Here is a 121,896-nt window from a genome sequence, read left to right as displayed (position 1 = left end):
GCATCCCCAGCAAAATCTAGCTCCACACCTTTTACACAACAAGCCCAATCACAAGACCTATACAAAATCGCAACAAGCAATAGCCATTCGTGAACAAAATGAGTCATAAGTGCAAAAAAATTAAGGCATACACAAGAACGTGGAAGTGGGAACAGCGACAAGGACAATGAAAATCAAGTTTCAAGTTCTGGAAATTCAAAAGTAGTAAAACAATCCATTAACTATAAATATTATAAAATCCAGTAGCTTTTAGAGGATGCTCAATGTAACACAGTGACCTGGGAAGCCATTGTAGATGCTGTGATGTCAGCGTTGGGCACCATGATGGTTGTTACACAGTGTGTAGTATACCCACGTGTCTAGTCATGTGGACTCCGAAGTGCAGCTAAGAGGAGCCCCAGGGGGCATGACAATTCTTCATTCTCAAATTCTTTAGTAATTTTCTAAAACATGGATAGTGTGTGTGTGTGTGTGTGTGTATTAAATATGAATTGTATGTTGGAATAGGCTAGACAAGGAGTCGGCAACCTATGGCATTCAAGGCTGCCAAAGTCAAACAGTCTCAAGCCTAACAGGAGTCCCAGTGGGACTTCATATCAGGGCCGCCATATGAAATTGTGGGGCCCCTAACATAGCTCAGCCATAGTGGATTATTGTTATCCGTCAAGAACCAATAATCTTACAAGGGTGACTGACAAGTCTACTACTGGTACTAGACCAACCAAGAACGATAACCTCTACATGTAGGGTCTTGGTTCTGTAATAGAAGAGATATCAGTAAATACTGAAAATGGAGCACAACGACTTAAATTATCAAAGTGACTTGAATGCACTGATCACAATGGCAACATAATGAACAAATACTACTCGCTGATGCATTAAATTCACTTTTATTGCAAGCCTTTTTGGAATGGGTATATGCATTCAAACAGTTTTCTGGATATATACTGTCCTATCTCCTACAATAATTGCATTCCAGTACTGCGGCTGCAGCCAGAACCATATCTGTCTGAAAACTCTCTTTCTCCTCCAATCCAATGTTAGTACATCACAACATATAGATAAGAAAAGTTAGAAAGATGTCTAAGTCCGTGCGAGGAGCAGATAAAGCAGTCTAAGTGCAATAACAGTCCAGCATGTAGGGCTCCAAGCTTCATTCAGCTGTATGAAAGTAGAGTCTATAATGCATTCTCACTGAAATCCCCAGATAATCTTTTGCTCAGAAACATTAGAGTAGTGCAGAGGGGAGAACCAGTAAGCTGCTACCCCGTGAATAGTAAAGCATACAGTAAAACGTCTTATTGTGCACTATCTTGTATAAGTAGATGATTTATTTATGAATTAACCAATTTCCCCTTTTCAAATAGGTTTGCAATTAGGTCTGCAAATTTGTGTTCACTGAATAGCGTGTAGATCTGTCTTAATCAGGACAAGTATTTTAGTGAAAAGCTATTTGAATAATGAATTATACGATAGATCAGAGTTTCTTAAAGGAATACTTCAAGTACCATAACCAAAGGAGTGCCCTGGTTCTCTCCCAAATTAAGTAGTCAAACCATTTAACAGTTTCACAACATACTTGGGTCACCCTGGGAGTCTGCTGCTGTAGCCCTGCTACCACATTCTTCTGCAAGGAGAACCTGGTTCGCTCCACTGACCTAAGGAGATCAGTGCAGGGCCACACTCACTGGCTGAGAGCATCAGTTGAGCCAATAAATGTGGCCCTGTATCAGTCTGTGCTTAGCTCAGTGGAGTTAACTGGATAATTTGGAAGCAGGGCTGCAGCAGCGGACTAAGCTAATTTGTAAAACCAACTTTGGTCTGAGAGCACACTCCTAGTGTTCTTTTATCTATTTTAGTTTGGTTTCTTTGGGGTTTTTTTTTATCACTTATCTTACCTGTACATATTGAAAGCGAGAGTGTGTCAGCTTTAGCAGTACTCTGCACATGCCATCTTGGCACACTGCGATTATGTCTCTTACAAATGGGTGCATCACAGGTTATATTTATTTATACATACATACATTTAGAGTGACACACCTCCTTTCTGATTCAGCACCATTTTTTGCCAAAAATACCAGTATAAATTTGGGGAATTTATTCATTGGTACTTACAAGTCTGTTTTGGCCTTCTAGATTCTATGAAATATTTGGGAGTTATTCACTAAGCCCAAACTGAACTGAATGGCAAAATTCAGGCTAAAATAGCCAAGCTGTGACTAGCTCAATTGGAGAAACATTGCCATTGGCGTTTCAGTTTGCTTGAATTCTGAGGATAATGAATAACCCTGCATAGATTCGATTATGGTGAACTGAAAAGTGAAATTTGATTTATTATCGGGTTATTCACTAAATGGAGAACTGTCGGGAATTTAAATTTGAATTTCAAATTTTATGATTAAAATACCCAAACTGGAAACATTCTCCAAGTCAGCTATGATTCCTGTACTTTGGTTTTAAATTTGAAATTTCCCCCTTCTGTCACTTATCTGGGTCCAGCATTGATGTCCCTTGGTGCTGGCTTGGATCCGCCTTCACTCCTCTTCTGCCGATGTCAGCCGGTGGGGGAGACATAAAGCCATTGTGCGACAATGTCCATGATCGCATTAGGATTTCCCCTTAGTATAGCATTATACAATGCTTTCCTATGGGGATTCGAGTGACGCTGGAAATCTTCATGCATAGCGTGAGGACGTCCAGCGTCAGGCGACCACAAGTCGTCTAACAGCCCGGAACTCCCTCTAGTGGCTGTCTGGAGTTAACCCTGAAAGGTAATTATTGCAGTTTCTTAAAAACTGTGATTATTACCTTTGCAGGGTTAAGGGACTTGGGACAGTGCACCCAGACCACTTCAATGAACTATAGTGTGCCTTTTAATAGCTCTGTCTGATTGAAATAGTCAGCATGGGAATATAGACGAGTTGGAGAATAGTTTCAATTGTCAGGTTCACTAAGGGGATTACTCATCATTAGAAAGTGGTGAATTGAAAACCATACTGCACCGTTTATGCAAACATGTAATTTGGGGGGTTCTATAGTCACAGTTTGGCTACTGTACCATAAATGTTTTCTGTTTAGTGAATAAAATTAATTTCAATTTTCTTTTGTCCAAAAGAGATGAACTGAGTTTAAGAATTTTCCAGATTAACTATCCTAAAATTGTAAAATCCACTTCGACTGCATGGCAATTTAAAATGCACCGACAAACACTTATTTTTACTTACTTTTTAAACTATTCTTTTTAAAAAAAAAAGCAAATTACTTTTATATCACACTGCAATTGTTTGCTTAGTGAATAAATCCCATTGTGTGAAAGACCAGCAAATGAACACATTGCAGCAACTTTTGTAATAACATTACTGGGGAATGAGTTAATGTTCAGCCCATACACGATAAACAGATATTGAAATTTATGACTCAGGTTGACAATGACTGTAGTAATCCAAAGCTTATTTGCGTTTCAAAGTGCTGGTTTTGCGTTTCACGCCTCGTTCTGGTACCCATACCATTTTCACCACCACTACCTTGATTGGCTGGAATAGTATTAATAGGCCGTTCTTCTACAGAATCCTGCCTCCAGCGTAAAATACTATCCTCCGCCACGCCCCTGCTCTCTGATTGGTCTGCCGAGGAGGCGCGCCACCTTGACATCGTGGACGCGCCCAGGGGGCGCGCACTGGCTGTCAGTAGAGGAGCTGTTCTCAGCAGCAGGTGCTGAGGAGAGAGAAGTAGGAGGGAGCAAGGGAGAGAGATCCTCGGGCTGAGAGAAGGAAGGAGTCTGTCCATATAAGTGCTAGAACCTGCTCACTCCACAAGAGGCTAGAGAGACCTCCATACTGACCCGCACAGGCTGCACATCCCAGGTAAGTCCCTGCTTCCATCTCTCTTTGTGCTTTTACAGTCAGTGTGCTGCTGGGGATCATGTGTTGAATGGAAGTGACTGGGTGAGGCATTGCTTTTACAATCATGAGAAGCCCTAGCACCCCACATATCTTTTGAACTATATTTCCCATGATGCTCTGCCAGCCACAGGGCTGGCTGAGCATCATAGAATATGTATTTCACAAAGCACCAGGGCTGACTGACTGGCTGAGCATAATGGGAAATTTATTTCACAAAGCACCAGGGTTGGCTGGCTGAGCATCATGGGAAATGTATTTCACAAAGCACCAGGGCTGGCTGGCTGGCTGAGCATAATGGGAAATGTATTTCACAAAGCACCAGGGGTGGCTGGCTGAGCATCATGGGAAATGTATTTCACAAAGCACCAGGGCTGGATGGCTGACTGAGCATCATGGGAAATGTATTTCACAAAGCACCAGTGATGCCAAGGCTAGCCTTCTCTTAGTGGGAGATCAGAGGTACTCCCTTCATCCCTGGGCAGGATGCTCCTGTGCTACCTCCATAGGCTATAGCTCCCTAACACATTCTGGTAATTCATACAAATGTTTGACTAATGAAGATGATGATTATTATTAATATTATTGTTGGTATTTATATAGTGCCAACATATTCTGCTTTAGAGACAGGTTGGTTATTCGTTTGGCTGTGATCAATATCCCTGGACTGCACCCTTCGACTGCCTGGTTATTCCTTCCTGGGCATTCACCTCTTGGCAACATGTTGCTGTGCTACTCTCTGCCTACATAACCCAACTGAGCCTCTATCTCTCTTCAACTGGTTGGACACTGGTCCCATTATGTATAGACAGGGTGGTAATTCATTTAAATGAGATTAGTGTCTCTGGGCTGCACCCTTTCTATGCCAGGTCATGCCCACAGTGAGATGACCCAGGCATTAGCAAATGATTGCAATGCAAAGCCTTTATGGATCCTGTTGTTGTATTAAATGATTAGCGCCATGCACTCCATGCCTGTCTGTGTTGGGCGAGTCTGTGCTGCTTTGATCTACTCAGGGAAAAGATTTCTGGAGAAACAGATGGTGAGAACGGGATCTGCCTAGGAACATGAATCTAGGAATGAAATATACCCCAGAGGCCAAGCAAGCATTGTATTACAGATCAGTCTGACATGCTATGCCTACCATATGCACAGTGCAATAGGTATTTTATATATTTGTTTGGGAGGGAGGGAGGCAGTTAAAAGAAAAACAGAAAATGTATTAATTTGGTGAATATCTTGAAGAAATACATATGCATGACTCCTTTATCACAAACATACAATATGTGTCTATAAAATGTATATTGAATCCCTCTTTGCCCATGTAAAGCCAGTCTGTACATTATAAAGTTGAATGTAATTATTCATTTTTGGATACATCCAGTGTAATATTCTTGCATTTTAAGTAGAGTTGAGATGTGCACCCATTTCTTATTTTTTATGTGTTGGCCTCGTGTGATTTTTGTATTTAATTTGTTTATGTATTGCCATTGTATGCTTTACATCATGAACTCGCTCACTTTATTCTTAACTGGGATTTCTGAGGTCAGTCTCTTGGTCTTTGAGTCCCCCATTTGAAGAATGGGAGTGGCTGCATACAATCTCTAAACCGTGTTGCTTTTTTTCTTTTTGGTTTTTTTCAAGGAGTTGCAAACTGTTTTGATGATGATGGTGTTTTTATATTATCCCCAAAAATGTCTTCATACCCTTTTAACTCATCTCTTGAATGCATTGCGATTCACTGAAGCTGCCTCTTCTAACGGAAAGGATTTAATGCAATCCTCGATAGACCAAGCAGGTGGCGGAAAAATAGCTTACAGGTTTTGGGCATGGATAATAAGATTGAAGTTTAGCAGAAAAGCTATCCTTTTAAGATTAGGATGAGTAGTAATGTTTACGTTTAGGGGAAGACAAGGTAACACTAAGTGGCATTAGCAATTTCAAAGAAAAGCAGACACATCCTATTAAACTGGACACAGTATGGCTCAGACAGGGCAAAGTGCTGTGAACTCCCAGGGCCACAGCTTGAATTAAAAACTTTTATTCTCTCTCGCAGATCTATTCGTTTCTGTAGATACTTTTATTGAAGGAACTTGTTACTCTATGGGGTTCCTGGTTTCCCCTATACCTGTTTGACCACATCTGCCCATATCTAGTTTTATCCCATTTGAGACTGAACTAGCTTTAAAAGGTGATGTTTCAAGCCTTGAAATTTTAGAGAAATGTTATTTCTGTGCACACCCCTTATCTTTTTCTACACAGACTGTTTATCAGTGTCCCATAGGCACATCCTACATTAGATATTTTCACTACAGTAAAATCTGTAACTTCTTCTAGCCAAGCACATCTCATCAGAGATCCACAACAAGAATAAACAGCCAGATTTAAATGTTCTTGTTTTGATGGGACTAGTATTTTTTTAATATTCTATGCAATAGCAAAATGTTTTTTTTTCTTTATAAACAGCTGATATTCCTCTCCCCCCCCCCCCTTCTCCTCCCCCTCCCCACTCCTATTTTACATCTAGTGTATGTCTTCACGGTCTAATCCTGCTGTGTGATGAGTTGATTTTGTAGGCATTGGGTTGATACGAATCAAGGGTTTGCTTGAATACGTTTGAAATTTATATTTGAAATCTGCATCACAACAGTGAGAACGGGTTGTTGTGTTTGGTAACAAAACGAATGCTTTTCCCTTTAATCTGGTGCGACGTCTTCTGCCTTAGTGTGACACATTCGCTTTAAACTGTGTATATCTTTGCATATTCCTGACATTAAATCAGCCATGTTTTTTTTTTACCTTTCGCTGATGGAAGTAATCCTGCCACATCCTCTGTCAGCAGGATGAAGCTGGCTTCAGATGGCAGTTTGATGTGAAGCGCCTTCTCCTGTGGGCGTGAGACTTGATGGCTTAACCCATTGCAAGCACTTTAAGTGGGCCTTTATTTTACTTACCCACGGAAAGAAAGAAATGGCATCCAGGTGAGGCATTAGTCCTATTTTACTGGAAACGTACAATGATCAGTCTAAACACTGTGCTGTGTTAATGACTTAATACGGATTTTACAAGTCTGACACCTGGAGACTGGAATATTGATCACCTGTGGATTAGGTGATTGTATTCGGTTTGCTAACTTTTAAAGCGCTTAGTTGAGTATGCTGACTTTAGTGTTGGATGTGTTGGCATTGAAGTTGTTTGTTATATATGCTCCCTCTTTAAAGCCATCTGTTGAGGTATGGCAACTTTAATGTGCATAGTTGGAATTCTAATTTATTGGAGCTTAGTTGGATATGTTTACCAATGTATTACATGAAGATAAAGTCCATAGAATTCTCAACCACAGTGCAGAATGCAAACCATCAAAATCCTACCTCTATCCCTTACCACTGGATGGAGCTCATTAAGTCGATTTTTGCTAGCTGAAAATAGCAGGGCTTATTTGTCTACAACAACTCTCAGATTTAATGTCGATTGTGAATGATTGGAGTACTCAAACGGCCACGTAGATCTGTTCCTCTTTGTTTGTATAGAGCATTTCAAATTATGTGTATGTGTTTGGTGTGCCAAGCACATCATTGTTTTTTGTTTTTTTTGGACTTTTGTAAAGAAAGTTGCAACATTGTTTTTCGACATACAAAACATAGTAGATGTTCAGGGCGCTGCAAGTGAATCATTGCTTATACTTCAGAACAAAATCTTATGTGTGTCCTACTCTAATAGTTCTCATGGTTGCTTTAAGCCTAAGGAAACGCTCCGGGAACCATAACTTTATCTCAGTTAAGTTGTTATGGTGTCTGGAGGTCTTGGTGTCTCCCTAGTGCTCCTGATTACGCCTGTCCTCCTGTACACTTTGTCTACTCTTCTGGCCCTGGCTTCAATGCGCAAGTGTTTTTATGGGTGCTCGTGATAGGCTAAGAGAATCAGCTGGCCCACCAGAAAAATGCATTAGAAATTGTTATGGTGTCCAGACTGTTCCCTTAGCAATAATCTATTATTTTTTTTTTACTTTGGCTCACACATTTTCCTGTCAAGCCTTCTTCCCTGTATTTCTACTGCCATCCCTGCTGTTTCTTTTGCTCTGTGTGTAATGTTCTAACTGCACAGTTAGCTGCAGTATGTTCACCGCCACAAGGGACAGAGAGACTAGGTCTAGTGTAAAACTCAATCCTCCCTCACACTTGTACATATTTAATGTGTACAAACTGAACCGTGCAAACGCAGAAAAATAGCACAGGGAATTCAAAATGAATCTCAAATTTAGGGGTAAAATAGCTAAATTGGAAAGAAACTATATCTGGTAGCTTCAGTTACTTTGGCCTAACCTTTTTTCGTTTACTTTGAATTCTCACCTCGGTAAATAACCCTGATCTTGTCATGTCCTACTTTGGTTAGATTAAGAAAAATGCAAATATTGGAGGTGTCAACATTTCTAAGAAATCTAAATAAAAATATTCGTTTTTTTATCATTAATTCTTTATATCTGTCTAATTTGTGTCCTCTCACAAAGACCCTGGGTTGTTTACAGCTAGGTTACTTGCATCCAGCATCACTGCTGCAGCATAATCCTCCGACAAAACGCATTAATAACTTTATTCATAATAATAATAATGAATAACGCATTATCCTCAGCAGGCAGGCAACCAGTTATTATTTCTTTCTGATTCTGAGCACTAGTCGTTGATTAATGTCCATTTAATATTGCTTCAAAAGTTCAAGAAGGGTAATACACGTTTTTATGTGTATGTGTGATTGTTGTTATATGTGTGCGTTGTATGTATGTGTGTGTGTATATATATATATATCTATATATATATTTTTTTATTTTCATTTATTTATTCCCGCCACCTTAGAAGAACTTTATTGTGCAAACATTTTGTACCCGGATCAGCAAATTACAATTTGATCAACTGCTAGCGTGCAAAACCATGAGTAAACGCTCGCTTGGTATAGCGGCGAGCAGAAATGCAATTTAGTGTGGGCACTAATTGACCTTTAGCTGCTTGTTCAGGCACTTTAAAAAAAAAAGAAAAAAAAAAAAAAAGATTTTCCATATTCACCCTGAATTTATAAGAAATGAGTAATGGTGTTCTGAAAGTATTAGATATGTTTTCATTCATAATAGAAAGTTGGACTAGTATTTTCAGGTGGAGTCTTGTTCATTCTGTTTAAGCTGGAATCTTGTTTATTACTTTTTAATACTGTGCTGCGTACTTCACTGTAAGCTAGACTGTACTTAAAGGGGTGATTTTAAAGGGTTACTCTAAGCACCATGACCACTTCAGTGATTTAACCCCTTGGCTCATGGAGGTGTAACCTGCCCTCCGTCTGCATGATTAGCAGCCAAAAAAACCAAGTACACACAGCATGCTGGCGCCAACAAGGCAGTACCGGCACACCCACCTTCCACATGCCATGCCTGTCCTTCTCTCAGTCCATCCTCTCTGGTCGGGCCATCTCAGAAAGGATTACTCTTTCATGAAATCACTGATTTTGGTTAAAGTAGCTCTTTAAGCACCATGAATACTACAGCTCATTGTATTTGTAATAGTGCTCTGATTTACTAAGTTGTTATTCGCCTGTATATTTAATTTTTTTCTGATTGACTATGGGATCCTTCTCTGATTTGGGGATAAGCATGATATAACCTACAAACTTCTCACGACTGTCAGTGAATTGATTATTAATATGTAGGTGTGAGGGTATCTACACATGGTTTTGTTGCCTGAATATTAAGTCCATTAGGTCTGAACTCTTCCCTGTGGCATGCTCAGTTTGAAGGCATGCAATCGTTCTCCATGAATAACCATTCCTTCATCAATGCCATGTCCTCTCTGATAAGTTAGAGATGAATGTATAGCTTCAGGTATAGGACAGTGAGCTGTTCCTGATTATGATTAAGGACCACTAGTGCATAGATGATGTGTAGTCCCTATAAAGAGCTGATACAAATTACTATTTAAGTTGATGGATGTGTTTAGAGATCTCTTAAATTAGCTTCAATTTGTTACATTTTTGAATTTATGTAATCTGCCATACTTTCTGGTGTACTCATAGTGTGTACAAATACCTGTTGTAAGTCAGTTAATGGAGAAAATTGCATATTTACATTTTTAAGCTGTGTCTTACATCAGACACCAAATTCATCAGACAAATTCTGTGGACTGTTTTAATTTAATTTAGTTTCGAAGGGGTGTTTTTTGAGTTCTGAAATGCGTTAGCAGCAATGTCAGACAATTGGGCTTAGTGGATGTTTGATGAAGTGTTCAGTACTTTTTACAGCCATCAATAAAGTAAGAGATTTTCACCAAACTTGTTTGGTATCCAACAAAATGCAGCAAGGAAAATACCTGAAACGTGTCTGCTCGGTCATGATTATACCCTCCTTAAAATAATAGAATCTCATAAATGTTGTGTCTAACAGTCTAAGTCGAAGTGGGGCCATATGGTATACATTGCTACTGTTTCTTTACCAGAAGATGCGTAACATAATATTTAAAATTAAAATAAAAACCCTATATTTTATGCACAGGTGGCTAAAAGGTAGGCTTCATGTGATGTAAAAGTGCATGCTCCATTGTGCTTTAAAGTTTGATTAACGTTACTTCTGTTTGAACTGTGAGCTTTTGTTAGATAGCTGGACATTTACCTTGGTTTTAGAAGAAACTGCGTACACTAAAATACCTCTAGTTACTAGTTGTTCTCACTGCTTTCGAGGGGTATTTTCACTAAACACAGAGCAACTTAGGTGTTTAAACTTTTCAAAAAATAGTTTAACATCTTAGGATAAGATGGGACCCAGGGACTCCAATCCTCAAAAGAACTTTTATTGAGATAAGTTTTGAGGCAAGAGAGTCCATTTTTTGAAACGCCAGCTGAAAGAGACACTCCAGCACCCAGAGTGGTGTTTCTTTTTCTTTTTTTTTTTTTCATTTTACAAAAAGTGCAGATGTCAATAGAAATTGACACTTTTATAAAGTAACTTTGTTACACCCCCTGCCTGTCAATCAGGCAACTGGTCATTTTACTTCCTGGTTGTTTAGGTAAGTGGAGCGAAACTCAAAAGGCAGGGAATTGCCGAGAGCACATGCCTTGCAAAAAGTTCTCATTGAGTTGCATTGATAAGTCTGTGATTAGACAACCACAGAAACTCTGAACTTGGCAAGCAGAGGAGGACTTGCAAAGGCTGCAAACTAAAAAGATCTGCAGTTTTTGCAAGCTATTTTTAGGTATGTCCCAGGAAAAAATGCATAATTTGATGCATGCATGTGTTCATTTACAAGAAATATATATTAAAGAGTGCAATATATATATATATATATATATATATATATATATATATATATATATTATACTTTATACATGGATTCCTTGGAGTTTGTGTCTGCTGTATACAACAGCTTTGAAACACAACTCAGGAAGAGGAGCAAAGCCAGTGAACCACTCATCGACAGCTGTTTTGTTGTTAATGTGTTACATATTCAGCCTCACCTTACGGTATCTCCGCTCAGCGGCCATTCATCAGTGTACCTGAATCCTGCAACATGTTGATGTACGCCGTACGCCCACGGTAATAGCGACGTCGGCGTGCGTTTGACATCACGTTCTGGGGTCAGGGGCCGATTTCGGCCAATCAGAGGTGTAAAAGGCTTATTTAAACGCATTTCTACTTTACCTCATTGCCCTGTCGTGGTTTCTCTAGTGGTTGTCCGAGAGTATATTTCTGTTCACTGACTTTGGCTTCGTTTGACTTCCCTATTTTCTTGTATCCCTGACTATTTGCTTTCCCTCATTGTGTCTCATTCTGTGTCCCCGACCTCGGAAAGTATTCTCACTATTCTCTGGTATGTTAAAGGACCACTATAGGCACCCAGACCACTTCAGCTTAATGAAGTGGTCTGGGTGCAGGTCCATCTAGGATTAACCCTTTCTGCTGTAAACATAGCAGTTTCAGAGAAACTGCTATGTTTACCTATGGGTTAATCCAGCCTCTAGTGGCTGTCTCACTGACAGCCACTAGAGGCGCTTCCATGCTTCTCACTGATTTTCACATTGAGAAGATGCCAGCGTCCATAGGAAAGCATTGAGAATGCTTTCCTATGGACTGACTGAATGCGCGTGCGGCTCATGCCACGCATGCGCATTCAGCCGATGATTGGGAAAGGAGAAGGAGAGTCCCCACCGCCGAGGGAGCCCGGCGGTGGAGAACAGTTTAGTGTTTAACCCCTTCCTCACCCTAGAGCCCGGCGGGAGGGGGACCCTAAGGGTGGGGGGGACCTAGAGACCCTATAGTGCCAGGTCTCTAGTGTTTTCCTGGCACTATAGTGGTCCTTTAAGTCTGGCCATTCTAAGGCCCGGTAAGACATTGCCTGTTAGTCCTAGGTGTGATACAGTTCTACGTGCTGTATCAACTTGTAATCCTGACATTATGCAACTCATCAGCATGAGGTTGGTTATTGGCTTGCTATGGAGGCTTGGAGTTACTTGTAAAGTACATACCAAAAGAGTTGTGGTGGGAAAAAAGTGTGTCACCAAAAGAGTTGTGGTGGGGAAAAAAGTGTGTACTTTACAAGTAACGCCAAGCCTCCATAGCAAGCCAATAACCAACCTCATGCTGATGAGTTGCATAATGTTGATGATATGCGTTAACAATGAAACCGCTGTCCATGAGTGGCTCACTGGTTTTGCTCCTCTTCCTGAGTTGTGTTTCAAAGCTGTTGTATACAGCAGACAAATACTCCAAAAAATGCATGTTTTAGTGGAATTGAGGAAAAAAAATTGTTCTTTGTTGAGCTCATTTGGATATGCCTACCCACCCAGAATCCCTTGCAGTAGTGAGAGCACTGTTAAAGTGAGTTTTTGTGGGAAAAGCAAGTCTTATGGTTTTACTGCTGTGTGTATTTGTGTTTAGCAATGTACTAACTATCCACTTACTCAGCCACACTTTATTCCCCAACACAAATCTATTGGTGTGTATGTAAATGTATATATATATTACATAGTTACATAGTTAGATAGCTGAAAAGAGACTTGCGTCCATCAAGTTCAGCCTTCCTCATATATATATATGTGTATATATATATATATATATATATATATATATATATATATATATATATTTTTTTTTTTTTTTTTTTTTGTATTTGGATAGTGAAATATTCCTTTAACCCCTTAAGGACACATGACGTGTGTGACACGTCATGATTCCCTTTTATTCCAGAAGTTTGGTCCTTAACCCCTTAAGGACCAAACTTCTGGAATAAAAGGGAATCATGACATGTCACACATGTCATGTGTCCTTAAGGGGTTAAGGGGTTAAACCAACATGATCAAAAAAGCTTTATTTATTTAGTATTCTTTTTTATCTTATGTTTTTTATGAATACATTTTTTTTCCCATTCACCTAAATTTGTCATCATTTATTGTTGTTGTTGTTTGTAAAAGGCAAAGCGGTATTGTGTGCTTATTTACTTGTATGGTTTTTGTCTGCCTTTTTTATACAACGCTGTGGAATAAGCATTTGTTTCATTAGTAAAATGAAACAAAACTCGGCCTCTGATATCATTAATCTCTTCGGTACTTGGTGTTAACACTAGGCATTCGGTAAATATACCTGTGCACGGATCACTTCTCCTGTTTCACTCAGGTCTCCCCTTCTGGTCTTGCAAATAGAAATGATTGATTGAGCAAGTGTCTTCCTACGCAGTCCATGCTTTTTATGTTATTAATAAAATAAAAGCATGTAATGTATTCTTGTTCTACTCTGTATATTTTATTCAGTCATCTTCCTCTAATTCTCCTGAGAAGAATGAAAGACATTTTTGCAACAAGCTCACGGTCAAGACACCATGCAATGTTTTAGACCCTTAATAACTTTTAATGTGCTTAATCCAGTGAGCAATTTCATGTGGAATCTTTACTTGGCATTCACTCTGTAACAATAAAAGGTTAATACATTCCCTAAACCCAAGATAAAAGACGGGAAATAGCAAATTTTAGGCCAAAATTGCAAAATTGGAAGCCATTCTCTATTTTCTCACTTTTGTGGTCTAAAATGTGCAATTTCTTTGATAAGTCCTCGCAATTCCAGGTTAAGTGACTCGACGCCCATATCTGCTGAGCACTTCACTGTCTCTCTCCAGATATATGAATAACCTTTTATTAAAGTGGACCGTTTCTATTATATCATACTCGGGTATGTGTTCCGTGATCCAAGACTTTATTGAAAAGATCACACATTTGTACTTAGAACTTATTTTGCAGCCTCAAGGTCAGACATGCTTTGGTGAACAAAAATGGGGGGGGGGGGGGGGGAGAAATGTTCTTCCGTATTAGAAGGGTTGGAAAAAAAACACATTGAATGTCACTGAAACTTTCCAATGGTAATTTGAAGTATTGTTTTTTGTTTTTTTGTTTTTGAGAAAAACTGGTGAAAGCCCTTTTTCCTTGTAAATGTTAGCAGCAATGGTGTACATACAGAGGATCGGGGCCTTGGGCAACACTGGAGGAAGAGAAGCTTCAGGGAAGTCCTCATGTGTCAGTGGCTATGGTGACAGGAGTGCCCTGGAGCCCTCCCAGGGTAAGTAGTCAAACTATTTCCAAATGGTTTGACAACTTATCTGGAGTGAGCTAAGTGCCAATCTTAGCTGATCACTCTCAACCAATGAGCTAAGCCCTGCACATCCAGGTCACCTCAAAGCAGAGCGCTCCCAGCGGTTAGTTGAGGAGGTGCTTGGCCAGACTAGTTGCGAAACCATTCGCAAATGGTTTGCTATTAACCCGGGGGGTGGGGATGGGGACGGAGGACGCAAGGCACTCCTGACACCATAATCATTTCAGCAAATTGTAGTGCTCACATCGATATTAGTGCCTCTGCCATTTTTAATTCCCACAAAAGCAAAATATGCTTCCCAGGATGTTTGTCGTCACACCATCAACACAAGGTAAATAAGTGAAAAATATCACAGGAATATGCCTTCCTTGTCCTGTCTATTCAGAGACTCTCCAGGGGATGGGTACCTCAGGACCTTCAGGGGCTCAAGTTTAAAATTCAGACAGATTAATATATTAATGTGTGAGTGTCTTTTCTAGAAGTCAGAGTTAATTTCAGATTTTAAGCGAATATACCTGAACTGAAAACATGTAGCTGACAGGGTTTTTACAGTATGTCTACCTTGACCTCAAATTTAGAATTCACTATGAATTCCCAGCAGTCCATGGTTTAGGGAGTATCCTTGCTTGTCTCTCATTGTGGGTTGCAGAGGGTTAGCCACAGCAACCTTGGCATCCTGCATAACTTGCAGTGAAACATGAAGTTGGCTCTGTTCAAAATAAATAGCTATTTATAAATCGAGGCCATTTTATTATGTGATTAAATGTAATCTATCAATAATGCGATTCAGGTCACTATCCAACCTCCTTTTACCTGCCCACCAGTGTGTGCTGCTTTATGGTATGCTGTAGCTAATGATGGTGTCATCTACTTTTTAAAATGTTTTTGTTTGTTTAAATAAAGGGCAACATTGAAGAGATTTAAATGGGAAGAAAAACGTGGCGTGAATAGAGACCATATGAGTATATAAAATATAGCAAGTTGGTCTGCACAATAATCACACTAGTTGCAGAATATCAGCTTCATTGATAGTGATGCGCCCTGATCTGTAAGAGAGCAATGAAGGAAGTGTGTGCAGAGAATGACATGCTCACAAACCTCCTCTGCTAGAGACTCTGTATGAGACGTAGTTGGACACAGTACCTTAAACTGCATATTTAGAGAATGGAATCTGTGAATATCCTACATAGAGCTTTGTCACATAATGCTCTGTAACCTTTGTAACAGTGAATGGTGGGTCTACAGTCCGTCAGGTTACCTGTTCATTTCCAGGCTGGGACACCGCTTGGGGAGTGTCCTTATGGTCCTCCCTCACTCCTCAGCGGTTCCACCGATCTAGCTCCGCCCCTTTTGTGATGTGTGTTGATGATGTCACGGCTTGCCGAAACATTTCAATTCAGCCATTTTGGGGGGGTGGCTACAAAATTAAAAAGGTATAGGTGATTGCCCTGTTGTGGTTCAGGTTTTGTTCCCTATTGTGCGTTTATTATTGTATATTTCTGGTTCTAACTTTGGCTTTGAATAATCATTTTACCTTCTATCCCCTGTGACTCTCTGTTCCTGAATTCTGGCTTCCCTGACACGTCTTGTCCCTGACTATGCTCTCTCCTTGTAAACATTAGCACGGCCACCCTGAGGTCCGGTATACATTATCTTTACTATTTTATTACATTCTGTATGTTGGGTCTCTCTGTATTCATGACATTGTCACATATCTATTAGCAAGTAATTAGAATTACAATTAGTTATGGTGTTTGTTTTAGTATCTACTGTTGGAGCATGTCTTTTTTTTTTTTTTTTATTTCCTTTTTCCAAACTATAGGTCCGTATCCATACCCGCAAGATGTGCACGCGATTTCATTTGGAGCTCAGAATGAGTTCAATTAATTTGTGAGCCCATATTTCTGCCTGATCACTGCATCGATTATTTCTCCCTTTGTGCTCTGCAGACCTCTCCAGAAAAGCAGGGATGCAAAACAGAGCTCTAAAGATGTAACTTGCTAGTCTGTTGTTGGGTAACCAGCACTGGGCATTGGCAGAAGCGAGAGGGCAAGCAAAGAATGCACCTTGGCATAGATTTTGTCACTTCTTGACAGGCCAGAAACAAAGCGTTCTCTTCCAATAGTCCATTCTAATACTGGTGTACCTCTACACGCTCAAATCGTTATAAATTATTGCAAGTTTTATTGCTGTGTAATATACTCGGTGTGTAGGAGTGTTTCACAGAGATCAACAGCAGTAGAACTAATAGTAATCTGAAGTGTATAGGAGTGTATCACAACGAACCACTTACATAAAATTCACCATAATATACAGGCTATACGAGTGTTTTTACAGAATGTCACAGTAATAAAACTTACAGTGATGTCAAATTTATACGCGTGCATCACATAGAACTAAAGCCATAAAATTCACCATAATATTCAAAATTTCACAGTAATAAAACTTACTGTAATGTAAAGTTTATAGGAGCGCATCAGATAGAACCACAGACATAAAATCCACTATATTATGAAAGGTATTCTAGAGTTTCACAACTTACACTTTGCATTACTGTATCACAGAACCACAGCAAGAAAATTCACTGTCATATATTAGTGTTCCACTGGACTTTACAGTAGTAAAGCTTACAGTAATATACAGTGTAAAACAGATCATAAATATATAGTATGTATGAGTACATAACAAGAATCCACAGCAATAAAACTCACAGTAATGTACATTGTGTTCTAGTGTAGCACAGACCTGGGCAGCAGTAAAGGTCTCACTCATACATGCTGTCTATTTGTATATCAGAGATCCACAGCAATAAAACTTACAGTAATGCAAAGTGTATGTATGAATGTATCACAGAGATCGGAAGCAATAAAACTTGTGTGGCTATAGTATAAGCAGAAATGGTATACATCTCAGGGCTAGTAGATATGCCATTGTAGTGATGATATGATTGTGAGAGATTAAAGTAAAACCCGCGAAAGGGACTATCTTATTCAGGGTGCCATTGGTTATTTTATTTAAGAAACCAGCATTCGAGACTCCTGCATTAGGATCTGTATAGAGAGCCATCACTCCTCATAGGAATGACGTTGGAAAACCAAACTTGAGAACCTGTTCCATATATGACCAATTTAGGAAGTCGAAGGCCTTCTCCGCATCATGCGCTAGGAGAAGGCCCTCTTGTCTCCGTGCTAGGGAGTTACTTAATTTTTTTAAAACATTTTTTTTAATCTAAATGGTTAAATGTTTGGTTCATTTACAATATAATCAAATACATTTTTGAAGGTATACATCAGTAACAACATAGTTGTGTTGTTGTTTTAGGTTTCAGCCTACCTACAGCATCGTTGAGGGAGTTACTATTGTTTCACGTGATTTGATACATTTTATAACTTTTTATAAGTATATTGAAGTTCTGGTACATTCTTCTTGAATTGTATTGCCATCCGTCCTGTGATGTTATCGGCTGTATGTAACACAGTGAAGCAGCCTGCTTTGCTGTTCTACAGAAATAAACCCACCATCTGCATGGAAGACGCAATCCTCGTCTATTATTTCCATAAACTTCATATGAAATACTATCCCCTAGACAACGAAGGTGTGTCGGCACCTTGAGAGCATTAATTTATTCAAATATGATACCAACTCCGACACTTTGTACTTGTTATAAATTACTATATACATAATTTAAATAAATGCTCTCAATATGTCTTTTGTACACTTAAAATGTCAGAGATATCTCCTCATGCAACCCGTCACTCTAAACGTGACCAGGGATGATGTTTTTGATGTATTAAAAAATACAGGATTTGTCGTTTTTGGCACTTTTTTTTTTTTTTTTTTTTTATAAATAAACCACCTAAATTGTGTAGTTATTGCAATCTGTTCTTGCTTAATTTGCAGGTTGATGCCCATATACATAGCATACATATGTATCTAATTATGTGTCATCCTTACTAGCAGTTACATTACCAGACATTGCCTTTACTACAGGACTACAAATTAGTGCTAATCTGTAATAAAAAATATATAAGCACAAAGAGGACAGGGAAGGTTCCCTTGACCCTATCCCTGTACACATTTGTTATAACATTATCTGCATTACCCTACCCCTAATATCTGCACTACCCTACCCCAAATATCCTACCCCAAATATCCTACCCCAAATATCCTACCCCAAATATCCTACCCCAAATATCCTACCCCAAATATCCTACCCCTAATATCTGCACTACCCTACCCCTAATATCTGCACTACCCTACCCCTAATATCTGCACTACCCTACCCCAAATATCCTACCCCAAATATCCTACCCCAAATATCCTACCCCAAATATCTGCACTACCATACCCCTAATATCTGTGTTATCTTACCCCTAATATCTGTGTTATCTTACCCCTAATATCTGTGTTATCTTACCCCTAATATATGCGTTATCCTACCCCTAATATCTGCACTATCCTACCCCTAATATCTGCACTATCCTACCCCTAATATCTGCACTACCCTACCCCTAATATCTGTGTTATCCTACCTATAATATCTGCGTTACTCTACACCTAATATCTGCGTTACTCTACACCTAATATCTACACTACCCTACCCCTAATATCTGCGTTACCCTATCCCTAATATCTGCGTTACCCTATCCCTAATATCTGCGTTACCCTACCCCTAATATCTGCGTTACCCTACCCCTAACATCTGCGTTATCCTACCCCTAACATCTGCGTTATCCTACCCCTAACATCTGCGTTATCCTACCCCTAACATCTGCGTTATCCTACCCCTAACATCTGCGTTATCCTACCCCTAACATCTGCGTTATCCTACCCCTAACATCTGCGTTATCCTACCCCTAACATCTGCGTTATCCTACCCCTAACATCTGCGTTATCCTACCCCTAACATCTGCGTTATCCTACCCCTAACATCTGCGTTATCCTACCCCTAACATCTGCGTTATCCTACCCCTAACATCTGCGTTATCCTACCCCTAACATCTGCGTTATCCTACCCCTAACATCTGCGTTATCCTACCCCTAACATCTGCGTTATCCTACCCCTAACATCTGCGCTATCCTACCCCTAACATCTGCGCTACCCTACCCCTAACATCTGCGCTACCCTACCCCTAACATCTGCGCTACCCTACCCCTAACATCTGCGTTACCCTACCCCTAACATCTGCGCTACCCTACCCCTAACATCTGCGCTACCCTACCCCTAACATCTGCGCTACCCTACCCCTAACATCTGCGCTACCCTACCCCTAACATCTGCGCTACCCTACCCCTAACATCTGCGCTACCCTACCCCTAACATCTGCGCTACCCTACCCCTAACATCTGCGCTACCCTACCCCAAACATCTGCGCTACCCTACCCCAAACATCTGCGCTACCCTACCCCAAACATCTGCGCTACCCTACCCCAAACATCTGCGCTACCCTACCCCAAACATCTGCGCTACCCTACCCCAAACATCTGCGCTACCCTACCCCAAACATCTGCGCTACCCTACCCCAAACATCTGCGCTACCCTACCCCAAACATCTGCGCTACCCTACCCCAAACATCTGCGCTACCCTACCCCAAACATCTGCGCTACCCTACCCCAAACATCTGCGCTACCCTACCCCAAACATCTGCGCTACCCTACCCCAAACATCTGCGCTACCCTACCCCAAACATCTGCGCTACCCTACCCTTTATAATGCGTTGCCCTACCCCTAATATCTGCGTTACCCTACCCCAGCGATAATGAAGAGTATCAGGAATGCCATATCTGGTTGCTCTCTTAGGCATGGGGGATATTTTGTGTTTATCATGAGCAGCCTGTATGTTACCCTGATTGTCTGTTAATATAACTATCATAGTGTACACACTAGTATCCCGACATATTCTATATTTTGAAAATCAAGGAAACCTTAGCCTGAAAACGTCTCCCACTACACATAGCATGGTGTCCTAGAATAGAAATAGCAGCTGCTCCACCAAATAATGCTGTCAGCCTCACACAATTTGTGGTGAGTGGGTGCTTACATAGAAGTAATTTTGAGATACTGCTGTATTACTTATGTAGTCAACATAATGTATAAATCAAATTGTATTTCTTTTTAAAGTCATAGCAAGTCCTGTTGGCACTCTCTCTTTAAAGAAGAAAATCAGGCAACCCATACATTTAACGGGACAGCATGGCTGCCTACTGATGCTCCGTAAAGTGCACTCATCATGGTGGTATTATCCAAACGCATCATTCAGGACCATCTATAGCGTCAGCAGTTTGAACCTCCTGTGCATATAATATCTAGACATTTTAGTGGACAATCTATACGCAAACCTGTGGATTATATATATTATTTTTCTTGGTTAATAGTTTTGCTTACTCCGTTCTTCTGATGATCTAAGCTACGCACGTGGAGTTTGCATTGAGTGTACGTGATTCCATGCACTCACGCAGTACTCATTCGCATTATCTAGTGCACAGCCTACTCTCCCCATTGAGATCCACAATACTGATGAAGAAATATAATAAAAGCAAGTTTATATGTTTTAATGTGACTGGTATAGCCAAGACATTTTCTGAACACTTGTGCTGGGACAAAGAGCTCCCGTCAAACCTCCATTATCTTGCCTATAACTTCCATTCAACCCCACTTAGTGACCAAGATCTCCTGGCTGTCTTCCAGAGTTTGATTATTAAGTTCTCCTCACCCCTTAGTTGTCATTTGATTAATTGCAACATTATTATTGGGAAGAGGAATTAAGATTCATTGTGGATAACATTATTAATTATAGGTGTGAGATGGCAATTAGTTTTGAAACCAGAAAAGGATACATCTGCATTATTCTATAAAATTGCAAAAAACATAAAGGGATACAGGGGTATTTGTTTTCATTTTGCTTTGACGACTGGAAACTAAACCGCTTTAATTAATAATGCTAATAATTTTAATGAATTATATATGTAAATTCCATCATCTTTGGTGTGACTGTGGGTTTTACGGAAAGGGGATTAAAAACGTGTGATCAATGTAACGCTATTCTGGAGTTAGTCAAAGATCCAGCAGGGTAGATAAAGGTCAGGGGGTGGGTTATTTGGGTCTAATCTGCTGTGAGATTCGGTATAATGTGTGCTGCTTCCTGCAATACTTAGTGATGTTGATGCTCTGTGGAGCGTGATCCAGGAGAGAACACGTATAGTACCATCTGTCTACCATTCTAAACCGTGCTGGCCACTGAAAATCTCCCTCCCCCTACCATCTGCCAGAACATGATGATATCTGGCAGGTAGGGGAGCAACTGTAATGGGAATATGTTTGGCATTCGTGCTATAGACGTATATTGTTTAAACATTTAAAGGAGCAAGACTGCCTTTCTTTAATAGGTAACCATTTCCTTTACTAGGGCTGTCCAACAAGTAGCTCTGTTTGTTCTTGCGCAACTGCAACTATTTTGAAGTGCATAGTCTGGCAATGAATCATGGGAAATGTGGTCCACAACAGTTTCAGAGCTACCTGTTTACTCTCTCTTCAGTAAGAGTCCCTGATGCACTTGTGGTGCTCCCCATGCATGCACATTAGGTCCCCCCGTTGGAGGTGGAGTGTCGACCCAGTGCAGAGGGACATCGGCTCTGGAATCTGGTATGTAAATAACGTTTTTGTTCCTTTTTTTTTTTTTTTTTTAACCCTTTATCTGCCGGCTGGAGGGGCCACGAGGAAGGAGGGCTGCAGAGGGCACTATAGTGTTAAGAATACAAATCTGTATTCCTAACACTATAGAATTCCATTAAAAATAATTTTTGGATTGGAAAAACCCTAGCAGACCCAGAGCGGGCCCCCAGGGCCAAGACCAGCGCAAAACGCTGAAATCCCAAACCCTCGGCACCTAGGGCCGTTACACTGTCTACCCCATGACCACAAATACCAGGAGGTTCCAGGGAGGCTAGCCGACCCATCACTGCCACAAGATCGCCCTGATAGGGGAGCATAGAACATTTGATACACTTCCTTGCCCTTTAAGATCAGTATATGATTAGTTGTTCTGTACATAGTTTGTTTTGAATCCGATTCGATGATGGGCACTTGTTTCAGCTTCATACAGCCAACAAGTAGTAGAACCTGGAAATAGAATATGGCGTATACTGTGCCCAAAAATTATACGTACATACACCTCAGGGAGGGAGGGCTGGTAAATACCTCAAAGTGATAAAACAGAAAAACAATAATAGTGCAATACAATTATGTAAAGTGCAAGGTATTAGCTAAATAGCTATAAGAAAACCACTCACATAGGGTAGAGCTATATAAGAGCTCTGCTTTATTCCGCGTGGACGGTACAATCCCCGTCTAAGGATTTTATTGAGTTCTGCAAGAAAGGGCAGAGACTTGAAACACTGCTGCAGGTCCAGGCTGAAACCAAAAAGAATGATCATCATTCCTTTTGGTTTCTGCCCTTTCTTTCTTTTCTTATAGCTATTTAGCTAATACCTTGCACTTTACATAATGGTATTGCACTATTATTGTTTTTTTGTTTTATCATTTTGAGGTATTTACCAGCCCTCCCTCCCTGAGGTGTATGTACGTATAATTTTTGGGCGCAGTATACGCCATATTCTATTTCCTGTTTCACCAATACACAAGGTTGTATTGTATACAGCAGCCCTAATTTATTTATTGTATTATAGTGAGCGCCTATAAATTTCTGTTTTTTTAAGTAGTAGAACCTATTAGAGAGGGAAATGCCATGTCGCGCACAGCCTACGTTTACACTAGCCTATGGCGCAAGTCTCCACAGGTATCCTCATTGAAATATCCCCAAACGCTGTTATAAAACGATGTAATGCTATATGGATAGACTAAAATGAGTTGCTGAACTATTGTCTTTACCACCGTATTAATCTCATACTGCGATACAGTTGTGTTTTGTGTGTGAAAACTCAATAAAATACAAATTGAATAGAAGAATTAACCGAAAGATGATGTATAATCCTCTAATGCAGCCTGTTGGGTCAATTTAAAAGATCATGTTAAATTGACTATAAAAGTCCTCCGTGCTGCTAATTTAGAAGATTCTTAGGTATGACAGTGACATAAATAATGTGACACTTTATCATTTCATGAGTAAAAGATGAAGCTGTGCTTTTATGAGTCATACTCACATTTTGTGTTTCATTAATTTGTTGCCTGATTGACGCAGAATTCTTTATCATTCTCCTAATTACAATATATGCTGGATTGTCTTTGTGAAAACATTAGTATTCACTAAATTTTGAATTGTGGCGATTAGACAGCCACATTGCAAAATTCACCCAAGTTTTGAGAAGGCACTCATGGTAAGGACTTCCTGTGTGCCACCAGCGCGATGTATTATTCCTTTACAAATCCAATGGTGGAAAGGATCGGGCAAATATTCAGGCATATGGTCCAAGGCAAATTTTATAGAAGGACAAAAATCACAAAGTTTCCTCTCACAGTTAAGTTTTTATTAAGTTGTATTAAGAGTTTGACAAGGGCTGCACTGTGAGCCGGAATGTTGTGATTATTGTTTTAAAATAAATCTGCCTTGCACCAAATTCTTGAATTTGTGCTCATTCCTTTTCGACCACTGACTTTGTAAAATTCAGACTAGAAGCAGCAAAGGATTATTCTCAGTCCATCAGTTCCCAAATTTGAGCCCCAGTCCTGTCATTCCTTTTTATTTTCCTCTCTTGTCCCACCAGCGAAAAAGCTAAATATAGTGCAATACGTCCCAGTTACTAAACCTGCTTGTGTTTTGTGAGTCTTTTCGATGACCTTTCACCTGTACGAGAGCGTGTTTCTGCAGTGTTTTACATATGTATAATCCTAGCCTCTATTCTGGCTGCCAGAATCCCCACTATTGAGAATTTCATCAATGGCCCCCTCCTGTCTCCCTTTTACAGATGTTGGCCAGTCTGCCCCACTTCTTTGCTACTTTGGCAAATTATGCACTTCTGTTGGCAACTCTCTGTTTAATTAATTAACCTCTTCGTATTAATATTCAACCATGCCATACCATGAAAATAAACCAGATTTATTCTTAAAACATTTATACATTTGTAGAACAGGGACCTCTGATTTCATGTTAGAAGCTCCAATTAATCTCAGTTACTTTAAACAGGTTTGCATCCAATTGTAATAAATTGTAGCGTTGAAGTAATATACTATAATGTAATTTTATACAATTGTGCCTGTAACAAGCTCATTAGGACGGGGTTATTTAGGATAATGCTACTTTTGATGTTATATTTTAAAGAGTTAATGCTTTGTTCGTGCACATTATCTGAGTCCTTTGTGCTGTAAGTGGAGCCTGGTGCAGTTGGATTTACATCCCTTTAAAATGCATTATTTTAATAACATTTTTATTTTTGTTGAGAATGTGACATAGATATAGTACGAATATCAGACAGTACAACAATTGAGAAGTTGTGCAGTGTATATGAAGGTGCACACAGTCTCTTTCAAAAGGTATAAAACAACATTGTAAAATTATGAAAAACCACAACAAAGCAAATATTAAACATACGACACAATTCGATCATTTTAGCGATGTTCTAGCCTTAAAATAGTCAGAAAATAGAAGGCGGGAGTGGTGAGAGATATTGTGAGAGATTATAGGGACCGAGCAGGTAACATATGAATAGTGTGTCTATCAATCTAGGATGATTGGAGAACAAATATATCTGATAATTGTTCATTACCAATGAACATAATGAGAAGAGAAAACAATATAAAACAAGACAAAACAATCCATCAAACTCTCTAAGTGAGTGTGTAAGAGGAGAATTATGCTGGTAGGAGTCACAAGAAGAGGGATGATGTAGTAGGGACAAGTGGGTAAGGTTAGGGGGGTGCGACCTGCTATAACCTCCATAGAGTACCAGTACCAGGCAGTAGGTATATAAAGTGTACATGTAATGTTTCCAGGTTGTCAGAAATGCTTTGGCCACCAGCTTTATAATAGATTTGGAATGTATACCGCCAGTCAATTCTGAAAAGGTAATAAAGTTAAAAGATTTAAAATAACACTATAGGCACCCACACCACTTCATCACCCATTCTGGTGGAATGCCAAACTTTTTATTGCAGGGCTAACCTGCCTCTAGGGGCACTTTCGCTGGAATAGTGGAGTAAAACTCCACTCTTTCAATCAGATGGTCTTTTTCATTTTGCTGCACACTATGGGAAAGCATTGGATTGGCTGAGATCATCGATCTCAATGATCTCAGCCAAAGAGGCAGAGTGCCACACTAAATATCAGTGCTGAGAGTTAGAAAAGGTAAGTAAACTGGCAGGAGGGTCCGTCACCTAAAACGAAAGAAATCTCAATATATCCATACTGGTAAAATATTTTATAAATAAATAATGGTGTTAGGAATACACATTTTTATTCTCAATGCTATAGTGTTCCTTTTAACTAAAAAGTTAGAAAGTGAAATTGAGGTGGGCTGGCTCGATATTTGTAAAATCGTATTACAACCTACTGCAGCAATTATGGCAAGATTATTGGTGAGAGCTGAAAATGCATTTAATACTTGTGTTGGGCCCAGCGTCCCTGATCATTTGATCTCGCATAATCTGTTCTCTACAGAATGGGTTTTTATTCAGTTGAGGAACTGCTGCTCCCAAAATGCATTGCCAGTCATTACTCTTGTAGGTCCCTAGCTGCTGCAGAGTTACAACTCAAGAAAAATGTTCTACAAAACTGGGGATGTAACTTGTGGCTGTTCGTACTCTGAAGATTTTATATCTTGCCCTTATAATGCAACATGGGACTTGCCGTTTTAGAGCAATTGTTATTTCAGAAATTTTTGGTCTCATAGGAAAAGAATGTATAACAGTGAATCTAAAGTATTTTACAATAACTCACTTTCGTTCTTTCTTGGTATTATTGGAAAATAAATTAGAAAACTTCTGAAGGGTAGTACCAAATAAATACCAGGTGTTAAATAAACAGAATGGGAAAAAAATAATCTATAGGGTCAGTGGGAAGACAGGTTGCCGGCCATGTAGTCCACATCTGCTCTGGTGGCAGATGCTGACCATTCCGAAAACATCATTGTGTCTCTAACAACAGTGTTTCTCAACCTTTTACGGAAAAGTGCCCCTACAAGTCTGAAAAAAAAATCCCAAGTACACCTGCTTTGGGAAAGTAAATTCTATTGATTTAAATTCCAAATGGAACATGTTAACCCCATATTGGAGAACAAGCCTGATTAAAGGTAGTAAAGAATATTTTTAAAAATACATATAACCCAACATGAATATTGTGTATGTAAGGAAGAGTGTATGAACTATTAATCTAAAGTATAAAATCATAGCTACACACAGTACACTCGCGCACAAACATTTACACATAGTGGACACTGACACACACGCCTTTACACACCGATGACACTGGATACGTACACTCATACACACAGAGGACACTCACCGACACACATTTTGGCTGATTCTTCTGACAGATGCAAACAGGACTCTAACACACAGTTACACACAGAGGACACTGACACACCCATATTTACACACCGGACCCTTGCCTACACTTGTTTATACACACAGGACTCTGACACACACATATTTACACACAGGACCCTTACCTACACATATTTATACACACAAGACACTGATACACACATTTACACACCGGACCCAAACCTACACATATTTATTCACACAGGACACTGACACAAACACACACATGTTTACACAGAGAGAACACTGACACACATTTACACACCCACAGTGTGTCTGACCCACACACATTTACCCACAGAGAAACATTTTACACACACAACATTTTCTAGTAACGTAATAACCCCACCTACTTACCATGTCATACCATTGTCTGATTGGTTCACAAAAATAAAGAAAAATATCTGCCTGTTTACCTTGCAATAGAGACTTGAAATAGCTCTCAGACCGTAACTGCAATTTTTAATGTGTAAATGCAACTTATTTTTTTTAAAACACAAAATTATTCTTATTTCTCTTTCCTCCCACTGCGAATGCAAAACTATTGGCACACTAGTGGATTTTATACCATCTTCTACTCCCCCACAAGCAACTGGCAAAATTATTGGCACAATTATTGAGTTCCATGTCATTTCTCCCTCCTCTTAAAAGCGACTAGCAAAATTAATGGGTTTCATACCATCTCTTCTTCATCCAACTACTAGCACAGTCATTTTATTCTATGCATTAATTCTCCCTCCAGCTACTGGCACGGTGATTTAAAGTTACACAGATCGTGCTAGCTATTGGAACAATGCTTTTACATCTGGGTTTCTCTCTTTTTCAGCTTTACGCTAGTTAGTGGTATGGGCACTGTGATGCTCACTGGAGCTGAATATGGTAAATTCCCAAGGCAACGATTTCCAAATAATCATAGAATTAAGGATGTACATTTTTTTATTTTGTTTTACATCCACGGAGAGGTGTCATTCTTTACTGTCTTCCATAAAATATGCAAAAACACTAGACAGCACCATTTTTTACAGTATTGGCTTTTTGTCAAGACATGATCTAAGGAAATTAGCCTGAACCATAGTTAGCCTTGAGTCTGAAGGAGCAGTATGTGAAAAATGTTGTTCACAAATAGCTGTATCAAGGTTGGCAATCATTAATTGATGGCTATAGCTGGATCGACTAAACCTCATGCCAAATTGCAGTTAGAGCAAAGATTTTATATCTGGGGGTCTGCATTTTTTTGTGAAAAACTTATCACAACCCCTAGGTGACATTTTTGCTTTATGGTGGCACACCTAGGTAAAGAGGAGGAGATACAGTGCCTTACAAAAGTATTCACCCTCTTGACTTTTTACCTATTTTGTTACATTACAGCCTTAAGTTCAATGTTTTATTAATCTAAATGTTATGTGATGGATCAGAGATGGAACAGAATAGTTTAAGTTGGTGAAGTGAAATGAGAAATATATATATATATACATAAAACTATTTTATAGAAATAGAAAATGGAAAATTGGTATGTGCGTATGTATTCACCCCCTTTGTCATGAAGCCCATAAAAAGCTCTGGTGCAACCAGTTACCTTCAGAAGTCACATAATCAGTGAAATGATGTCCACCTGTGTGCAATCTAAGTGTCACATGATCTGTCATTACGTAAACACATCTTTTTTGAAAGGCCCCAGAGGCTGCAACACCTAAGCAATAGGCACCACTAACCAAACACTGCCATGAAGACCAAGGAACTCTCCAAACAAGTAAGGGACAATATTGTTGAGAAGTACAAGTCAGGGTTAGGTTACAAAAAATGTCCAAATCTTTAATGATCCCCAGGAGCACCATCAAATCTATCATATCTAAATGGAAAGAACATGGCACAGCAAACCTGCCAAGAGACGGCCACCCACCAAAACTCACAGACTGGGCAAAGAGGGCATTAATCAGAGAGGCAGCACAGAGACCTAAGGTAACCCTGGAGGCAGTGGCATACTAAGGGGGAGGGGGGCGGGGAGGGTGGTCCGCCCCGGGTGCCATCCAGTAAGGGGGTGCCACACTATGTACCTCCTGCTGGTCGTCCTCTCCCTCGCGGCTCAGGCGCTCAGTGAGTGAGTCAGAACACAGGGAGGGGATTCCCAGCCTGTGTTCTGAGTCATCACTGAGCACCAGGGAGGTTGTTATGGAGTGTGCCAGCAGGGGGCGCAGAGCGTGCATTCTGACAGGTTTCTCCCCTGCGGCCACTCTGCCTGCACCTCCTGCACTGCCTGGGCTGGGATGGAGAGAGACAGCCCCTGAATCATGGTAAGACAATATTATTATTGTAAATTCACCCTCACCCCCTCTCTCATTCACCCTCTCACCCCCTCCCTCAGTCACCCTGTCACCCCCCCACTCAGTCACCCTGTCACCCCCCCCCCACTCAGTCACCCTGTCACCCCCTCACCCTGTCACCCCCTCCCTCAGTCACCCTGTCACCCCCCTCAATCACCCTGTCACCCCCTCCCTCAGTCACCCTCTCCCTCAGTCACCCTGTCACCCCCTCCCTCAGTCACCCTGTCACCCCCCTCAGTCACCCTGTCACCCCCTTCCTCAGTCACCCTGCCAACCCCTCCCTCAGTCACCCTGTCACCCCCTCCCTCAGTCACTCTGTCACCAGTCACCCCCCAGTCACCCCCCCTGTCACCAGTCACTCTGTCACCAGTCACCCCCTCCCTCAGTCACCCTGTCACCCCCTCCCTCAGTCACCCTGTCACCCCCTTCCTCAGTCACCCTGTCACCCCCTTCCTCAGTCACCCTGTCACCCCCTTCCTCAGTCACCCTGTCACCCCCTTCCTCAGTCACCCTGTCACCCCCTTTCTCAGTCACCCTGTCACCCCCTTTCTCAGTCACCCTGTCACCCCCTTCCTCAGTCACCCTGTCACCCCCTTCCTCAGTCACCCTGTCAACCCCTCCCTCAGTCACCCTGTCACCCCCTCCCTCAGTCACTCTGTCACCAGTCACCCCCCAGTCACCCCCCCGTCACCAGTCACTCTGTCACCAGTCACCCCCTCCCTCAGTCACCCTGTCACCCCCTCCCTCAGTCACCAGTCACCCCCTCCCTCAGTCACCAGTCAACCCCTCCCTCAGTCACCCTGTCACCCCCTCCCTCAGTCACCAGTCAGCCCCTTCCTCAGTCACCAGTCAGCCCCTTCCTCAGTCACCCTGTCACCCCCTTCCTCAGTCACTCTGTCACCCCCTCCCTCAGTCACCCAGTCACCCCCTCCCTCAGTCACTCTGTTACCCCCTCACTCTGCCACCAGTCACTCCCTCACTCTGCCTCCAGTAACCCTCTCCATCAGTCAGCAGTCACCCCCCCCAGTCAATCTGTCCGTCACCCCCTCCCTCAGTCACCCTGTCACCCCCTCCCTCAGTCACTCTGTCACTAGCCATCCCCTCACTCTGCCACCTGTCATCCCCTCACTCTGCCACCTGTCATCCCCTCACTCTGCCACCCCCTCACTCTGTCCCTCCCTCCTTCCCTCACTCTGCCACCTGTCACTCCCTCTTTCCCTCACTCTGCTACCTGTCACTCCCTCCCACGCTCTGTCAGCCCCTCCCTCCAACGCTCTGCCACCTGTCCCCTCCTCACTCTGCCAACCCTATCCCACAGCACACTATGTGCCTTACAATGCCCTACACACACTACATCCCTATCCCACCCCACACTATGTGTCTTACCCATACTACATCCCTATCACCCCTACACCAGGTCTGTCTCCTAAATTACTATCAATAAAGATTTGTATCAGGACAAGTAGATTGGGCAAACACTTTAGTCCCTGGACAAGTAGTTTTTTGTTTTTTTTTTAATTTCAACACCCCTGCCCTCTCTGCCATATACACCCCCGCCATATACACCCCTGCCTTGTCATAATATCCTCCCTGCTATAAACCCACTACCTGGTCATAATTCCCACCCTGGCATATACCCCTTTAACATGTCATATAATACCCACACTGCCATAATCCCCTCCCTGCTATATACCTCCACCGTATCATAATACACACCCTGCCATACACCCTGGCCCTGCCTTGACATAATATCCTCTCTTCCATATAACACCCAATCCCATTGTTCCCACCCGTGACATAAAACACCATACACTCACCACCTCACCTGCAGTCACCTCCTTCAATCCACTGTGTGCAATGGCACACACTGACATAGTATCCACCACACTGTCCCACCCTGCCATATACCTTTCTCCTGATAGTAATACTCACCCACTTACATATACATCCACGTTATCACATTCCCCCAGACAGATAGGACAGATATATACTGGAAGGCAGTGAGATTAAACATTTTTATGGACCATATAGGAGTTTGTGTACGCCCTGCAGTAAGCCGGCAGCCGGGGTATGACGTCATCCTGGCATCTGCATCACTACTGGTCGTGCAAGTGAGCTGTGAAGGAAGAGCACAGAGATCCCAGCCCAGCAGCAACCGCTTGTCACTCCCAGAGTAAGGTAGGGAGGTTGGTTGGACCTCTTAATAACTAAATGCGTGTGTATATTAGTGGTTGTGTATATGTTTAGTAGATAGCTCCCTAATTTGGTGTCCTTAAATATGTCAATCCCACATAAGGATAACAAATAAGTGAGTTATCTACTAAACAACCTAAAGATTAAAATTAAGAAAAAGGCTTTTTAAATTTTGATCTTTTAGCTGTTTAGTAGAGAATTCTCTAAATTGGTGCCCTTATGTGAGATTCCATATGTAAAGATACCAAATTAGGGTGCTGTTTAGCAGATAGCTCCCTTATTTGGTGTCCTTAAATATGGCAATCCCACATCTCAGCGTCTTGCCAACACTACACACAAACACATCCCTGCATCCCAGTGCAAACACTACATACAAACACACCTCTGTATTAAAACATCACCATTATATATAACCACACCACTGCATCTCGCCAACACTACACACAAAAGCATGCTTGCATTAAAATGCCAACACTACATACAAACACACCCATTCATTCACTCACACTTACTCCATACAAAAGCATGCTTACATTGAAACATGCAAGCACTGCTCAATGATACATACATTAAAACATTTTTGGGTGTTTTGTACATTTTAAAGTGCAGTGGGGGAGGGGGGGGTGCCAAAACCAGGACCCGCCCCGGGTGCCATATGCTCTAGGTACGCCCCTGCCTGGAGGAGCTGCAGAGTTCCACAGCAGAGACTGGAGTATCTGTAGATAGGACAACAATAAGCCGTACTCTCCATAGAGTTGGGCTTCATGGCAGAGTGGCCAGAAGAAAGCCATTACAGCAAAAAACAAAATGGCCCGTTTTGAGTTTGCGAAAAGGCATGTGGGAGACTCCCAAAAGTATGGAGGAAGGTGCTCTGGTCTGACGAGACTAAAATTTAACTTTTCGGACATCAAAGAAAACACTATGTCTGGCGCAAACCCAACTCATCACATCACCCAAAGAACACCATCCCCACAGTGAAACATGGTGGTGGCAGCATAATACTGTGGGATGTTTTTCAGAAGCCGGGACTGGAAACTGGTCAGAGTTGAGGGAAAAATGGATGCTGCTAAATACAGGGATATTCTTGAGAAAAACCTGTACCACTCTGTGCGGGATTTGAGGCTAGGACGGAGGTTCACCTTCCAGCAGGACAATGACCCCAAACACACTGCTAAAGCAACACTTGGGTGGTTTAAGGGAAAACATGTAAATGTGTTGGAATGGGCTAGTCAAAGCCCATACCTCAATCCAATAGAAAATCTGTGGTCAGACTTAAAGATTGCTGTTCACAAGTGCAAACCATCCAACTTGAAGGAGCTGGAGCAGTTTTGCAAGGAGGAATGGGCAAAAATCCTCTGGTAAGATGTGACAAGCTCATAGAGACTTATCCAAAGTGACTTGGAGCTGTGATTGCCGCAAAAGGTGGCTCTGCAAAGTATTGATTTTAGGGGGGTGAATAGTTATGCACATTGATTTTTTCTGTAATTTTGTCCTATTTGTTGTTTGCTTCACAATCAAAACAAAAACAAAAAACATCATCAAAGTTGTGGGCATGTTCTGTATATTAAATGATGTAAATCCTCAAACAATCCATGTTAATTCCAGGTTGTGAGGCAACAAAACACGAAAAATGCCAATGGGGGTGAATACTTTTGCAAGGCACTGTAAATTAACCCCTTAAGGACACATGACATGTCTGACACGTCATAATTCCCTTTTATTCCAGAAGTTTGGTCCTTAAGGGGTTAAGCTGAACCCCCTCATCCTTTGTTTTTTTTTTTTTCCCCTTAAACCCCTGGTAGATGAGGCTGCCAAGAGCCACATCATCTTTCTGTTTGGGTGCATGTATACGTGTGCAAACCGGAGGAGACCACAGTATCCCCCATATATCTGCTCACACATGCAGTAAGTGGCCATAAGAATAAACTGTGCATCATGCAAGAAGATGCTTTTACCAATGACAGCTGATGGGATATAGTAAGGTAAAGCAAGGAAATTGTCAGTAATTTTTCAACATTTCAGCAAACGCCACAAATGCTGTTAAAAAAAATAAAAATAAAATAACAATTTCACCTCTGCCAGAGGCCTCAAGGGCCCTATATCAATGCACAATATGTTCTTTAAGCCATGTTGTGCCCTTTTCCAAATCCTTCATAGACACATTAGGCATTGATAGTGTTGGAATTTCACTGAAATACCACTATAGGCTGAGCATATTTTTATTATATTATATTAAATAAAAACCTAGAATCTAACTTGTATGAATAATTTCCCATTTTCCAAAGCTGTACATCATTCATGAATTATTTTAGCCAAATGTCAAGCAAACGCTCCAAAATCGTGTTTTTAATTTTTATCCATGCATCTTTCTAAGCATGCACAGTGCAGATCTGAGGCTCGTTCGTACATGCATGTGAAAATAGCTCCTGTTTGTTTGAGTAAAGTACATATGCCCTGGTACATTTAAACGTTATTTTAATTTGGGTATATTTGATTTATTTATTGATATATTTACCAAGGTCTAGAAATGTTTTATTTCTTCTAATACATTTCAAAGTGAACCTGTCACAACAGTTTTTTTTTCTTCTTAAGCCCTAATATTCCACTAAAGAATGACTATATCATAGATCACCATGATCAATGATATATTCAGCTGCTTAATGAGATATTGGGTTTGTAGTTTCCTCCTCTCCTGGGTGTCCATGCCACTATCACACTGTCTTTACTAATGTAAACAACCAGCTTCACCTTCTCTTCACCCTCCTCCTGCACAATTGGCTCTGTTTGGGGACTCTTATCCTATGATGCCGATGCCCTGGCTTATTTACCAGCACTTTGGCATCAGAACAGGGTGACATTAGTCACTGCGTTCCTATATTCCCCTAGCAGAGCTCAAGAAACACTCACTGATCGACTTACTGCTGTAATCAGAGTCTCTCTGCCCTCCTTCCAGAAAGCCTGGGACCCATGGTTGGAATATCAAAATCAATAAACCTCAGCAGGGAAGCCTACGGGAGTAGCTATGTATCCACAGTGGGGCATAAACACCTTCTCTTTGCTCTCCCTCTTCTCTTATCTATAATTTATTCTCTTTTGACCTCTTCTATACTTCTTCAGACTGGGCACCATACTTACGCATTTATTTTTACAAGCCTACGCATTTTAACCTAAGGTACATAGAAAAGGTGTTGCTTGTGCGGTATTAAATAAAACAATTTAATTTAAAAATAAAATAAGAGCTGGAGAGCTCCAGAGATAGCATAAATAAAATAAAAATACATATAAATTGAGAACATTGATGCCGGGTCAAATGTTTGCAGCGAAATTTAAGCCAGGTTTAATAAATAAATCACACACTCAATGGTGGAATGGTCACAGCAGCTACAGCCCTGTTCTGTAGCTGCTGCTGTGAGAGAGGGCAAGAGAACCTCATTTGGGAGATCCTTCCTGTGTGAGTCATCTCACTTAATATTCTGCATCGACGTTATACCAGCGTCCAAGACGAAGATTGATTTACCGTTTGGAGGGGGGGGGGACGGGGGGGACTTTAGTTTAATTAGAAATGTCTTAAAATCTATGTACAGAAGTAGTTATTGTACTTGGAGAGTTCCTACAAAATGAGTATAAGTTGTGTGTGCAATAGTATACTTTCATTTTGTGATTGTGTAAAGCTATCCAGAAAAAAATCTGGGTTAATGTGTGCCATTTCTGTAGAATTGGAGCCTCTTACACTTTGTTGGATTCCATCTCCCATAATTGTCAACCATTGGCTAGCAAAGTATTATGGAACTTGTAGACCAAACAGCCCTGGAGGACCACCATTCAAAAAGCTGTTTATACTGGCATACGTAGCATGCAAACACCTAATTTCAGTAGTTTGTTTATCTGCTAGACAGGGCTTGTTTTGGACAGGTGTTCGGCATAATTAAAACCAATTCTCTGGCCCATGTCTGAGCCCAGCGTTTCTGGGATTATTGTATTTATTTTGGTTGATAAATGCTTTGGTCTGCTGCAGTAAATAAGATCCTAATCCAAGGTATTTATAGATCGAATGAAAAACCTGCACAGGTGACTAATCTTGTGGATTAGTGCAGGTCTTTTGAAAATAAAGCAAAATTTTAATCAGTTACTAAAATGTTAGCATTCTGTCGCTATGATTAACCAAAATTCTGAGAATATGTGCTTATCTTATGCGTGTTAAATTCAGATTAAAACATATACTTGTGCTTAAAGAAATGCTCTAAAGATAAAAATTTATTTTTATTGTTGGTAATATTATACAATTAAATTTATATATTTATGTTTAATGTTGATGTGTTCCTGTGCTAGTTTAAAAAGTACCTACCCCAGGTAAAAAAACAACAAAAAAACAACACTTTTATATACATTTTTAGACACTTCTAATTAAACTAAAGTCGTAAAATAAAAATTGGAGAAAAAAGAAAAGTACATTTTGCATGTTATGCAGTGCCAGGACAGTCTCCTCTCTACAGCCAATCTGTCTTTTGTGATATCATAGAAACATAGAATGTGACGGCAGATAAGAACCATTTGGCCCATCTAGTCTGCCCAATTTTCTAAATACTTTTTAGTCCCTGGCCTTATCTTATAGCTAGGATGGATAGCTTTATGCATATCCCACGCATGCTTAAAGGACCACTATAGTGCCAGGAAAACAAAGTTGTTTTTCTGGCACTATGTAGTCCTTAGGCCCCCCCCCCCCACCATCATGCCCTCCCACTGGGCTAAAGGGGTTAAAACCCCTTAGCCACTTACCTTTCTCCAGCGCCGGGCTCCCTCGGCGCTGGTGACCTCTCCTCCTCCTGCCAACATCAGCATCGAATGCAAGTGCGCCCATTCAAACCACCCAAAGGAAAGCATTACTCAATGCTTTCCTATGGACGTTAACGTCTTCAGTGAGAATCGCGGAAGCGGCCTCTAGTGGCTGTCAGTGAGACAGCCACTTGAGGCTGGATTAACCCTGCAGTGTAAACATAGCAGGGTTAAAACTAGAGGGACCTGGCACCCAGACCACTTCATTGAGCTGAAGTGGTCTGGGTGCATATAGTGGTTCTTTAAACTCCTTTACCGTGTTAACCTCAACCACTTCAGATGGAAGGCTATTCCATGCATCCACTACCCTCTCAGTAAAGTAATACTTCCTGAAATTAGTTTTAAACCTTTACCCCTCTAATTTAAGACTATGTCCTCTTGTTGTGGTAGTTTTTCTTCTTTTAAATATAGTCTCCTCCTTTACTGTGTTGATCCCCCCCTGTTTCATCTTTCCTCTAAGCCATACATGTTAAGCTCTTTAACCTTTCCTGGTAAGTTTTATCCTGCAATCCATGAACCAGTTTAGTAGCCCTTCTCTGAACTGTCTCTATCAATATCCTTCTGGAGATATGGTCTCCAGTACTGCGTCCAAACTCCAAGATCTCACCAGTGTTCTGTACAATGGCATGAGCACTTCCCTTTTTCTACTGCTAATACCTCTCACTATACAACCAAGCATTCTGCTAGCATTTCCTGCTGCTTGATAAAGCCTGTTTTGGCGAAACGCGTTGTGTTTTTATAAGAATCCAATAAAAGTATTTTGCACACTTACTTTTATTTGTTGCTGTTTTATCCTGGCTGATTTTTTTTTATCATTTTAAAGATCTAGTACTACAAAAGAAATCCCTGATGGGGATTATTCCACCTACACCTGGTTCATAGAGCAGTGTGGCTGCTCTGAACACTGTAAGTACGTTTCATTTTACCTTTTACTGCTGTTTTTTATACAGTAAACACTATGGGCCCTCTCTGGTGATTTTATTTCGTAAGACCGGCACTGCAAGCATCGCTAGAGGGAGTTTAAATACCACTGTATTCTGTTTTACTCAGAGCTGGTTATAGCTCTCCCAATTGTAAGTTGACACTCTTAGGACCTCAGTGTTGTCTGTAGTTGCAGTTAACCTACGTTATTGCACCATTGGCTTTTTCCCCCTTTTATGTATTTTATATGCTGACGCTTATCTGGAATGCTGTAAGAAGTCTTGAGGATACACCTCCAAGTGTCCAGTTATATCCTACATGTGGGGAGTATTAAATATCACTGTATGCTGTTTTACCTAGAGCTGGGCATAGCTCTTTAAATTGTGAGTTGGCACTTCTCTACTTCTATGTTGTTCGTGATCCAGCTTTCCTAAAACGGTTTTGAAGTATTGGTCTCTATTTTTGCTTTTGTATTTCATATTTACCACTGAGGATTCAAAGCAAGAACTGAAGAATATACACTCCAGGTCTTCACTGTACTTTTAAGAGACTCTTTATATTATTTTTGTTTATTATCGCTCATTGTCCTACTTAGCGCACCCTTTATTTGTTGTATCTTGTTCTCTATTACATTGTCTGCCTACCTTTAAGTCAAGAGAAATAATCACCCCTAAATCCCTTTCCTCAGATGTTGAGGTTAGGACTCTATCAAATATTCTGGGATAGACATTAGGCTATCCTAGCTATAAAATAAGGCCAGGGACTAATGAGAATATTTAGAAAATTGGGCAGAATAGATGGGCCGAATGGTTCTTATCTTCCTTCACATTCTATGTTTCTATACTCTGCCCTTGGGGTTTTTTTTCACCCAAGATGCCTTATATTCCACTTATTCACATTAAATGTCAGTTGCCACAACTCTGACCATTTTTCTAGATTACCTAAATCATTTGCCATATTGCTTATCCCTCCTGGAACTTCAACCCTGTTGCAAATCTTTGTATCATCAGCAAAAAGACATACCTTACCATCAAGGCCTTTTGCAATACCACTAATAAAAATATTAAAGAGAATGGGTCCAAGTGCAGATCCCTGAGGTACCCCACTGGTGACAAGCCCAAGCTTCGACTATACCCCATTGACTACAACCCTCTGTTGCCTGTCACTCAGCCACTGCCTTACCTATTCAACAATATTGGAATCCAAACTTAAAGATTGCAGTTTTTTTGATAAGTCTTCTATGTGCAACAGTGGCAAAAGCCGTACTGAAATCTAGGTAAGCAATGTCTACTGCACCACCCTGATCTATTATTTCACTTACCCAATGAAAAAAAAGCAATAAGATTAGTTTGGCATGATCTCCCTGAAGTAAACCCATGTTGTCTCTGATCTTGAAATTCATGTGATTTTAGATGTTCAGCATTCCTATCCTTTAACATGGTTTCCATTACTTTCTCCACTACTGAAGTAAGGCTTACTGGCCCGTAGTTGCCCAACTCCTCCATTCTACCGTTCTTGTGAATGGGCACAACATTTGCTAATTTCCAATCTTCTGGGACTACTCCTGTTAACAATGATTGGTTAAATATATCTGTTAATGGTTTTGCATGTACACCACTAAGCTCTTTTAATAACTTTGACTGTGTGCCATCATGCCCCATTGACTTATTTGTCTTTACTTTTGACAGTTGAAATAGAACCTCTTCCTCTGTAAATCCATATGTAACAAATGACTAATTTGTCCTTTTTCCTAACTGATGTCCCTTTCCTTCACTTTTATCTGTAAACACTGAACACAAATATTCATTGAGGCAGCCAGCTAGACCTTTATCGTCTTCTACATTTACAATATTTAGTTTTTAATCTAACTAATGCTTGTTTTATTTTCCTTTTCTCATTTTTGTATCTTAAAAAATGTTTTATCACTCTTTTTTTTTTTTTTACTGAATGTGCTATTCTCTCTTCTGTGTTTGATTTGGAAACTCTTATAACTTGCTTTGCCTCTTTCTGCCTAATCTTATACATCTGTCTATCTTTCTCACTCTGGTTTTTTTTTTTATAATTACTTGCTATCTATAAATGCTAACTTTTAGTTTTTTACTATTTTGGCCATGGTGGTTTCATTTTTTTTTGCTCTTACTGACAAAGCCTTATGGAATTTTCTGTTGCTTTAAGTAGTGCAACTTTAAAATAATCCCATTTCTTCTGGACTCCATAATAATCTTTGGCCCATCAGATGTTTCTCATCTGAAGCATTAAGGACCTATTGTGCATGCGCAACAACAAAAAACATTAGTTGATTTCAACATCATTATCCTGTGTGTGATGGCTCAGAACACTGTGCTTCAAAGATAGAAAGTCTTAAAGGGTTGCTCTAACCCTTAAAAGACCACTAGCCCTGAGGGTGCCCCTCCCGCTGGGCTGGATGCAGAGGAAGGGATTAAACACTCACCTTTCTCAAGCGCCGGGCTCCCTCAGTGCTGGAGAATCTCCTCCCTCTTCTTCCGTCATCGGCTGAATGCGAATGCTCGGCAAGAGCTGCGCGCGCATTCAGCCAGTCTCATAGGAAAGCATTCTCAATGCTTTCCTATGGACGCTGGCGTCTTCTCACTGTGAAAATCACAGTGAGAAGCGCGGAAGCGCCTCTAGCGGCTGTCAATGAGACAGCCACTAGAGGCTGGATTAACCCTAAAGTAAACATAGCAGTTTCTCTCTGCTATGTTTACAGCAGAAAGGGTTAATCCTAGGTGGACCTGGCACCCAGACCACTTCATTAAGCTGAAGTGGTCTGGGTGCCTATAGTGGTCCTTTAACCCCTTAAGGACACATGACATGTGTGACGTGTCATGATTCCCTTTTATTCCAGAAGTTTGGTCCTTACGGGGTTAAACCAACAATTTTATTTTTACTTTACAGTGAACTATAGGGAATTAATATTTGGTACCCAGTTTAAGCTTTTAAACTTACCTGACATCCATTGCTGGTCGAACCCCGTGGTGCTGTCTTCTACACCTCATCCTGACATCACCCAGCACTCTCGCGCTCCAATCACAGGCGTGAGAGGGAGATCTTGATTTCTTTTTTTTTTTTTTATTCTTTCTTTTTCGAAGTGCATGGGTAATTACACAAGATGAAATTGGTGAATAACATTGAATATGTTATACATGTAAATGACAAGATATGCTGCACTTCTTTTTTATAATAATAAAGGTAACCAGAGTGAGTAGCCTTATTGTCTAGAAAAGCATATAACGTAGCATTCGATTTGAACTGGCAATAAGTATTATGAAATATGCATAATGACTGAGATAGCAGTGTTGGGATTAGCGGGGTGGCCCCACTGCGCTCTAGTGTGCGAGTTACAGTTTGTAATTAAACCAGAGTTGTTATGCAGTTGGGGACACTTGTTTAGTCATTGCATATGTGAAAGTAAGTGACATGTTTGAAACATGCTAAAAACTAGTCGGATTATAAATGTGATGACACAGGTTGAATATGGTTAAAGTGAGTAACCAGGCTAAATTAGCTTAGGGACATTAAGTAGTAACTAGGTGTTGTGCAAAGCTATAAGGGGACAAGTCCAGCTTGTGGCATAAAATCCCTTTGCTGAGTGTGACAGTCCCCTAAGAGGCTGTGGGTGCAGAGGGCCCCCTGCGTGATAGTTCATTCAGCCGATACCTTGTCTCCAGGCTCTCTTTGAAGGACCATGAGGGAGTTTTCTTTAAGGTACTTGAGGAAGCTTGTGGGGGCCCCTGTTATGGGTAATTGCCCGGTGGTAGGTAGGCTGCCGGTCTGGTCCCGTTCCCGCTGAAGTTTAGAACGTGGAGGGTGTTGGCTTCGTTCCAGTGGGCCACGATGTGTCGGGCTGGCCGGGGTTTTTTTCTCTTGCGTTTGGAGGCTTGTGAGGGGTTCCCCTGCTTGCTGGATTGATTTTCCGTGGGCCTGACCGGCTGTTCATGGTGGTGGGTTGGGGGGAAGCTGGTCCCATTTCCTTTGTCACCTGTCACTTGTGGTAGACCGGGAGCCACTCTTTGGTGCAGCTTGTTCCAAAAGGCTGTGCATAGGTCATCAAATGCCGCTAAGAGGTCTCTGTGAGGTCTCTCCGGCCTCGTGGTGCGGTGCTCCGCCGCCATCTTGGGTATGTCAGGTTCACCTCCCGTGGTAGCCAGGAGCTTGCAGATTAGTCCCTGATGCTTGTGTGCCGGGATATCCCTCGGCAGGGGGGGGGGTACGGGAGTGTGACCCTCAGCGTCCGGGGTGTCGGTGGAGGAGTCGGCCGCCCTCCCCACGCACACACCTCCAAGCCGCAGTTAGGCCTCAGAATTGCCTCGGTGACTCAGCTAGCCAGCGGAAATATTGGTCCACCTCCCTGGATAGCAGCCCAGGGCTGTGGTTGTTTTACTGTATTTTGTGTGTATTTCAGGTCGCTGGGCTCGTCTGGTAAGTTCAATTTTACTTGTGAAGACCAGGAGCTCAGATGATGTGCGACCGTTCGCCATGCTGCTCAGGCCCCGCCCCCCCCCCCCTGATTTATTTTTAAATGTATGTATGTATTTATTTAAGTCATGTGTGCTGGGTGTGCAACTAGCCCCCAGCATTCCATTAAAAATAACTCTGTATGTGCAGTGTTTCAAGCAGACTCCTGCCACCATGACCACTTTAAATCACTGAAGTGGTCATGGTGGTCGGAGTAACCCTTTAAGGAGCAAGTGCCTGATAACCACTAGAGCAGGCTTCCCCAAACTCCAGCCCTTCAGATGTTGCTGAACTACACCTCCCATGATTCTATGAATGAAATAGGCTGAGAATCATGGGAGTTTTAGTTCAGCAACATCTGGAGGGTCGGAGTTTGGGGAAGCCTGCACTAAAGTCATGCTCTCGGACACATGTAAACATTGACATTTTAATGAAACAGGACAGCATCAATACATCAAAACCACTACACCAGGGGTGCCCAAAATTTAGATTCCCCCAGATGTAGAACTACAACTCCCATGATGCTTCACATGCCTTTAAAATGACAACTCATCACAGAAGCTGTAGCTTTAAAACATCTGGGGATCTACCTTTTGGGCACCCGTGCACTACACAGAAACACTCCTCTCAGACACACTCTGCTCACTAATATGAAATACAATGCACATGCCTTTCACTAGCAAAATCCATGACACATGAAATCACCTCTATAACAATACCCATCTCACCAGACATTTACTATCATGTGACTGATTGACCAAGTCTACTGCATTCTCCCAATTAACTTATTCACCATAACCATTATGACAGAGGCTGTTTGTTATCTTCCTTATTCACTTAGCATCAAATGACCTAAATGTAATATTTATTGTAACTGTGAGAACCTTGTATAATCAATAATCACAACCTACAACTGCTTTAAAATTCAGTTTGCATTTGTTAAAATTATACAAATATATGAACCCTAGATGGGATTTTGGGTGAAGGCAGACACAGACCTATCCGAACTGTTGTGTGACATACGATATGCAAATATACTCAGAGGAATGTTTGCAGTAAAATTAGAATTCCAAAGCCACCATTGTTAAACCCTGCAGTCAGGTTCATCCTCCTAACAGCCTGGATGTGTTCGGCATCACACATGATGTGAGTAGGGTTTGGTGTCTGTTCAAGGGAAAAAATTAATTACTAATTAATTACTAACAAACACTCTACATCCTGGAAACTATTAAAAAATATATTTATCTGTTCATTTAGGGTTCGCTATTTTTTTTTTTTTTAAATGTATTAAATTTCTGTTGGTTTTGTCTCCTGATGATTCATTAAGCTCCAGCGTATCATGCAACTCTGGACAAATGAATAAATTATATGCTGCACTATTTTAATAGCCGTGATTGGTTGAAAAATGAATTCTGGCATTGAAACATGGAAACATAAATGTATTTTTCTAAACCAACCTGATTTTTATCTTCGTTATGAATTGATATAATAATAAAACCTATTCTTTTTCCATTAGAATTTATTTTTTTTGTATTATTTTTATCTGAAAGAAGGCGCAAGCATAACACACTCAGAAAACATCTGTAACAATTGCCCTGGCACATGGGATTTGTCAAGACCTGCGCTAATTTACGTGAATTCTATGAAGAAATATAGACTAGGGAGTTGTTGGTAGACATGGTTAACCTCATGGGAATAAGCTGTACAAATTAAATGAGATACGCCTGGGGGGATGATGAGGAACTGCTTGTACCTGAATAGAAATATCGTGCTCGAGAAACACAAAATGTTTTAATCAGATTTCTTCAATTTTTGTACATCAAGAATTACAACTTGTGGTTCTGGTGTTTGTTCTAGGTCTACTGCTTAATTTTAAGGGGGTTATTAAAACCCTTGGTACAGCAGATGACATAAAATGTAGGTAGGTTAATGGATTTGGTGCAGGACGATTCCCATGTGGACATGGACAATTCAGGTCCTTGGGTGAAAGGTGAAATTCTGTAAAAACTATTTTTCTGCTCTTGTTAGAGGAAATTATAACCTTGCTACTTACTCATTACATATCATCAGTATTGTACAACCTTTTAATATAGAAAGCCACTTTCCATTTAGAAGAATTGTTATTGAGAGAGCACAGAAATCGAATGAACAATGCCATGCTAAATAGGCTTTGGGATTTGACAGGGAATGTGTAGGGCTTTTCTAAACACTTAAAATCACCAGTAGGATTATGATGACTTCCAAGACTTGTTTTAGATCAAGCCTGCAATGGCATATTATATCCAAAAGCAACCTGCAGTTTATTAAAACAGGTATATGAAAATGGTATGAAGTTGTTTTCTACTTTGGCTTGACCTACTCATGTGGTATTCAGGTTGCTTCATGCTCCCATGCGTTGGTCAGGTTACTTGACCCTAACGTATGTTGTTTAGGTTGCTTAACCATCTCGTGTGAATGTTCAGGTTAATTGACCCTCCCGTGCGTTCTATGTATTGCTTGACCCTCCCGTGCAGTGTATGGGTTGCTTGACACTGCCAAGCTGGGTCAGGTTGCTTGACACTCCTGTGTGGTGTTCAGGTTGCTTGACACTCCCATGGGGTGTTCAGGTTGCTTGACCCTCCCGTGCGGTGTTCAGGTTGCTTGACCCTCCCGTGCGGTGTTCAGGTTGTTTGACTCTCCCGTGCGGTGTTCAGGTTGTTTGACTCTCCCGTGCGGTGTCCAGGTTGCTTGACCCTCCTGTGCGGTGTCCAGGTTGCTTGACCCTCCCGTGCGGTGTCCAGGTTGCTTGACCCTCCCGTGCGGTGTCCAGGTTGCTTGACCCTCCCGTGCGGTGTCCAGGTTGTTTGACCCTCCCGTGCGGTGTCCAGGTTGCTTGACCCTCCTGTGCGGTGTCCAGGTTGCTTGTCCTTCTCGTGCGGTGTCCAGGTTGCTTGGCCTTCCCGTGCGGTGTCCAGGTTGCTTGGCCTTCCCGTGCAGTGTTCAGGTTGCTTGGCCTTCCCGTGGGGTGTTCAGGTTGCTTAAGCCTCCCGTGCTGTGTCCAGGTTGCTTGGCCCTCCAATGCGGTGTCCAGGTTGCTTGGCCCTCCAATGCGGTGTCCAGGTTGCTTGGCCCTCCAGTGCTGTGTTCAGGTTGCTTGGCCCTCCCGTGGGGTGTTCAGGTTGCTTGATCCTCTCGTGCGGTGACCAGGATGCTTGATCCTCTCGTGCGGTGACCAGGATGCTTGATCCTCTCGTGCGGTGACCAGGATGCTTGATCCTCTCGTGCGGTGACCAGGTTGCTTGACCATCCCATGCAGTTTTTGACTCTCTCATATTTCAGATTGTTTGCTTAAAACCCTGCATTGAATAGTAAAAAAAAAAAAAAACTAGATGCTATGTTGAGATAAGTTGCATTACCTTTCTATGCAGTGTTCAGTAAGCTGGATTCTCTCCTGCTCTGTTCACAGTATCCTGTTTCTTTCAATGACTGCATCATACCGTCTTGTGGGTGTTTATTATCTTCACACTGCTGCCATCTTGTCTTCCTATTCTTCTTCTCTCCTTGCTTTCTTTAGAAGTATGTTCCACATTGCTGCCACTTTGTCTTCCTATTCTTCTTCTCTCCTTGCTTCCTTTAGAAGCATATTCCTTTTTTTCACCAGCAGCACGAGCAGCTCACTTCCAATTGTTTCTTGACAGTGCTTTCTGATTATGTTACAACCACTTATTATGTTTGTTGGTGATAGACCTACAGGATCAGTGTTTCAGTGTTGTTAAGTGTTACGTTAATTGCTATTGTACCTACGTAATTAAACAGATAAACATGCAATTATTGAATGAACATTAAAACACAGATATATATCACCCAAGAGCACTGGAGGTATAGCACGAATGCAAATCATTGATTTTATTTGTATCTACTAAACTGTTAAATGTGGTGAGCGTAAAACTGAATTTGGTGATTTAAGTCAAAATAGGTAAAGTGAAAAAAGTCCTAATGTAAGTTTATTTTCCAAAGTGGTAATTTAATCGTAGATTTTACAATTTGTTTTATAATTCACCTCAATTCACTGCTCATTACTTGTTATGGAATATATGGCCGTTTTATATCTTTCTGTATTTTATGCTGTTCAGAAAATTGTATGCAATGCTGACTTTCAAATTACCATTTTCTCTACCTTTTCCGTCTTTGCATCTGTTTTTGAAATCATTAAATGTATTTAACTTTATTTATTTTTTTAAAGCCATCTACTTTACGATATTCAGAAAACTAGATTCGGTGAAAATAAATACAAATAGTATGATCTTGTATTTAAAAAAAGTTTGTGCACGGGGCGGAGCCTGACCGCGAGCTGAAATGGCCGCATAGCGAGTGAGCTCCCGCCGCCGGGCATAAACTACAGCGACGAAAATAGCCACAAGCGGGGCACGGACCCCCCCAGCGACACGGCACACACCCCACACCCCAGTACCTCCACAGCCACCCGCGAACATGGGAGGGAGCCGGAAAAAACAGGAGCAAACGCCATCTGTGGCCCCTCTGTTCCGGCAACCACGAGGTCAGGCGCCATCTTCCCCACAACGGGGGGAGGAATCTGCCTCCGACTCAGACCACAGTGAGGCAGCAGCTTCATCCTCCACACTGATCATTAAAAGAGATCTACAGATACTGCTGCATGAAGCTGCAGCTGACATTAAGAAGCATATGGCCGCAGAACTAGAAAAGCAAGTCTGAAAGCTGAAATAGCCGACCTGGGAGACAGAACAGGACAGGTGGAGCAAAGGGCTGATGAACTCCTGGAAAACTTTAACACACATGAAGCTGAAATCACTACACTGAAAAACAAAGTGGAGGAACTGGAGACAGGTATGGAAGACTTAAACAATCGCTCTAGGCGTAACAACATATGAATAAGGGGCCTCCCTGAAACAGTCACCGCTGACATGCTGCTATCCACGCTGCGAAAATTGTTCCTCACAATCCTCCCAGAGGCAACGCCTCAAGACCTAGCCATGGACTGAGTGCACAGGGCCCGAAACCCCCTAGCCAAAACCAAATGGCGCCCCGAGATGTAATAGTACGCCTTCACTATTTCACCATTAAAGAAGTCATCATGGCGGCCACACGCAAAACCCCGCCAAAACTCTATGCCACCATTCTCCAGTTCTACCAAGACATCTCACCAATAACATTGACCAAACACAGGGAGCTCAAACCCCTCACCAGCGCACTGGCTCAAGCAAACATACCATACCGATGGGGACACCCATTCAAGCTATTAGTACGCAACCAAGACAGCACCCACGTCCTACAAGATGCCGCGAAGATGGCGTCCTTCGCAGCTGCACTGGGCATCAGACTGCCCGAAGCACAAGCACGCCCCAGAAACCCAGCGGGCAATGCCAGACCACAAAGGATGCCACTCTGGCAAAAACTACGGACACCCCGCAACCGACCATCAAAGCGCCAGCAGCAAACATCGCCGCAAACCCACGACCGGGACACCTGACCAACATGGGACTGGTATGCAAAGGGCACAACCATACCCTGACAGGGACCATACCCAGAGACTTGATGGGACTGCAACTTTTGATCACTATTGGGTGCTGGCGCTCGCATCACTATATCCTTTTACGTTATTGTTATGGCTCTACTAAAGCCACAGTTCATTAAGGTTTAATGGGACTCAAAACGGACACTGGGACACTCAAACAGGCCTTTGAAAAGGGCCTACAAAAGGGGAGAGGGAGGGGCAAGGACCCAGGGCACTTAAAGAGCAGCACGAGCAGCTCACTGGGGGTAGAGATACACGAGACGACTCGGGAGGGGGGGGAGATACAAGGGAGGTACGCCCCTCTGAAGATGTATACATGAAAAGAGAGGGATCCACAACAGTTTCCCCACGAAACACAATTTCCAACACAGCACGCCACAACTACGCCTGCACACCAGCACACACCCACTGGTCCCACACGTGAGGACCTAAACCGAACCCACCCTGGTGCACTAACCGCAAACCAAACATGCCCGGAGCGAGATGCACGCCGAAACCGTACTGCGCAGTGCACCACACTGCACAGAACGAGGGTCACAGGACCCAACCAGGCTGGGACAAACCCGCACACCCCACTCCATCAGGCCTGACACAAAGCCTAAGACCAGGCATTCATTTTCCTGTTTTTTAATATTTTTTTATATGTGTTAAGTTTAGTTCAATGGTTTCAAATGGTCTCACCAAGGGGTCACAGGACGGAATCAACACTCAGACGCACGGGATACTGCCCAACACTAGGGGGAGGTACTCGCCACCCCAACCTATCCAAAACATACATCCCACCATACCACCATGACAGCTAGCCTAACGTGCATCTCAATCAACTGCAAAGGGCTAAATAACCCTACCAAACGCCACCAACTCATGCGATGGGCTAACCGCAGAAAAGCGGACATAATCCTATTGCAGGAGACACATTACGCAGACACACGCCCTTTCCCTCTCCTGAGCCGCCACTTTAGAGACTGCCACCTAGCCAACTCCAACTCAGGCAAACACAACGGAGTGGCGATCCTCCTGCGAAAAACCTGCCCCCTTCAGATCACCACCACACACAGGGACCCCAACGGCCGCTTCCTCACGGTGGTGGGCACAATAGGCCCAACCAAATACGCGATTACCTACGTCTACGGCCCCACAATCCCGGATCCAGGATTCTGGCCCACCCTACAGGCCCACCTTAGCCTACACCCAAACCACCACCAGATTATAGGCGGGGACTTCAACGCCACGATCGAGCCACAGATAGACAGACTCAAACAGCCACCACAGACTTCTACACACGCACAACCGACCAGAACTGACAAACTCCTGACAGACTTCATTTCCACAACCAAACTGATGGACATCTGGAGACTACAACACCCCACCACACGAGACTACACCTTTTACTCCCACCCACATCGAACCTACTCACGCATAGACTACTTCCTGATCTCCCCGTCACTACTACCATTCATAACAATGACCTCCATAGGCAACATAACATGGTCGGACCATGCTGAAATAGCACTAACATTTCAGCCACCACGGATCACCAGACCCTGGTCCTGGAGACTCAACCCGATACTACTCCACGACCCACAAATAGTACACCAAATCACAACAGAACTCAAAAACTACTTCACCACAGATTCAGTACAGTCCAAAGCAATATTATGAGCTGCCCACAAAACAGTGATCAGGGGCACCCTTATCAGCTTAGCCACAGCACACAAAAAGAGACGTCTCGCCCACATAGAAAAAACTCTTGCCACCATCCGGGACCTTGAATCCCAACATAAACGCACCCCCACACCAGACCTCACTACACAACTCCAACACCAACGACCGGTCCTCAAAAATGCAATGGCAGCTGACGCCACCAGAGCTCTCCAATGGACAAAGCAAATGTACTATGAAAAGTCCAACAAGGCAGACACACTCCTGGCACGTAGGCTGCGCAAGCGCATCCAGACAAAGCAGATAACATGTATACGCACACCATCGGGACACAACACAGAGATACCAGCAAAAATAGCGGAAGCATTCCAACAATATTTTGCAAACCTATATGATCACTCCCCCCAACATAGACAACAAACCGCCAACCTACCGGACCGCATCCGAACCTTTCTAGACTGAACCCACTTGCCCACACTATCAGATAGCGCGATCACTCAAATCTCCATGGAGATCTCAGAACAAGAAGTAGCAACCGCAATAAGGGCCACTAAACCCAACAAAAGCCCAGGACCGGATGGGTATTCGGGCATATATTACAAAACATTCCAAGACACCCTCCTGCCCCACCTAGTACAAATATACAACTCCCTGCTACAGGGACACCCACTTCCCAAAGAAATGCTTCAAGCCAACATATGCCTTCTACCCAAACTCAACAAACCCCTCTCAGACCCAGGCCACTACAGGCCAATATCCCTATTAAACGTTGATGTCAAAATATTCACGAAAATACTCTCCAACAGGCTACTACCATACATCACATCGTTAATCCACCCGGACCAGGTGGGCTTCATCCCCACTCGTCAAGCTAGTGATAATACAAGGCGGATGCTGGACCTGATATGGGTGGCCAAACAACGCTCCATCCCGACACTACTCCTATCCCTAGACGCCGAGAAGGCATTCGATAGGCTACTCTGGCCATTTCTCTTCGCAACCCTGGAGAAACTCAGATTCCCCAAACCATTCCAAGACGCCCTGCGAACAATCTACTCCAATCCCACTGCTAACCTACTTATACCAAACACGAACCCCCCCCCCCTCGTTCTCTATCTACAACGGCACGAGGCAGGGCTGCCCCCTATCCCCTATCCTGTTTGCCCTCTCCCTCGAACCACTACTGCACCTCATCTGCACCACACCCCAGATCACAGGCATTACCATCCGCACACAAACGTACTAAACGGCGGCATACGCCGATGATCTGATGCTGTCACTCACTGACCCGCAGAACGCACTTCTCCAACTCATAGACGACTACTCAGAGGTATCGGGGTACAAACTCAATCTAGACAAAACAGGTCCACGGGATGGAGACACTTACAGCGACCCTAAAGGGAACCACTGAACGATGCCTACTGACGTGGACACCGTGGATTGACTTCATCTCCCGAAGAGGGACCTAGAGCCATAACCAAGTGCACTGGACAGATGGATCACAGGGAGACCAACCCAACCCGGGCCCCGAAGAGGATGAACGAGACGCGTGACGTGGAGGGAAACAGATGGGCGCGGGGGCGGGCTCCTCGACCCGGGTGGGCACCTGGGAGGGGGTGACACCCTTCCCCACACACATCCATTGAGCAATACCTCTTGCTTAACCCTTACCCATCTGACCGACCCCCGCGCAGGCCCTAGCCGCACAATCAGTTCACCCTCTGCCCAGACACTAACCTTAAACCGTTCGGAACAGACCTCGACCTCTGCCAACTGTACCTGCACGGACGAGGGGATCCTAGGACCATGGATGGACCCCAACTGTGGGCCAAACCACTAATGGAAGACCCTAAGGCATACGGGGGAGTCACAGATGACACACACCCAGAGTTCAGATGGGGATGTAGGAGGCACAATGGGTCTCATTGCAAGCCCGACTGACGCTCGACCGACAAATGACTTGGACGAGACACAACGCAGATGGGGGGGCGGGGGAAAAAGGGCAACGGACATGATAAATTGAACGCGATAACAACCGACATAAGACCATAAAACCCAAAAGTTATCGGAGAGACGACCACTAGGGGCCCCAGAGCAATAGCGACCCATAAGAAAAAGGGCAATTGCCCCTTAGACCTATCGGACCGGACACTGGGACACCACTGACCCCTGAACACACGCCATAAGTGCTTACTTGGGCACCGGTCAGCCAGGGGAAACCACCCACCGCGCAATGTAGATAACAGCCACGCGATCTATAGCAGATAATCAAACTTCTTGTAATATAGTTGACGAAGCATGTTCAGACATTAACGATAGGCGATAAGGTCAAGTATAGTGCCAAGTTTTGCGGAAAAACGAAGTGTAGACTGTTGTACTATTACATTTATGCTACCCTGTAACGAAGTGTTGATAACTTGAAAAATAAAGATTGTCAAAAAAAAAAAAAAAGAGATGCAGCTCTGGTTCCTACAAGATCTGTGCAGATCCACTTGGACTGGAGATGGTCCTTCCACCAAGTCTCAAAGACTCTACACTTGGCAAACATCATGTACAAGTGGGGTCCCTCTCGTACCCTGACCGTTAGCAGAGATGCAGTATTCACCAACTTGCCACTGTAAAAGACTCCACAGTTTTCCTTTGGGACTTGACTCTTACCTCATCGTTCTTCTCCATAACACCCTTATAGTTAATTCCTGACCTCCGTACCCTGGTTTCACAGGGCTATGTTTTCAATAGCTCATAGATAAACTGCCCACTTCCTTAGGCGATTCCCTCAAATTTATATATGTGTTTTTCGAAAAGTTTCTTTCCGTTGAGTCCATGGGCCACAGAGTTCTGTGTTTTTATTGTTTCATTCCTCGCAGGACACATCTGCTTAATTCCGTGCCCTGTCTGGCTAAAACTACTTTTTATATATTAAAACGCTGACCGCATGAATTATCGCGTATCCGGTTCTATAAAAAACATGCCCTCTGTGCTTTATACAAACCGATATTTACACCATGCTTTATAACAAACTGGAAATAGTGCTGTTTAAGCCATTGTATAAATATTTTATTCTACCGAACATGCTATAGTAATTTTATCAATGTAATACTATTATTCTTTGTGGAGGTGGCCATATTTTGATTTTCAGCAAAATAAATCCATATCAATAGGGTTATTTACTGAACTGTTATTTGTCGGAAATTCAAATTGGATTTAAATTTTATTTCGCCAAGGTATCTAAACTGGAAAAAAAAAAGCTATTTCATTTCAGATAGTTTGGCCTTAAAATGTGAAATTATTTTGAATTCACTTTAAAGGTTTACAGAAAAAAAGAAAAACCACGACACATAAAGTCGAAAGCCAATCTGAGTATATGAATTACTAAATAGCTCCCAGCATTTCACTGTTAAGATAACAGGAAAGGGTTCTTTGAACTCTGAATGGTGCCAAGTGCCCGCTGTGCCCGAAGGAAATAAAGGTCAGCTAAGATATTACATCCACACATCCACAATATCTGTGTGGGTGTACATATTTATATAAGTAAGATCCCGCTGATTAGAATGGGACTATACTTGTACCTTAGAATGTACTTTTCGTGACATAAGTCAATTTGCCAGTCATATTGGTATGGTAGGCTGCAGCAGGTTCTGCTTCAATGATGCTGCTACAGTGTGTGGGTTAATATGAAATCTGTATTTTACAGTGTCATTAAGACACCCTAGCAACCTCTTATCTGGCGTTACTTGTGTAAGATACAGGAGAGAAGTGTCTGAAACCAGGGGGAGACCATGGCTCTTTTCCAGAAGGCTTACAATACACGATTAACTCTTCCTCTAGCAGTACTGAAACACTAAGCTTTTTGTTTAAAATCTAGTACATTTGTATTTATGCCTACACATACTGTATCAGAAAGCCTTTAATTGATGGTGAGTCGTCGAACAAAAATTGCCACCTTCCTTTTCCATCTTTATCTTTGTAGGGAGTTACATTAACCCCTTAAGGACACATGACGTGTGTGACACGTCATGATTCCATTTTATTCCAGAAGTTTGGTCCTTAAGGGGTTAAAGTCCTCAGCGCACCCCAAATTCAATGTCTGTTTGTGTAAGTTGACTTTGCCATTGAGGTTGGAGCATGTGGGAAGATATGTCCAGGATGTTAAAGGTACCCAGTTTTAGTCCAGTTAAACTCTTATGTACAGTGTTTTAACTTGCATTAGAGAGCACATATTTCACCAGTGATTAAACACATGTACACATTTTGCAATATAAAGATACGTCAAAGGGGGCAGTAACAGTTTGCCATCATAACTCACCATGAAGGGGAGGACCATGTGAATTGAAAACGGAAAGTAGCTGGTTTATTGCTTGTATTATCACTCATATGTTGCCATATTAAAATGTGTCAAAGGCAAATCAAATGTACACAGTTTTTCTTTGGAACGGAACTGTCCCTTTAAGAAATCATAAATTGTGCAGTTTGGGATGACCTATCAAGTGGCATTCCTGGAGTAAATGAACTGTCTGAAGTGTATGATCTATGCATTAAAGGGATCCTATATTTCCTCGTACTATAGGTCTCTACAGTGCCCCCCTCCCTTGGGGCTGAAGGGGTTAAAACCCCGTTAGCCACTTACCTGAATCCAGCGCCGATTTCCCTCGGATCTGGGTCAGGCTCCACCCATGCTTCTCCCAATGCTCCTCCCATGCTTCTCGGCAATGACAGCGCACGCATTAGAACTCCCCCTGAGAAAAGCATTATTCAATGGTTTTCTATGGGGAAATTCTGACGCTGGAGGTTCGTGAGGGCGTCCAGCTTTGGATAACGGACCAAAACTCTGTTTGAATTCCGGAAGCCCTCTAATGGCTGTCTGTTAGACAGCCACAGAGGGCAGACTTAGAGCCAGTGGCGTACATACCGGGGTCGCATGGGTCACGGCTGCGACCGGGCCTGGGCCCTGCGACCCATTGTGCACGCCAGTGTGGCCTCATTTTGCCAGCCTCTTCTCCTGGGCGGCCCAGGAGCTGGCCACCTCAGGGCCCCCCAAGGCTGGCAGTGGCTTCAGTTTGCCGGCGGCCGGGCGCACGAGGGAGGGAGCACTCTCCCCTGAGTGCTCTCTGCCCAGCTCCCTTGTGCACCGCACTGATGCCGGTGCCGGAATATGACGTCATATTCCGGCTCCGGCATTAGTAAGCAGCGCAAGGGAGCTGGGCAGAGAGCACTCAGGGGAGAGTGCTCCCTCGCGTGGCCGCCCAGTAGCCCCACTGGACTCCAGTGACAGCAGGACCCCACTGGACCCCAGGGACAGCAGGACCCCAGGGACAGCAGGACCCCAGGGACAGCAGGAATCCCCACAGCACTCCCAAAGGTAGGGAGGCTGAGGGATTAAATAAAATTAAATAAAATAATATTTGTGTTAGTGTGTGTGTGTTAGTTTATGTGTGTCAGTGAGTTTGTTACTTTGTGTGTTAGTTTTTGTGTGTATGTTATTGAGTGTCTGTCTGCTAGTGAGTGTTACTGTGTGTGTGTCAGTGAGTGTACGTGTGTTACAGTGTGTGTCTGTTATTGAGTGTGTTAGTGTGTGTCTGTCAGTGAGTTAATGTGTGTCAGTGAGAGTGTATGTTTTGTAAGTGAGTGTGTATGTGTGTCTGTCACTGAGTGTGTGTCTGCCAGTAAATGTGTGTGTCTGTTAGCTAGTGTGTGTGCGTCTGTTCGTGAGAGTGTGTGTGTGTGTAGTTAAAACCCCTTCAGCACTTACCTTTTTCCATCGCCGGGCTCCCTTGGCGCTGGGGATCTCTCTGCCCCGATCCGCCTCTCAGTTCCGCATGCGCGATTTTAAACCGCCCATAGGAAAGCATTACTCAATGCTTTCCTATGGACGTCCAGCAGAATCGCGGAAGCGCCTCTAGCGGCTGTAAGTGAGACAGCTACTAGAGGCTGGATTAACCCTCAGTGAAACATAGCAGTTTCTCTGAAACTGCTATGTTTTTAGCTGCAGGGTTAAAACTAGAGGGACCTGGCACCCAGACCACTTAATTGAGCTGAAGTAATCTGAGTGCCTAAAGTGGTCCTTTAAGTGTATCTGCATGCACTGGTGGCACACCGCGGTCGCAGCCCTGCGACCAGGTGCCCACCACCATGTGTAGTGGCACCAGCCCGTGGGGGGGAGGGGGGATCAATTTTCGCACCCGGGCCCCATGGATCTTGTGTACGCCACTGCTTAGAGCTGCAATGTAAACATTGCAGTTTCTCTGGAACTGCAATGTTTTACATTTCAGTACTAAGTACAAAAGAGTCCCAGCACCCAGACCACTTCAATTAGCTGGAGTAGTCTGGGTGCCTACAGTGTCCCTTTAAGATGACTTTCTAGATTGTACCTGTTGGCTCCAGATCTGACAACAAAGGTTGATAACTGAACATTAATTTCTTACCTCTTTGGGAGGTGGTGTTTTAGAAAGGTGAGTGCATTCAGCTTGATCACCACCTTTTCATGTATTCTTTTTGTTTTGGCCCACTCTCATTTGACACAGAACCAAAACCTTTACAATTGTTTCACTTTTTATTTTGTCTTGGACTGTCCCGTATATTCCCTCGGAGGAAGAAGAACTTTAAGATCTCCATGGGACTCCCCCAGGACAGTTACATATTAAATGCATTCTTTAAATATAGTCACTATAAATGAAATCACAAATATGTATTAGAAACCATATTATATGTATCTGGTGAGAGCAGCTGACTCTTGCTTTACATAATGTTTACCTTTTGTGGGTCCTCTCTAAACGTGAAACCTGATTGGTTTTGAAAACCATAGAACTCCTTACAGTGTGTATGATGTCTGATAACTACACTGTGAAGGCTTTGTGAAGAAAATTGTGGGAAATTGGGGTTAGCGTATTAGGTGATGATGTATGAGTGATGGCACTCGGTAAGATGTTTGTAAAGGAGATTCTGGAGGTTGGGGGCTATGGTGTTGAAATGTTATTGCAAATCTATGTATCTGTGGAATCCAATAGAAGGCACACATTCTGATAATCACTGATCCATGGAAGCTTTTATGAATCCATAACCAGTCTCCTCACGTTTATTGCCCTTAAAGGAGCAGCAACTATGGAATTAGCAACTCTCCAGCTGTACTAGCAAAACAACAACTCGGGCAATGCAGCTGATGGATACAAAATCGCAGAAGAAATCTCTGCTTTACAACAGACACACTTGCCAGGGAAAGATTTATGCCCTGACTTAGAAGAGATTCCTTGAAAATGACTCTGAGATTATTAAAACAAGTAGGGAGTCATCTGTCTAATAGAGCGCTGTGTGGGAAGATATTTTGAAGGGTTTCACAGCAAGCTGTTGTGTTCACCTCTGAGGCGCGACACTCATCCACATAGCTATGCTCCTATTGCTATGTAAGAAAGAAAGAAAAAATCCTTCTGGTGTGAACTGGATTCTTTACAAATAAGCAGAGGATTAAAGAACTCTCAGTGCAACAGAGCACCGATCCCCAAACGGCTGTTTCCATCTCTCTCCACATGCATTATTAAGTTAATTACCTCCGCAAGTCATTCATTTGCTTTCCTTACTAATGAAAAACAGAGCTTCACTTGGTCACCAGGGGCTAGAACCCATTAGGTGATGTTGTACTGAGAACCCAAATGATGCTGTAGGAACCAGGCGCTCCACTTAGGCAAGAACCTTGTGGACAAAATACTAAACTGCAGAAATGTCTCCCGATTCCTAACTTACATCTTAAAACGTATCATTGTAGGAGAATTGAACATTGATGTAAATGTCAAGGTTGTATGACTTCAATGTGTTCTCAAGCATCACTGCTGTTCTGTCTTTTTATGGCGAAGCATATTAAAACCTCTTGTTTTAAAATATCCGCACACCCATCAAAAAAATTAAACTGAGGATTGCCTTGATGGTACACTATTTTGGCAGATAAACATAATTCAAGAGTTGGTGGGTTCACATGCAGGTGTGAATCAATGGAAGCCTTTCACGTTTGTTGCGGTAAATAACGTCACTGGAGTTAATTGAACTTAGAAGCTTTTTTCAAAGTCCCTTTGTGTAAGTTGTTTTTGTAGTCACAGATGCTATATGCAGCTGGAATCTGCTATGAGAGTTCTAGTATGTGAGGATGGGGGAATCAGATCTACAAACAAGTCCTTACGTCATCCACCTTCTTAATTCCCAGAACGTCTGTTGTTCTTGTAATCATAGAAATAGTATGTGGACCTAGCTATTCTCTGCAGATAACCAAATATTTATTGGGTTACTAAAGCCATTAAAACTAATTATAGCGCACCTATAGTCATAAATCTGTACGCTATTGCATTGTGATTTGCTGTTTGATTCGTACTTGTCTGGTGGAGATGGATGGTATGTTAAATGCAATGACAGTTAAAGAGTCACGCTCCGATGTACCTTGTTTTCAGAGCCCGGGAACCGCTACAACACATGCAAGCAATTCATAATTTCCACAATCTTTTCTTTTTGAGCTTCAAAAATAGAGACAACCTTCCTAGTTGTGTATTGAACACTGATTTACATGTGGCAATTATTTATAGATAACTTTCACATTTGTCACAGTACAAATTCTTACCAGTACAGCCTCATAAGGATGTTTTTAATCTACCCTACTACCTCCTTAAATATTCTGCCTTCAATCCAACCTCTTTTAATTCAGAGGGACTCTCCACTGTGCCAATGCCAAAATTTGTTTACTGTTGGGCCTCTATGAAATCTTGGGAACCACTGAAAGTGTTGGTACCACTTATCCACAGGACACTAGATGGCAAGTAACTGCTAATTGGCACTGACCTTGCCAATTCTGAATGAGTGTGTTTTGCATCATTCCACTGGCAACTGATCGGAAGAACTTCAAGCACTCACAGAAAAAGTTGAGTATATTGGGGGCGGAGCCTGACCGGGGAGCCGACTAGACGCAAAATCTATGAGCTCCCGAGCCCGGTCCTGATTTACAGCGGAAAACGGGGGGAAAATCTCAGACCCTGAACCCCAACTTACCTTACTCGACGACGCCAAAGACGGGGAGCAGAATGATACCCCACACACCCGGAAAGAACGCTGGATCGGTAGATCGGAGGCTTGGGGCCTACACGACGAGGTGCAGGGGAGAGGCGGCCGCTCTCCCTACTCATCAAAGCGCGCGGCACCTGAAGTATCGGGCCTCTCCTCCCCCCCCAGGACCGGTGGGGGTTAACCCGGTCCAAACACCCGCAATCTATGGACCCACACAGAAAACTGGCGACCTGGAAACCCACTTGCAGGAGGCTCTAGACGGGGACGAAGCCAAGATGGCCGTCCATCGTAGGCCCACGAGGCGGAGCACACGTGCCCGACAAGCAACGGACCCTTTACTGGCACTCGATCGGCTCTGCGCGAGCCTCCGGGCAATGCTGCACGATCGCGGATTGGCTCACAGATTGGCTGCCAAGCTGGTGGCCACATGGCTCCGTCCGAAAACCCGACGCCTCCACTACAGGTACCCTCCGCAGGCACCCAGGAAGGCCGCCACGATCCGCAGTGACAAGCGACCCCACAGACCTGAACAGACGTCTGGCTGTCTGGGCAAACGCACGGACCCACATATACACGAGAGAAGCCACGCCAAATACGGCCCCCACACTAGTCACTCACCTGATCCGGGAACCAGGAACCCATACCATCCCCTTAACGGGAAAATGCAGGACAGTCCCGAGACCTCAGCAGCATATCAGGGACCGACAGCGACGCCACCAGCGACGAAATCCACCTACAGACACCCGGGGAGTGGGCACCGAAAGGGCAGGGGCACCTCAGCGCCAGCACGGAAAACAACACGGGGAGCGGAGAGGCCGCCACATCACCAGGGAGGCATCACCGCCACCCACGATACCCACACAAGTCAGGGTAGCAGCGGTGGAATCCCTCTAGCCTACCTGACACGCAAGGCCGAGGCCCTCGAAATGTCTTCACATGGAAGCTTACAGCCCAGCCAGGGAATTGGCTGAATGACTGCTTGACTGTACTGACATGCCAGGCTTACTGCCAGGGCAGACCACTTCTACAATACCAGCGCTGTAGGACTAACTAACCCAGTTCTCTTTGCCATCAGTTGATGCTTAAATGATTTTGCTAGCTATGTCTTTTTTAATGTGGTTCCCAACTCTTACCCTCTGTGCCAGTTTGAATGCCGGGTAACTATGTTTTATGCAGCCAGCCTACTGTCTTAATCCACATTTAACCAAGAGTCAAACGCTAATCAGCCTAGCCCATAATCTATGCATGTAAATATTTACTGTGGCCTACATTACTTACCTTTAAGGCCAGCTATGCGCCAGTTATCTAGATTTCATGTTGCCAGCTTACTGACGTACTCGACGTCTAGCCACAGGTCAAGCATGAATAACCATAGCCTATGTTATTATACTTATAAAAATGTTTATTACCTCTTCATCAATGTACACTACACTGTTAAACTTTGATAAATAACAAAAATGTGCCAGACTAAAATAATGTGTATAACAATCTACAAATATAGATAATCATTTTGACATTATTATAGTTTAGGGATAAGCGCAGAAAATCTACTGAACTAAGCTGGAAACATATACTACTTAGATTCTTCTCGAAATGTTTAAACGTGTTTTCCTTAAATGACAAAAATGTGCAGGTAACTCTCAATACGCCATTGTTTAAAAATCTATGCTATAATATGACAATCACGCGCCTGTTACTGCTTAAAAAAACATGTTATTAAGCCGTGTTTAACACACTGAATGTCCATCATCTTGACCTTTTTACTTTACTATGCACTCTCTCAGTTAAGCTTGTTTATAAAATATAAAATGAGGCCGTTAATCTGCGGAGATATTGCAATTTACCATAATATGTACAACCTGTATGACCCCTGCATGTCTCCCTCTCTTTATTCTGTACCACTATAATCACATGCCTCAATAAAATAAAGATTGACAAAAGTTGAGTATATTGAGAGAAACAAGGTATGTGATGGCATTTTGTGTTTGTGGGGTGGTTAAAGGGAAGAAAGCATAAACATTCATACATAGTGCCGTGGGAGCAAGTAGAGCTTGGAGACACACAAAATCATGTTCACAGAGGCACACTGCATCCAGTGGGAAAAGGAACTTGAAATACAGGATTTGATCGAATAAGCAATACAACCACATGTGGGGATCTAAGGAAGAACAGAGTTAGCTGCTGACCGTTTATAGCTTTGAATGAGAAGGGACCAAAATGACACAGCTGAACATCATTTTTTTCCAATACAATCCAAGCTTTAATACAGATATAGAACTCCTTTTAGGTACTGATAGCAGGGGTCACACACAGGTTTAGCCAATAGACAAGAGGTGCTGCAATAATCTGTGCTCAATTTACAATATATTAGGACACACACTGCTAGGCTGGATGCAGGTAACCTTGGTTTAGGGCAGCAGCCAATCAGAAAGTTGTTTCTTGTTCTGTACACATAATCAATGGTTGGCATAGTCTTTAGCTGGGCTTATCAAAGACGAAGAGCTTAATTTATTTGCCAGTATATTTCCGCACTGGAATTGCAGGCTTCAGGAATACACTTGGGGAAAAAAAAAAAAAGAAAGGGAATGAAAGTGTGTGTCATTTACTTGGGGAAGAAGGCAGGCTGATGGAGGCAGTGTTATGCCCTGGGCAATGTTCTGCTGGAAAACCTTGCGTCTTGGCATTCATGGGGATGTTACTTTGACATGTGCCACCTACCTATGTGCAGATCACGGGCATCCCTTCATGATACATCAAGGCAATGCTGTTTGTTGATGGCAGTGGCCTCTTTCAGCAGGATAACGCACTCTGCCACAATGTAAAAGAGTCCCAGGTGTGTTGCCTTTGCCTCCAAATCTGATTGTGCATCTATGGGATGTGCTGCAAATACAAATCTGATTCATTGAGGTCCCACCTCAAAAGTTGCAGGATTTTTCAATGCAAGGTGTCTTGTTTTGACCAATGTAGCAAATGCATGACCTTTCCCAATAACCCAAATTCTTAAACATTGCCACCTTTTCCTTGTCACCTTCTTCATGTTATTTCTAATCATCCTGTTGGGGACACCTGTGCCTTAATGTCCTGAAATGACTGAATATAGCAATACCTGTATACAGTTTTCTTCAGTAGCAATGAATTATTCATTTGTATTTCCTGCACTGTTTAGATGGCTAATCTCATTAATTCAGGCTTTTTGAACTTCCAAACAAATAAATAAGTTATACATAATTAATTCTACCTCCTGAAAGCACTGTGGTTACCTGGTGTGGATGGCTTACTGTAAAACTGACATCAAGTAAAATAACTTTATGTATGAGCTTGTGTGTGCATTTGACAGCTGTGTAAAATGCATTGTCTAGGAAATCGTATGTAATATCTGATACACTGGTGGAATCATCCCAATAGAGACACTTCTTACTGTAGGTTGAGCCCTGGGGCATTTGCCTGGTGACTACTGTGGCTACAGAATATGCTTGTGATGTTATCCATCTAAATAAGTTAGTTGTGCTGTAAATGACAAAAGGGTTTTTAACCCTTTCGGGAAGGGGGGCCCAAGGAGGGGTGAGGCAGAGGTTATATAGTGTATAGTATATATGTCGATATTATAGCCATCTGAAAGTGAATTATTCATCCACACAGATATAGAAGACCTTGTACTGTAACTGTTGAACAAAATTGTGGTCCAGGTACTAAAGGATCAGTTGAACAGCAGGTTTATTGTGAAAAGTGCAATGTTTTGATCCCACAATGGATCTTTCTCAAGCTGGTTCCAGTCCTGAAGGATGGTTTTGCGTCCAACAGATGCTATGATAGAAACATAGAAACTTAGAGAGTGTGACGGCAGATAAGAACTATTCGGCCCATCTAGTCTGCCCAATTTTCTAAATCCTTTCATTAGTCCCTGGCCTTATCTCATAGTTAGGATAGCCTTATGCCTATCCCACGCATGCTTAAACTCCTTTACTGTGTTAACGTCTACCACTTCAGCTGGAAGGCTATTCCATGCATCCACTACCCTCTCAGTAAAGTAATACTTCCTGATATTATTTTTAAACCTATGATAAGGAAGAATTGTTTATTAGACAAGGGATGTCCTAGTAGGGGTTGCAAAAGCAAAAATTCAGGGGAAAGTGATAAAGTGGGCATGCTACCCCTTTCTAAGTATGAGTTCAGTTTGGCCCAGAAAGATTGGATGAGAACGCATTCCCACAGACAATGATACTGGTCTGCCTTTGTGTGTGTTTACTTGAAAACTTTACCTATATTTAACAGATACATATTGGAGTGCTAGAAAATAGCATTAGATGAAATATCTTTATCTTGCAAATGGGCGCCTCCATCTTGTCTCCCTGTTAGCTATTGTGACAAACTCTGTCCTTTCACCTGGCAGTCACCATAATGAAAGTATAAAGCTTAGAGCAGATATGAAACAATATATGTATTTCTCCTCATTTGCCAAGTCTTTTACTTGTCTGAACTGGATTCTGAAGTTTTTGTTTATTATATATATCTTCAATATGCATTTAAAAGATAAATAATGTATATACTTGAGTTATGTGATATTCACAGTTTTAAGAAGTGACTGTTCCCCTTTAAAAGATTCTGCAGAATCACTACCAAACATATTGACACAACAATACACATGAAGAAGGAACCAACCCACATGTACATAGTTAGAACCGTACTTTTTATGGGTCTCTCCCATTCTTTTTCAACCTGCAATCCTTTTTACCCCTTTCTCCCCCTTTCTTCTCACCACTCCCCCATCTAATTATTCTACGGCAATCTCCACATATATTGCTATTGCCACAAGCTCCTCACTAAGACTAGGGTGCAGAACTGAGACAATACCTACTGAGCAAGGATGCTGGAGTTGTTAACAGTGGTCTCAATTTCAGCTCCCACTTCCAGGCATAAAAGACCCCACAACACTACAGGAATACCCATCGAAGACGATATTTAGTCTTCTGAAGCGTACTTTTTGGGGAAGCAGATTGAGGGTATTGAAGGATACATGTGATTGATACCCCACAACTAACACCATACCCCACACGATCACCTGAAGAACCAAGGGGCTCCAAATGACGGAACCCAGCCGACGGCCATTCAGAATCACGATTATTATCCAACCAACATGGATACAAACCGATATACTCACTGCAAAAAACGAATGTTATAGTATGCCAAATGTGAATAAGACATATACCGTTTGTGATTGCCCATCCTGTTCTTAAAACCCATCTGTTACACTGTTGCTTTGATATAGTGGTAGACTACTGCATTGTTATAATGTTCAAGGGTACACTGTGCCACTTCTGTATCCCAAACATGAACAAAAACTCAATAAAAATTGTAAAAAAAAAAAATGATTCTGCAGAAAGGGAGAACAGCATCATGAGACTTGTAGTTCCAAAGAAGCTGGGGGCACTAGGTGGCTAGATCCTTATTCCTAAAGTGATATAAATGTGTGGGTTGTGACGGGACGGATGTCTCCAAGATGTTGATCCAAGATCTCTTATAAAAAACCTTTTTGTTGTTTGTCTATCAAAACAGGCGCAGCTTTGTAAAACCAGGGGGCGTAGAACCTGTGTTTCCTCTTCTCCATCCCTCCCACTTGTGGGGAATCAGAGGGTGATTATTCTGCAAAACATTCTAGTCGGTGAAACTGTAAGAAGTGTGTGCTAATATAGTTAATTTCATTGCAGTCTGTTAAAGGTGAACTGTAACTTTTGTTCAAATTACCCTATTAAACAAAATAAGGACCAAAACAAAACCTGTAGGTTTGTGCCACCGTAATTTAAGGGTATCTCCAAGTGCCCCCATACATATTATATATCATTTTATTTTTAAAGGATAGAAGAGCTTTCATTTGACATACTATATGTATACCTAACACAACATTACGTGTGTAAAAACATTTAAAACATTATTAAACATTTTTGCTTCCAGCGATTCACAAAGCTCATTAGTCCGTCTGGGGCCACTAAAAATGGCCGCGGCGAACTTAGAGGAGCCCCAGGTACCCCGTATTCATAGATACCTGGGGTTAGTGTTGTGAGCAGTGATTTAACCATGCTTACACCGTGATATCTAAGATATCATTGTGTGTATTGCAGTTAATGTGTAACATCATGTTTTTGCACAGGGCAGTGAGGAGTAAGTGGTTATATTGTGGTTGTCAATTCTCCATCATTCCTTGTGAATAATCCCGTGCATGTGATACATCATATAAGAAAGTAAACACACGCTGTAGTATATGTTGACAATGGGAATGTGATGAGTGACATAGGTCGAGAATTGTCAGACACAGAAAGTTCAATCTCAAGTGTTTAGAGTCAGGAAAATACTGATAAATAAAAGATCTGTGTTCTTTATAGAGCTTTTTTTTGCCTACACTGTGCTGCTTTGACGTTACAGCTCAGCACCTTGCTTGGTGTCGGTTATACTGTGACGTGCGTAACCAACACACATTGAAATTATCTGGAGCAGAATGTAAAACTACATGCAATTAATTTGTTTTCCAGAACACTATTTTGATACGGTATCATGTCTACTTTTTAAAGCCCAGACTGATTGGGGATATGGCTTTACTTTAGGATATTGAATTTGGGGAGCAAAAATGAGCAACTGTTAGTGATTTGTACCCAATGCGATGGCATGGTACAATCACTCTCACGATGAATAGAAAAGATAAGTCTTGGACCCACTCATAGAAAGAAGAGGTGACAGAACTGCCTGAACAGATATAGAGCTTTATTTTATTATGTGGGGTTCTCTTTATTATGTGGGGCAATAGAAAGGGTCCGTAGCATGGTTTCATTACAGGGAGTTACATATGCATAGAGTGTGATGTAGCATGGACAGATCAATGAGGTGGTGAGTATGATCTGTTGCTGATGTCACTAGAGTTCCTAGAACACTGATGCTTGTTTTGTTTTTATACAGGCTGTGTAATACTTTTAAAGGGACAGTTGTACTGAATATAAAGATAATGCATGTATAATATGAGATTGGTTTTATGTGATTTGAGCTGCATCAATAATGTGCCGTTCATGTGCATTAGCACATTTTATGGCCTATAGATACTGCTACCTGAAGCTATTAATAGTTGGAAGTGTTAAAGAAATTATAAGACGAGATGTGTTACTCTTGCCAAGATTGCTCTTTAGCTTTAGCTAATCTGATGCTGAGTGCTCCTGGTATTGAGGGACCTGCTGGAGTTTAAAGCACATTCATATGAAAAGAAGCATTGTTGTAGACAATCATGCTCAATGTGGACAAGCAGAGCCTTAAAGTGGCACTGTTGGAACATTTTGACAGCTTACCTGAGGTTGCTTGTTGCCCCCTTCTGTGCTGCCAGAGACCGCATCACTCAGCGAATGCTCTCAGCTCCAGTGAACGAATTAGGGTGGAACATTAGCTAACAGAAACTGTCAGCAGGATCTTCTGGTTCCAGAAGATGCTTGGACTGGCAAAAAGCTTGCTTTTGTGGCTATGATACCAGGAATGCCATGGCGTCCTCCCAAGGTACGGAGTCAAACGGTTTCTGAATGATTACTGGTCCAACTCCCCTGCTGCCAGGAGCGTAGCGAAGCATCCCAGTGCAAGGCTAAGCTTATTGAGTAAGAGCACACAGCTGATGCTCTCAGCCAATGAACCAACCCTTTTAGCTCAGTGGAGCTAATGTACGCTCCTAGTAGGAGCAGAGGCTGGAAACCGCACATAGCAGGCTCCCAGAAATGTTGTCAAACTATTCGCAAATGGTTTGACTACTTACCCTGCAAGTGCTCCAGAATGTTCATGGCACCATAACCACTATAGTGGGCTGACCACATTAGGGTTGCTATCACCCCATTAGTCTATATTTATACCACAGGTTGCACTGAATCCAAAGCAACAATTTTCCTGAGAATTTTGTTTTACCAACAGAATTTTCAGTAGTACATAAGAATGAAGCAGTAGATAGAATCTACTCCTACCTATTCTGAACAGTTAGTTGGTCTAGTAGTCCAACCGTTTACACTTTTGACTCAAAAAATGCCCATGTGCATCCTCTCCCAATTAATGTAGGGTAAAGTATTAATAAAATTTACAATGATATAACAACTATTTACAAATTCAGCCTCCTGTTTTTAAGGAAAATTATTTGACAAAATTGTCACAAGGCAGCTTGAGACTTATTTGGAATCATCTGGCATTTTTAGTGTTACCCATTTGGGCTTTTTATGCTTGCTTATTCTGTTAGATTTAGCAACTCCCTTTAACACAATTGATCATGGTGTGCTGCTGAATCACTTGGGAAGTGAGGTTGGGGGTACTAGGCCTTGCTCTCCAATAAATGTCATTGATTTTTTCTAAGGAACCTACCCTGTAAGTGGTCATCTTTACATTCTGTTAAGAAATAAGCCAATTCCACTTTGATGTGTTATTTTGTCTTTTATTTAGCATGTGCATCAGGCCCTTGAGCAACTTAGTCGAGGCACGTGTGTATTCTGATGATCTATGAATCTACCACTCCAGTAGACCAAGTCTCTCTCTGTCTTCCTCTAAAGGCGGTTTGCTCAGTTCCTGCGTCGGCGGTTTGAACCTCTAGGGATTCTTTTTGATGGCAGGTTGAAAATCCATTGACAGGACTTTCAGCAAGTTTTTGGCAACATCAGATTTGGCTCATTCTTTTGTCTCTGTGGGAAGGGGAATGTCCTCTATACAGGCCTTTCTTGTGAAAAAATCTTTTGCACAATTAAGGGCTATGGTGAGCTAAGCATATTACACCACTACTAGTGAATGTATTATCTAGTACAAGATGCCTTGCAGGGCACATAAGGAACCTTATAATGTGGACTCTCAACATTAATTTTCACTGCCAGGAAGATGTATGGATTTTGTAAGCACTGATTTCTTTCTACCACAAGAGATCAGTTGGTTTCATTTGCTGCTACCCATGTCTAGAATACAACCTCTTGTGGTTCATATTTGTTCCGAAATACATTAAAGACACACTAATTCCCTCTGGGCTCTCTTAATTTTTTTCCCTTTTTTTTTTTTTTTGTTCTTAATGTTCTAGTATCATAACCAACTTATATTAGTGAATCACTTTACATAATGCTTTAATATCCATTTTAGAGAGACACTAGCTGTAAGAGAAGACTGATGTACGGTCAGGGCAGAGCAGTGAAAGCAGGACAGAGCAGTGGAAGCAGAACAGAGCAGTGAAATGAGTTTGATGCATGTCCAGCACAAGGCGGTGGGGGGGGATTAATGTGTGGCTTGGACAGAACGATGATACAGGGCTGAGGGAGCAGTGATACAGGTAGTGATACAGGGCTGAGAGAGCAGTGATACAGGGCTGAGAGAGAAGTGATACAGGTAGTGATACAGGGCTGAGAGAGAAGTGATACAGGTAGTGATACAGGGCTGAGAGAGCAGTGATACAGGTAGTGATACAGGGCTGAGAGAGCAGTGATACAGGTAGTGATACAGGGCTGAGAGAGCAGTGATACAGGTAGTGATACAGGGCTGAGAGAGCAGTGATACAGGTAGTGATACAGGGCTGAGAGAGCAATCACACAGGGCTGAGACAATGCAGTGACACAGGTAGTGATACAGGGCTGAGATACAGCAGTGGATGGAGAAGAGCAGTGATACAGGGCTGATGCAGAGCAGTGGATGGGGCAGAGCAGTGACACAGGTAATGGTGCGTGTATAGGGCATGGCAGTGACAGAAGTGGTGATACAGGGCTGAGATACAGCAGTGAATGGGGCAGAGCAGTAACACAAATGTGTGTTGATTAAGCAGAGCAGTGATACATGTGGATGGGGCAGGGCAGTGACAGAGGTAGTGATACAGGGCTGATACAGAGCAGTGGATGGGGCAGAACAGTGATCCAGATATTGATACAGGGCTGAGACACAGTAGTTGGTTGGGCAGAGCAGTGATGCGTGGATGGGACAGAACAGTGACACAGGTAGTGATACAGGTCTGGTACAGAGCAGTGGACGGGGTAGAGCAGCGACACAGGGTAGTGATGCATGGATTGGGCAAAACAGTAATACAGGTAGTGATGCATGGATGGGACAAAACAATGACACAGATAGTGATACAGGGCTAAAACAGAGCAGTGGACGTGGTAGAACAGTAATACAGGTAGTGATACAGGGCTGAGACAAGGCAGTGATACAGGGATGGTGCAGAACAGTGATTCAGGTAGTAATACATGGATTGGGCAAAGCAGTGACACAGGTAGTGATGTGTGGGTGGGGTAGAGTAGGGGACACAATGCCAGATGTAGACTGCAAACCCTACCTGCAACATGTGAACAGTGCAGGAAGCAAGGGGATTTGGAAGGAGGGTTGTTGTATTGTGTATTGCAGCTCCTACCAATATAATGACAAATAATAATACAGGGCTGGGGCAGAGCAGTGATTCAGTTAGTAATACATGGATGGGGCAGAGCAGTGATACAGGGCTGATACAGGTAGTGATACAGGGCTGATACAGGTAGTGATACAGGGCTGATACAGGTAGTGATACAGGGCTGATACAGGTAGTGATACAGGGCTGATACAGGTAGTGATACAGGGCTGATACAGGTAGTGATACAGGGCTGATACAGGTAGTGATACAGGGCTGATACAGGTAGTGATGCAGGGCTGATACAGGTAGTGATACAGGGCTGATGCAGGTAGTGATGCAGGGCTGATACAGGTAGTGATTCAGGGCTGATACAGGCAATGATACGGGGCTGATACAGGTAGTGATACAGGGCTGATACAGGTAGTGATACAGGGCTGATACAGGTAGTGATTCGGGGCTGATACAGGTAGTGATTCGGGGCTGATACAGGTAGTGATTCGGGGCTGATACAGGTAGTGATTCAGGGCTGATACAGGTAGTGATACAGGGCTGATACAGGTAGTGATTCAGGGCTGATACAGGTAGTGATTCAGGGCTGATACAGGTAGTGATTCGGGGCTGATACAGGTTGTGATACAGGGCTGATACAGGTAGTGATACAGGGCTGATACAGGTAGTGATACAGGGCTGATACAGGTAGTGATACAGGGCTGATACAGGTAGTGATGCAGGGCTGATACAGGTAGTGATTCAGGGCTGATACAGGCAATGATACGGGGCTGATACAGGTAGTGATACAGGGCTGATACAGGTAGTGATACAGGGCTGATACAGGTAGTGATTCGGGGCTGATACAGGTAGTGATTCGGGGCTGATACAGGTAGTGATTCAGGGCTGATACAGGTAGTGATACAGGGCTGATACAGGTAGTGATTCAGGGCTGATACAGGTAGTGATTCGGGGCTGATACAGGTTGTGATACAGGGCTGATACAGGTTGTGATACAGGGCTGATACAGGTTGTGATACAGGGCTGATACAGGTAGTGATACAGGGCTGATACAGGTAGTGATACAGGGCTGATACAGGTAGTGATACAGAGCTGATACAGGTAGTGATACAGGTAGTGATACAGGGCTGATACAGGGCTGATACAGGTAGTGATACAGGGGTGATACAGGCAGTGATACAGGGCTGATACAGGTAGAGGTGCGTGGATTGAGCAGAGCAGGACAGAGGAATGACTGCCTATTTTTTTTAGAGCAGTATTTAAATATTCTCTCCCAGACCTGAGCGGGTTAAACTGATTGCCTTAATTACATTAAATTCAGCATGGGCTGTAGTTTAATTTTCTGCTGAATTAATAAAAGTACCATTAAGTTTCCCTAATGGATTTAGAAATACTTAGTTCTGGTTTCCTTCTTTCAGAGCTAACCTTTCTTACTGGCCTTGTACATCCCATAGCATTCTCTGGTCTTCAATATTTAATGTTCCTTGATGCTGTGCCCCACATTCAGTAATTTCACGAAACAGTCTGATGGATTTCCAGCTGCTGATGGTGTTTTTTTTTTTTTTTTGCAGCCTCCTTTCCCTGTAATGTGCATTGAAACACACAGTTTGACTGCTCACGGACAAAGTGATTTAACTCCAAAATGGCAGGGAATTGAGCAGTGAGACTGCAGGGGCATGATATTTACACCGACACTGCTTCATTAGGCTAAAGTTATTTTGGTGTCTATAGTGTCCCTTTAAGTTCCAAGTAGGACGCTAGCAAGATTTAAATGGTGCGGGCTGCTGCTCCTTTACCTTGTGACTAGTAAAGGAATCAACCAGCCATGGGGGACACAATGCCAGATTTCGACTGCAGAACCTACCTGCAACATGTGAACAGTGCAGGAAGCAAGCAGATTTGGAAGGAGGGTTGTTGTATTGTGTATTGCAGCTCCTACCAATATAATGACAAATCTAGAAAGTAAGCAGACTGGGGGCGTTAGTTGTGTGTTGTCAACTGCAGCCCCTAGTTATGTTTTGTGTAAAGCAAAGCAAACTCCTCTCTGTGTCACATTGAATGTGCTTTGTAAGCGTGCATCATACAGTTTAGTTCCTAGCATAGCGACAAATGACTTGCAATAGTGTAACTGTAAACAGGATAAACACCTTTTTAAGAATGTCCTTCGTGTTTTTGTATATCTTCAGAAAATGTTCTTAATTTTTGGAATTAAGTTGAGTGATTGCAACTGTAATCTATAGCATCAGCTAAAGCTCTCGGCCAATGAGCTAAGCTTTGCTCGGGAGAGCTAACAGATGTTCAGCGAGTGGTAGTGGTAGTGGTTATGGTGCTTGGAGTTTCCCTTTAAAATTCAGTCTGGAGGTAGAGTCTGAGGCTTGTAATGTAAAAATATGCATTTTTTTTCTGCTCATGTAAGGTTTTTATTTTTCCATCAAATGTAATTTATATTTCAGTGCCTTGATTATTTGTATAATTTGTATATATTTTTAAAATTGTATTTTATTGAGTCTCTGTGGTGCATGGTGCAACCCAAGCTGTTAGGGAGAAAAACAAAACAATTTGATGTAGAGGAAGCTATAAATATAGTATGTTCAAACATGGTACAACAGGTCAGCAAGAGGGTTTTACAGAGAGCACGGGTAGAGTCTAGTGCCCCATTATCTTAAAATGTCAACAGTCACTGCTGCCAGTGAACAACAATAAACCAAATGACACATTTAAAAGCTATTTAAAATCTAAAATGGTAATTCATCCAATTATAATAAATAATGGAATCTGTTTTCCAAAGTATGACATCATTGCAAGGTTCCAAATAACCGAAATAGTAATATTTATGGAAAGGTAAAAGGATATCATTGTTACGTAGTAATAATTTGGAGTCAATATCAATATCAGAGGGCATATTACGTACCTGTTAAGAACATTTATTTGTGTTCTGTTTGTCGTTTTATCTCTTATTTTTCTAAAAATCATTTCAGAAACCTAAATTTAAAATCTAAAGTTATCTTCTGATTGAATTCTTAAAGTTACTTTTGTCTGCATCTCTTGTGGGTTCCCCTTTGATTTTTGGGATCACCTGTTGTACTTCACTTTCACTTTTTATTTAATGTGACAATTGTTGGTCACACCACCTCCATAGAGCAAGCCTAAAAAAAGGAAAGGAAGCCGATATTGGAACCGAGAGGGACAGTGATAGTGGACCAAATTGTATTCGAGATATTTTTACACATGGAACTAAGAAGCAAATAAATAGTTGCTTGTGCCTGGCACTCAGACAATAGGCGCCTAAAGGCATCCGTAAAGTCTAAAACTCGTTTAATTACTGCATTTACAGAAAAAAAACTTGTTTTTTTTTGTTCTCCCCTAGAGCTAAAGAAATATAAAAGTAAACCTTTTGTATCTCGTTATAAAAGCAGTAAACCTGTCAGATTAAGCAATTATTTTATTTTTACTCTCTCACTAAGATGAATTGAGTCGTATAATTAAACAAATGCTGGGAAAAAAGACGACTAAGGACAAAACAGGCCAACCGATAGTCCAGGAGTATTTTAATGATATGCCTGGGCCCTGGACTATCACCATTTAAAGTGAATTTCCGAACCTGTTTACCTTTAGTATTTAGGTGAGTGTATACTAGTGAGCACTGATATCTTACCTCACCAAATTATCTGCATTACTCTAAATAACTGTAATGATGCTCTCCGATAGAACACTACTTCAGCACCAATGAATAAATCCACGATTTGTAGAATAAGGTTATTTGATATATGTAAAGATGTCCATTTGCAGTAGGGTCCATGGGCTACTTTCCAACTCCTTTAGAATTTTGGATATTTGGTATCTTCCTTCTTCATTTGAGAGATAGCAAAGTGTTCTCACGTATAGCTTCGCAAGAGAAGCACAAGGATCTAATGTCATTATGCCATGCACAAGAGCACAATTTAGAGGTCTGTGCCAGCCATGGCATAAACAAGGGGTGCCCAAAAGGTAGATCCCCAGATGTAGCAGAACTACAACTCCCATCATGCCTTGCATGTCTGAAAAAGGACAAAGCAGCATGGAAGCTGCAGTTTAAAAACATCTGGGGATCTACCTTATGGGCACCCCTGGCTTAGACATTGCTCCCTTAACAAACTGCCAAGGCAAGAGGGCATCAATGAGCATACTTTACACATTTTCCTTTAAATATTTCTTAGGATACGTATGTCTGTTAATTAATCTTGAGCAGTCAGATGAACAATAACATTGAAATGCTATTAAAAGACTAAGGTATTTTGGAAAATGGGAATGTTTTGCCTGCTTGCCATTTAGGCTTTTGCCTGCTTATTGATTTATTTCTAATTGTCTGTCTTGGTGTTCGGGACACAAAGCTGCCATCACTCTTCCAAGGAACTTGATTAAATTTACTAACTCATTACCTCTCGATGCAAATGCTAACTGAGTTAGGGTTTTCCTATGACGTCGACGATGGAACGAGTTGGAATCCAGGGAGGAAATCAGCTCTGAAATGTTGGAAACTGATCCCGGTGCAAACAAGGCAACAATTTAACGTTCAGAGTACCTGAGGGCTTTTTTTTTGCTAACAAACCAATTAAATTGGCAGCCTCTGACTTATAAATATCATATTAACAGAAAATAAGCTGTTATCATTGTATTTTTAACTGAATCTAAAATGTGTTAAATGTTGTAGATGGTAAGTACGCAATGCCTCTTCTTAACTAATTTAGAAAATGTAAAACAATCTGAATTTTTTATTTTTTTTATTATACTGCGTAGCTTGTTTTTGTGACTGCTCAGCGTTTGTACGGCTAAATATATATATTTACATGTACAATGTGTGAGTATGTATGTGTTGGGTGTAACTGTGTGTGTATAGCAATAATACTCATGCAGTCCAGCAGCTGAGTAAAGAGATACTAGATCAGGGGTAGGCAACCTTTGGCACTACAGATGTTGGGGACTACATCTTCCATAATGCTATTAAAGCTTAAAGGGAAACTATAGTGCCCCCCCTCCCATGATGCAGAAGGGGTTAAAAACTCCTTCTGTCACTTACCTTGTTTCAGAGCCGATGACCATCTTCGCTCCTCCTATGCTGACGTCAGCTGGTGGGAGACCTCATGCACATGTGCGGCAATGGCGGTGCTCGCATTAAAACATCCCTATAGGAAAGCATTATACAATGCTTTCCTATGGTGTTTCAGGTGATGCTGGATGTCCTCATGCATAGCGTGAGGACATCTAGTGTCAGATGACCAAAAATCGCATAACAACGCAGAAGTTCCTCTAGTGGCTGTCTGGTAGACAGCCACTAGAGCTGGAGTTAACCCATAAAGGTAATTATTGCAGCTTATTAAAAACTGCAATAATTACCTTTCCAGCATTAAGGGACCTGGGAATATGCACCCAGACCACGTCAATGAGCCCAAATGGTCTGGGTGCCTATAGTGTCCCTTTAATGCTATCAAAGCATCATGGGAGATATGCAGGGCCGGTGCAAGGATTTTTGGGTACATAGGCGAAGATGTATGTTTCCACCCCCCCCCCCCCCAAATAAAATCTTCACCTATGTGCCTCTTAACCAGCCCTTCTCCCCGTCCATTATTGGTCCCCTCCCTTCCCTGTCCCTTAGTGTTCTTCTAGCCTCTCCCCTCTTTTCCCTGTCCCTTGGTGTTTCTCTCCCCTCCCTGTCCCTTGGTGCACCCCCCACCCCCTTAGTGGTCGCACTCCCCTTCCTGGTGTGCCTCCTACCTCTCTTGTAGCGTTGCCGAGTGGAGGATATCCTCTACAGGAGCTTCAATTTTCTGTACCTGGCCAAACTGACAGGGAGTGCTCTCTCAGTGAGCACCTCCGGTCAGTCTGGCCGGGTACAGGAAACAGAAGCTCCTGTACTGCGCTCCGCCATGCTACACTCAGTGGTGTATACACACTGAAAGTCACACACACTCAATGACAAACACACACACATTCACTGATCTGACACACACTCATTCATTGACACACACACACACACACTGATTGGCACTCATTGACAGACACACTGATAGTCACACAGAGACTCAATGACAAAGATACTCTCACTGATTTGACAGACACTCACAAACACACACTGACAGACACACTCATACACTCACATGCAACACTCATACAATCACTCACAGACACACACTCATATCCCTCAGACATACACACTCACACACATACACTCACTCACAGACTCACAGACACACAGACAGTCACTCACAGACACACAGACAGTCACTCACAGACACACAGACAGTCACTCACAGACACACACTCACACGCAGTCACTCACAGACACACAGACACTCACACACAGACTCACTCACAGACACACATTCACACTCACACACATACACTCACACACAGTCACACAGTCACTCACAGACACACAGACACACACACAGACACACTCACACACAGACACACTCACACACAGACACACTCACACACAGACACACTCACACACAGACACACTCACACACAGACACTCACACACAGACACACTCACACACAGACACACTCACACACAGACACACTCACACACAGACACCCATACACTCACACACAGACACACATACACTCACACACAGTCACTCACAGACACACAGACACTCACTCACTCACACAGACACACTCACAGACACTCACACACTCACTCACACAGACACACTCACACACTCACAGACACACTCACACACTCACAGACACACATACACACTCACACACAGACACTCACACAGTCACTCAAAGGCACACAGACAGTCACTCACTCACAGACACACATACACTCACAGACAGTCACTCACAGACACATTCACAGACACACACACACATCACATACACTTACTAATTATTTTATAAATAAACATTTTCCACCCAGCCTCCCTACCTGGAGAGCTGGTGTGGATGAGGAATCATTCCCTGGGGGCTGGGGTCCAGTGGGGCTGCTGGGTGGCGTGCGGCAGTGCTGTGATCAGACGTGGCGAGGGAGCTCTAATCTCACCGCTCTGCTCCCTTGCGCGCTGTCTACTGATGCCGCGGGAGCCGAAATATGACGTCATATTCCGCCTCCCGTGGCATCAGCAGACAGCGCGCGAGGGAGCAGAGCAGAGAGATTAGAGCTCCCTCGCCGCGTCTGATCAAGCACTGCCGCACGCCGCACTGGGGGTCCAGAAGGTGGCCTGGCAGGAGGGAGAGCTTCCCTCCTGCCGGTCACTGAAATCTTGAACCCCGGAGCCGGTGCGCCCTAAAGTGGCCGCCTGTGCCGCCTTATGGACGCCCTGGCCCTGGAGATATGGTCGACAACATCGGGAGTTCCGGAGGTTGTCTACCCCTGAACTAGATATTTGGAACACTCCACCAACATTTGTAAAGTGAGATGTGTAGGTTACTTATAGGCTGGCTTTAGTTTTTATATGGAACACTGTTATTTGTGGGGGTCTTTGCATCATTTACAAAGATACCATGGTGACATATATGCTTTCATGGTTGAACTAAGAAAGGTAGAGGAGAGAATTTGCAAGGCCAGAGGATTATAATGTGAGAATGTTTTTGTTTACTTGTTGTTCTATATATATTTATGCTTTATCTGTCTAATGTTTTATAATGGAATGGGCCATTTACAGTCTGGAATTTTGCCGAGCTTATTAAAAATTAACTATAGTTAATGCAAAGAATCATTGAGGTCTTGTTTGTTTTATATTTTTCCCTAGATTTAATAGAATGTAAAAGACGTACATTTTTGCCATCGATGGCTATAAAGTAAGAAAGTGTTACTCCACTAAATAATTCCATACATTACTTGTTGAGTTGACATCAATGTCGTCCCATAAAACATTACTTCAAACTTGGTGCTGGCTTCACACAGGGTGTGAATTGAGTTTATATTGCAGTCTCTTTGATCACGAGATGTTTTCATGTTTCTCTTTCTGTACAACAATTTCTTTGATCTGAGCTGTAAAAATTCTATAACATTGCCATATTTTATTTTGTAGGTTTGTTCAGGAGTGAAGTAATGAAGGTAACCGGCTAGAAACCGCACAGAGAGAAGGAAGATTGTAGTATTTGGTTTGCTGAGTGGTATTGCTGGTGAGTAACTCATTTTGACATTTTAGCCAGAATTTGTGTTGTTAACAGTTGAAGTAATTGGTTAAAGCGGCACTGTCATGCCGAATTCCGTTTTTTTTTTAACCCCCCTCCCGCCTCAACTACATCCAATCGACCCCCTAGTCATCCCCAAATGCCCCTATGCCCCCCACATTACCTATTTTTTATTCTTTATTTTCTGCCCCGATCTATATTCAGGGCGCCGCCATCTTTGTGTGGGTAGGTGAAGTCCCTGTGGGACACGTCATCTACCCACACTACACAGACTGTGAGATTCCCGCACATGCCCAGTGAAACACCTGGACATGCGAACGGGAATTTCACCTATTCATTCATTCATCAGACAGACGAATGAATGAATAGAAAAAATCAGACGAACAAACTAACACTGTGTATCAGTGTTAGTTTGTTCGTTCGGTTTATTACAAGGAGGGAGCTACCGGCGTGCAGCTCCCTCCTTGCATTATGTAAAGACAGAAGCGGCAGGGAGCAGTGCTCCCCACCACTTCATTAGCCCCCCAGGTCCTCCCCTCACTCTATGGGGGTCAATATGACCCCCATAATAGCACAAGGGAGATTCAAATCTCCCCAATGCCCCTACTCGCTATATCGCGAGTAGGGGCATGTCCACTAAACAGTGAGCACCCTGTGGCTGCTCACTGTAAAAAAAAAAAAAGGGTAATAAGGGGGGGACGGGGGACCTACTGTCCTCCCCCGCCGGCCCCCACCCCTGGACGGCGGGTGGGGGCCATAATGGGAATGAGGGGGGACCTACTGTCCTCCCCTCAGGCCCCCACCCCTGGGCGGCGGGTGGGGGCCATAATAGTAATAAGGGGGGGGGACCTACTGTCCTCCCCTCAGGCCCCCACCCCTGGGCGGCGGGTGGGGGCCATAATAGTAATAAGGGGGGGGGGCCTACTGTCCTCCACCCCCCGGCCCCCACCCCTGGGCGGCGGGTGGGGGCCATAATAGTAATAAGGGGGGGGGGACCTACTGTCCTCCACCCCCCGGCCCCCACCCCTGGGCGGCGGGTGGGGGCCATAATAGTAATAGGGGGGGGGGGACCTACTGTCCCCCCCCCCGGCCCCCACCCCTGGGCGGCGGGTGGGGGCCATAATAGTAATAAGGGGGGGGGACGGGACCTACTGTCCTCCCCCCCCCGGCCCCCACCCCTGGGCGGCGGGTGGGGGCCATAACAGTAACAAGGGGGGGGGGGACCTACTGTCCTCCCCCCCGGCCCCCACCCCTGGCCGGCGGGTGGGGGCCATAATAGTAATAAGGGGGGGGGGGGATCTACTGTCCTCCCCGGCCCCCACCCCTGGGCGGCGGGTGGGGGCCATAACGATAATGGGGGGGGACCTCCTGTCCTCCCCCCGCCCCCACCCCTGGGCGGCGGGTGGGGGCACTAAGTAAATTCCCCCCCCCCCCCATCAAGGTGACTAGGGGTGCCCAAGCCCCTAGTCACCCACCCCCCAACCAAATAAAAAATGCCCCTACCTACCCCCCTCACCCTAAAAAATAGTGAGGGGGGAATAAAATTGCTAACCTGTAAAGTAAAATTAAACTTACCATTCGACGTCTTCTTTTTTCTAAAATCTTCATTTTTCAGCCCCAAAAAAGGCCAAATAAAAAACCATCATAGCCGTCGAACTAAAAATAAAATAAAAAACCCGAGCGCAAAAAAAAAACCCGACGAAAAAGAAAAAACCCGAGCGCACAAAAAAAATAATCCATCTTCACCCATGGAGGGCTCCGCGCAGACTGAGCTCCGCAGGGCTGGGCAAGGCTTATAAAGCCTTGCCCCGCCCTGCAATTAGCCTAAGAACACTCTGATTGGTGGGTTTAAGCCAATCAGAGTGCTCTTTGTCATTTTACAAGCGTGGGAAAGTTCTTTGGAACTTTCCCACGCTTGTAAAATGACACAGAGCACTGTGATTGGATGGCTTGAAATCCATCCAATCACAGTGCTCTGTGTCATTTTACAAGCGTGGGAAAATTCTTTGGAACTTTCCCACGCTTGTAAAATGACACAGAGCACTGTGATTGGATGGATTTCAAGCCATCCAATCACAGTGCTCTGTGTCATTTTACAAGCGTGGGAAAATTCCAAAGAACTTTCCCACGCTTGTAAAATGACACAGAGCACTGTGATTGGATGGATTTCAAGCCATCCAATCACAGTGCTCTGTGTCATTTTACAAGCGTGGGAAAATTCTTTGGAACTTTCCCACGCTTGTAAAATGACACAGAGCACTGTGATTGGATGGATTTCAAGCCATCCAATCACAGTGCTCTGTGTCATTTTACAAGCGTGGGAAAATTCTTTGGAACTTTCCCACGCTTGTAAAATGACACAGAGCACTGTGATTGGATGGATTTCAAGCCATCCAATCACAGTGCTCTGTGTCATTTTACAAGCGTGGGAAAATTCCAAAGAACTTTCCCACGCTTGTAAAATGACACAGAGCACTGTGATTGGATGGATTTCAAGCCATCCAATCACAGTGCTCTGTGTCATTTTACAAGCGTGGGAAAATTCCAAAGAACTTTCCCACGCTTGTAAAATGACACAGAGCACTGTGATTGGATGGATTTCAAGCCATCCAATCACAGTGCTCTGTGTCATTTTACAAGCGTGGGAAAGTTCCAAAGAATTTTCCCACACTTGTAAAATGACACAGAGCACTGTGATTGGATGGATTTCAAGCCATCCAATCACAGTGCTCTGTGTCATTTTACAAGCGTGGGAAAATTCCAAAGAACTTTCCCACGCTTGTAAAATGACAAAGAGCACTCTGATTGGCTTAAACCCACCAATCAGAGTGTTCTTAGGCTAATTGCAGGGCGGGGCAAGGCTTTATAAGCCTTGCCCCGCCCTGCGGAGCTCAGTCTGCGCGGAGCCCTCCATGGGTGAAGATGGATTATTTTTTTGTGCGCTCGGGTTTTTTCTTTTTCGTCGGGTTTTTTTTTGCGCTCGGGTTTTTTATTTTATTTTTAGTTCGACGGCTATGATGGTTTTTTATTTGGCCTTTTTTGGGGCTGAAAAATGAAGATTTTAGAAAAAAGAAGACGTCGAATGGTAAGTTTAATTTTACTTTACAGGTTAGCAATTTTATTCCCCCCTCACTATTTTTTAGGGTGAGGGGGGTAGGTAGGGGCATTTTTTATTTGGGTGGGGGGTGGGTGACTAGGGGCTTGGGCACCCCTAGTCACCTTGATGGGGGGGATTTACTTAGTGCCCCCACCCGCCGCCCAGGGGTGGGGGCCGGGGGGGGGGGCAGTAGGTCCCCCCCCCTTATTACTATGATGGCCCCCACCCGCCGCCCAGGGGTGGGGGCCGGGGGGGGGAGGACAGTAGGTCCCCCCCCCCTATTACTATTATGGCCCCCACCCGCCGGCCAGGGGTGGGGGCCGGGGGGGAGGACAGTAGGTCCCCCCCCCTTGTTACTGTTATGGCCCCCACCCGCCGCCCAGGGGTGGGGGCCTGGGGGGGGGAGGACAGTAGGTCCCCCCCCCCCATTACTACTATGGCCCCCACCCGCCGGCCAGGGGTGGGGGCCGGGGGGGAGGACAGTAGGTCCCCCCCCCTACTACTATTATGGCCCCCACCCGCCGCCCAGGGGTGGGGGCCGGGGGGGGGAGGACAGTAGGTCCCCCCCCCTCTTATTACCATTATGGCCCCCACTCGCCGGCCAGGGGTGGGGGCCGGGGGGGAGGACAGTAGGTCCCCCCCCCCTACTACGATTATGGCCCCCACCCGCCGCCCAGGGGTGGGGGCCGGGGGGGAGGACAGTAGGTCCCCCCCCCCTTTATTAACATTATGGCCCCCACCCGCCGCCCAGGGGTGGGAGCCGGGGGGGGGAAGACAGTAGGTCCCCCCCCCTCATTATCTTTATGGCCCCCACCCACCGCTCAGGGGTGGGGGCCGGGGGGGGGGGGACAATAGGTCTCCCTCCCTTATTTTACTTAACGGCCCCCACCCGTCATTTAGGGGTGGGGGGCAATATTTTTTTATTTTTTTTTCTACAGTGAGCAGCCACAGGCTGCTCACTGCTTACTAGACATGCCCCTACTCGCGGTATAGCGAGTAGGGGCATATTATTTACTAATACCAAGTCATTTTTACTTGGTGTTAGTAAATTTGGCTGAAAGACCAGTTTAGGTCTTTCAGCCTTTTAGTAGATAGCTCCCTGATACCGTGGGAATTAGGGAGTTATCTACTAAGCGGCTGCAAGATGCAGCCACAGCAATGAATAGGATCGGAGTTTCATTCATTTGAATGAAATTCCGATCCGAACAAAGTACCGAATTGCATGCTAACACCAATGGAGAAACAGTGCTCATTCTGTTAGGATGCAATTCGGCAGTTTTGCCGGCGTTCTGTCTAAGTGACAGGACTTTCGGCAATACTGACAGGAAGCATTGTGGGAACAGGGAGGAAAGCTAGGGATCATGGGAAAATTGCTCTGACCAGCGGAAATGAAGCACACTTTGCTCCTCCGCTGGTCAGAGCTGGTCAAGCGGAGGAATCCCATAAGACAAAGAGTCCCTACTTTGTCTTATGGTTTTAAAGAAAACTAAAGAAGAATGGAAGAAATGAATAACAGATCCCGAGAGAGGGGGAGAAGAGGAAGAGATTGAGGAAAGGTAAGTTCGGCATGACAGTGCCGCTTTAAGTAATTAATAGCTGTCAATTTTTATACATATATATATATTTTTTTGTATATTTTCTGTCTGTCTTTCAGTATTTTAAAACTATTTCCAGTACATGTCTCTGTACTCTTTTTAAAATGTATTAATATTGGAATTAACGTCTAATTCACTGTGTTAAGAGTTTGGACCATCTACATAGAGAGTGTGACCAGGTCTAGTCACCTGCTGATCACCTTGAATGCATTGGAAACAGGAAGTTGCAACTCGTGCCGAGGGGGTATGATGCCCATATAAATGTTTATTAATATTCTCCTGATTTCTATTTATTTCTTTTTTACAGAACTACCAAACTGCTGAGCATAACTTAAACTCTATATTTAAAGGCACAATATAGGCCCACTCTCCATTTTTCTCTCTCACCGTGTCTGGCCCGGCCTGTGTAATCATCAGTCTTCATGATCTCAGCCAATCCAATGCTTTCCCATAGAAAAGTATTGGGAGGCTATTGCTGCCCTGCGCCAATCAGCATCATCTACTAGAGATGCATTGAATCAATGTATCTCTGTGGGGAGCACCTCTGAGTGACGACCACCAGAGTTGTAACTAAACTGCAATGTAAACAATGCCTTTTCTCTGAAAAAGGCAGTGTTTACAGTGCTAAGACTGCGGGGACAGGCTCTAGACTCCAGAACCACTACATTAAGCTGTAGTGGTTCTGGTCACTGTAGTGTCCCTTTAAGTTAAAGTGGCAATGATAGAAATAGAGCAGCTACGGCAGTACTAAGGTTTTGAAATTAGAAAGAAAACTCAGGTTTACCTAACGTGGCTCTGTGGGATAGACCATTTATACTGTTAGCCATTAAAAGGGTTAATGTTTTTCCCTATGAGTGTGTAGTTTGTTTCTCAACTGCTTTCTCATAGATCTTAGGTTTTTTTTTTGTTTGTTTTTTCTTATTTAAATTGACAAATTCCAGGTCATGGCAGAATAGTGTATGAGTACTGTAGCAGTGATTTCAGTAATTAGTGAGTACAAACATTTGTGGTGTCATTCACATCCTCTGCTTATTAAATTATCATTGGAAGGAATGGGGGAGACTTCACCCAGTTTCTGGTTTTTTTTTTTTTATTATTATTATTATTTTTTTTTTTTTAAGTCTGATACTTGGGAAATTCTGAAATGAGTCTCAATTTCTTAACCAGGTTAAAGCCACCCTGTAGAGACTCTTTAAGAAGTTGTGCACTATTTCTAAACAAAAGGGATTTATGCAGTGCTGGTGGAGTGAGTTTATAAAGTGTTGGCAATAAAATAAAGATATGATGTGAAGTGAAATCCTTGCTGTACTTAGTTTTGGATAGCTTTCAAAAATTACTTCATATTTAAATAAGCCAGACGCAGCTTTAAAAAGTCATCTTACCTTGATTCATAGCACCAAATGCCTAAACCGTTAACTTTTACTTTATTCCTTGCTAGGTCATAAGGTGTGCGTGTGTGTGTGTGTGTGTGTGTTTTCTCTCTCTCCAGTCCTTGCTTACTGTTAAGGGCCATTGTAAGGATTTATAACACCCTAGTCAACAATCCAGTTTGCGGCCCCTTGTGTATTCAATATCTATATTCGGACTCTTTTGCAAAGGTTGCACAAGAGCAACAGAGATAAGAAAAATGGAACAAGGAAGTTATGTAAAACTAGTTATTAATGGCCGCAAATAAAATTATTTATACAGAAACATTGCCTAATATGTACATGAAAATAAAATCATAGCTGGTATAATAAAACCGCATATATATCTAAGCTGTTGCCTAATAGCACCAAAAAGAGGTGAAATCGTATATTAAGGAATAGTCAGCACAATAATTGCTCATACTGGACGCAGCGCGGTCCCCTGACAGATCCAGGAAAGCGTCAAACTCTCCTTAAACAGTGTCGCTGTGTGCGTCTTGGCACCATAACCAGTACAGTATGCTGTAGGGTTTCATGGTGCGTAGAGTATCCCTTTAAATGTCATCTATATTTTACCGATGACAGCAGTGACATATGTTTTAAAGGCCTCCCTGAATAACTAAGCAAAGTGGTCTCTGTAAATATAAACAAGCAATATAAAGGTCCCATTTTTCCTGAGGCAGCTGACACTTGTGCAAATTTTTTTTCTTTTGTCATTTTAAACTTCCTACACAAGTAACTCTACTGTGATTGAGGGAAATGACGAGGAGCACAGTTATGGTACACAATTAAGCAATACGAGTGTCTTAAATTAGCTACATTTAGCGTTCCCCCGAAAAGCAGTAAGTAGCTCGTATTTAAAAAGGTGTGTAGGAAGGAGACACGTTGCGATGAGACATGGCTCCAACCACTTAGCTCGGGTTCCTAATGATTTAAGTGTAGCTGGCGCTGCAGGAGTTAATGCCATCTTGGGCAATGATGTCATAGCTTGCATGCATTATGTACTAAACTGCCCAAGCTTTACTAAAAATAATCCTTTCTAGTAATGCAAATAACAGTAATTAGTATGCTTGATTCTGCTCTCTTGGGATTCTGGGACTAATGCACAATATTTATATGTAACATCCCATTTTCAGTCTGTTAATGCTCTCACTACTAAGTCAGTAATGTGGCAATAGCTGTGTTCCCTCACCTTCCTGTACTCCATCAGTGAGTGGGCAGGATGCGTGCTTAACCACTTAAGAGCTGATTCAAATCTATGCTGCTGTTGTTTAATACAGGTTTTATATCAACACAAAATGTCCTGCTTACTTAGCGTCAGAGCCTTGCTGTCACCAAAGAAGTAGGACATCACATGCCGACATAGGGTCTTTAAAGGGGAATTGTCACTTCTCTGGAATTTACACTATTGAATAAAACCGTGAAAATCACATATAACTTGTGTTTTTTTTTTCCATAAGATGTTCAATATTCTTGTAAATTTATATTAAAGTTCTAGCAAATAACCTTAAAATCCAGTGCAAAGAAGGCAAAGCAAACATTGCAGATGAAGAGGAGAAATAGAAACGTTTTATCTCTCCTATTCTTTGCATGCATGCTCTATGCTGACTATCTGGTGCAAAGGACTGAGCTTATTACTCTGATTGCCGGGGATCTAAGATGGAGGAGCCTGGTCGCAGGATAAAGAGGTGTTGATTTTTTTCTATTTTCCACACATTACAAACACAAATTTCTTAAATCTACAAATTAATTGCAATATAATGCTTATATGCAGCTATGAATGCAGCACCATTCCACTGCTGGTATAATGCATACATTCCAAGTGTCCCTATTTAGGAGGGACAGTCCCTATTTTATGTCCAAATCACTCTTTTCTGTCTCAATATCCCTCTTTTGTAGGAGCTCCATATTATTGGTGTTTTTGAATGTACAACCAATAACAATACAATAAATGTGTTTAGATATCCGTCTGTGGAAATACAAAACATTGTAATTAGGTAGTCACCCTGGCCAAACCTCCACTCAGTACCCTAAAATAAATTGTCGTCCTTTGTCCATTTGAAATGTTGGGACAATGGTAATATTTTGAAAGTGGCATTTGGATAGGGTTATATTACAATTCTGTTTATGTAACCTATAGCATAAGGTGACTTCTGATTCCTACCAATAAATTCACTGCATCATTTTCTCAAGCAGTGTCAAAGGAGAAATTGTAACGAACCAGAGTGTGACCAATCCGTGGTCTGCTGTGCCCAAAGGCCACTTGCTACATGATACACTATTTAATTTGTCGCATGTCTGGAGATGCTTTTTGTTTCCTGTCCTGCGGCAGACAGCCACAATGTGTGCAGGTGGTTTTTATGTTAAACCTCTCATTTGGAAAATACCAGCTTATTCGGACAATGTCCAATCTTCTGGCTCACTGCCTGGCAATGGGGCGAAGTGGGGACAAAGCTTTCAGCCCTCGAAACACTATATCCATTCCATTAACCCAATTGATACTTGACAGCTGTGCATTTCTGTAGTAAAAAGTAAAATGTGGAGACTGTTTAACTGCTTCAGGCACGAGTCCTTTAATTCTCTGTTGTAAAAGTAGAAACTTCAGTTTAATTGTCATTATCTTACATATTCGGAATAGCTCAATTTAAAATCAAGCAGTTCCCATCCCAAGCCTCTAAATGTTTTAAAATAAGAAAATAGGAAACGCGATATATTTCACATAGCGCAGCGGCCCATGGCAGTTTACTGTCTCACTGGCGCATTGGGCGGCCCCTAAGGCTTTGATAACTCGTACCGCACAACTACAGGCGGCCTAGACTTGCCCCATGTTTCCTCAAGTATTATAGAGCTACTGAGGTGGCTCACAGTTGCACTAGCAGAAACGTGTTTACCTCCGGTTTATATCTTTAACCTACGTTACCTTAATGTGCAACTACAGTTTAACCATTAAGTCTCCACCACTATGGTAGCGACCCAACAAGACAGCTACACCCCTAAAAGAGCCATAAGCATGGGAGTACCCGCTGACACTGTTACCAGTCCTTGTAACACAACCAGTCTTATGCCATGTTACATATATTTCTTTTGTCACTGTAACTCATGATATGTCGACATGCACCTTTAAAAAAATAAATAAAAAAATTAGAAAATAGGATAGGGAGGGGGCTTGTCACTGCCAGGTTGACTGATGGCACGCAGACCAAAACACCTTAGGGCTGTCGAGATACAGTCTGGGTTACTTACTAAAGTGAGAACTGGTGGGGATTTTAACGACAGTGAGAGTGCTGCTTTAAAGGGACATATTGACTAAATCATGATTATTTAACAACAGAGTGGAGTAATTTGGTCAAGTGTGTGTGTATTATCACCCCATATTTACACAAAACCCTAACTTAGCTAGTTAATACCATATTAGTCTGGCATTGGTGTCTCTAACCTATTATATAGTTTTTGTTTTGTTTGTTTGCTTTTTAGTATTTTTGCTTGTTTGTTTCCCCAACAATTCATCACCTCTGTGCTGCTCGGTCTAATGAGGCAGCATAAGCCCGAGCAGCAATGGGCGTCTGTGATGGGCTGAGAATGTCAGCTGACTGCTTTCAACCTATCACAGTGCCCTTTGCTGGTATGAATTGATATGGCTAGAAGGAAGTGAGTAATCCTTGCTTTAGCAGTACCTGCACTAGGGGCTGGGTGTGGGTGTCCATGGAACTTCATTTAATGTTACACTGCTTACAAATGGATAAAAACTGCAAGGAGAGACAGTGCCAAGGGACGACGGGTACTAGAACCAAGTCAATGATATGTAATGATGGATACTGCCTAGTGTCCCTTTAATGGGGCATTTGAGCACCCCAACCACTGCAGTTTATTGGGGTGCTCTTTGGACATCAATAGATGTGATAATGGGGATATTTAATTTCTACTTTATCCATCCAAAGCTGTCTAAACTTGGACAACCATGATAGACTGAGCAATGAGAAACAGCACCCAAAAACTCAATAAGCTGTAAATATTAGAGTGCTCCTTTCACACTTTATGTGCTTAGGTCTTGGGCATATCTGCAGCAGGAGCACATGTAGTGTCAAACACAGTAAACAGGCGCAGCAACATCTCACTATACAGACCATTTGCTATTTTTTTTATTGTGGCAGCCATCTTTAGGGAGCTTCTGGTAAATATATGTTTTAATATAAACATTTGTTTACATGGGATTAACATTTCCCTTATAGACACACTTCTGGTGTTGCATTCAGCTGATCTGTGCCATGCACCCTCTGATGTTGGTGCATACAGTCTATTATCATCTCTAATTAAGTAGATTAGCATTCAGAGGATCTCTAATGAGACTGCTGTGTGAGCGACAGGTGGCCTCGCTATCCCATAATACACATGGGACCCAGTATCACCTGCCCCTATTACGCAGGATATAAATACAGAGTTAATTCCCCAGGCCAGCAGTTTTAGTAGAGCTATTCATAGCTCACAAAGCTCATTCGCTTTGGCAATGCTATGATTACTTCTTTAGACACAGGAAATTATTTGCCTTGTTTTTTTTTCCAAAAAACAAATTTGGGAAATAAATAATATCCTATCATTATTTATCTTCAAGTGAAACTGTACTATACTAATGTATTGGCATAACTATCCATATCCAATTCTATCAGTTGACAATAACTTTAACAAGTTTGTTCCCCATCCTTTAAAAAAAACAGGGGGGAAACAAAGAGTAGATCACCAACTAGCAAAGTATCATTGAAGTTTTGGCCTTGTGGAATTGAAGGCTGGCAAAGTATTGTTACAAAAATATTGTGGTTATATTTATTTATATATAATTATTGTGGTTGCTGTAGTTCTACATTCCTTAATACTGAAAGAGCAACAGGGTTAGTCTTTTAAAAATGACCAATACATGAAGCACATTGATCAGAGGATTTTTCTTAAGTTAGTGAATAAAGGGTTAAAATCCCCTTATTTACTTACCTTACCCCAGCACTGTTGTCCCTCTACACTGGGTCGCAGCTCCACCTCCTCTTCCGTCTGGCGACAGGCATGCGCGAATAGATTAGACCTCCGCATAGGAAAGCATTGAATCAATGCATTCCTATGGGGAAAAAATCTAACGCTGGATGTCCTCTTGCAGAGCGTAAGAACGTCCACCATCAGATATCAGACCAAAGGTCCGTTAACAGCCATGGAGCTCCTCCAGTGGCTGTCCGGTAGACAGCCACTGGAGACAGACTTAGTGTTGCAATATAAACATTGCAGTTTCTCTAGAACTCAATGTTTAACATTGTAGCGGAGGGTAGTACTCGAATCCACGATCTCCGCTGGTATTATCGGTAAATCCACAGTCAGCGCTGAAAAGTAAGGCAATATCCCCAATCCTCCCAATAACCGGACGAAACACAGTCTGGGGGTCAACTAGCAGCTTTATTCAGAACTTTCAGTATTTATGCAAGTCCCCATGCAAGGGGTTTCCTTACTGACAAAGCAGGGGTGATACAGTAAGGGACTACATGGGGGACATAACATTTGGTACATTTCTCCCATCAGGCACCGCTCCACGAGAGGGATACTCCCACTGAAATATACTGTTAAGTGGATTATCCCCTCGTGCAGCAGAACCGGCAATTCACCTTTAAATCGATAACTTTAACAATATTCGTCTAATTTGCACGAACCAGTGTTCGGTAGATAGCTGGGGTCTGAGGGTACATTTTGTGTGAATACCGCTCAGATCCCAGCTAAACTGACCGAACGCCGCATGAAATACATTCGTCTATTAAGTTTGTTTCAGTCGTACCGAATACTAATGGGGAAACGTAATAGGGGAATACCGGAGCTCCCGAACGGCCTGGAAGTGTAGCGGTGTTCGTGTCGTCGAGCAGCCGTTTTTAGTTCCACGCGCTCGACGACAAAACACCGCTGGGGAACAAAGAATCCAAGATGGCCGACCGCCGCGTGGTCGGTAGCCGAACGACGCCCACCTAGGAATACACTTAATTACCGATTGCAACATTGTTGCAATCGGTTAACGAGCGCCACACATCTCTTAATGTGTGGTCTATCAGGGGGGCCCATATTCGTTTCACGAACGGCCCGGATAGTCGCTGTTCGTGAAACGAAGTGACTGAATGCTAGCAGCTTACGGCTGCTAGCATACGAATTACAATGGACACATAATACACAGCAGAGGACATATATTACACAGCATACAATACAGACAACCTTTATGGCAAGTAAAGTCCAGGGTTCCAGAAGTGGCTAGGTTTGCCACAAACATTGCAGCAATAAGTGCAATAGGGTCACTGCACCTAGACCACTTCAATGAGCTGAAGTGTTCTGGGTGCCTATAGTGTCCCTTTAATCTGTTTATTTTATCTTTTTGTTTTATGTCAATACGAGGTAATGTAATCCCATTGGGACATTGTGTAAACAAAGCAAATACAACTTACATGAACAACTGGAAATATATACCTGTTTTGTTTTATATCTGCCGCATGAACGCTTCTCTAAAAACACCTTCATAATACTCTTTATTTTGCGATGTACTTACTTGTGTTTATGAATTTCGACTATACCATGTACACATTGGTTATAAAGAATATAAGATTGTATCACTATGCAAAAAACTTTAATAAAATCTAAGTTGAAAAATAAATAAATTATGAAACAAAACCACTCTATAATGTTCGACCGGGTTCTGCGCTAATATTGAATCAAGGCTTAGGTCGATATAGGTAGTTTATTCATTTCATTTTCAAAGAATCACAGACAAGCAACACTTTGCTAGACTGGTTAAATGGTGTCATACAATGCAATATACTGAATTGTTTGATACTCTTGAAAGCAAATATATGCAGGGATTTGAACGCCTGAATAGCAAGCGCTTGCAGTGCATAGGAAATTAATAGTATGGTTTAAATGGCGGGTATAAGTGCCTCTAGGGGGAGGATGGTACAGTTATACTGCATGGCCAAGTGCTGTATGTAAGCAAAACACTTAAATGCCTGAGTGGAGAATGTTGATGTACAGGTAAACCCATCAAGAAATGTAAATTGCGAAGGTTAAGGTTTGAGCCAACTATACAACTGATCCAAGCCAATAATGTAAGGTAAGAATGTTTAAAGACAAAAGTATAAAGCTGTTACCCTTATGGAGCTTAAAAGGGGACAACAATGTATGTACATATATTTTAGATGTAAATTTGAACTTGTAGCTATAAGTGTCTGTGCATCTCTCATTTTGTATTCTGTAACTGTATATTTAGTTCTTTTAAGGTAATGACCTTTGGCTTTTGTGCTGTTTTGGTCTATATTACCTACATAATGCTTATGATACATATATTATTACATCAAGCTCTTTCTTAGACACACAAAAACCCTACAGTCAAGATAACTTTATTCAAGGCTAAGCATGGGGGTGGTACTTACCGTAAGTCTTATTGGAATTTCATTTTGTACTTTTGTAGGCAGGAACATAAAAATAATATGTCTTCAAATCTAAGTAATGTGAAACCGCATAAACTAAGTAAATAATATAAGAATGCATATACACTGATCAACCACAACATTAAAAATTCTGACACACCTATGACAGAAGTAAATACCATTGAATATGTCTTTACAATGGCACCTGTCAGGGGGTGGGCTGTATCAGACAGCAAGTGAATAGTAAGTTCTTGAATTTCTTGAAATCTGGTGGAAGCAGGTAAAATGGGCGAGTGAAAAGATCTGAACGACTTTGACAAGGGCCAAATAGTGCTGGCTAGATGACTGGGTCAGAGCATCTCCAAAACAACAAGTCTTGTGGGGTGTTCCTGGTATGCAGTAGTTAGTACCTACCAAAATTGGTGCAAGGAAAAACAACCAGTGAACAGGTGTTGGGGGCATTGGGTGCCCAAGGCTCATTGATGCACGTGGGAAGCAAAGGCTAGCCTGTCTGGTCTGATCACAAAGAAGAGCTACTTTAGCTCAAATTTCTAAAAAACATAATGCTGGCCATGATAGAAAGGTGTCAGAATACACAGTGCATTTTAGTTGGCTGTGTATGGGGCTGCATAGTCTCAGATCGGTCAGAGTGCCCATGATGACCCCTGTCCACCACCAAAAACGCCTTCAAAGGGGATGTGAGCATCAGAACTGGACAATGGAGCAATATAAGAATGCATGGTCTGATTAATCACATTTTCTTTAGATTAGGTGGATGGCAGAGTGCATGTGCATTGTTTACTGGACATCAGGATACACTATGGGAAGAAGACAGTCAGGCGGAGCCAGTGTTATGCTCAGGGCAATGTTCTGCTGGGAAGCCTTGGGTCCTGGCTTTCATGTGGTTGTTACTGTGACACGTATCACCTACCTAGAAATTGTTGCAGACCACATACACCCCTTCATGGCACTGGTGTTCCTTGATGACAGTGGCTTCTTTCAGTAGGACAATGCACCCTGCCACACTGCAAAAAAATGGCCAGGAATGGTTTGAGTAACATGACAAAGACTTTAACGTGTTTCCTTGACCTCCAAATTCCCCAGATCTCAATCCAATTAAGCATCAGTGGGATGTGTTGGGACAGCAAATCTAATCAATGGAGGCCCCAGCTCGCAACTTGCATTACTTAAAGGATCTGCTGCTAAAGTCTACAGACACTACAAGATACGTTGCAAGGTCTCATGGGTTCATGTCTCCACGCATCAGAGCTGTTTTGGCAGCACAAGGGGGACCTACATAGTGTTAGGCAGGTGATTTTAATAATGTGGCTGATCACTGTATAACTAGTCCAGCTTCTTAAACTGTTTCTTAAAGAAACACTCCATTGCCCAAAACTGTTTTTGTAATCACTATTTAGTAGTTATAACCCAAATGGAAACACACATGCATTTGTTTTTGCATGGTTTCATTACGTGTATATATATATATATATATATATATATATATATATATATAAAAACAGCGTGCAAAAACTGCATATCTCTTGTCTGCAGCCTTTGCACATTCTCCCCTTTTTACCCAGCGCAGACTTTGCGTTTTCAGGAGCACCCACATGCGATTGTGGCTTGTAATACAGCTCATTGAAAAGGGGGGCAGCTAGCGCTGCTTGCCTTCCATGGAGCAAACGGAAGTGGAAGAAAACCTTTCTTGCTTTCTGATTAACAATCAGAGAGGTTTTCTGCTGCCAATGATAAGCGTGCCAATTTCTTTTAAAATAAGCACGTTTATAAACCGACACACATGTGATGGGCTCCAGAGACACAAACCCTTTTAATAAGTGAAAGGAGTTCACCTCCCAGAAAAAAAAAACAATGGAATTTTGGGCACAAAATTTAAGTTAAAACGGATAGTGTGAAAGGTAAAAGGCGTTTAGTTTAACACAGTTAACACACTGTTAATTGCCTATTAGTACCTGGAATGAATCTGTTCTAATTGCTATTATTGTTCTTCGCTATATGCTAATCAATATTTGTACAACTCTTATGAAATGGAGGCCTTCATAAAGTTCAATGTACATCAACGTATACACTCTTTATTACCGGTTCCACGTCGTTATGATGTGCTCTTCTTTTATGTAGTAAATCGATGTTTATAAATATTTATGTACTTATTTGAAGGAAACAAAAATCAATAAAAAAGGTTTGAAATATTAAATGCCAGTCAAGGTAAAACATGTAAGGCTGATTCTTGTGGTCTGACTGCCTTCCTTTATATCCAAATTTCTGCATTAATAAAGGTATTTGGAATTTTTACATTTTCCAGATAAGCAAATGGGCTTCTTTTTTCTTTGTGGGTCTAGTATAGTTTTCATTTACAATTAAAATCCGCTTACAAAGTACAAAAGAGCTAAAGGCTTAGATCAGTTGTTTCCAAACCTGTCCCTTAAGGCACGCCTATACGTCCAGAAAACATCTTGACACAATTGGGTAATCCATCAAACCTGGACTGGTAGGCATTCCTTGAGAACTGGTTTGGAAACCACAGGCCTCAATGGCATTTTACTAACTCTAGTAAACCATTTATAACTCGTGATCGTTGAATCACTATGTGCAAAACCCTCTATGTGCAAAAGGTTTTATGGTGTAGCCGTTTGGCGAAAGAACATCACTCCTAAGTTGCAAAGTTATAGCATGGTGTATTGGTGAAACCCAGTGTACAAGAAATGGTAAGCCTGTGCAGCAATGCGTGGCTTTGATGGACTGAGATTGTCAGCTGACTGCTTTTAGCCTATCACAGTGCCCATTCAGATATTAATTGGTATAGCTAGAAAGAAGTGTGTAATATGTGCCTTAGCTACACATCTAGTGGGGGGATAGCTATGGGAAGCCAGGGCCCATCTTTCAGTGTTAAAATGCTCAAAAATGCTTTAACACTGAACTGAAGGACAGTGCCAGTGATTCCAGGCACAATAACCAATTCAATACGTTCAAATGGTTATAGTGCCTAGTGTCCCTTTAATGCGACACTCTCATGTTTCAGTCTCTTTAGGGCAGTGGTTCCTCAAGACACTTAAACAGTTCAGGTTGTAGGAATTTTGGCATATCCCAGTTTGGTTCTATTGGAAATACAGACACGACGTGCATTAAGCACTGGGTCCAGGACCAATGCTGTAGAGCATAATTCAGAAAACAAAACTATGAAGATTTACTAAATCTAAAATCGTTGTGAATTGAAGTGGGTTGTACTTTTTTTTGCTGAATCTGTTAACACTTAAAGAAATTAATTCAAATGAAGACGCTCAGACCTACAGTTCTTGACGTATCTCAGTTGGATTTCTCCAAGCGTAGGAGTTTCTTTTTTTTATAGGACAAAACAAAATAGTCTGCTTTATGAAATTGAATCTATAAAAAGCAACATGTCAATAAGAAAAAAAGGTCACTGGGCTTGTGATGTAAAGATAGAAAACTGGATGATTCATGGAAATTAAAATATTATCCTGTGTATTCAGCTGTGACCCTCTCACTGTAGTTACACTGAAATTGCCATAAATCTACCAGTAATCATAGGTGGACTCTCAGAGTATATGTATCTGGATAAAGGGAATGACATGATCATTCCTTTTTTGAGAACTTCTTTCATATCGAGACTGTCCTGTCTGATATGGGACAGTATTATACCTTTTTTAAATTAAAAGTAAACTTGCAATATATGCATAAAGGTGAAATCTGTATTATTCCACTATATATATATATATATATATATATATATATATATATATATATATATATATATATATATATTAAGTTCCAATTGCTTGCACTCCAGGATAGGGAGTTAGAGCCCGGTGCTTAACATATATATATATATTTATTTACATATATATATTTCTGCGGAAGCTGGAATTTCAGAAGTGTTCACTGCCATTCTAGGTACTTTGGAGTGCAAAACACAGACACACATATACCTATTAAGACTGGCACACACAAATACATAGACATATACACCGACAAACAACAACAGAGACAAACACAGATAAATACACCACACAATTATGAACACCTTTCTTCCTTCTTTGTGCACATATCTGAATGAGCATTGTCGATGTCTCTCATCGCTGGATCGGACTCCTCCTCCGCTCCTGATGCTTATGTCGGCAGGGGAAATCTAATGCGCATGCGCGGCAATGGCCACACTCATATTAGAACAGCCACATAGGAAAACATTATAAAATGCTTTCCTAAGGGGTATCGGGTGATGCTGACCAAATGACTCGGAAGTCCCTCTAGTGGCTGTCTGGTAGCTTCTCAATAACTGCAATAATTGCAGGGTTAAGGCACCTGGGAATATGCACCCAGACCACTTCAATGAGATTAAGTGGTCTGGGTGCCTATAGTGTTTCTTTAAAGTTCGAAATAGAGTAATGCATAGCCAAAATACAAGCTACGGTCAGGTTAATGGAGAGACAGCGAAAACAAGAACTAGCCAGAGTCATGTACACGGTATTAGTCACACAGGCAAAGAAGACAGGCAAGAGTTAAAGACAAACTCAGGAACCAGAATATACATAATGAATCAAAGAAAGCACTAAAGGGTACTGGGAACAGAAACCACAATAGGGCACAGTAGATAGGACCAAGAAAACCCGCAGCTCCAAAACGTGCATATATGGGGGAGCTAGAATGATGTGGAGCAATAGAAGTGAAGTGGGGCTCCCATTGCCCCTTTAAGAACGTGCTCTGTACGCAAACAGCGTTCATACTTCTGACATTCGGAGCCCGTTCGGGAGCAGGAGTGCGTGTCTTGAGCAAAGGAACCCAGACGGCAAGAGGACAAGATAAGTAATGCTACGCCCTAGCAATAACTGTAGTTTCTGGAGACATAACTTGGTGAGTATTTCAGATGCAGGATAAAATAAATGGATTTTATTAGAGAGATATTCTAGTTATAGTCTTGGTATGTCTATGCTGACTGTTAATCTCAGTTTGTTAGACTTTTTATTCTGTGTTAAGCAACAAGTTGATTTTGTTCTGCTTTATTCTAGGGTGTCCAGCTCATTATATTCCCTCGACACTCCTAAGAACAATGCATGTCAGGGCTGCATTTGTTAGAATGCAGCCCTGCAGTATGTAATTAGTATTATTATTATTCTAGGCATGTCTAATTCAAACAGAGAATATGGCAGGCTTACACTGTGTCCTCCTCTCTCCCCATTTTTTTTCTTTCTACTGACCACGAGGTCTTTGCATTCTGTTTTATGCTTCCATAGATATTACTTAACTTGCATGCTTTATTACACTTCTAAGCATAGTAGTTTAATAATGTGTTGCTCAGGCCTTGCTTTTGCCTGCAATAACTGATATCAAGAAGTTATGGAAGCCACGTGGAGTGTTTCTTCCATGTACTCTATCTTACAAAAGTCCTTGAGTTTCCTTCAAAGTAAACGTAGGTGTGAGGACAAATTATGGAGATCCATTTAAGATTTAATTTGGGACAAGATACAAAGTTCTCTTGGTTCCCACTACCAAGAAACTAATACTAAGCTATTTACTCATCGGTACCACACACCACAAGTTATGCATAGAATCTCTCGAAATGTTCTGGTGGTATGTTGGTTGTCCCTATAATTATTCCTTCCTGGCAGGAGGTCTGTGCAGAGATGGAGATGTTTCCTTCAGAACAGAAGTGTTCTTGCTCTATGGCACATCTCTTTTTTTTTTTTTTTAATTCTTTATTTTTGTTCGTGCATAAGGTTAACATGTGAATTTGCACTGCCACAATAGCTGGTGCACTCAATTTTGCAAACACGCTTAGCTACATGGCATTAATAACATTGCACTTTTAGTAGGTATATAAAACAGGATAATTTCTCACGCTTATAAAGATAAGTTAAAGTAGTAGTTTGGTTCACAGATGTGTCGCTTTATAGTCACGTTAAGACTAGCGGTCAAGCTGAGACATTGCAGTACAGAGCATAGTTTTATACTGTTAGCTTTGCGGTGGATTATACCGTGTTACGCCCCGCTATACAGAAAAAGTTTTAAACACAAAGAGCTGACTCATACGGTCAGTAGCACTAGGTTGAGTAATGCCTATTGAGGGATCAAGGGCTTAGAGTCAACCAGTGGAACTGACTGGGCGATTGACAGCTGGAGGCAGGCCTGCTAGATGGTCTGAGGGCACACCCGAGGGCTATGTTAGCTGTGTAATTTGAGTGTCGTACTATACTTGACAGTGGGCCAGCTGGGGTAGGCTACATTCAGCCTGACCGGCGCAAGCATAAATCCTCCCAGCATCTATGGTAGGGACACCTAAGGTCCTGATGAATATTTGATTGGGGGTTAATAGCCTGTCTGGCTTAAGTTGGTAGAGTAGAAGTTGTAATTACACCACATATGGGACACAGTATAGAATCGAATTTTAAAGAAGCAAGGGCTGCATAATATGTAACATTGCTTTCCTGCTAAATAAGATGAATATGTTAGACGAAACAGTGAACCATTAGTATGGTGCCCTGTATGGTCTGAGTCAAGATGCTATCTCAAGCTATGCTGGTCACACATAAAATAAAAGCAAAGGCAAAGCGCTGTACGAAATAATAACAGGTTAAAGTCCAATACTGTGCTCAGTCCTAGCCTGTAAAGTGCAGGTCTCATGACATGAGGTATGGTGAGGGAGTCCATTTATAGCGAGGTGTGCGCCTGGCAGGCTCCGGTCGTGTGCAGCTGCTCAGCCGTTCCCCTCCGAGTGCCTAGTACAGTCCCAGAAGAGATTGGTATGAGGGGCCCAATGCAGGGGTCACAGTTCAGCCTGGTCTCGAGTGTTGCAGCGTGACGATGGCAGTGGGCTCAGGTATCCCGGGAGCTTGCTGCATGTGTCCTGTGCTAGTTAGCTGTGGCATAGAGAGTTCTTGGGTACTGTTGCCTCTCGTGGTTGGGCTGAAATACCTTATTAGAGTGTCGCCTCTTGCCGAGTCGACCCGCAGGTAGGTTCTTGCGAAGGGGGAGCTGTGTGGGATACTGCTGCGCCACTTTGCCTGTTGTGATGAATGGCCTGTGGCGGATCTGCTTTTGGCGCCATCACGTTTGGCCTCCGCCATCTTGGCTGCTGTGTCTGGGTGTCGGAGCTGGTCGGCCCTGTTGCTGCGCCCTGTATGATGGGGCGTGCGGGAGTGTGGACCGGGATCACCCCCCCAGTCCAGAGGGGGGGGAGCGGGGCCATTCCCGACGGGTCTGGCCTTGGTTAAGCACCGATGGGCAGGATAGTGGGGCAGCGGCCGTCTGCCCCACTCACCGCCGGAGTAGGCCTCGTTTGCGCCAGTGAGGATTCTTCCTCCAGGGGACTGAAACCAGTCAGACCAGCCTCACCCTGGGTCTGGTGCTCTCCACCCGATGGGGTCCACCTCAGCTGGTCGTTTTTTCCTGCTTAAAGTCCGGTTTCCAGGCTTATTTCTTTCAAGGTTTCAGGAGCTGGTCATACATGCGACCATCTTGCTTGGCGGCCTGGCCCCGCCCCCCAGCACATCTCTTTTAATTTCACGGTATAAACATTTTATTTTTTATTTTTTTTAATGCAGCTAAATCCTTTCTGGAAAACAGAGGAGAAGCCTACTCTCCTGCATGTGATGGGCAAGGTAGGGATATCAGATTAGAAAATTAGGTCTGATGTTCTGCTTTGAATGAGATATAGTTACACAGTAATATAGATTGAGAAAAATACTCCGATCTGTCAAAGTTAACCTTTTAAACCTTTATCTTTCTGCCATTAATCCCGAAGAGGCCACACAAACCTATCTGAAGTGATTTCCAATCAAGCCACAACAAGGGAAAAAAACCTTCTTGACTCCAAAGTGGCAATCAGCCTTTTCCTTGGATGAACAAGCTGCCAATTACATATTAGCTATTATAGCACTGAATATCCTGCTACTTCAGAAAAAAAGCATCCAGATCTTTTTCAAAGGCGGTTACTAAACCTGATATAACAATCTCAAATAAGCGATTGTCTGCTTGTGCGGTTAAAGACACAGCCTGTACAAAAACATCACATACTGGTTTCAAGTAATAGGACAGTGCAGACAGAAGAAATAGATGCCTATTCATGAAACTGCAACACAAGACAATGATTTTAAACTTCTATAAGTCTCCTCAATTAGTCTAGTACAGGGATAGGCAACATTGGTAGCTCTGGGACAAAAAAAAATCTTTTTTTTTTTTTAAAGGAGGAATTATTCTTTTGTTATGAATGGGTTTGGCAGTTGATTTGTGAGGTCTATACATATTGTTTGGTTTGTAATAATAATAATAACTTGTATTTGTATAGCGCCTTTCTACCCAAAGCACGCTCTCAGAATTAACCGAATCGTCAGCTGAATAATAGTAATAGATGTTATTATTACCCAATTGATGGTACTCATTTTATTGACCTTGGAAGGATTTGAACCTATGATCTTGCTTTTTTAACAGGCTTTGTAGTCAGTTACTTTACCAACTGAGCTACCTTACCAGTACTGTGGAATGTTTGTTGTGTTGTCTGAGTGTATATATGTGTGAAGTATTGTGTGTGTGTGTGCGTGCGTAAGAGTTTGCTCCTAAGATTTTGTTTTGTGTGTGAATTGAATGTGGTCTGTTTGTAGTATAGTGTGGATGTGGCTGAAGCTGTTTGTAGTATTGTCTGTGTGAGCTGCCTGTTATCTTGTTTGTGTGCCCTTTGTGTGATATTACGTGTATGGGGCTTTCTGTGGTATTATGCATTATGTGGTATTATGCATGTGTATATGGACTAATGGATAAAAGGATAGGATTTATAGACTTTAACATGGGATCATGTTTATCTTTTACGGTTGTTAAAGATTCTCCATTTGGATTTCTGTACCCGTAACAGCTAGGATAATAATTTCAACTACAGTGTTTTGTTACAAATTGCTTTGTGTTGCTTTCTCATATCAGCTGCATGCTTTTATACTTTTAGTGTTTATTTTAAAAAATCTTTTCTTTTTAACATATATTGGTATTCTCATCACAACTTCCATTTATTAGAGTTTTACAATAAATGTTAGTTTTTTTTATTGTGCTGTTTAATTTCTTGTTTTTTATTGTACAACAACTTCTCACATTTTGTATTTTTTTGGGGGGGGGTTATATAACTGATTTTTGTTTTTCTTCTTTTTTTCACTCTACCTGGTCCAATGATATTTCCTTCTAATTTACAGTGTTATTGTTTTTTTGTTGTTTTTTTGTGTGGTCTTTTTCAATTTGTGGCTTTACTTGTCTCCTGTTTGTGATTTCATTTCCCTGGTGTCACCCCTGTGTTGTTATAGCCCCTGCCCTGTGTGTTACGAATGTCTGTCTTAGCAACATGGCAGTGTGTATTGATTCTGTGTGTTGGCACTGAGCACTGTCACTGTGCCTGTAGTGTATGCTGCCTCTGTATTGGCAGTGTGTACTTTCTCTACCTATGTGTTGAAAATGTTATCTTTCTAGTGCCCTGTTTTTGTTGAAAATGTGCTCTCCTTATGATGGCAGTGTGTGATGTCTTTGTTTTGTCTGCATGCTCTTTCTATGGTCTCTGTATTGGCAGACTGTGTTTCTCTCTGTTAACGCACACAGAAAGAACACTTTAGATACAGAGTTCTGTCTCTGAGAAGCATGGTGCTTACTCTCTCGCACTGTGTGTTGGTAGGGTGCTCTCACTGTGTGTTGGTAGGGACCGGTGCTCTCACTGTGTGTTGGTAGGGTGCTCTCACTGTGTGTTGGTAGGGTGCTCTCACTGTGTTTTGGTAGGGTGCTCTCACTGTGTTTTGGTAGGGTGCTCCCACTTTGTGTTGGTAGGGTGCTCCCACTTTGTGTTGGTAGGGTGCTCCCACTTTGTGTTGGTAGGGTGCTCCCACTTTGTGTTGGTAGGGTGCTCCCACTTTGTGTTGGTAGGGTGCTCGCACTTTGTGTTGGTAGGGTGCTCCCACTTTGTGTTGGTAGGGTGCTCCCACTTTGTGTTGGTAGGGTGCTCGCACTTTGTGTTGGTAGGGTGCTCGCACTTTGTGTTGGTAGGGTGCTCTCGATATGTGTTGGTAGGGTGCTCTCGATATGTGTTGGTAGGGTACTCTTACTTTGTATTGGGAGGGTGCTCACACTTTGTATTGGGAGGGTGATCACACTTTGTGTTGGGAGAGTCCCCCCCCCTCCCCCCCCCGTCACTGCTGCCCCCAGTCGCTCTATCCACTCCCAGGACTGAGTGTCATGCAGTGCCTGGGAGTGGATAGAGCGAGTTCCCCATTCGGCTCCAGGAAGGAGTGGTTCCGGGACCCCAGTCAAGACACGGCGACTGGGGGCAGGAGTGCTGAAGTTTGTCCCCTGTTCCAGCTAGGAAGTGATCCTGGGCGGAGGTACCTAGCCAGGGTACAGGGAGCTCTGTTACATATGGGGTGGGTAAATCCAAGTTTATGAATAGGAGAAGAGAGTAGGTGAAATGCCACAAGAAAGAACAGAGCGGTACCATCTGGAGCAAAAGCAGGGCCCATCGGTAAGTTAACTCAGAATCCAGACAACAAATTGATAATTAAGTTGTGAGTTCTCCATCTGTGTTTGGTGTCTGGGTCCTCTCTGTGCGTTGGCAGTGTGCTTTTCCCCCCTATGTTGGCAGTGTGTTTCTCTCTGGCTCTATGTTGGCATTGTACGCATTCACATTCCCTCTTGGCTGTGTGCTGTCACTCTGTGGGCAGTGTGCTGTCTCTCTGTTGGCAGTGTGCACTCTCTTTGTGATAGCCTGAGCTCTGTTTGTATTGAAAGAGTTCTCACTCTTGCTTTGTCTTGGCATTGTATGTTCAATTTTGTGCTGGCAGGGTGCACTCTTTGTGTGTGTCGGCAGTGTGTGCTCTCTGTCTTAGTATGTGCTATTTCTCTTTTGTGTGTGTCCTCTTTCTGTGCGTGGCAGTCCAGTCTCTCTCTTAGTTGGGGCCCTCTCCCTCTCTGTTGGCAGTATGTCCTCTCTTTGATTGGTAGTGAATACTCTCACTGTGTTAGCAGTGTGTGCTGGCAGTGTTCTCTCACTGTGTTGGCAGTATGCCCTCTCTTTGATTGGTAGTGAATACTCTCACTGTGTTAGCAGTGTGTGCTGGCAGTGTTCTCTCTCTGTGTAGGCAGTATGCTCTCTCTTTGATGGGTAGTGAATACTCTCACTGTGTTAGCAGTGTGTGCTGGCAGTGTTCTCTCTCTGTGTAGGCAGTATGCCCTCTCTTTGATTGGTAGTGAATACTTTCACTGTGTTAGCAGTGTGTGCTGGCAGTGTTCGCTCTGTTGGCAGTATGTCCTCTCTTTGATTGGTAGTGAATACTCTCACTGTGTTAGCAGTGTGTGGTGGCAGTGTCCTCTCTCTGTGTAAGCAGTATGCCCTCTCTTTGATTGGTAGTGAATACTCTCACTGTGTGAGCAGTGTGTGCTGGCAGTGTTCTCTCTCTGTTGGCAGTACGTCCTCTCTTTGATTGGTAGTGAATAATCTCACTGTTTTAGCAGTGTGTGCTGGCAGTGTTCTCTCTCTGTGTATGCAGTATGCCCTCTCTTTGATTGGTAATGAATACTCTCACTGTGTGAGCAGTGTGTGCTGGCAGTGTTCTCTCTCTGTGTAGGCAGTATGCCCTCTCTTTGATTGGTAGTGAATACTCTCACTGTGTTAGCAGTGTTCTCTCTCTGTGTAGGCAGTATGCCCTCTCTTTGATTGGTAGTGAATAGTCTCACTGTCTTGGCAGTGTGTGCTGGCAGTGTTCTCTCTCTGTGTAGCCAGTATGCCCTCTCTTTGATTGGTAGTGAATACTCTCACCATCTTCTCAGTGGGTGCTGGCAGTGTTCTCTCTCTGTGTAGGCAGTATGCCATCTCTTTAGTTGGTAGTGAATACTCTCAATGTGTTAGCAGTGTGTGCTGGCAGTGTTCTCTCTCTGTGTAGGCAGTATGCCCTCTCCTTAATTTGTATCTTGGCAGTGTGTGCTAGCAGTGTTCTCTCTCTCTGTGTAGGCAGTATGCCATCTCTTTGATTGGTAGTGAATAGTCTCACTGTTTTGGCAGTGTGTGCTGGCAGTGTTCTCTCTCTGTGTAGGCAGTGCGTGCGTGCACTCCCTTTGTTGGCAGCGTGTGCTCTCACTGTATTTGGTAGTGAATACTCTCACTGTGTTAGCAGTGTGTGCTGGCAGTGTTCTCTCTCTGTGTAGGCAGTATGCCCTCTCTTTGATTGGTAGTGAATACTCTCACTGTGCTAGCAGTGTTCTCTCTCTGTGTAGACAGTATGCCCTCTCTCTCTTTGATTGGTAGTGAATACACTCACTGTGTTTGCAGTGTGTGCTGGCAACGTTCTCTCTCTGTGTAGGCAGTATGCCCTCTCTTTGATTGGTAGTGAATACTCTTACTGTGTTAGCAGTGTGTGCTGGCAATGTTCTCTCTCTGTGTAGGCAGTATCTTTGATTGGTAGTGAATACTCTTACTGTGTTAGCAGTGTGTGCTGGCAATGTTCTCTCTCTGTGTAGGCAGTATCTTTGATTGGTAGTGAATACTCTCACTGTGTTAGCAGTGTTTGCTGGCAATGTTCTCTCTCTGTGTAGGCAGTATGCCCTCTCTTTGATTGGTAGTGAATACTCTCACTATCTTGGCAGTGTTTGCTGGCAGTGTTCACTCTGTGTAGGCAGTATGCCCTCTCTTTAGTTGGTAGTGAATAGTCTCGCTGTCTTGGCAGTGTGTGCTGGCAGTGTTCTCTCTCTGTGTATGCAGTAGGCCCTCTCTTTGATTGGTAGTGAATACTCTCACTGTGTGAGCAGTGTGTGCTGGCAGTGTTCTCTCTCTGTGTTGGCAGTATGCCATCTCTTTAGTTGGTAGTGAATACTCTCACTATCTTGGCAGTGTGTGCTGGCAGTGTTCTCTCTCTGTGTAGGCAGTATGCCCTCTCTTTGGTTGGTAGTGAATAGTCTCACTGTCTTGGCAGTGTGTGCTGGCAGTAGTATCTCTCTTTGTTGGCAGCGTGTGCTCTCACTGTGTTTGGTAGTGAATACTCTCACTATCTTAGCAGTGTTTGCTGGCAGTGTTCTCTCTCTGTGTAGGCAGCGTGTGCATACTGTCTCTTTGTGTTGGCAGCAATCTCTCTTCCATTGCATTAACAGTGTACTTTGTGCTGGCATGATGCCCTCTCCCTCAGTTGGCAGAGCTCTGGATTGCTAGTAGTGTTTGCTTTCTTTTGGCAAAGTACTTTTTCCTGCTCTGTTGGCATGGTGCATTATTTCTTGGGAGGGCAATTTCGCCATCTATCTTTACAGAATACTCCCTGACGTGTTTGAACAAGTGAGCACTTTTACTGCTAGAGTTAGCACCAATATAATGTGACCATTGGAAACATAGCAAATTCAACACCTTAAAAGGTCCTGGCCTGAACTTAAAGTAACACTATAGTCACCTAAATGACTTTTGCTAAATAAAGCAGTTTTAGTGTAAAGATCATTCCCCTGCAATTTCACTGCTCAATTCACTGTCATTTAGGAATTAAATCACTTTGTTTCTGTTTATGCAGCCCTAGCCACACCTCCCCTGGCTATGATTGACAGAGCCTGCATGAAAAAAAAAACTGGTTTCACTTTCAAACAGATGTAATTTACCTTAAATAATTGTATCTCAATCTCTAAATTGAACTTTAATCACTTCCATAAGGCTCTTGCAGGGTCTAGCATGATATTAACATAGCAGGGGGTAAGAAAATCTTAATTAAACAGAACTTGCAAGAAAGAAAGCCTAAATAGGGCTCTCTTTACAGGAAGTGTTTATGGAAGGCTGTTCAAGTCACATGCAGGGAGGTGTGACTAGGGTTCATAAACAAAGGCATTTAACTCCTAAATGGCAGAGGATTAAGCAGTGAGGCTGCAGGGGCATGTTCTATACACCAAAACTGCTTCATTAAGCTAAAGTTGTTCAGGTGACTATAGTGTCCCTTTTTAAAAACACTTTTCTAATAATTAACCAATACGCCAAAATAATGTTCAAATGTTATTTCACAAGCAGTAAATGTTATTGACCACCTCGGGGCGGAGCCTGACTACACAAGGGAGCAGTCGCCATATTCCCTAGCTCCGGGAAAAATCGAGTTAAATCCCGCAAATATCACGACCATCGAACCCATACTCACCACAAAAGTGCCAGATAACAACTCAGGGCACCGCACGGAACCCGCCGATGCCGTTCTTTCATACCGCAACACGAAAGATCCGCAGCCGCGGCCCTAAGGCCTACCACGCGGGAAGCAGCCCACTCGAGCTGGCCTGGGCCCCAGGAGTGTGGAGCACTCTCGGCACACACGACCCGACCCAGAACGCACCCCCGGCGGAGGAAATGGGGAGAAAGTCCCAGAAACAGCCACCCTCCACCTCACAGACTCACCGGGACATTAGCCTGCTGCTAAAAAAACACCAACCCCGGCCTTGACACAGACCCCACAGGCAGAGGAAGAGGACCAAACCCCAGCACATACCGGGGATACTACCCCACAAAGAGCGGAAGAAATGGCTCCTGCAACAAAGCGGGACATCCAGGACATGCTGGCTAACCTCCAACGAAACCTCCGACAAATGTGGGAAGATGACCTGGCAGCACTCAAAACAGAGGTACAAACACTGACAGCCCGCACCCAATCGACTGAGACAGATGTCTGTGCCATGAAACAAGACCTGAACGCACTACACGATCAGGTACAACAGATGCAAGTTACACAAACCAACATCTTAAACCAAGTTAACATACTAGACGATAGGGGCAGAAGAAAAAACATAATTCTCAGAGGCAGTACCTTTGGAGGAACTACCACACTATGTTAGAAGATTGGTGTCATCCCTACTCCCAACACGTCAAGCAAAACATTTTACCTTTGACGGAGTCTATAGGATCACTAAATCTCTGCAAGCCCCCAACACAGCACCACGCGATGTCATCCTGTGGTGTCACTCTCTGTCAGACAAAATGGGCCTAATAACTGCCTTCAGGGGACAGACGCCATATCAATTCGAAACCAGCACCATCTCCTCCTTTCAGGACTTAAGTAGATCCACCCTGATATGGCGCAAGGAAATGCAACCCATCACTAAACTCCTCCAAAAAGCAGGACTACCGTATCGGTGGTCAACCCCTAGATCTCTGCTGGTCACGAAGGAGGGGAAGACATACAAGGCAACCGACCCGGGGCACGGCCCTGCCTTCATGACAGCGTTGGGCCTCACCCCGCAAGGGTTACCCATTCCAGAAGCATCTAACACTCACCAGAGAGACCCCGAGGACTCCCCCTCTCCCACGCGTAGTGGAGGACGAGTTCCAGAAACCTGAACTCACCCCAAAAAAAACAGACACACTGACTATAACCTTGTTGATCTAATTTTTGTTTCTCATTTTCTTTATTATTTCAGTTTATTTTTATTTTTATTGTTAATCACCATTCAATGTACGTGATAATGGCGCAATGCTTCTTTCCCCGCGCAATCTCTGCTCCTGAGACGCCACCCACACTCTCCTCCCTAATTCCAAACAATATGGCGGCGGCCCCCCCCCCCCATGCCCTGGGGTTAAAGGGCATAGCTGAATGGAGCACAACGCCCCACGCCTGTACCTCAGTGTACAGGGAACGGATCATCATAGCGCCCGGACACAATAGGCGCACCCCACTCACTAGACAGACGGCCACGCTCCGAGTTACACCCGCCCTCACATAGACGACACCCTACTAGCTAGGCCAAAGACCTACCTACGCAGACCCAACACACTCAGGAATGGGCCCACTAGACAACTGTGCTAGTGTACCACTAGCCGCGCATACTCTGCTTCCACGCGCCCGAATTCCCATCTGCAACCCAGCAGCCCTGAGACTGAGACCACCCGACACTAAAGGGGAAACCATGCATCCACAGGCAGGCTACACAATATTTCAGGTCCCCGAGATCAATAACGCCATGTTGCGAGACAGCTTATAAACATCTAGACCAACCTAGACGACTACACATGGCTAAACCACCCCAGCACAACCCCCAGCCTAGCTAGTCCTAACACCAAAGTAGGCAAATCGCTATAACCTAACAGTCCACTATATTAAAAATGTGCATTGCATGTCTAAGCCAATTTATTGTATTGACAAACTCAGAATACAAAGGTAACTCATTGCCGTTGCGGCAAATTGAGAAATGTCTGTACTATTCATATTGCACTTAAAATAAAGAATTAAAAAAAAATAAAAATTTTATTGACCACCTCAAACACTTTCCTTGATGATTTGTCCAGATAAAATTAACTAAGGAACCCTGGGTAATGAGTTTGACCCATTAAGGTGAAACTCCCTCGATGTTTAATTATTATGCTTAAAAATGTGAAATAAAAATATATTTACACAAAAAAGTAAAGGGCAAATAAGCGCTATAACCAAAATATAATAAAGAAAATCTATACCATAGCAATTACCGGTGCACCTCACCTGAAATATCTTTATTGATCAGTTACCAGTGCCATATTGTAATTTACCCTTCTACTAGTGAATACTATTGTCACATTATATCATTATTGCAAGCTAACATTGGATCAACATTCCCCTTACTGTTTTTCCTTCTGTTTGATATCCTAAACAATTTTTTTTTGGGGGGGGGGATAAAAAAATTGGAATATGCATTTTTTCCAGTTGAACTGAAAACTCATTGTAAATTGTAAGGTTACAAAAAAATCTATTCATAATAATACGAATGGAGAACAATCTTGCTTGAAATCTGTTAAAGAGAAAAAGACATACTCATTTTTTGCACTTATATTTTATGAAATCCCCTGAAATTACACTTTGAAATGTCTCTCTGATAGAAACAATTTACAGTATAAATGGAGACCAAAAAAATACTTGGGATATTCACATTTTAGGAAATGAAGGGTCCTAATTTTTTTATCAGGCAATGGTTGGAAGGAAGCTACAAGAATATTATGTTTGTCTGAGACTTTGCTGGTCAGTGGCATCGGCATGGATTGGTGATGGATCCATATTAATGGGTACTAGCAGCTGTACGACTAGTGTAGTTGGGATTGTAAGTGCAATTACTTCGTAAGGGCTAAATATATTGACTACCATCTTCACAATCTGGCCATACAAGGCCTTATACGAGCATGGTATGTATGTTCTGTTTTTTTGGTGGTGGCAGTTGTTGAGTGGAATGTTCCATTTTAGAATGTAATTCTTACTTAAAGAACTGAATGCTATGACACAGACCTTCATTGGTCCTTAAAGTGACAATGTCATTTCTTAAGTCTTCACATGGCTACATGTCGGCTTTCAAGGGTAGCGTCAATATACCTGCAAGGAGACGCTTCAATATTGAGATCCGCAGAAGATCCTACAAAACCCAGGAATTGTACGTTGAAGATTTTGCACATTTGACATGAGTTTCCATAGACAGATGGAATGCCAAATATTTTCAAATATCAGGTCGCACACCAGACAGAGTAGAGTCTAACTTTGCTGTATATCTTCTGATATACAGTTAGTATACGCAGTTATTCATGATTCTATTTTTATGAAACAACTCAGAAGTGCCACTATTAGGTATTGAATCCTACCACTCCAAACAAAGTTTAGATGCTCATTCAGTTCCAATAGTTATGCATTAAAAGGTATCTAATGACTTTTCCTTGGTCCTCTATTTATTGTGAGGAATTTATTTAAACCACAGTTTCTGACCCTATGTGCTCTGAACACTGGGTAGGATATAACCACATTTTTGCCCCTGATGTTGTGAAGTTTACAGAGAGTAAATGCAGCAGTTCGGCAGCATCACTCTGTGCACAGTAAGCTTGGCACACGGCAAGCTCCCATTACTCACTGATTGTTAAGACAGTGAGAAATACACGTGGATGCCTAAAAATCCAGGGAAGATCAGCCGAAAATAAAGTACTGGTATTCCCTAAAAATTCAGGATAAGTCTGCAAAGTTCATAAATTACACAGCATGTGTCTGGAATGGCATGGTTTCAACCTAAAAACATTAGGACGTACGAATAAAAAAATGACCGGGATGTCATTAATCCCTAGGATGCTGTCAGGGTACCTGTGGTCTCTACCTCCGAAAGAGGTAGAGACTTAGCTGTTCCTCCATGCAGAAGGTCTGATGGCTCCCTTCCCCGCGGTCTATCCGGTCATGCTAGGCCGGCCGCGAGGGAGTGACTGCCTTTTACAGCATCTAGGCAGGAAGTAGTCATCAGGACACTCCCCCGGAACGACCTGTCAGTCAATTGCTGCAGGACCAATCAGGACGCCTCGGAGGCGTGGTTACTGCTCTGAACAGGGTATTTAACAGAGCTTCTTTCATTAGCTCATTGCCCTGTCGTGGTTCTAGCTTGTTCTAGTCACTCAGTGCTTGTGTATTCTATTATCCCTTTTGGTTTTGACCCGGCTTGTTTACCTTACTCTGCTTATCTCTGTTACCCTTGATTCGGCTTGTCTCTCGCTTACCTGTCTTCTGTTACCCTCGACCTCGGCTTGTCTTTGACCATTCTATACTGTACTACTTACGTTAGTCCGGCCATTCTAAGGTCCGGTATACGTATCTGGCTACTGTTTGTACTCTGCGTGTTGGATCCCTGTCCCGATCCTGACAGATGCTGAATGAGTACCACAGAGCAGCAGTTCCTAACATTTTTAGGACCAAGTTATGCTTCAATGAGTGAAGTCTTTCTTTTTGCCTTCATCAATAGTTGATAAATACCTCAGTTACTTTTATAGAGAGATACAAATACTGGTACCCAAATTGGCCTTTTCGTTTTCGTTAATTGCCAGATGGGAATCCCAGGCTGACACTTATTTTAAAAAACAAATTTTAGGGACCGAAATCAACATATTACAGCTCTGTTCAATGCATTTGAGGACCATTTTAGGTAGCTTGAGGAGACACAGGACTACGGCACGCACAAGATAAAAACCACCGTGACAGGCCACGAGGACCTGTACTTCTCCTATGTAGACACGTAGATCACCTGTGGATATGGGTTTATCTAGGAACAGGACATGGTGTCTGTCCATCTATTTAATAATCTCTCACATTCTGGTAGGATGTCCTGTCTAGTAGTAAGCTGAGCAATGCTTGCAAGGAGGGAAGGTATTCACCAATGCTGGCTTCATACAGACATGCTGCACACATGGCCCTAGAGCACAGGGTCTCCTGCCAGTACAATATGTTAGACAGGGCCGGATTAACATAGGGGCTGATGGAGCTGCAGCTCCAGGCCCATGCTCGTGAAATAGGCCAATTGATAATTTTTTTTTTAATCTTTTTTACTACTCTGCACATGCTCTTGCTTAAGTATGGAAACTTCAGAGAAATCTAGGGGAACAAAACTTGTGTGGACTGGCTGACAATGAAATGAGTTAAGATAAAACTGACTTTGTGCACTATGCAAATGCTCTTGCTGCTTCAGTCTCTCTAACACTTTGGCATGTTCCCTTTTTTCTACACTCACTACATACACCCATTCTCTGTCCCAGACTGTATAACAGGAGCTTCTGCATGCTAGTAAGAAGGTAAGGAGAGGAGTGGACATGTGAGTGCTAAGGGACAGTCCTTAGAAAGCGTAAAGCGAGCGCATCATTAGATGTATTTATGCCAAGCTCAGGGTGCGGTCTGCATAGTATGCCCTTAGTTGGCCAGCCTGCATGATTAGCAGGCAATCAGACAAACAATCACGCAAGGCTGACCTAATTGTTCGGACAGGCACACCCCGTCTACGGGCAAGTTTATTGTATGTGTAGAAACCTTATAAAAGGTTAAATGTGAAAGGGTTTATAAAATACCCCTTCCTGTCTCATTGGAGATTCTTGCCTGATATCCGCAAATTTAATAGCTAGTGTAGGACTTGGCAGGTGAGCTTATATATTCAAATCGCCATTGGAATAAAACTAAAGAGCCTCCATTTTGTTTATATATATATATATGTTCATAGGGATTTGGGCCTTAGCATAGAGTATGTGTTTTCTGATTGCTATATCCTGTGAGTTTCCCTCCAGCACCATCTCCACCAGATACAAGACGCTTGGGAAATATGACTGTTTTAGTATTTTCTGTCGATAAGATTCTGTAAGGAGGCCCATCATAATTCTCAGCACCAGGCCCAATAGTCTGTTAAGCTGGCCCTGATGTAAGTTAGCAGAATGCTATGACTGTAAGTAGCTCTCTTTATCCTGGCTAGCAGTATGTTAGATAGCAGTGTGCTCTCTCACTTTCTGTTAAATCGGTTGGTGCTCTATGGCTGTAAGTAGCTCTCTTTATCCTAGCTAGCTGTATGCTAGCAGTGTGCTCTCTCACTTTCTGTTATATCAGATGGTTCTCTATTTATGGATGTAAGTCACTTTCTTTATCCTAGCTAGCTGTATGCTAACAGTGTGCTCTCTCACTTTCTGTTATATCAGATGGCTCTCTATTTATGGCTGTAAGTCACTCTCTTTATCCTAGCTAGCTGTATGCTAACAGTGTGCTCTCTCGCTTTCTGTTATATCAGATGGCTCTCTATTTATGGCTTTAAGTAGCTCTCTTTATCCTAGCTAGCTGTATGCTAACAGTGTGCTCTCTCACTTTCTGTTATATCAGATGGCTCTCTATTTATGGCTGTAAGTAGCTCTCTTTATCCTAGCTAGCTGTATGCTAGCAATGTGCTCTCTCACTTTCTGTTATATCAGATGGCTCTCTATTTATGGCTGTAAGTCACTCTCTTTATCCTAGCTAGCTGTATGCTAACAGTGTGCTCTCTCACTTTCTGTTCTGTCAAATGGCTCTCTATTTATGGCTGTAAGTCACTCTCTTTATTCTAGCTAGCTGTATGCTAGCAGTGTGCTATCTCACTTTCTGTTATGTCAGATGTCTCTCTATTTATGGCTGTAAGTATGTATCTTTGCTAGCTGTGTATTCGATACAGCAGATTCTAACTTTTTTTTGTAATGGTTTTGCTATGTCTGTAAGTAGCTATTTTTCTGTCTTTGTTATCGGTCTTTATTTGAGTTTTGTTTTCTCTACTTTTCTCAGTGTGTGTAATGCTGTGTTTATGTGAGCTATGCCCTCTCTTTGCAGATGTTGTCGGGTTCAATAGTGATTTGACAATTCAATATCTACCCCATGGTAGAATAATACTGTCTCTGTGTGCTGGAAGTTCTCTCTCTTTCTCTATATTTACGTTGTAGCAGAACAGTCTCTCTGTGTGCTAGCTGAGAGCTCTGTGACTTTCCTTGGTAGCAGTATACTCTCCTTGGGCCGTTGGTGATCTCTCTCTTTGTGGTAGCAGTATAATCTCTGTGCTTTCTGTGATCTCTCTTATTTTCCTTGGTAGCAAAATACTCTGTGTCCAGTCATCTCTCTCTATTTTTATGGTAGTAGTATACACTGTGTGTGTGCTAGCAATGAGCGCTCTCTTTTCATTTCATGGTAGCAGTATACTCTCTCTCTATCTGTGTGCTAGCAGTGATCTATATCTCTTTTCATGGTAGCAGTATACACTATCTCTCTCTCTCTCTCTGTGCTAGCAGTGATCTATCTCTTTTCATGGTAGCAGTATACACACTCTCTCTCTCTCTCTCTGTGTGTGTGCTAGCAGTGATCTGTCTCTTTTCATGGTAGCAGTATACACACACTCTCTCTCTCTCTCTCTGTGTGTGTGCTAGCAGTGATCTCTCTTTTCATGGTAGCAGTATACACACTCTCTCTCTCTCTCTCTCTCTGTGTGTGCTAGCAGTAGGCGTGTGCATGGGAAAAAATTTCAGTTCGGCATTCCGAAATTCGGGATTTTCGCAATTCGGAACTTCGGCACTTCAGCAACTTCAGAACTTCAGCACTTCGACACTTCGGAAATTCGGCAACTTCGGCACGTCGACACTTCGGAATTTCGGAACTTCGGAATTTCGGGACTCCGGCACCTCGGGACTTCTCTTGCAGCCGCTTGGTAGATAACTCCCTAATTCCCACGGTATTAGGGAGCTATCTACCAAAAGGCTGAAAGACCTAAATTGGTCTTTCAGCCAAATTTACTGATACTAAGTAAAAATTACTTAGTATTAGTAAATTATGCCCCTACTCGCTATACCGCGAGTAGGGGCATGTCTATTAAACAGTGAGCAGCCTGTGACTGCTCACTGTTTAAAAAAAAAAAAAAAAAAAAGTACCCCTCAGCCCCCACCCCTGAGCTGCGGGTGGGGGCCCTAACGTAAAATGATGGGGGGGACCTATTGTCCTCCCCCTGGCCCCCACCCCTGAGCGGCGGGTGGGGGCCATAAAGGAGAATAAGTGGGGGGCCTAATGTCCTCCCCCTGGCCCCCACCCCTGAGCGGTGGGTGGGGTCCCTAAACTATAATAAGGGGGGGACACCTAATGGACATAGTTTAGGGCCCCCTGGCCCCCACCCCTGAGCGGGGTGGACCTAATGTCCTCCCTCCTGGCCCCCATCCCTGAGCGGCGGGTGGGGGCCCTAAATTGTAATAAGTGGGGGGACCTAGTGTCCTCCCCCTGGCCCCCACCCCTCAGCGGCGGGTGGGGGCGCTAAATACTAATAAGGGGGGGGGGCCTAAGGTCAACCCCTCTGGCCCCCAGCCCTGAGCGGCGGGTGGGGGCCCTAAAAAAAATGTCCCCCCCAGGTGACTAGGGGTCCCCAAACCCCTAGTCACCCCCTCCCCCCAATAAAAATTATCCCCCTACCTAAAACTAATGAGGGGGGGACCTTTAACTAAGTACCTGTAAAAAAAATTAAAATAAAACTTACCATTCGATGTTTTCTTTCTTCTAAAATCTTCTCTTTTCAGCCCCCAAAAAGGCCAAATAAAAAAACATAATAACCGACGCAATTATAAAAAAAAAAAAACGAGCACAAAAAATAATAATCCACCTTCACCCATGGAGGGCTCCGCGTAGACTGAGCTCTGCAGGGCGGGGAAAGGCTTATAAAGCCTTGCCCCGCCCTGCAATTAGGCTCAGAGCACTCTGGTGGGTTTAAGCCATCCAATCACAGTGCTCTGACAGGTAAATGAAGAGACTGACAGGTAAGTCTCTACATTTACCTGTCACAGCACTCTGATTGGTTGGTTTGAAATCCACCAATCAGAGTGCTCTGTGTCATTTTACACAGCGTGGGAAAGTTCTTTGGAATTTTCCCACGCTGTGTAATTTGACTCATAACTCTCTGATTGGTTACTTAATCCAAATTACACAACCAATCAGAGTGCCGTGACAGGTAAATGTAGAGACTTACGTGTCAGTCTCTTCATTCACCTGTCAGAGTACTCTGATTGGATGGCTTAAACCCACCAATCAGAGTGCTCTGAGCCTAATTGCAGGGCGGGGCAAGGCTTTATAAGCCTTCCCCCGCCCTGCAGAGCTCAGTCTAAGTGGAGCCCTCGCCGGGTGAAGAAGGATTTTTTTTTTTTTTTTTTTATAATTGCGTCAGTTATTATAGTTTTTTGTTTGGCCTTTTTTTGGGCTGAAAAAATAAGATTTTAGAAGAAAGAAAACATCGAATGGTAAGTTTTTTTTTTTTTTTTTACAGGTACTTAGTTAAAGGTCCCCCCCTTTTTAGGGTGAGGGGGGTAGGTAGGGGGATAATTTTTATTGGGGTGGAGGGGGTGACTAGGGGGGGGGGGGATTTTTTTTAGGGCCCCCACCCGCCGCTCAGGGGGGAGGACCTTATTAGTATTTAGGACCCCACCCGCCGCTGAGGGGTGGGGGCCAGGGGGGAGGACACTAGGTCCCCCCCCTCTTATTTCAATTTAGGGCCCCCACCCGCCGCTCAGGGGTGGGGTCCAGGGGGGGGAAGACATTAGGTCCCCCCCCCCTTATTAGTATTTAGGGCCCCCACCCGCCGCTCAGGGGTGGGGGCCAGGGGGGAGGACCTTAGGTCCCCCCTTATTTTACTGTAGGGCCCCCACCCACCGCTCAGGGGTGGGGGCGGGGGGAGGACATTAGGCCCCCCCTTATTAGTATTTAGGGCCCCCACCCACCGCTCAGGGGTGGGGGCCAGGGGGGAGAACCTTAGTTCCCACCCCCTTATTTTACTGTAGGGCCCCCACCCACCGCTCACGGGTGGGGGCCAGGGGGGAGGACATTAGGCCCCCCCCTTATTAGTATTAGGGCCCCCACCCACCGCTCAGGTGTGGGGGCCAGGGGGGAGGACCTTAGGTCCCCCTCCCTTATTTTACTGTAGGGCCCCCACCCCACCCGCTCAGGGGTGGGGGCCGGGGGGAGGACATTAGGTCCCACCCCCCCTTATTAGTATTTAGGGCCCCCCACCCACCGCTCAGGGGGGAGGACATTAGGCCCCCCCCTTATTATAATTTAGGGCCCCCACCCACCGCTCAGGGGTGGGGGCCAGGGAGAGGACATTAGGTCCCCCCCTTAATCTGATTTAAGGCCCCCATCCACTGCTCAGGGGTGGGGGCCGGGGGCTCGGGAGGTGGGAACTTATTTATTTATTTATTTTTAGAGAGAAGGGGCATCATTTACTAATACTAAGTAATCTTTACTTAGTATTAGTAAATTTGTCTGAAAGACCAATTTAGGTCTTTCAGCCTTTTAGTAGATAGCTCCCTAATACCGTGGGAATTAGGGAGTTATCTACTTATTAATTCCTGTCATTACATTGACAGGCTATGTAACTTACATTTTATATGAATGTATGTTACTTGATTGTTGTAAGTGTTGCAAATGCTTACAGCTGAATCCTGGCGATGTTTGTATACTTTTTATTTAAAATTATTTACAATGAGGGGGCGGGGCAGGACCGCCGACGGGATCAGACGCTTCTGTCTGAGCTCCCGCTTTGGAGCCGAGAAAACGGCGCAAACTGGAGGCAAAACCTCCCTAACCACCCACAACAACATCCACCTTGATCCCCAGATCCCGAGGTACGAGGGGATACCCCTCAAGCTGCCTTCAGTAACCCGACTAAGGCCCGAGGCGTGAGGAGCTTGAGCCGGGATGAGACGGCCGCTCTTCCGGGTCTCCGGACCGGGGGGGTCATCCCGGTCTGCACACACACACGCAGAGACTCCTGTCAAGCCACGACACGCGGGGCAGAAAACTGCTACCCTGCTACAGAAAACTATCCCGCGGAATTCCTCAAAATGGCCGCCACACGCCAGCCACATGTGCGCCCCACCGCAGGAGCAACTATCCAGCACATCGGATCAACACAGCAACATGCACTGGGACTTACACGGCGCAGACCAAAGGGCAATACAATCCAACAAAGACCTCCGAGCCAGTGGAGGACGCCACTACTCACCTGGGGCCTATGGTATCTGCCTGAAGTGTGGCTTTAAGGGCTGTGCCTGCAGCCATGTTCTTCCTGTGAGGCGCAACGCAACAAGTCTTCTCCAGACTGCAACGCACCCTTAAACAGCCTGCCAGCACGGAGTATGAACTAAAATCGAATCCACGTAGGTCCATTAAAGCACAGTCCAATCTGCCATTAGGACCTTGCAAGATCCCAACCTAAGGACTGATCCAGTAGCTGTCCGCTACAACTTTACTACCCCTGGAAAAATGGCACCATACAGCTTGACGGAGACACGCCCAGTATTGGGTGCCCGGCGGACATATACAGGCAATACTGGTTGTGTGCACTTGGACTAGAGCACCATCATTGCTCCGGGTGTGTGTAGCACTAATGTTAATTCACTAGCCGTTAAGATTAAGTAACACTCAGTACAACCAGGGGCATGCACTAAGTTTCCATGACAGACTTAGCACTCTCTCCATAGCATCATGCGCATCTCACTCACCTGACGACATACTATAGACACTAGCTTTTAGATTGCCTAGCACATATTACAACCATCACACTCAGCAAGAAATGCAATAATACTCTCCCTCATTAAGCATGATTGATAATTATCCCTACCTCTAGATAAAGCTACGGGCAATATGTACGTTTTTATGATTCTTATATTACTGCAATGCCTTACTATGACCAAGCTTGTTTTCATACAAAAATTGTGCAGCTCATCTTGACCTCATTTGTTTAACGTTGTCATTCAACTTTTGTCTTAAGTCATGAAGTCAATACGACAGCCTGTAACTTTACACTGCACGCAAAAATAAAGAATTAAAAAAAAAAAAATATTTACAATGTAACATTCTTCTTCTTTCACTGGGTAAGTATATTAGTACTTAGGCAATACTGTGCTTCGGCACTTCGACACTTTGACACTTCGGAACTTCGGCAATTCGACACTTCGGAAATTCGGTAATTTCGGAACTTCGGGACCTCGGCAATTCGGCAATTCGGACATTTGGAAGTACCCGAATGTCCGAATTGTCCGAAATTCGTCCGAATACATATTCGGACCGAAACGAATTGCACATGTCTAGCTAGCAGTGATCTCTCTCTTTTCATGGTATCAGTATACTCTCTCTCTCTGTGCTAGCAGTGATCTCTGTCTTTTCATGGTAGCAGTATACTATCTCTCTGTGTGTGCTAGCAGTGATCTCTCTTTTCATGGTAGCAGTATACTCTCTGTGTGTGTGTGTGTGTGCTAGCAGTGATCTCTCTCTTTTCATGGTAGCAGTATACTCTCTGTGTGTGTGTGTGTGTGTGCTAGCAGTGATCTCTCTCTTTTCATGGTAGCAGTATATTCTCTCTCTCTCTGTGCTAGCAGTGATCTCTCTCTTTTCATGGTAGCAGTATACTCTCTGTGTGTGTGTGTGTGTGCTAGCAGTGATCTCTCTCTTTTCATGGTAGCAGTATACACACACACACACACACTCTCTCACTCTCTCTCTCTCTCTCTCTCTGTGTGCTAGCAGTGATCTCTCTCTTTTCATGGTAGCAGTATACTCTCTCTGTGTGTGTGTTTGTTCACGCGTGTGTGTGTGTGTGCTAGCAGTGATCTCTCTTTTCATGGTAGCAGTATACTCTCTCTCTCTGTGTGTGTGTGTGCGTGTGTGTGCTAGCAGTGATCTCTCTTTTCATGGTAGCAGTATACTCTCTCTGTGTGCTAGCAGTGATCTCTCTCTTTTCATGGTAGCACCGCAGTATACTCTCTCCCCCTGTGTGCTAGCAGTGTTTGCTCTCCCTCCCCTCTCTGTCTCTCTCCTAGCAGTGTGTTCTCGCACAGATTCAGTGGGTTGCATATGCTGGCAGTGTTCCGTCTCGCTCTTTGTTGGCAGCGTACCCTGGCCAGTATGTATGAACATCCGTGCTGTTTAAAAAGGCACAGAGCTTTTTAAATATACTTTGATTTCGTACACAATGTATTAAAGCTCTGGGTTGCTTTTTATACCATGTATTGGAAGGCAACATCTCTGCCACAAAATGAATAACTGAATATTTTACAGCAGTATTTACGCATATTAACAATAATCTGATCTGAAGTCATTTTATACATCAGTGTTAGGCATAACTTGGCTAACCTCTCATTCCTGTTTGCAACCAACGCTCTCTTCTGTGTGTACCATTCCAATGTTTTTACGTTTACTGGTGTCCTGGCCGTGTGTGTGACAGAGGGATTTTTTTTTTTTTTTTTTTACTAAACTTCAAATTGTGGGGGCGGAGCCTGACTCTCACAGAGAACGGACGCACATGTGGAGGGCTCCCGAGTCTAAGGCCTAGATTCGGGGTTCATTGCCCGACCGCCCGACCACAGGGACTGCTGAACACGAGACTCGGACCGAGGAGACTGCATGGCACACGGGGACACCCGTCACTGGGCTCTCCGGGGCGAAGCGGACCTAAGCGAGACTGGCGGCCTGTGCGAGCGGGAGCCGAGGAGAGACGGCCGCTCTCCCGGTTCTCTGGCAGACAAGGGGGCACCCACGAACCACCTCTCCCCCCCCCCCCTTTGGACCGGGGGGGATATCCCGGTCCCGGGGGACAACCTGCGAGCCCTGCAACACCTCCACAACTTGCGGGAAAGAAATCGCTCAAGATGGCGACCGCACCAGGCTCTGCAGCGCGAGGTCCGTCGTTGCCGCAACCGGCCTCAGCAGGCCCTAAGACCCGCACACCAGACGCCCTGGTAATCGTTTCCGACACCCTTTGGGCCCAACAACTCAACTGGGCAGAGCAAAAAGTGGAGCAAGGCAAGGCACATCGAGCGGGCAGAGGAAAACGGCCTGAGAGACCCCCCATGGGCCAACAATCATACCGCACTAACCTGCCAACACCACAGAGGCGAAAGCGGCGGAGACGGCACTGGCGGCAGGGATAACAAGCCGAGGATCGGCGTTCTACCCACTGCTACCACGAGACTCCGAACCTCAACGTTCCGCCACCAGCCCCAAACCACAAGGAAAAGCCCACGAGACCTCCTCAAGCTTCGAATCCTCAGTATCCTCAGCATACTTACTACAACAGGACAGTGTGCCCAGTGGACTGTCAGCGGTACCAGCGGTCGAAACGACGGACCTATGGAACTAACACGTTCCAGCAAGTATTTTCTTAACAGTGTCATTAACCAGGTCCCCTGACACTTGCTTTTTCAGACCAGACCTAGCAGTATAGTCTTAAACTAGAGTGTTTCATGTGTAAACTGTCTAATATTTCTGCCTAGCATCTGACACAGCATATTAACCTACTAAGTAGAAACTAAAGTGATGTTTTTATATGTTAGGTTGTCAAACTTTCTAAGCAGTGTATATCATTACTGTTCATATCCTTGACAAAAAAAAAAAATTGTGTGCAAGATCTTAAGTCTACCCCTGTTTAAACTGTGCCTAACATGCTAGAGGAATGCCTTTGGGGTACCTCCTAAGCAACTGTTGTAACTGTGCGCACGTCAAAAATAAAGAATTAAAAAAAAAAAAAAAAAAAAAAACTTCAAATTGTAGCAAATTTTAATCTGAACTGCAAAGTGTAGGCAAACATATAAAAATTGAAAATATTCCTCAACTGAGCTTTTTTTTCAGTGTTTTACCTTTCTGATTTCAATAAACAGACCTCAAAGTGCAGTAGACAGGACCGGATACCAGGAGAGTGTACCCTTATTCCAGTATTGTTCCCTGTAAGTATTGTTCTCTATACCCACAGCCAATTACTGAAACCTTCAGAAATGAAAAAATGTTGCAGTGATGCATTAAACATGTGCTGTCCCCTATCTATGCAATCCCCTATCTGTTTGTTTGTTTTGTTTTTTTCTATTGGCCATTTTTTTCCCCCTTAACTCGTTTCCTGCTTGTCTATTCACCTTTGAGTCCTAAGCCCAAAGTTAAAGAACACCCACAGCCTGGTCTTGACGCTGATCACGTAGGCCCAGACAGTCTCTTGCACTATGACCTTGCACAACTTCTAACCTTGCCCCGGTCTAGGTCTCTCTGTTTTGCTGCCAGCATTTTCCCGTCTTTCTAGCCCTGTTTTAAAGCTGGAACAATGAATTTGGCTCATCTACTTGTTGATGAACTAGAGTTCCCATAATTATTTTCCAGCCCGCTTTGCCTAGCTATTGGGAGTGAACGTTCTTAAATACTCGGATATGCCAAATCATTTATATCCAGGAAAGAGTTTTAGCCTGTGGGAAATCACATTGAGCCATTTGAGGTTAGGAGAATAATTTTATTTTCCTCTATTCAATAAATAAAAGGTCTGCTGGTTCACACAGAATGTTTGTTTTGATTCCTCTAGATCGATAATGTACAAATCCGGCTAAGATTGGACTTGGGTTTATGTGTTTGCTCAACAGTGTTACTGCTTCAGTAATGGAGTTTTCCTTTCGCCACTGCTAAAATATATTGATCACCATAGGAGAGAGGCAGAGAGTTTGTCATGTATTAATAATTCAGATGCACTAGCTGGCCAATGGCCAGTCCATTCCTAATTCACTCATTAGCACATGGTTATAACTCACCCTGAGCTGAGTGTGGTCAGATCTCTTCCAGGCTGACATATACTGCCCTGGGGCAAGTTGTCTCATAGCAATAAATTGATACCAGTTCTTACACATGGAACAAACCCCGGTGTGTTCATAACATGGTAATGGAAAGTCAAGTAAATAAACAGAAGCTCAACCAGTTCCAGTAACCACAGGTGATGGATTGTTATTTTTTTGTGATAAACAGATAAATCAGAGGGGGGTGGGGAAAGGTACTTGCGCATTATATTTTGCAAGCTTAAAGGAACACCGAAGCGTTGGGAATACATAGCTGTATCCCTCACACTACAATCCTGATACCCCTTGTTGTTTGGATTCTCTCTTGCTCCATCTCTCATACCTAGAGGTCTTGGAGCCGCACTTTCAAGTCTTCTATATTTAGTTTAGTTTAGTTTAGTATAGGGTTTGGTGTGTTGTTGTTTTTTGTTTGTTTTTTTAGGACAGGGTGGCCAGCACTGAAGGCACTATAAAAACTTGAGATGTGTTCCTTTTATCAGCATAGGTGGACGCAATATAAAAACAAAACTATTTACAGATTCCTGCTGTACTGTGGGGTTAGAATCGCTCTCTTGTGTTGCTTCTACACGTCATTCCCCATAAAAGATCTTGAACAATCTGGGGAGACTCCAATCACTTTACCAAGCTCCACCAGCTTAGAAAGGATCACAACCTCTCCTGACTGATCAATGAGTAAGAACCTATCTGGAGAACTGCAATGGCAGGACCACAGACAAGTGGCAAATGACACAATTATCAAAGAATGACTAGTAGGTTCCTTTTTTACACAGTATGTTTAATCTAGAATGTCTTATCCCCTGCCCTGTTAATAGCCGTGTAGAGCCTGGAGAAGTCTCCTGTGTGTGATCAAAGTTCAATTTGCAGAGCAGGAGATTAAATAAAAGTCTAAAATAAGTTAACATCTGATTGAAAATTAACCCTTTTTATTTCATGCAGGCTGTGCTAGTCACAGCCACGGGAGGTGAGGGTAGAGCTGCATAAACAGAAACACAAGTGATTTAAAGGGGCTCTCTATTAAAGGGACACTATAGTCACCCAGACCACTTCAGCTCAATGAAGTGGTCTGGGTGTCAGGTCCCTCTAGGGTTAACCCTGCCTGATGTAAACATAGCAGTTTCTGAGAAACTGCTATGTTTACATCTGGGTTTAAGCCAGCCTCTAGTGGCTTTCTTCCGGACAGCCACTAGAGGCGCATCGGCATGATTGAGGCATATTATGCCTCAATCACGCAGAGCGTCCATAGGAAAGCATTGAAAAATGCTTTCCTACGGACACTTTGAATGCACCCGCGGCAGTGCCGCGCATGCGCATTCGGCGCCGGTGACGTCAGACAAGGATGCTGACGTCGGCGGGGGAGGAGAGATAAGGGAGCCCGGCGGGGGAAAAGGGTGAGTAGCTGAAGGGGTTTTAACCCCTTCAGCGCCGCGGGAGGGGGATCCTGAGGGTGGGATATAGTACCCTCAGGGTACTATAGTGTCAGGAAAACCAAGCGGTTTTCCTGACACTATAGTGTCCCTTTAACATGTTAAATTGTGACCACAAAAAAAAAACAATTATTACTTATTCTTCATATACTAGCATTTGATATTCCTCTGTGCAGTGTTCTTTTCTTCACTGTAGATTTCCTCATAATGTGCCCCTGGTGACAGATGATGAAGGTTGACTTGTGCGTATCTGGCTAATAAACCTGTAGCTCTTGGTTTATAGTTGTTAATGCAAACACAGAGTCACTCTAGAAAATCAATAATCGTGACATAATGGGTGTCTTTAATAGCTTATCCACGTGTCGGTCTGTTTATTTAAATCCCGGCAACAGTTGATAACAAGTCATGTTTCATTTCAATACCACCTAAATATTTGTACCAATTCGTTTTGAGATCACGTGCTGATCTTAAGCCTCCAACCTCTACAGGGACAACTAAACAATTCTCCAGAACCTAATGTGCTCAGTTAATTAGATTAAAAAACAATGTGTGCAACGTGAAATTGCTGATAAGAGCTTATATTTCACCCACGATGTGTCTGACCC

At 43.1% G+C, this 121,896-nt stretch overlaps 1 long non-coding RNA gene across 2 annotated transcripts; it reads left to right on the top strand.

Moving 5' to 3' along the window:
• The first annotated feature begins 3,649 nt into the window (after positions 1-3,649).
• Positions 3,650-118,986, top strand: LOC134578805 (uncharacterized). Of its 2 annotated transcripts, XR_010086134.1 has the most exons (4): positions 3,650-3,863; positions 76,359-76,452; positions 84,186-84,250; positions 118,920-118,954. It is a non-coding gene; the product is annotated as an uncharacterized LOC134578805 (long non-coding RNA). The 2 variants fall into 2 exon arrangements; XR_010086133.1 differs by lacking the exon at positions 84,186-84,250 and having other exon boundaries at positions 118,920-118,986.
• The last annotated feature ends 2,910 nt before the right edge of the window (positions 118,987-121,896 follow it).

This window comes from Pelobates fuscus, chromosome 12, assembly GCF_036172605.1.
Source record: "Pelobates fuscus isolate aPelFus1 chromosome 12, aPelFus1.pri, whole genome shotgun sequence".
Classification (NCBI taxonomy): Eukaryota; Metazoa; Chordata; class Amphibia; order Anura; family Pelobatidae; genus Pelobates; species Pelobates fuscus.
Note: the sequence above shows the minus strand (reverse complement) of the source record. Positions and strands in the feature narration are given on the sequence as shown.